We start from the raw sequence: 141,904 nt of genomic DNA, 5'->3' as shown, positions 1-141,904 counted from the left end.
TGCCCAGGTCTGTCCACTTCATCCTAAGTTGTCCAGGCCCAGGTCTTAGACTCCACAGAACCCAGACTCACTTTCACCCCCTATGAAGATGCTGGGTTCAGAAAAAGAGCCCCAAGGAGCCTCCTGACCTGGGACACTTCAGCTGCCTTAGCAGGAGCATGAAGCCTCCACCTATGGTCTCCCTCTCTTCTGGCAGAGCTCTGCTCACCCCCACTCTGTGGCTAGAGCCTAAAGAGACATGCAGGAGTTTAAAATTCAGTTTCTGTCCTGCAGTGACTCTGGCAAAGGTGCAAGAGTAGGAGAATGACCTCCACAGAGAGCCCACTGAGACCCACCTTAGCAATTCACACACTCTCTTAAAAAGCAGAATGCTAAAGACACACAGACAGATCTGGGTTCAAACCCTGACACCACATCTAACCATTTACAAGTGTTTGGAAGTGAGACTTAATCTCTCTGCTCCTGTGTTTTCATTTTTATGATGGAGCTAAAACCCAACCCATCTCACAAGGTCGTTGTGAAAACTAAATGAGGTAAAGTACAGAAATGAAATTGCCAAATCATAGTAGTTTCCTTTTTCCCCCTACTGATTCTTTTCATAAAGACAACCTAGCAAAACAGCAGCAGTAACAATGGAAGAATAGATTGTTCCCTTTATCTGACGAACTTGTGCTTTCCTATTCACACTCCACACACAGCCCTTCTGATCCTTCTTGGCAATTTGGAACATGCATTTGTGAGATCACATATGCTGGTTTCCCTCACAAACATTATTTTATCAAGGGCTCAAAGTTGGCCTCTGCTCTTGGCAGACCGGGCACTTAATAATTGTGTTAATAGTTAGATAGACTTTGACAAGGGGGGATACTGTGTTGTTGAGCCCTCAAATAACCTCTGTCTTTGCCACCAATACACTTTACACACTGACCCATAGAGTGAACACCAAGTGGCCATGGAAAGAGGCTAAATATCACCCAAGGGGTGGGGGAGATCTTAATTATTGAGAATTACCTCCACCAGGGTTCCCTCTACTGGATATTTACACAAGGAACAAATATCTTCATACCATATCCCATTCTGAGAAGTCCATGCACCTAGCCTGCCTTCAGGGCCTCCTTATTACTAATAAGTCAACATCATTCTTTCAAAGTCCCTGACCAGTAACCAATCTGGTACTGGCTTGAGTCAGTATAAATCTGCATCTCAGGCCATCTCTCCTTCCACACAAAATAGACAACCAGACGTGTCGGTTAAGGTTCTGCCTGCTGAGTGGGATGTGGTACGTTAACTGTCCACATCTGGCTGATGGCAGAATATCATACAGGAATCCATGAGCCAGGCACACACTCTTTCCTCTCCACTAACTTATTGTAGGTGGGGTAGCCATGTAATTGATTCTTCAAACTGGGACACTTTTGCGATGAAAGGTGGTATTGTGAATGATGAATGAATATTGAGAGCAGGAATAAAGCAGTAGTACCTAGGGAGAACCTGGCCGTTTGGTTATTCCAGTCATATGGAATTCCCCAGGGAGCCACATGTGTAGGATGAGGGGAAGGCATCAAGTTATAAAGAGGAAGAACATTAAAATCAGAACCGCTTGTTTGTGCAATTTACTGGAGCCTTCTAGGCTGGTGTCATGCTTTTCATTTTAACTTAAAATGGAATGCTGCCGTTTCTATTCAATTTATGGGTCAGCAGGTCATCTATCACCTAGTTCAAGATGGGCGACTCAAACAGCATAGTCACTTGACGTCCCACAATCAGGCACATGGTCTGTATCAGGGTTCAGCAACAAGGCAAAATCTACTTCTCACAAAGAAAACCCTAAGGTTTGGTGATGTTATCCTGTCAGGGCTGACCGAGGCCCCACGTAGCCATAGATAGTTACAACATATTTGGGTCCCTGTGTCATAATGCCCAAGTGATAGGGAAGCGTATGCTATGGTACAAACCCCTTTCTTGCCCTAAGTCCTACTCAAAACTGTCACCCTTTCAAGTTATACAGTGTGTCGCACAGGCTGCCTTCAGAACACAAAGAAGTCCAAAAAACACTGTGGCTCCCTCTTCTTGTACAGTGGGACAACCTGCCTTCCTTTTAGCCATCCCAATGTGCCCCAGACTCCTAGACCTCTGGAAGTGTTAGCAGCACGATGAGCTTTTGCACCATTTACTTTCCATCCTCTGGCTTGTTGTTTCCTGCTAATCAAACTTACTGCATTCTGTCTCCAGTGTCATAGGCTGGTGTGGTGTCCTGTAGAATAATGAAGGTAATCAAGGATCCTTAGGGCTGTATTATGACAAATTGCAGAAGAAGTGACACAGTCCTGGGGCAAGATAGCTGAAATTTGTATTGGTCCTGATTTTTCTTACTGACTGAAATAGAAAGAAAGCATCTGCCAGATCCATAGCCACATACTTGGTGCCATGGGCGATCCTGACTTGCTACAATAAACTTACCACACCTAGAGCAGCTACAACTGGCATCACCACCCTGCTGAGTTTGCAGTAACCCACTGCAGTTCTCCATGATCCCTCTAGCTTTTGTATCAGTTGAACAGTTGAGTTAAATGGAGAGGTGGTAGGACAACTTCCCTGTATTCTTCAAACCTTCAAAGGGGCCACTGAGCTCTGCAATTCTCCCTAAAGCAGTTACCATCTTGTTGGAAGTTAGAGGAGGGGGTGGAAGAAAGAATACAGTTCCAGGAGCTTCCTCCACTTGGTCCTTCCTACCAAGTGAAATAGCTTTCATTTCACTGGGACAGGAATCAATGTGGGATTCTGCCAGTTACGAGGTATATCTAGTCTCGCTGTACACCTGGAACCGGGGAAACAGCCACAAGATAGAAGCATTAAACCCACTGCTACATGGATGTGGGCCAAGACTCCATATCTCATCTGATTTCTGTAAGCTTTCGCTGGTAAACTATGAAGGCTTTTCAGGTTCAAACCACTATCTAATAACCTCCAGAAAGTCTGGGTATTTTCCTTTCCCGCCCCACCCTACAAAGTCACCCTCTTAAACTGCTTCAGGTCCCTCTGGAGAAAGCTTAGGGAGACTTCCATGCTCTGCATGTGGTCACACTCAGTCGTTTCTCACAGGGATGTGGTCTCCCTTCAGCTGAGGGGCCCTAGGTCTGGGAACTGGATAAGAGACTGTGAATCCCACTATGGTGACTTGAGTTAAGTTCAATGAACCTAGAATTTTTTTGGCTTTTCATGTCAAGTAGCACCTTAACAACAAGATGTTGCCTATTTTTTCCCTAGAGACCCATGATCTGCTAGTCATCACCACAGATCCCTATTGGTCAGAGCACCCTGATTCCCATCCCATCCTGCAGCCAACTGCATCCTCTCTGTCTCTGAGACATAGGCCCCACAATCTGGCCTCCTTTTCAGAATCTTATTTTTCCCACTGGAAGTCCAAAGCAGCATCTACTGTCATCATATCTGTCCTCCAGAGGATAACCCAGAGCTCTTTATAATGCCTGAGTGAGGAAAGTGTTCTCTGGGCCCTTCCAGATGGAGAAAAGTGAGCAGTAAATCTGGAGTGGTAAACATCGCATATCCATTATTCCTGTGTGTCTCACAAGTATATATTTTTATGTAGTACTTGAATAATCTTATTTTTACTTATATCAAGTGATGCTGGTTTTCCATTTGCAGAGGAAAAAATGAGGTTCCTTTTATTTTATTTTTTTAAGAATGTCTTTATTGATTTCAGAGAGAGGAAGGGAGAGGGGAAGAGAGAGAAAATCAATGATGAGAGAGTCATTGATCGGCTGCCTCCTGCACAGCCCCTGCTGGGGATCGAGCCCACAACCTGGGCATGTGCCCTGACCGGGAATTGAGCTGCAATCTCCTGGATCCTAGGTTGATGCTCAACCATTCAGCCATACCCGGCTGGGCAATGAGGTTCCTTTTAAAATAAATTGTTTCAAAAACATTAAGTGAATAGTACAGGTTATAGTAGGAAATGGCAACAATCATAAAGGCAGTACATAAATGACAATGAATAAAGTTTGAAAACATTGGTTTAATTCAGTCTTCTCATTCATGGGTAAGGAGACTAATGCCCGGATGAGTATTGTCTTTTTTCAGGTTCTAGTTGGTATTCGAGGGTGAAAAACCCAGGCCTTCGTAGTTCCTGTTCAGCACTGTCCTACACAGAACCAAGGCAGTGAAGCATTCACTTGAGAATTTAATGAAAGCTATGAATGATCTCATCTTAAAAAGTAAATGAAGAGAACACCTAAAAGTCTGCCAGCAGCTTCAGTGATTACTCAGAATGCCTAAAGTTTACTCATTCAAGTACCTACCGTATATGGTATTGTACAAGCTGAGGCAAATATTCAAATTGACCCACACTCACAGTCTGAATTTTTTGGGAACCTGAAAACACTCACTTTGGGAAAATAAATCTCAAACACATAAAAGCTTTGAGTTTCTAAGAGTGTTCCTCTTTCATCCAAAGCTGCTGAGCAAGAGCCCTGGCTGGGAAGCTCAGTTGGTTAGAGCGCCATCCAGGTTGTGGGTTCAACCCCTGGTCAGGGCACATACAAGAATCAACAAATGAATATATCAGTAAGTTGAACAACAAATTGATATTTCTCTCTCTCTCTTCCTTCTTCTCCCTCTCTCAAAAAACAAACAAACAAAAAAAAAAACTGCTCGGCGCTGATGGGGTTGACGCATGTAGACAACACGTGACTACAGGTCAAACAACATCAACAGACAGGTTGTGCTGCATTTTCCAAAGAGGGAGCTCAAACCAGCTGTTTAGATAATTCCTTTCGTCCATGGACGCTAGAGACTCGGGGAAAGCAGAAGGACCAACCACCGCATTCAGCAGAGGCCAGACATGAGAAACACAAGCCCCAGCTTCGAGAAGCGATCATTATGAAGCTGTCCGTCATAACACCTTTTGCTGATGCCTCCAGCTCCCTTCCTGCGCTTTCATCTTTCCCAGGGTTCAGCAGCTTTCTGCCAAGAGACCCACTTAACAACTGGTTTGATAACGACTTAAAAATAAGCTGTAGTGAGCACAGCGAAGGAAATGACTGTGAGTTTTCCAGAGTGGATGGGGACTTACATTCTAATTTATTCACAAACCAGAAATGTCTGGGTGTTGTTTAAAGATGTGTTTGAAAAACTGACATCAAAAAGGTCGACCCTGGAGTTATGCGTCTAGCACACTTTGAACGTCTTTTCTGTATGACTGTCTGGGCTGTGCTACCTCCATGAAACAAGGAGGGCTGAGGCCCACGTGGCAGAAACGGCAGCATTTCTGCAGGTAGCAACCTTGGGAGAAAGGGGAGAAAGGGGGGAAAATCGGCCCTGGCAGGTAGCCCTATTAGTTAGAGCGACATCCGGACACGCCAAGGTTGCGGGTTTGACCTCTGGTCAGGGCACATACAAGAATCAGCCAACGGATGCATAAATGAGCAAAACAGCAAATCGATGCTTCTCTCTGTTTCTCCCTCCCTGCCCCACCCCCCTAAAAATCAATAAAATAAAAAGCAACAAAAAAAGAAAGAAATCCTGATAGATTTCTCTGTCTCTCCGTCTTGGATCTCTAAGGCATTCTTTCATATCCACCCAAAGCCCAGATATGCCATGTCAGCCACCTCAAACCAAGCTTATGAAATGTAGTTTTCCCTTTAATAGTAGATTCTAAAAGATATAGCATTTGTCTCCTTTTTCGCAGTTTCCAAAAGGTTGGCACAAAGCACACATTTTTGTGAAAGAGGCCATGATGGTTCTGAGGGTTATTGCGCATCCCAATCTCCTGGGAAACACATTTTTCAACAAAGATTCACAGGACCACCATGCACCAAGCACCACTCTAGACTATCGGAAGCAGCAGTAACAGAACAGGAAACCACTGATACGATGGCAGGTAATGATAAACCCTGTGGAGAAAACTAAAGCAGGGTGAAGGAAGAAAGAAGAAGGGGCTATGGGTGATCAGGGAGGGCTCCCTGAGGAGGTGACATTTGAATGTGATGATTTCAAAACAGAAAGGTCCTGAAAGAACAACTGGTAAACACACATATAAAAAACTAAAATGTGGTATCGGTTGCTAAGAATTGGTCAAAAGGAAACATCACGTGGTGAAATGGACACTAAATTGAAAGTCAAAGCTCCCAATGCTGACCCTAACCACCGGTGGAAGCCTGGAAAAATCAATTTATCCCCCTAGACCTCAATTACCTTATCTGTACAATAAAGGTGTTAAATTGCCAGGTTTTATTTAATTCTACAAATATTTACTGAGTTCCTACTACTTTCTAGGTGCCAAGGATTCAGTAATGGACAAAACATACAGAATTCCCTGCCTTTATTGTACATGAGAAAGACAGACCAAAAAAATTTAAGTTAGGAAAATATGTGTTAATTGATGATGAGTGTAAGACAGAAAAATAAAGCAGGAAGGGGTTAGGGAGGAAGATGGGCTTATAATTGTGATTAGGCAAAGCCTCCCTGAGAAGGTAGCATTTGAATGAAGACCTGAAGGAGGCAGGGGAGTGAACCATGTACACTCTAGAAAAAGCTTTCTGAGCAAAGGGCACAGACAGTGCAAAGGTCCTGAGGCAGAAGTGTACCTGGTATGATCAAGACAAAGTAGCAAGGCCAGTGTGGATGGAGAAAAGGAAGGAGAGAATGTACGAGGAGACAGACATCAGAGAGGTGGCACCAGGTCACATTGTGCTTTGTGGCCAGGGAGGACTGTCTTTAATGCAGGCTGAGATGAGGAACCACTGGAAGAGGGTCTTATCTGACCTACATATTTCATACATCTCTCTGGCGGCTGATTTGACAATAAACTGAAGAGCAGCAAGAAGCAGAGAGACCACTAGGGCAGTAAGATTGGACCCCAGTCGTGCAAAATGGTCCCATTCGGGATCTACTATGAATGCAAAGCTGACAGAATTTGCTCAGGAATGGGAGAGGAGTCAAGGTTTTAGGTCCGTGAAACCAGGACAGAGACACATCCCTTTACATGATCCTAAGGTCTCTTCTGACTCTGAGACTGTACAATTTAGAGAAGTTTTTTCTCTTTCTTCATGGCAGAATTTTCTGCTCACTGAGAAAGTAGTTCCTAAAAGGCTGAAAGTATGAAATCTCTTTTAAGTTCTTTTCTCTCTTAAGGAAGCTTTGCAATAAAGAAAAATCTATGACAATAACCTTTTTATAAAACAATGAAGAAAAATTGTCCATTTGTTTAAAAATCCAATCTTTTTCAGTACTTATTATTTCAACACTAAATTGTGCTGGGTTAGAAATCTATTTTTCTTATAGATAGGCAAGTATTGAATTGCTGGGGGCGGCGGAGGCAGGGGCAGGGGCAGAAAGATCTTATCAGAGGAAAGATGGCCCAAGCCCAGGAACAGAGGGAAACTGCTTTAGAGACACTTTGACTTGGTAAGTCTGGTGGCCCTGGTCAAGTGTCATCCCTTATGCCGGTGTTTGCCCAGCCCTGTGCGGAATGGACTGTGGCAAGTGGAGAGTGGAGGCAGACAGCCTTGGTGCAAACCACGCTTCAGCTGTGTGGCCTCAGCTCAGTCTTGTGTCTTAATCGCCCTGAGCCTCAGTTTCCCCAAGTGTTTAATACCCCTGTTCAGAGTTGTGAGGAAAGACAGCATCTCTGAAGTACACAACTCTTTCCCCAGGTCACATGCTGAATCAGTGGGTAGCATCCCCTTGGAAACATTCGTCTAACATCCCAAGGGTGGGCTTATGAGATCCATTACCTGTGAATTGGTGGGTGAACTTGGGTGTTGGTGGGTGGAAAGGGAACCCACACAATACAAAAGCCATAAACAGAGGACTGCACCCCGTGTATGGGCCTGTTTGGAAGAAGAGCTCGAGCCAAATGCGTGCATCGTTTCAGGGTAGATGTGTCAGTGTAGATGTTAGCATTTCTGAAAAAGGTGATTAGATGATGTCTGGTAAGAAATGACGCGATAGACTCAACAAGCTCCAACTTACTCAATTATCTAGTCTGCTCTAAGTATTTATTTAAAGTTGATTCATCCTGCCCAGCATGCACTACACTCCCAATACCAAGAGAGAGCCTCTTGTTTTCAAGAGGAGCAAGACTTTTTAACAATTTTTCCATACAATTGAACTTTAAAAAATTACAATCCATGTTAGTATTTAGAGTTGAAGTTTAACAAACCAATTTCCTTTAAGTTTACATTACACTTCATTTTTACAGAGAAGCCCTTTATAGAATTCTGGTCCTCGTGTCCTGAGTCCCCTGGTAAAAGCATACGTACTGTACGTGGCTACGCTAGAGTGAGATGGTAAACCCCCACGCTACCTCTTAGCCTTCGGCAAGTCATTTAACTTCATTGAGATTCCATTTTTTTCAAAAGTAAAACGTTAGTGGGGGGAATCATCTCACCTACCTTATAGGTTTTTTGTGAATATTAAATAAGGCAAATCATCTAAAGCACTTATCCCAGTGCCCAGCACATAGTAAATGAAGGTATTACTGTTACCCATTTCAAGGTCTAATGCTACAAGAAAATCGTAATGACAAGGCTTATTGTAACCATTTTATTTAATTAATTTTTTAAAATATCTCTTTTCAAAAAGTATTTTTAGACAGTTCATAGCAAGGGATAGTAAGAATGCTGATAAAATCAGAAGGCAGGCACAGCAGGCTCAGTGTGGAGCCCGAGGTAGAGTCACAGTGAGGCTAGCGAAGCACAAGCCCCTTCCACACCCTGCGAGGGCACAGACAGTGTGCTCGAATGGCCGTGCGTTTTCATAAAATTCGCCCTCGATTGGTTAAGATGGCTGTCTCCTTCCACTCCCATAGTCCCTCCATCCTGAAGCCAAGTGGTGTTGCAATGGCCATGGGCATTTTGAGGAAGTTAAAATGGGGAGACTTCATTTGGGATTAGTGCAATATATTTAAGTGATCCACTTAGCTTCTGTCAACTTCTGTCTATAGTTAAAATATTGCTAGCCATTCTCATGTAGGAACGGCTTCTAGGGATATCCCGACTGCCCACACCTAGCTCTCAATGCCTGCTCATTCTACAGGTGAACCAAAGGTACAAGACCAGAAAGCACATTGTGATAGGACTAGGTCCTTGGCTGCTGAGGCTAAAACGTGTGGGCAGTGGAGAAGAGACAGGGTTGAAGTGTACAGATGCTGTGATAAAGGTCAGACAGTTAGTAAAAATGTTGTGTCTCTCGATTTCGTGATGTTTGTACTCTTTGCCACCTTTTTAAAATCTGAAATTTGTTGCAATTTTCTCTTATCTAAACAAATGTTTACTTTCTTGCCTAAATTTTGGTGTGTGTGTTTTTAAGAAAGCCCCTTAAAGTATACTAGCTTAGGCCTCATATAACCTGAATCCACGGTTAAGCATCAAATTTAGCTCTGAGTTTCCTAGTAACCAGAGTGATAGGACAACACAGAGTGTTACATGCTCCTTATGGCAAAGAAGGAAATTATTAACAATAGCTGTAAGATCAATATTCCTTAAACAAGATGTAGAACAGAAAGGCACTGGTCTGGATTCCCCCACTAGCAATATGACTCCAGAAAAATAAATTAATACATGTTGAAGACAGCAAGGTCTTTCCTGAAATAAAATTCTAGAAGAAATGTCTTCTGTAGCACTGGATATGATGCATGTGATGAGATGTAGTGCAGTTTTCAACTTTATTTTATGGAAAAGCCCTTCACTAGGCTTGAGAGTCTGTTTGGCTACCCCTGCTCAGGCCTCTTGGCCTCAACTCTCATCACTCAGCCCTGGAGCTCTTTTTCAGCCTTTTCTGCCTTCTCGAGTTGTTCAGATTAGCCTTGCTCTTCACTCACCACCGTGCTCTGCCTGGAACACCTCTCAGGCTCCCCTGGCTACCTTTAACTCAGACATCAGGTTAGAGCTGACCGCTCACCCCCTCTGGGATGCCTTCTGTAAACTCCCTCCTACATGCACTGAACTTCTCCAGTCTTATGCCTTTTTACACAGCATTGCGTCTGAGATTACAATGTCTAGATCCACTTTTAGATAAATGTCTCCATCTTTAAAGCTGATCTTGAGCACATATAGGAGTGATTACTCAGAGCTCCGAGAAGTAAACACTACCTCTGAGGGTGGTCCAAATAACTAACCACCCACCAGCTGTAACTCACTGACACCACAGAGTAGCATTTGCATTTGTAGACGGAAAGCTGGACTGAAACTGGATAAATCTGATGAACTTTATGACTCAGTTTCTTTTTCCTATGTTCTAATTATGTGCATGTTTGATTGCTCCTTGGGAGGTTTTTTGTTTGTTTTCTGATATTCTTGTTTTTTGGGGGTTTTTTTTAATGCATAAGCACAATGCGGTGAAGCACTCCTCAAAAATCTTTAGGAAATGTGTCACTGGTCAGTATTAAAGCAACTAACTATTAAGCAAGCTCTAGTCATAATCATAGATAGGTAACATTTATGTATCTATTATTTATAATAGTTATTTGGACTATATGCTAAGAACTTTAAATGTTATCTCATTAAATTCTTAACAAACCATGAAGGAAATTCTATTATTACCTTCCACTTTACAAGTGAGGAACTGAGGTTTAAAGAGATTAATTCACTTGACCAAGATTTGAAAGCAGCTAAGTCACTGCATGAAGCCAGAATTGAAACCCAATTCTGAGTTCTGACTCTGACAATTTCCTATCCTAAAACCTCGTGCAGGATGGGTGACACCTAACCTGGGGCTTTGCATGAGAGGCCACTCAGGAAACATTTGTGCAATAAAGCATTATTAACTATTTAATATCTGAGAGATTAAACTACACCCCTCTTCTCTTAGGCTAGAAGAGTTTCTCAGATTTAAGGCCTGAGGATATGCGATATGAATGGCTCCAGAAAGAAGTCAAGGTTGTGGATTCTTAGACACTATCTGGTCACCAATAATGGATTCCTAGGACACAACCTATCTCAAGTGTCTCAAGTTCTGCAGTGTTGGAATATTCTACTAAAAATAATCCACAGACCTTCAGCTCGACAGTTGTGCTTAGAAGATCTATTTGCTCTAAGAACTATGACTGCTTTTACTACTCTAAAATCCTTAGCAAATCATTACAAGGTGAAATGGGGAACCGTACCAGTAACTCATGTATTGATCAGTCAGTCACTGATCATCACTCAGTGCCTACTACATACCAGGCACTTCACATGCATTATTTCATTTACTTCTTAGAATGAACTTATTACTCCCTAATTTACTGCACAGGACATTGAATAGTTGGATAATTTGTGAAAGGTTTAAACTCAGATCTGGCAACACCAAAGCCTGGCCTCTTCCCATCAAACCTGGAATAAAAAATTCAGAAGACTTAGCTGCTCCCAGCGGCTTAAACTCTAGGGCAATGAGAAAATCTTAATAACTGGAGGAAAAGAAAAGTAGGGAGATCACACACCCTTGGAGGATATGAGTTCTCCTTCAGGGAAAAATAAAAGTGGGTTTACACACACCACACACATACACACGAATACTTATACACAATTTCATGTATTTACAGATCCCCATTAGGACAACTCGTTTTATGGACAAGAAGACAAATGGAGACCGGAGGAGGGACACAGACACACAAACGTCTTTAAAAGCCAAATCAGAAACATGTCCACAAACAGTTGTAATTGTCTGGAGGGGGAAAGAATTTACAAAATAAGTAGACATAACTGGCGTAGAGGGGGAAAGGTCACAAAGGGCTGGTTTCAAATGTTTTATCAAGTTAAGCACCTCTTTAGAGTTTTTGAGAAAAAGGAGACTTGGGTTTTTTTCTCACTACTCAGAGTTCTCCCACTCAGTAGCTGGGCTGGATTTTTAAAACACAGATTGTTTTATAACCACTAACCACCCTTGTGGCAGTGGGAACAGGATAGAGAAGGTCGAAAGGGAGGTTTAGCCCTGGCCGGGTGGCTCCGTTGGTTGGTGCGTCGTGCTGCACACCAAAAGGTTGCCGGTTCGATTCCCAGTCAGGACACATACCTAGGTTGTGGGTTCAAGATCTAGTCAGGGCTTGTAAGAGAGGCAACCGATCAATGTTTCTCTCTCACATTGATGCTTCTCTCTCCCTCCCTTATTTTCTCTCTAAAATCAATAAAAACATATCCTCAGGTGAGGATTAAAAATAACTAACTAAACAAATAATTTAAAAAATTTTAAGTGAGGTTCAGTTGCATCTGCCAATACCTATCCAGCTACGGCTGGATTCAAAACTCCAGCCTCTACGTGAAGGACCCAGGCGGAGGCCAGGGTGGTCGGACATCACAATTCCCATTTCACCTCTAGGAATACACTGCACCCTGGATGTCTTACCAACTGCAAATTCATCTCAATGTATATACAGTATATTATAATTCCTACCCAGTTTCCACAAAATCAGACAAAGATAGCAGGCACTTGGAGCAGATATATCTTGGAACATACCGACCTAAAATAAAGCTTAATTTAAAGTCAAACATTCTGGGGCAATTTCAATTTGTGGTACTAAATTCAGGACATGGGAGTGGGGCTAAGAAATTCAGTGTTATTTGGCTCAAGAGAAAGGACATGGCACCTCCCATGCCTTAGAAGAACAGTGGCCTGGGAACAACTGGGCAAACTGTGCACAATCATGCAAAGTAGGAGCCAGCTTCTGGCATCAAATTTAAGCATTCTTAATTTTTAAATGCAAACATTAAAATAAGCAAACATCACCACTGCAAATGTTTTCTCTTGTGGAGCCATACGGGAACAGGAGAATCCAAGTTCAGCAAAGGTAGCAAAGCTTATTCTTGCCAATGAAATATATTTGTCCTATTTATTTGGAAGTGAAATCTTTATTATGGTAAGTCAGGTTTCCAGAAAAATCCATAACATAGCTCCTAACCCTTTCAGTGAATTTCTCAACTCACATTTTAAAGAAGTTATATTGTCATGAATAGCTGAGAGTTCATTTGCTGTTTTGCCCAGCTCCTCTAAAATTCTGAATCCCCAGTGACTGAATTACATTTGAGTTCAGAAAAAACACTATGTCCTGGTAGTCTTATGTAATTTGAATCAAATTAAGCAAGAGTGTCCATGCACATGACATTCCAATTCATTTAAATTATATATTAAATATATATTAATTAAATATTGAATATATATATTGGCCTGCCTTTTGACGATGTTCAGTGATATATGACAATAGCATATAGTAAATATTCACCTTTGTTCCCTAAATGCCTTTGTATAAACAAGGTTTCTATACCTGAATAGCCCCAAATTCATCAAGGAAAGCATCATCTAAATCTTACTGCTGCAAGCTCATTTTCCTAGACTGTTATTATACATAATAAGAGACTTGATTTGACAGCTCCTATAATAACACATTACAAATTTTACATTGGATGTGTTTTTTCACCTTAAACTCTTGTGATGGCAAAACCACTTTCCTCAAAGCGGATTGGTTGGGCAGGTCTGCAACAGTGCTTAAATGTGACCTTGCTATCCCCAGCTCTTCTGACAAGGAGGAGCCTTTTTGGTACAGAACATGACATCTTCGTGAAGAATTTGCTTTATTATTAGGAAAAAAATGTGTCTTGCTTCTTGAAATCTCTCTGGTTTCAGCAATTTGTAGTCATTTTCACTGCAGACCATTAAGAATATATCTCAAAGACAGGCTAACAAAGTTCAAGTACAAGTTATTTTTTAAATATTGGAGCTTCTAACTGGCATCGGGTGAGTATTAGAGATTATCAACATAAGTAATATAGAGCCAAAAAGGGAACTTAATTCATAGATGTTGGTTGACTTCCTTATTGCTTTCTTTGATATTAGTTGTATAACCATGATTTGCAGACTGATCTGATAAAATCCTTGGTTTATTTGGTGTATTTGTTTTTCTTGTAAGTTCCTTCCAACCTACTTACATCTCGTTTAACACTGTGATTTTGTGCATTTTCTGATAGAGCAGTCAGGTTTTGTCAACATTGTACTAGAAGTATCTCAAAGTACAGTGCCCAGGCCATTTTCCCTCTGACTTAGTTTTCACACAAGCCCTATAACAACAGATTAAGCTTGACGTTTGAAGGCCCTCTAACGAGGATATTAGTGGACAAAATAATTAGCATTACATGTGCAGCCATGGAACTGAAGTTTTGCTATTCATTTCACTTATTTGTTTCATTTCTATATTTGAGTTTTTTCTCATGTCAAATCTGTACTTTTCTTAAAGGCTTATGAAAATTTTGGTGAAAAAATGTTGCTGCTTCAGTGCAGACATGGAGCCCCTTTTCCTAATCTAGATAACTTGGTGAGTATTTTCATTTATTTTTCCTTATAGAACAGGTTACATATCAAACTAAATTTTGTCAGAAGTACATTTGAGAGGATAGAACACCATGTAAATATGTCAGAAAAAAACAGAGCATCTGAGTTTGACCGCTGGGATGGACGAAGTAAGAACTAACACATAGCAATCATTATGAGTGTTATTTTTAAAAAAAAATAGCGAATCGTACACTTTCATCTAATCATGAACTCTTAGAGATGGAAAGAATCTTAAAAGTCATCCAACATAGTGTATTACCTTTACAAAAGAGAAAATGAGTGGCATTTTATGTTTGCAAAACACAAGACCACACCTTCCTATATGGGTGTGTAACATTATCAGGAACCTAAGTGAAAGCTATTATAGAGATTAAATGGATGATTAGGCAAGAGAGCAATTAAACATCCAAAAGTTCCCCAAATCTCAGGCCATAATCTTAGGGAGGGGAAAAAGCATTCATCAATATTCTCTCTATTAGCCTTCTATACTAAACACACTAGTTTTAGTTGGAATTTTTAATTTTCTACAATGCTATGATTCTGAAAATCTTTAATTAAGAAAAAAGGCATTTTACATATTACTGCTTCCTTCTTAAATTAGGAGAAAAAGCATTTACATATTACGGCTTGTTTAATTACACTCTTCCAGTTTCTCTGATATATAAGAGGTAATTGATGACACCTAAAATTTAGGAAAATGCTGAAGTGTCCTTTAATTATACTGCTGGGAAGCAAGCAGAAGGGAGAGTATTGGCCCAAATCACTGCTAGACGCATTTCAAGCCTAGAAAGCAGCAGCAGGAACAAAAGGAATGAGAAGCTGCTGGTGTCTACGTGCTGGTTACCATGCTCGAATTTGTGTTGTATCTGATATACCATGAAAATAAGTCATTCTGATTAAAACCTTTATTTTCCTCCCTTGTATATGCAAATAGAACAGTTTTCTTGAATTGCCCCAAGAAATGCTTCAGAATAGACCTTGTTCAAAGATGTAAATACACTTCTAATTGCACAAGGCTTGCACAATTAACCAGAGCGGGATAAATGAAATCAATGAAAACCGTCTGCAAGCTTCCTGGGTCTCCCTCCATAGGTTTAATCAAAGTATCTAACAAAGAGATTAATTTATAGCTTTGCCTGTTTTTCTATCTCTCTGACCAGCCCTTGAGCAGAAGAGATTTTTAAAAAGATAAAATAATAATAATAAACAATAGAAGACAGAAGAAAAGTCTAGGGCCCTGGAATACACCAGCTTATTTAATTAGCCTCCATATAATGGAATGTTGCCTATAGCATCTTAGAAAGTAGTTCAAAGGACTGATTTTGGGGGGTGCCCTCATTGAAACTGAGACTATGCTGAACAATGAATACAGTCAAATATTATTATGCCTTTCTAAGCCATCTTAGCAACTAGAAATTCAAAACCAGCAATATTCATATTTTTCAGGTAAACTCCTACTTTCTAATTTCCACATGTCAGTGCTATGAACCATCTTCCATCTTCTCAAGCATCAATTCTCCCTCCCTCCCTCTCATCTCTCCTTTTCACTGTGACCCTGTTGGTAGTTTAGAACAGTACCAGATAACTATCTTGTAGTTTATTAAAGTAAAACTAAAGTGCCAGCAGAGGCCCCTATCACTGTCTGTTTCTGTACTCTCCTTGGCAGACAGTGGGCTGGTGCCTAAATAAGTGCAAAGCAACCCCAGCAAAATTATTTCATAGTCCAAAAGTAAACTTCAATTTTTTATTTCAGGTACCAAGTGGAAAAATGAAGATTCTCCTGGTCTTTCTAGGTCTGCTTGGCAATTCTGTTGCTATGCCAGTGAGTGTGTTTTTTTAACTTAGGACTTTTTTTGTGTTCTATTGTTACATAGCTTGGAGAAAATTATTGGGCTTATTTCAACTGACATTCTGAATTTGTCATTGATATTCTTTCACTTCCAGATGCAGATGCCTCGGATGCCTGGATTTAGCAGTAAAAGTGAAGAGGTATGTATGTTTAGTCTCTGGGACAAGTTTTCCAGAGCCCTATCCTGAGAGTTCATTTAAAAGGGAGAATATTAAAAATAATAATAAAAAAATAAAAAGGAGAATATTGGAAAACTTTCTGACATATAAAATTTCTTAAGAAAGAAGTAGAGAGAGGAAATGAGACTTGAAAGACTTAAACTCTCAAATCAAGGCAAAATAGTAATTTCCCCCCATCATCCTACTGATGTACTTCAATATTCCTTCTTAGGATGCATGTGAATTTGTGTTACCTATAGGTAGATTTTTGGCTAAGTTTTTAAGGTAGACATTTGTACCAAGGGTTGTTAGAAGATAGACACTTAAGCATATAGATAACTTTTACATAACTCATACCCAGGATCACTAGCCAAATTCATTATTCATCAGAAAGGAGAATCGCCTTTTTTATAGAATTATCCTGAACTCCAAAAGGGTAGAGTAAAACATTTGACAACTTCAAAGTAGACAAGATTTTTATTCTCTATTATTCTATATTGATTCTTCTCAAAAGAAAATTCTGAGTAAAAATTTAAAATGCCATAGAAGTTTTTAATTGCATTTAAATTTATTAATAACCAATAAAAGACATTACGACTTTTGTACCTTAAAATCAGATATTCAACTTATTTATTATAATTTGTGGATTGATTGAAAAATTTTCACTTGTGCCACATTAATGGATTCTTTTGGTCACAGATGATGCGATATGGTCAATTCAACTTCATGAACTCTCCACATGTAAGTTATTATTTCTAATGACTTATACTATTTCTGATGACTTCTTGTTTATATGCAAATCATTACATTATACGGTTTGCCTTAGCTAATAAAGACACCAACAGCTATCCCCACATTTTAATTACAATGCAATCATTATAAGAGTTTCAAGGGTGAGAAATAATTTCACTTGTCCTCATACACCAAATTTTCTTCTTAGTCATTACTATTGTTGTTTCAAGTAAATAAAACTCATCTATGAATTACAAGGGTTCTTTATATCCAAGACAAATTGGTTCTGGGGGGAAAATCACACAAGATATACTCACAAATAATGAGAACAAAAAATAGCATAGTAAATATTCGGGGGGGGGCTGTAAATTTTATTTGAATTATCTTGAAAATAACACCAAAATTATGAAATCAGTTCTTATTTAAATAAATTTATATTATACTTACTACCGTGTGTTAATTCTTAGAACTAAGGATGAATCAGGCGCATGTTCCATCTTTCGGCATAGCTTTTCTGACAAAATCGTACGTTAATACGATGATGTCATAAGCCATTTTTGACTCGTGGCACGACTATAAAAGCCATTTGGGGGTAAACCAGCTTTCTCCTAATTCTTTTTATTCAAGTCATTGTTTTTTAAAGCCCCTCCCGAAAATGATCATCTTTGTCAATCTTCTCACCTTCAACGATGGATCGGCCTAAGTCTTTTCAACTCTCGTTCTCGATGTCAGTGACCTTGCCTGTCATTTTCAATGTCCCCCAACTGGACTGTCCTAAAATACTGCATCTTAACCGAGGCCCGCGGTTTCACCGTCCACCGGCCCTGTGCTGGGTGCACATCACCCGGTGGACGAGAGTCAGTCATGAGGACTGGGGACAGAGGCTGGTGTTAAACCAGAGAAGGGGCAGTGGGGACTGATGCTGTAAGAGGTCAACTCATTGATTAGCATTTTCAGATTATTACTACATTGGCTTCCATGTCAGCCTTGTAATTGTGGAGATTCTGATAATGAAAACGGAATTAATGAGGATTCACCTGTAATCAAGAAGCACAGGTACCAAGAGGGTGTTTACACGGCAGGATTTTTATTCTATTTCCCTCTCCCCCCCTCCTCTCTCTCTCTCTCTCTCTCGTTTGCCTTTTTTACACTTTCTTTATCTTCCTTTTGATTTTCCTCCTCCTGTCCAGCCTCTTACAAGTCACAGGCGGGTTGAATTTGACATCGGCTCCTCTCTAACCTGACTTGTGCACGCCTCGCCTGTCAGGGCTTCATTCTCAAACTGAAACTTCTCACCCAATGTGCCTTTTGCTTTGCTTGGTTGGTTGGTTTTCTCGAAGAGTGAATGAAATTCATTTCTGTAAGGCAACGTCTAAAGGAGTGCTAGCTAAGGATCTCGACACTGCCGTTGTTAAGTTCCATAGGATTTTTAAGATCCCTGGCTGAGTTTAGAGACTGACACGGAGGGTGGGGAGAGCGGGAATCTCAGCTCTTGTGTGACCTCACTGTTATTTGCTACCTTTGCAGATGTCACAACTGGGCCCCTTGTATGGATATGGTATGCAACCCCCTCCGCTCTTCCCACACTACCAGATGCCCATGTGGCCCCAGCCACCGCCCCACACAGGGCGCCCACGGAAACCCTCAGCGTCCAAACGCCAGAGCAAGACTGATCAAGCCCCAGAGACCCCGAAACCCGACCAGCCTCAAGCAAAAAAGCCACCCCCAAAGCGGCCTTTAAAGCAGCCAACACCTGCCCCAACTCCTCCCCAAGAGGAAGCCGAACCCCCTCAGGTAAGGCTTGCCCAGCAGGACTCCACACCGAGTCACATGCCTCAGTGACTCGCAGGGCCTGGCGGCCCCCACATGCCCACTCCCCCCAGTACCGCTCAGGACTGGTACTGCTACGTGCAAAACAGATTCTTCAGTTTTCACATTTTCTACCAAGACGATGCCGTCACCACCTCTGATCCAAAACTGCCTGCAAGCGCATTTCAGTCCTTGTTTGATTAGAAGTTACCCAAAAGCTCTCTCCTTAAGAGCTCCTTTTGAAACACGGAGGCGGCATGGCATGGTACATATGCTCATTGTAACATGAGCATAAGAGAAGCGTCAGGGACCGGAGACTCGAGTTCTAGCCGCAGCCCTTCTTCGCTGCACGAGCTTGAGCAATCTCGAAGCCCCTTCCGAGATCTATGCTTTGATGGTCTCAAATGTTGCCCTGAAGGGCAGCGCTGCTTCCAGTCCTTCAGCACGGTCCTGACTTACAGCAAGAACATGTAGAAATGGTTTCTCAAGACCTCATCTAGTGCGGAGCTTCTAAAATACTGTCTTTTAGTCAATTAGCATTTGTTGTTAGACACTATTATAGATGCAGAGAAAACAAATGAAAAGACTTGAATCCTGGCTTCAGTCATTTACGGCTATGGGATTGGGGGCAAGTGACTAACTTCTCTGAACCTCAGAATCTTAAGTGAAGTGGGAATAATAATACCACATATTTTCTTTGGCTCCGTGAGGATTAAGCAAGCTTCCCAGTATCAAATGCTCAGCACAATACCAAGAACATGTGTTCAATAATACTAATTGTTGTTATTACTATCATCTCCGCCCTGAAATTAAAAACCACAGGTTAGTGCAAAGGGAGAGGTAGACTCCTAAGTTTCAAGTAATTGTATTGACCAGTTTTGTTTTATTTCTCACATATTCTTCTCACCGCCACACCACTCTGATTCTTCCTTTCTCTCCAGGCATTCCCACCATTCGGCAATGGGATCTTTCCCTATCATCATCCACCATGGCATGTTCCACATGTGAGTCTTTTTCCTTCATATTACAAGTGAAAAATAATAGTAGCATGTTATATCTCAAACCGATATGAGCTTATACACTCTAAATGGAATGCTATGCGCCAATCAGTAGAGAGTATGAAACAAAATCATCTCATCAGTCACCATGTAGGGAAAAAAGCATTTTTAAGTGAATTTTTTACTCAAATTGTGGCATGAACACAGCCTAAATCACCAAACAACTGCTAATTACTTCATTAGTGAATTAATTTTAAAATGTTGTGCTACTTCATTACCAATCCCTCCTTCCTCAAGAGATTAGAAAACACAGAGACAATACTCATTTAATGTAATGGGGAAATTGGAACAAAAATAGAATTTGAAAATCATATGATAAGTTATGATTAGACAATGTCCTTTTCATCATATGTTATTTCTAGCTACAGCTATTTTATTATAAAAAAATCATACAAAATAGTATTTACAACACTTTTAAAGTCATTAAAATAAAATATAATATTGAAATTGCATCATAGGCATTACAAATATGAATTGCAAAATAAATTATTTAAAGAAATAGTAAAATCCAGTTGCTGTTTAAAAAAAGAAGAAATATTTGATGACTTCATTCAGCTGTGGCATTGGTTTTTCTTGTCTGTGACTCTTATAACCAAGAAGGCTTCTTATTAACAAAGAAAAATTCATTTCAATAAGAGTTCCTTCATTTTTTTTTTCCTTGAAAGAATTGCCTCCTTTTACTGGCCATACTGAACTAGGGAAACTAAGGCAGTACCTCGTGAATAGTTAAAAAGCAGGTGAGCACGATTCTCATGCTGAAGTCCCTATTACTCTCACCTGCACAGACCCCCGGAAGATCTGTGGGACGTGAACTGCTTTTCCAAACCCTCCTGAGTAGAAGCTCAGCCTCCAAATTTGATTAGAAAAATAAACCTTGGTGAAATAAAAACAATATAGTAATAATCCAGGAGGGATTGTGAATTTGTCACCCTAAATGTGAAGTAGACATTCTAAAAATAGCATCATTATTTACTCTCCATTATTATATGTTCTAATACCGATGTTTGGACGCTAATGGCACTCAACTCACTCTCTCCCCCCAACCCCTCGCTCTGCGTGTGTGTGTGTGTGTGTGTGTGTGTGTGTGTGTGTGTGTGTGTGAGTTGAGGTGATGGAGATGATATTTTTAGTAGGATGACCTAGGATTCTTCTGAAGCCTTTGTATTTACCAGTATTCACTGACGGATTATAATTATAACTATTAATAGCTGAATTGTGAGAGCTAATGACTCAGATCTACAAGCTAACAGTGCTGATACCCAATCGCTGATAAGAACTATTTTAAGACACCTCGAGTCTAACAAACAAGTAGCAGCTTAGAAAGTGGTTTTCTTTTGTGTTCATTGTGTTTTTCACCTTTCAGAGGGTACCACCGGGTTTTGGACGTCCACCAGTCAGCAACGAAGAAGGGGGGGTAAGTACAAGTAAAGCTACATTCCCCATTAGGAGTTATAACCTTTTATCTCTGCTTTTTTGACCTCTACCTAAAAGAAAGTTAAAATCCAACCCATGAACCTATAGCTCAAGTGCTTGTGATATAAGGGAGAAAAAGTGAAACAAATCAAGCCAGTAAAAATAAAATAAATGTGATACATCACTTCTCCTCTTCATGTATCAGAATCTTCCTCCCTCCTCCCTCCCTCTCTTCCTTTCCCTCTCCCTCAAAGAAAGCTAACCTAATAATCTCCGCTCCAGGTGGATGCTGGCCCCTAGACAGTGACGGAGCAACTAGGCCACAGGGAAGGAAGTAAAGCACCTTAGAATGTTATCCCCAGGAGAGAAGGAATCGTCTAACTCCCTACTGTACAAATACAGTGAAGCCCTTACTAATTTCACCTACTGAGTTAGTGGATAAACTGGACCCAGAACCCAAGTCTCTGACACCCAGTCCGATGACTTTTGTATTGTACCACACTAGGAGAGGAGCCAAATGCATGTCACAGAGTGGTATGCTGTTAATATATTTCAGCGCTGTGTCATCAAAAAGGCATTGCAGTGATCATGGCACAGCACCCCACCTCTTTTTCTCTAGATATGTGATATGTCCTCAGTGAAATGCAGAACCCTGATACGTCTGGGAAGTGGGGGCTGTGGGGAAGTTAAAATAGTGACATTAAAAATTACTATGTTAGCCCTGGCCTGTGTGGCTTAGTTGGTTGGGTGTCACCCCATGCACCAGAAGGTCAGTGGTTCAGTTCCAGGTCAGGGCACGTACCCAGGCTGCGGGCTCAATCCCCAGGAGGGGGTGTGCAGGAGGCAGCCAATCCACGTTTCTCTCTTTCTTCCCCTATCCCTTCCTCTCTCTCTAAAATCAGTAGAAACATATTTTTTTAAAAGTGTTAGTTATTAATGGCGTAAGGTGATTTCAAAAATATTGTTGTGAAATAATCCCAAATAAAAGAGTCAGGTAATTGTATGCAGCCTAAAAACTGACACTTTAAATATTCACAGCTGTAACATGAGAGAGTGAAGCTGAACGACCCAGGCAATTAGCATAGGCATTAAGAAGTCTGTACCCAACCTCTGGGGACATTGCCCATTTCCTGCATGTCAGCAACATCTCTGCACCCAGATCATCTCCATCCACAACTAGGATTAACAATACTTTTTCTCTGAAATGCCTTTGTTTTGAAAGAAAAACTAAATGCCTTAAATGCCACACAGATGTCTAAAAACCATACTGACAGCAATCATGACGATTATGTCATTATTAAAGACTTATTAAACACCCCCCCGTGTAGGTACCTAGAAAACAAAGATGAAAAAAATGTTTCCACTCAAAACCATCACCTGGGAGAATCAAGTGGGAGAATGCCAGGAAACTGGGCGATTGAAACGCAGTGGGATAGCTGTCATAGACGTCTACACTGCTGCGGGCGCCTGGCAGTGGGCCTAGCTCGCCCCTGGAAGCGGGCAGAGGGGGCCTGAGCTGAGAGCTGAGGGGTCAGGTTTGCCAGGAGGGATAGACGCGTTGGGGGGAAGGTTCGCTGTGAAGCTGCTGCGGAGGCACCAGAACACGGAGAACAGGGTTCAGGGAACTGGTAGCGGTTGTAATTTTCTTTTTATTTTATTAATTGTGGCCAGAGCACTCAACACGAGGTCTACCCTCCTAACAGGTTTGAAGGGAACAGTGCAGTACCGCTAACTGCAGGCCCAGCGCCCTAGAGATTTCTGCAGCTTGCGACCCTGCTCACCTGACAGTCCTGCCCGTTTAGGGGCTCCCCGCTCCCCTCCCCCAGCCCCGGGTCGCCACTGCGCCCCTGCATTCTGGGGGTTTCATTGTTTCAGATACCGCATACAAGTGCAGCCATGCCATATTTGTCTTTCTGTGACTGGCTTATTTCACTTAGCATAATGTCCTCAAAGTTCATCCGTGTTGGCACATACTTTTTCAAGGCTGAATAATATCCATATATATATATATATATATCGCGTTTTCCTTATACATTCATCTGTTACTGGACATTTAGATTGTTCCCATGCCTTGCTATTGTGAACAGTGCTACAAGTAGCGAATGTGATTTATAAGTACAGGGGGGAGGAAATGACGCATGTAATAGTTATGGGCCAGATGATAATTAAAATTATTATTTATTATTATTCAATGTATAACCCTTGTTAGGCCCTTACCAAGTTACCAGGCACTGAGTTTTACATATGTTATCTCATTTGACTCTCATGACAACCTAGGAGGTAGATTTTTTTTTTTATCTCCATTTTTCAAATAGATAAACTGAGGTTAGCCCAGTCATACTACCAATTCCAGTGAACTGGGATTTTAATCCATATCTGTCTAGAGACCCATTACTGCGCTGTGTGTTAGCCAAATGTTTAGAGCTTATCCTGTAAGGTAACGGCAGCTTTAAATTATATTTAAAGAGCAAAGTGACAGAACTTCCCCACGCACACACCACAACCTCCGCTACTCCGCTGGCAATGGAAAGGCGTGGTGAGAGTAGGTAAAGTACACCCAGAGTAACCAGCAAGAAAACTGCTGCAACAGCGCAGGGCTTTGGGGGGTAAAGGAAGAGGGAACAAAAAGAAGGGGCTTACAATTTTAGATTTTATGGGATGTGGTCACTAATCACTGGGGGAAATAGAGGAGACCAACAGAAACAGCCCAGGACACTGAGGAGGTCGTGGTGAGGGACACTTAGCCATAGAATATTGGAGAAGGAGGTGTCGGGGGAGATGAGTCCAGCCTGGGTCCACCCAGTTGGAGGTCTCAGGAGATCGTCAGAGAAGCTGTCTTGTGTCCCAGCCTCGGGAGGGAGTGCCAGGGGCCAGAGGCGCGCTGTGGGCGTCACTGGGTGTCACTGGCACGCGCTGGGGCTGAAAGAGTCCGCCTGCCACACGCTGCTCAACACAGGTGTGAAAATGAGAACGGAGGAACGAGGGGCACAGAGGATGGCAACCTTTGGAAAATGAGGTTTAGGATCCAGGCCCAGGAAGAGAACGCTGGCAAGTAGTGGTCGGAAGGGCAGGTCCAGGAAGAGAGAGCCAGAGGGGAAAGGGTCACGGGGCCCAAGGAGGAATCCAATTTCCAGAAAGAAAACGTAAGTCATTAGTGTCAAAAGAGGCCTGTGGCTGATAAAATTTCCCTTCCCTTCCACATTAGAAGACGCGGAGCGCTCAGACAATAGCCTGGTGAAGGCCTGGAAGGGGGGTGCAGGGTGGAGGGGACCAATGGGGGGGAATGGGGGACATTTATAATATTTTCAACAGTAAAGATAAATTGAAAAAGAAAAAGATGTTCTGAGCAACACCGTAGTGGGGAACAGAGAGTAATTATCGATGTCCATCTTCTTCCCTACAGAATCCTTACTTCGGATATTTTGGATATCAGGGATTTGGGGGTCGTCCTCCCTATTATTCAGAAGAAATGTTTGAACAAGATTTTGAAAAGCCCAAAGAAAAAGACCCTCCTAAAACTGAGAGTCCAGCCACCGAGCCCTCGTCTAATTCAACAGTTCCTGAGACCAATTCTACCCAGCCGAATGCACCCAATCCAGGAGGGCGTCAGGGTGGAAACGACACCAGCCCAACAGGAAACAGTGGCCATGGGCCCAACACTGTGAGCAACCCTACAGTTCAAAACGGGGGCAATCCACCCCCTGCAGTTAACTCTTCAGGCCAGGGGGCACCAAGAAGTCAAATCCCATGGAGATCCAATCAGCCAAATATTCGTGAAAATTACCCAAATCCTAACTTTCCAAGTTTTCCTGTGGGAAGACAATGGCGTCCCACTGGTACCGCCACAGGGCCCAGACAGCATGGGCCTTTTTACCGAAATCCAGTCCAAAGGGGTCCTCGGTGGAACTCCTATGCTTTGGAAGGCAAACAAGCATATCGCCCAGGGAATCCAATTTATCGCAGACCTTATGCTTCCACTGCAAGAGGCAATTCTCCCAATCTTGCAGGAAATCCAGCAAATTTCAGAAGAAAACCTCAAGGGCCAAATAAACACCCTATGGGAACAAATGTTGCCCCTTTGGGTCCCAAACGTGGCACTGTTGCTCGCAATGAAAAACTTCAAAATCCAAGAGAGAAGCCATTAGGTCAAAAAGAAAGAGTAGTCACTCCTACAAGGGCTCCAACTGGCCCCTGGAGAAACTCTCAAGATTATGGCGTTAATAAACCAAATTACAAACTGCCTCACCCTGAGGGTAACATGCCACTCCCAAATTTTAATTCTATTGATCAACGTGAAAACTCTTATTTCCCAAGAGGAGAGTCCAGAAGAGCCCCAAATTCTGATGGGCAAACCCAAAGCCAGAATTTGCCCAAAGGGATTATTTTAGAGCCAAGAAGGATCCCATATGAATCAGAAACCAATCGGCCAGAATTAAAACACAGTACATATCAGCCTGCATACCCTGAGGACATCCCTTCCCCTGCACGAGAACATTTTCCTGCTGGAAGAAATACTTGGAACCACCAAGAAATCTCTCCACCTTTTAAGGAAGATCCCAGAAGGCAGGACGAACACTTACCTCACCCTTCCCAAGGCTCTAGGGGAGACGTGTACTACCCTGACTATAACCCCTACGATCCCAGGGAAAACTCTCCATACATTAGAAGAAATACATGGGATGAGAGAGAGGATTCTCCCAATACTGTGGGACTGCCAGAAGATCCACTGTACCCCATGAATACTCCAGACCCGAAAGAGACAGTCCCTTATAATGAAGAGGACCCGATTGATCCAACTGGAGATGAGCCTCTTCCCGGACAAAGTAGATGGGGTGCGGAGGAGTCGAGCTTTAAAGAAGGCGACACTGTTAGGCACTACAAAGATGAACAGTATACCTCAAATCAGCCAAAGGAATACCTTCCCTATTCCTTAGACAATCCATCAAAACCCAGGGAGGATTTTCCTTATGGTGAATTTTACCCCTGGAACCCAGATGAGAATTTTCCATCATATAACACAGTTCCTACTGTACCCCCGCCTGTGGAGAGCAGGGGCTACTATGCTAATAGAGCTTTTGGACAAGAAGAAAGCTCTCTGTTTCCTTCTTGGAACTCCTGGGACCACAGGATAGAAGCCCAAGGGCAGAAAGAAAGAAGACCATACTTTAACAGAAATTTCTGGGATCGGCCAACCAATTTACACAAAGCCCCCGCTAGTCCACCACACCATAAAGAGGACCAGCCCTATTCCAGTAACTTCCCAGCTGGGCTTCAGAAAAATCCCACATGGCGTGAAGGCGAGCATTTGCATTATGGCATGCAGATGACTAGGTTAAATTCACCAGAGAGCAGACACTTGGCTTCCCAGGACTTAATTCCTCCAACTTACCCAGCAGGTCAAAAAGAAGCACATTTATTTCACCAAAGCCAGAGAGGCCCTTGCTGTGCTGGTGGCTCCATTGGACACAAGGATGATCCACTTGCTCTCCAAGACTACACTCCATCCTTTGGTCTTGTACCAGGGGGGAACCAAGACACCAGCCCTCTGTATACAAAAGATAGTCATACCATACATTCAAGACATACCATCTCCCCCACAAGCAACGTACCTAGCCAAAGAAACAGCTCAGAGAAAAGACAGCCTGAAGAAAGTGAAAACCCAGGTCCTTTCAGAGATGACGTGTCCACCCTGAGGAGGAACACACCATGTTCTATAAAGAATCCACCAGGCCAAAGGGGAATTATGCCCTTTTCTGAAGCCAGTTCCCTTCAATCAAAGAATACACCTTGTCTCAAAAATGACCTTGGAGGAGATGGAAACAATGTTTTGGAACAAATATTTGAAGGCAACCAGCTCAATGAACGGACTGTTGACCTTACTCCTGAGCAGCTTGTTATCGGTACACCTGACGAAGGCCCCAAGCCAGAAGGAATCCAAAGCGAAGTGCAAGGAAATGAGGGCGAGAAGCAGCAACAAAGACCATCTAGCATCCTACAGCTACCGTGCTTTGGCTCCAAATTAGCCAAGTACCACTCCTCCAGCCCTGGGACTCCATCCAGCATTGGAAGGCAAAGCCCATTCAATGGGGACTCGATGATGCCAACTGAAATCCCTGACTTATTGGCTGGGTCAGCTACTGGGACCCAGTTTCAGAGTATAAATGTAGACCGATTTAATGCGGATGAGCACGCTCCGTTTGATTCCCTTCACATAGGGGCCAATCCACAGGACCAGGTGCAAGACTGCTTACTACTTCAGGCCTAGGGAGTATATCAACTGAGCATTCTTTGGAGAAGAGAAATATCTGATATTCTAACAGTGGTTCCAAAGTTTTCCCCACAAGACTTGATTAAGCATCTGACCCTCTTGGTGAGCCTTAAGTTCTTCCCCATTCCAGCAATAGGAGTAGTGGCCCAAGTGGTGCTGATGAGGTTGGGTCTCTGGGAGTCACTACATCCAGTGCTGTCACTATTACGGCAGACCTTAAAAAACAAACAAAGGAAGGAAGGAAGAAGTCTACGACCACCACCACCTTGAAACTTGGAAGCCACTTGTCTGGCTTAGTTTCCCTTTGCTTGCTGATTCTTTTTTCTCTCAAAGTCCCTTACTTGCAAAATTCTCTGGTTTTGCAAGACAGAAAAGCAGAGGAGCCTTCCGTTTTGTGTATGGAGATCTATATGTCAGTATAATCCTGATGATTGTACATTTTTTTCCCTGTGTCGGCCTTTGTCAGTTTCTTTCCGAGTTAATGTTCTCTTTTGGCATTTTTTCTTCCACTACCTCTTTTTTGTTTCCTACCTTTATTATTTCCCTTCTCATCTTCCTTCTTTCATTTCTCTCTTGACCATCCTGTAGTTAGCTTTCTATTTCTTTCCTTCCCATCTTTCTATCACTTCCAACATACCAAGTTAACCGTGACCACGGCCAGTCTTCACATCTGTCTTCTCCATCTGTCTTCCTCCCTGCCCACCTTTCTGCTCTGCCTCCTGATGTGTCACTTGTCAATCATTCCCTTTCTCCTCTGAGTCCTCTCTTCCCTGCAGTTTATCTTCCGCTCTGCTGGGCATCTTCCTATCTTAAGACTGCATGTCTCTCTCCCTTTATTGTATCTCCTCTCTAAACTCTATCCTAATTTTTTTCTTGGCCCACCCTAACCATCATTGTAGACTATATTTCAGAAATCATAGACACTGGTACCTACTTTCGTTTTTAATATTCTTATGGTCTTTACCAGGCAAACACAGCTCAGTCAGAGGAACACATTCCAGGAGAAGTTGGGGGGAGGGGACAGGCTAGTTGCCCAGAATGAGCAGCAGGGGGACAAGACTTAGGAAAGTAGGTGGGGAGGGCTGCCGCTCTGTGCCTGAGCACGCAGACAGAAAAAGGGCAGGGCTTACCACATCCCATCACAGCTCACCTCTGCAGGCCCGGGAACACGGTCCTGATCAATAAGGGAGACAACGGTTCATTTTCCTTAAGAGTACAGTACAAGTGATTCCAGCAATATGTGCTACTAGTATCATAAAGACTTTTTGTTTTGTTAATCCTTACCTGAGGACATTTTTTCCATTGATTTTTAGAGAGAGTGGGAGAGAGGGAGAGAGAAGGAGAGAGGGAGAGAGAAAGAGAGAGAAACATCGATGTGAGAGATACACATCAATTGGTTGCCTCCTGCACGCACCCCGACCTGGGCCGGGATCGAACCTGCAACCCAGGTATGTGCCCTTGACCAGGAAATGAACCTTTGCCCCTTCAGGGCTCTGGCCGACGCTCTAACCACTGAGTAACACCGGCCAGGGCAACATAAAGACTTTCACTCTTCATGTCCTGGTAGAAGTATTTGCAGACACACTTTCTTCATATCTTGAATAAATAGTGTAAATTATTTTGTAAAGTAGACATTTCTACATTGCCTTGCTTAGAATACATCTAGGTGTTTTGTTTTAATGAATGGCATTTTGGCCTACTATCTGCACATTCCTTCCTGGAGAACAAGAATTCCCATAATTATCTAGAAAGTTACCTGCTAACTCTAAGGAATTTCTTTGGAGAAAATCCCCTGGGATAGATTTCATAAGATCTCAGAAATCAGAAAATACAATGCTGAAAACTTCCTGAGGAGATGAATCTTGTCCTTTGAGCCTTCTAAAGCTCCTGGCTCAGTGTCTTGCACAAAGTAAATACCCAATAAATATTTATTGATTGACTGATCTTTTAAGACAGCTTTTAAAGCTCCCATGAAAGTACCACAGTGTGCTTTGCCTGCTGGCAAACCATCGGGATGCTGAATGAGCTGCCACACTCTGCGGCTTAATGTAGTCGGCAACATTTGCATTGTAGAACCCCAGGGCAAGAAGGGATCTTAGAGCTACGCTATCTAGGCCGTCCCCTAGTTGCTTAAACCCACCACCACCACCAGTTTTATATTTGAACTGCAAAACCATTAACTTATTCTGTATAAACTGTCTTAAGAATTATCCTCATCAAAATAAAATTACATTTTATGTTTCACTACTTTTTTCAAATGAATTTTTAATCTAGATATGAGTACTTTTCATTGTAAAATACTCTTTCACTTCACTGTTTCATCAAAGCGTATGGATCATACATCTGTTCGGGCAGATACGTTGACAATCTTCACCTATGGGTCACCGCAAACTTGACTTATCATCTGAGACCTCTGTAACGCAAAATGTAAACACACGGGGACAAAAACATCTATTAAATTTGAGACTGTAGAGTGGGAAAAAAACAGGGGGGACGCGGAACATCCCTGTAGAAAATGACTCTTCATTTCCTCAGCATAGGTATCCTTCTGCAAACCTGGACACCAGGCCCGAGTTCCTTGCAGTAATTACTCAGTGTGCCCTTGTTCAGTTATTGAAAAAGCTTTTCAAGTCAGCTCTGAAGTTAAGGTGCGTGCAGCGGGGACGTGCGTGCAGGCTCCGAGGTGACCCCTCTCGTCTCTAGCACTCCCAGGCCACTGCCACACCCCCATGTCTACGGCAAGTTCCTACATCTAATGGCCGTCACCTGCTGATTTTTAAATGGCTGTATATATCCTGGTGATGTCTTTACATGATGAAGTAAATAAACAAGAAGAAAATAACACCTGAGGATGGCAAACAGGCGATAATCTAGCAAGGCTAACGCACGCCTACCTTATGGGAGTTTCTGTCTCGCCGCCTGTAGCCGATTTCTCTAGAGGGTAGCTGGCCACTGATCCAGCTGGCTGGGGGCAATCTGGAACTCTTCCACTTGAGGCAGGGAACAAAGGGGTAATGAAGTCTGAGGTCCAGCCACCTCTGAAAACTTGGCCGAGCAGCCATCATCATGAAGACTCTTCCTCTGGCTTTTTGAATGTCCTGAAGATGCTTTACTTTACTCATTCACATCAGTCTTAACTTTAAACACCTTTAAAGGAAATTCACGACACATGGCCTTTGAGTCACTTTTATCGCTTGCTTTGACATATCCTTCTCTGCTTCCGTCATGACCCGAAGGGCCCTAAAGAAGATTCATCTTGCCCTCAGGAAACCAAACTTCATTTTTAAAAACCAAAAAGGGAACCAGAAATGTTGGGTTGAAATCAACAGCTCTGACGCTCCTTCACAAAACCTCCGAGGTTTCGCTGTGACTCAGACCAGCTGCCCAGTTACAGTGCAGGAGGAAACAATTAGAGCGCAGCTGCCGGGAAACGGGGGGTCACCGGGCCCAAGGGACTCGGGCTCCTGCCCGGGTCCGCCTGCTCTTGGGTGCCTCTCACCCGCAGCCACTGGCCCTTTCTCTCTCGCTTTGAATTCGCAGCCAACAAGATTCAGCTGGTAACAAACAAAATCCCCTTTGGCAGAGCAGGTTCTTCAAATAAAGGAGAAGGGAGCTGAGCTGGATGTGACACAGACATCGCTGAGAAACAGGGGAAGCGGCTCAGCCCCATGGCTTCCCCGGCCAAGGTCCCCTGCCTCAGGGCCCATTTCCCCTGCCTAAGGGCCCAGCAGCCTCTCCTCTGTGCTTCAGCAGAGCTGGGACAGTAATTTCCTCTGGCTCCTATCCAAATAACCACGACTCATTCCTTGCCTCACTGGACAAAGCAGGTTTTTGCAGTCCCGGGCCGGTGAACGGTTTCTTCTCAGGTGTGGCTGGCCTGCAGTCTCCCGAGTCACTGACGGTGCCCTTCCACGGTGAGCCCTAACCATTCCTAACCGTGCCATGTGCAGGACAGGGCAACGTAGGACATGCTGCCGGAGGGCCTCGTTCGGCCCCAGCCGGCCACCCTGCCGGCGGAGGCCCCTTCCCCAGGACTCGGCTGTTTCTGCCCGCATCGCTGCTCTATGTTTCTCACGCTCTCGGGTGCAGGCGAACCTCCTTAAACGCAGACCCTGACTCCGTGACCCGCAGTGGGGTCTGCAATTCTGCGTCACGAACGGGCTTCCCGGCGGCCATGAGTCAGCCAGTTGGAAGACCGAAGTTGGAGTATCGAAGTGCTGGGCTATTTGCTATAAAGAAGGGACAACTGCACACTCGCCACAGGGGGATCAGAAAGGTCTTGACCCCTGGAAAATCTGAATATCACCAGTCAGGGGCATGTGTATAAATGAAGCATGTAAGTGCAAGGGTCGCTGGAGAGCCCAAAGAGAAAGAGCAGGACAGTCCCGTCTGCTCCACATTTAGGTTATGCTTCTTCCTGTATCTTTGCTTGGCTCATGTAGGTCTAGAAAGTTCTACTTCCATCCATGAAGTCCTTCCATGAATATCTCCTCCAGATTACCCCAGCTTCCCCCAAGGCCCATAGCACATCATCTTTTATATTTAATCACATATTGTCGTATGTCATGTGCTGATGTTTTTGTGTTAGTTCGGCCTGTAGAAGGGGGAAGAAAACTCCCAAGAAGTGCAGCCCAGTTCCTATTCTTATGTATCCATCACAGCAACTGGAACTGTGCTGAGCACAAAGTAGATGCTAAATAAACATCACTTTTTCTTTAAATACATTTTGTAAATGGGTAGAAATTTAGAATTTCCCAAGCTTTAAATTACTTGACTAAAAATTAATTATGAATATTTTTCTAAGTATAAAATATATACTCATTGTAAAATACTTGGCAAATACTGAAAAGTAAAAGGAAACAAAAGTAATACATAATCCTACCATCCAATGTTAATATTGTCGCCTATTTTCTCTTACATGTGTGTATTGGGAGGGTCTTAAAGTGATTCTTTTATGAAATATTCTGTATGTTCCCTCTTTGCATTGTATGAACAATTTCCACAAAACTAAAACTACTTAAAACTTCATTTTTATCTGTAAAATATTCTGAAGTATACCCAATATTATCATTCCCTTTGACGATGGACTTAAAGTTTACTATGCATTTTCACTATCATAAATAACGCTGTGACAAAGATCTCTGTGCTTTTTGTTCACATTTCTTATTTCCCCAGAAGTGGAATTACTGAAGGAAATGGTCCGAAATGTATGTTAGACAGGGTAACGTACTGAATGAGAGCACTGGCTTTGGAGCTGGACGGTCTTGGATTCAGTTACCACTTCTCCATACACTATTTGTGAAACCTTACAAAGATTACTTCATCTCTGGCATCTCAGTTTCAGCATTTGTAAAATGAAGACAGTACTTATTTCATAGGGCAGTTGAGGATTAAATGAAACGTGTTAAAAAATGCAAACACATTGTACTTCGTTAACCAGCCCCTAGGTGGAGACGGCGGCCTAGAGCTCTAAAGCAGCGGCTCACACAATTCCCAGCAGCAGCTGGGAGCTTTTTGAGAAATGCACTTGCTCCTGCTGCTTCCCAGACCTACTTAATCATCACGGGGGGTGGGGGTGGGGGTCAGCAATCTGTTTCAATGAGTCCTCCAGGTGAGTCTCATGCATGCTAAAGTTTGAGAATCGGTGATCCAATATGGTCACATTTTTCTCTGATTTGTTGCCTGGGAAGTCAAAAGTCAATTAATACACAGTGACAAGTGCAGTTTATAGAAGGTTCCTGAATGCTACAATAGCAGTGCTAAGTGATACATGCTGTACATAAATGACAGCATGTATCCTTATTTTTACAAAAAGCTAGGAAATAGTTATTTTTACTCCTATTTTCAGTGAGAATGAACTTGCCCTTAGTGACCTGTCATTTAGTCTAAGTAGAGTCTGTATTCCACCTAGCCGTGGATTTACCCACAACACTACACAGCCACCCCAGCCAAGACCTGGAAAGTGCACGAACGGGTAACGTTCCTATCCCACTGCTCCCAGGTGGGGGTCCACACATGTCTGGTAATGAGTGTGTATACATCTGCATATTTGTGACTGCAGAGGCATAATTATGGTTCATTTTGAATATCAAGTTACATAGAACCATCCAAAATGACAGTAGTCTTAAAGTGAAAACAATAATTGACTTGGATCTGCTGGTTTTTAAGGGCCTGGCACAAAGGAACATTACTCTTACTGTTAATTAACTCTTACAGTAATTTTCTCTGGCTGGTGCTGAATGTGCTCACTTAAGTAATAGCTAAGCACAGTGCAGAAGGAACATTCTCACCACAAATGCCCACTTAAGCCTGTCCTTTAAAAATATCGTCCATTTAATTCAAATTTTAAAAGGAGTACAAAACGTACAAAAATAATTGACTTACAAGAAATCAGTGAATTTGTCACACTGACCTCAAAATGCCACATGAACTGTAAGATGTTACAGTGGGCATAAATGGTTATCAAAGGGCATCTACTGGTATTTGTTGAGGCTATGGCAGTGATTGAGTTTTCATTGCCATTTACTAGACCAGTGAACCAATGAAACTGTTACTTATGCACTGAGTTCATTTTCTCATTAACAACATAAAAGCAAACCCAAGAGTTATTCTGAGGATAAAATGGGATGACATAGGTGAGTCACATGGCATGTGAAGAGTGCTCAGTATCGACATCGTCATCACTAAATCAGGTACGCCATGATTGACCACTGTGTTCATTCAAGGCCTACCGAAGCAGAATCCAAGATGAGATCAAAGGTAAAGAGATTAGGAAAAACCCTGCAAAAGAAAATGGGGCTGGAGCCCAAGGCAGCTGGGGGAGGCATCAGGCTGGGTCAGGTCCGACCCGTGCGGAGGAGATGGCTGCGTAGGTGATATATAATGGTGGGGCAGTGCTGAGAAATTGTCAGTGAAGCTGATGGGAAGTCCCCAAGTCAGTCACCCATCAGAGGAGTCCTGTGTCTCCCAGGAACTGGCCGTAGTGTCTTTGACACTCCCAGTCACTGGCTGGGAGCAGCCCGTGGGCCTCATACAAGCACAGTGGTGGGTTACCAGGCTGCCGGTCAAACACGCGTCCTGCAAAGAGCCGGGAGGCTCCTTTCAGAGCTGCCTCATCTGCGTCGCTTCCTTAGTGTTTCCCTGCTAAACTGCTAACACAAGCAAACCTATGAGTGAAACTAACAGGAAGGCTTCCATCTTTCCTCAATAATTCTCATTTAACAGCCACCAGCTACTCTGGATTTATAGTGAATGAGTTAATACTTAATAAAGCACTGATTGATGCCTAGCAAATGGTGAATGCTAAATTGTTATTAATATGATTGTCGCCCAGCCAGGCGTGGCTCAGCGGTTGAGCATCGACCTAGGATCCAAGAGATTGAGGTTCAATTCCCGGTCAGGACACATGTCTGGGCTGCGGGCTCCATCCCGTCGGGGGCGAGCAGGAGGCAGCCAATCAATGACTCTCTCATCATTGGTGTTTCTATCTCTCCTCCCCTATCCCTTCCTCTCTCTGAAATCAATAAAGACATATTTTTAAAAAATAAAATAAAAATATGATTGTCTTCAAGTTTAACTGAACTTCTGAAAAAAGGAAGACCTACAGGACTGTAAGTTTGAGGCAATGTAGTAACAAAAACTTTTTCTACTGGGTAGGCAGAAGAACAAAGGAAAAGATGGCAAGGGAGTAGAGGAGCCACTCCAGAAACAATCTCCCCCTAAAAGTTCTTATCATAAGGAAAGGAAATTGGTTTTGTAACTGTATGAGGTGACAGGTGTTAACTGAACTTATGAATACTATGTTTGTTGGGAGGGACCTTCCTTTTTATTTAACTTTAGTTTTAAATCACAAAGCTACCTCAGATATATACATGTGCGAATTCAGTGATTAGTGCATAATTACATCATACTTACAAACTATTCATAAGTAATCAATTATATTTAACTTAAATACACAAAGTTAACACAAACTTCTTCCCAATAAATTATTTCACACAGGTATATGCTTAAGGATCTATTTAATTGTTCAAACTGTGCTAGAGAATACATATTTTGGAACACATACTTCATTAGATTCAGTTACAACATTGGTGATTTCCAGTGGAAATTTCTTACACTGGCCTGATTATAAAAATTAAAAAAAAATTATCCAAAAAAAAATCTGTATCATCTGCTACCAAATCTGTTATGTCAAAACATATTTTTCAATTATGCATATAATTATGTCAGCTCACTGGTATCACAAATATAAAGGATCCAATTTTATTTTTGTAAGTATTTCTAAAACACGTTTTCCAATCATTTTCTAACGAAGACCTATAATCACCTGTGTTTACATAGCACTTTTCTCTACACAGTTTTACTTTCTTTGAAGACAATAGCATGGAATGTGCAAAAGCTCTGGCTCTCCAAGGCAAAGCAAAAAAAAAAAATTAATTCTGTATCCTGATTTTTAACCTTGAGTTTTACTTTCTCTCCTTGTCTATTTTTTTAAATGTTAGAAATTATATTCTTAACATATACCCCTTCAGGCAAGTAAGAGATTTCAACACTCAGAATGTGAACATACAATACTTAGAGTTGAGAAGTAATTACCTAATAAAAATAACAATGTTACTATTTCAATCACTTGGGGGTGGGGATAGTTTAACATTATCAAAAAATTGTGGTTTCAAATTCATTGGCAGTAAATATATTAACTTTCTGGATCAAAATGGAGAGCCTTTGAAGATAAGCAGCTGTGCGGTCAGCAATGGCTTCAGTCAGTCAGGATAGCAGGACTCGGGGGTCAAGGCTGTCTCCACCATGACGGTCTTACCACCGTACGAAAACGGGACCCTGTTTGTATAGCACTTGTTTCTGTCGTAAGTGTAGCAGACCTCATCGTCTTCCTCACAGATATTGCTCTGGGAGGCAGTAACCACTTGGTTGTCCAGTTCCACTTCTGTAGAATCACATTTTTTACAGCTGAAACACAAACCTATGCATTAGACAATCCATCAAATGTTGCTGCATCCAGAATCAATTAGTTCTTGCAGCTCTGCCCGACAACTGACAAAGGGCGACTCCTCTTGGAAGTCAGCTGCTCTACAACACAGGATAGTTTATGGGATTTTTTCAACCTTTAATATAAAAATTAGTTGAAAGCAAGCAATAGGGTTGTTTTGCCTACACCATACAGCAACTTCTCCTCGGTTAGATTCATTACCAATTGCGTATTAGAATTAAACAAGTTATTTATACGACAAAGAAGGAAAAATTTTTTTTTTTAAGCAATTGTTTTATATTAAATTCTGCAGTTTCCAAAAAAACACCTGTATGTGAATATGTCTGAAATCCAATTACTGAGCTATTAAGACAAAGTGACCCTTCCTGTACTAATGGCAAATATTTCTTCTTTGGAATTAACTTACGGCTAACTTTTATCTGTGATGAAGTTTTATCAGTTTATGATATCTAATAATTAACATAGGAATTAATGTATTCAAAAGTTCAAATTATATTGGTAAATGTTTATACCCCAACATATTTTCCAAAACATTCTTACTAACAAGTTAATTTTTAAAAGTTAGTAAAACTTGCATATATACTAGTATAAAGGAAAATCTCTTACATGTCGGACAAGTGGTACACAAATTTGGTTCTCAGTGGTGAGGTGGGATCAGAGATATTCTCCCTGTTGTTCACAGGAACACTAAAAAAAAGAAAAAAACAAGTCAAAATAATGAAGTTAACAGATGTTGCTATTTTTTGGTAATGGGTATATTGTAGGACAGCACTTGCTCTTTCATCAGGACGTTTAGTACATTTAGCACTCTAAAGAAATCTATAGTGATACTAATGCTCAGATTTCACAGTAATTTGCTATAATTTAAGCATTTCCCATCCAAAATAAACCTCACAACTCCCTTGTCGGTGATCTTTGCTGACTTGGCAAACCCCTGTTTCCTTTAGCAATCAGCTCAAGTTTTACCCTCTACAATGGTTACTCTGATCCCATCCCCTCCCCCAATAAGCTCCTTCCTCTGTAGTCGCACTAAAGCTCATATCACTTTATTATAACAAACACCCTGTCATAGTTGCCTGTCTACAGAATAATTGCTTCACTAGACTACACAGTTCCTTGAGGCAAAATCATTTATGTATTCCCAGCACCTCGCTACACGTATGGCACATGGAATATGTTCAATATTTGTGGAACGAATGAACAGATATCGTTATCCACATTTTTCAGATGCGTAAATTATAAATCAGAGAAGTTAGCAACCTATTCAGGATCACACAACTCCTAAGTAGTAAAGCGGCGGCTGGAATCCAAGTCTCCTGATTTGGTGATTTCCATGAAAAATTAAATAATGCTTATCAACTAGTTCAGGTGATTTTATTAACTTTTGCATGTTTTCATCTGTGTCATCATTCCTCCTCATAGGCACCCCTCCCTACCAAAAGATACAAAGAAAAACTCGTGTTTCCTAACTCAGTGTTTAGCAATAATACGCACATAAATATCCGAGCTAAAACCTGGATACCATGCCTGAGTCCTCCCTTTCTGTCACAACCTATATTTAAACCATCTCACAGTCCAACTGAATCTAATTCTTTGCATCTGTGAACCGCCCACTTGTTTCAGCACCATTTCTCTCTAGCTATGCCCTCCTTCAGCCTTCACCCCTCCAATGCATTAGCTACATTATTGCCAAAACGGCCTTTCTCAAATACAGGCCTAATTTTCCCTTCTCTGCTTAAAACCTAGTCTCCCCACAAATAACAGGGTACCTCTAATGACATGCCTGTCACCCCCCAGCCTCATCTCTCACCATGCCACCCGCTTTACACTACATGCCAGCTGTCAACAGCAGCTTGCAATTCCACAAACTCACCGTGCTTTTCTCATCTCCACGTCTTAGCAATAACGAAAACAGTAACAGTTCTAACGTTTACTAAGTGCCCACAGTGTGCCTGGTACTATGCTAACCATGTGAGACCACGACCTCATGTAATCCTCACAGCAACCGTTTCCCGTCCCTAGAATGATGTGCCTCACCCACAACCCTGCCACCCCCCCACGCCTACCAGCTAACTCCCACTCGGCCAGCCAACAGCCATCACCCACTTACTCCAACATCCTTTCCTGCCTCCGCTGGCCCTCTCCACGCACCCCCAGGATGGGGCCGGGTGCCCTCCAACATGCTATGCCTATCCCTGTCATCAGAGCCTTTACAAGGCTATACTGTAATTGCCTTTTTAGCCATTTACAGTTCCCTGCTCGACTGTAAATTCTCCAACGGTCCCCAGTGCCAATCCTCAATGGCATTCAGGAGCACTCAATAAATGTTTGTCAAATGAATGGATCTATTCTTTATTAGATTAAAAAGGCTCTAGTAATATCATAAAAAGCTTTAAATATTGATAGAGATAAAGGAATAAACATGTATGAATGTCTACTTTGGGTCAAACGCTGTACAGGATGCTTTTACACATTGTCACATTTAGTTCTTACAACCCTATAAAGTATGTGTGTATATCGACATACATATTACCCCTTTTTTATAGTTTAGGAAACAGGCTCAAATTACTTGAATGACTTGCCCAAAGCCATATCATTAGTAAGCGATGGAGTTGGGAATAGTGCCCTCCTGACATGGCAATAACAACAGAAACTCTCAGAAATGAGACCCGAGAACCACAATCCACATCAGGCAAAGCGGATGAAGGAACTGAATCATCTGAATTCAGAAAACAATATAATATCACAAAAAGAATGGTCAGAGGAAAAAAGATGAAATAGAGAATCGCAGTGCCATTTAAAAATCTGAAGATTTAAACATTAGATGGACACTCCTCTTCCGAATGGTTTATGTGCCAGTGTCCTGAACGCCCTCCATCCCTTCCAGTCGCATGCTCCCCAGCTGTCCTGCTTTTAAGAAGGAGCCGAGTGCACATGCAGAATCAGAAGGGGCAGAAAGCACTGAGTGAGGAAAAACAAGAGTACTACAATACTGCCGGATTTTCAAACATGAGGCGAAAAAGTGCGAATGGAAGAGCCTGAGAGTTAGGCTCAGTGTTGCAGGGTAGGCGGAGGCATTTGTAACTGATTGTAATAGCAAGGCGGGGTAAGCCAGCAAAGGTGTTTTAAGAAGTACAGTGTCATAATGATATCTGGCATGTAGGTTAGGTGGATAAATAACAGCAAATGCTTTTCGAAAATATGCCAGGAACTATACATTCTCTAAAAGGAATAGATCTCGATTTATTTTTACAATAGCCCTACGAGATATAAAGATGAACAAACTGAAGTTTAGCGTAGATAAGTAACTTGCATCCAAGAGCACACAGCTAGTAAGTGGCCCAACCAGAACTTGAAACAAGATTTTAGGCATGTTCTACTTCTTCCACTGATTAGATGGAATTGAATGCTACTTCGTTTCTATAAGAGGTACCCCACTGGGGGAGTTCACAAGGAAGACTTTACTGATTGGGTCCAATAGGAATCTTATTTCTTAAATATTACTAGCATTTTGGAAATTAAACATCAAGACTCATAACTTATAATTTGGACTACGTGTGAAATAAAATGAGTATCTGAAGTCCAATGTATAAGTGACGACTAAATTAAATTAGTCAGTTTGATCAGTCTACCTTACCTTTATGCAGACAGCTAAGTACTATGTAAAATACTCTGCAGTCAAGACGTGGTACAAAATAAAGTTTTGAATGTCATCTCAAGTTTCAGTTTGAACTGATCAAAGCAACTAAAAGTTCTGATTCCAATGGAAAGAACCACACGAGCAGGGCATGTTGATGACTAGGTCTGAATCTTCAGTTATAATCATCTGATGTAGCTGGCTGGTTTTAGATTGTGTGGAGACCTTGTTCCTGCTCCCAACTTGTGCAAAACTGGCTCAAGCCCATTAACCAGATTCAACCTCATGTCAGGCTCTACACATCAAAAACAGAGGAGCAAAGATACAGGTGCTACCTTCAAACAATGGCTGACATGCCAGTATCTCTGCTCACAACATGAAGAAAGGAAATATGAAATACCACGTACATAATTCTGATGTTTCTCTCCACAATGTCTTGGCTGGGATCTTCGGGAGAAGGGATGATCCTGGAACTAACGCTGGCACACTTACATTTGTTTTTGGCAAGAACAATCCTTTCTTCTTCGTCTTGGGCTGGAAAGATACAACGTATTAAAGAGAAGTGGGAACGAAAATCTACTTGTCAACTTTGTACTGATTTAATCTTTTTTCCTGCAGAAAAATTCCATTTTACGGTTGATCAAGTTCAGCTTTCTCCACCTGTTCTCCTTCCTAATCTAAAATAGCTGAGTAGCATCTCACAGCACAGTGAAGGAAATCCAAATGCACTCCAAAAGGAATTTTCTCTTTTCCCCTTGGACCAGTCTATGGGCACCTGCGTGGTAAGATTTCTGGTTTTAATCTAATGCCTTTAATGGAGGCACGGCTCTCTGAATGATGTAACCTTGTGAAAATGAGTGCCAGGTACCAAAATAAGAGAGAAAACAAAACCTCTCAGGCCAAAGCAATCCATTCAGAAGTGAACAAAACAATAATATTAGCCTTTGTGAACCCAGTGTGAAGTGTCACATCCTTCCTGAGCCCCCTTTATATACACAGTTTCTTTACGTTGCATTGGAGCTGAGCACAGGCACGTTCTCCCCCCAAATAATCTTACTTCATAAGATTTTTAAATATTCTCCACTACACCCTTCATAAACTTAATTATATTCTTCTTTTTCGTAACAACAATCAGGTTATTGTGATATAATGATTCAATCAAATAAAATGATAGGTGCTATACTAATATTCCTTATAAGAATTAGTTTTAAAGTTATAGTATATATAGATATATAGTATTATAAATTTGCAAAAACAATTCAGAAAATATTGAGAAGTATAGAAAAATTAATAAATGAATGAATACACCGATGACCATAAAAACCTTAACTCTGAGTATCAACATCTATTGGCTAATCTGAGTATTAGAAAAAGAGGTCTGGTAAGTGCTGCAAAGAGTAAACAAAGAAAATGTATTAATATGTGGACTTTGCTCAGTTAACAGATATTTGAAGAGTTAATAATAGCTTTATTTAATAGTGCTAATTAAATAATAATTATAATGTTAAATATCTTTTTTATTCCTATAATTTTAGCTAAATAACCTTTAAAATTTCCTCCCATCAAGCCTCAACTGTAAAAAAAAAAAACACCAAAAATTTAGCACATAAATTCAAGTTATAAAGGTTAAATGATCAGGATAGCTATCACTGTTACTGGAAATCTAATTATTCCAGAAATGATCTCAGAGCAGAGAGAACCTAATTGCAGTATTTCAGTCTTAATGATAATAATCATTGTAAAAAACACTTTAGGGTCACTGTTATTGTACTCATAACTGTTTGAAGTATTTTATAATGCATTATTATGTCATTCATAACTTCCTAATAAATCTTCTGATTAAAGTCTGCATTGTATTGGAGAAGAGGCATTATGAAGTCAATTCAAGAGGACCATATAACTCTTCTTAACGCTCTGAAGAATAAGATGACTAAGTGGTGTCCTCTACTGCTGTATTCATGACTCTTAAATGTTTTTCTCAATAAAATACAAATGAGTGAGCAATGCCTGAACCACCCGCCCCAAAAAAACGGAATCAAGTATGTGAGTTGACAATTAAGTTTTAAATAGAAAGTACCTACATTTGTGATATATAATTTATTTTCTTACCTGAAACCTGGGGAAAAACTAACATTACTGCTGTTAAAGAAAAGTATTAGGCAGCCTAATGTACCTACTAGAAAATGTACAAATACTTTCAATTCACCAAGATTTATGATATTCTAACATTCTCTCACTGATAGCGTTTTCCCTAATAAACCTATTATTAAAGACTGTGCCTTGTTTTATTCAAAGAGCACCTGAGACATAGTAGGTGCTCAATAAATATTTGTTAAATTTAATTCAGTTCAAACAAATAAGAAAATAGACTTAATAACACACACTACATATGGACATAATTAATTTACTAAAAGGCAATTCTCTTACACAGGAAAAACAGGATGGTAGTTACGAGTGTGGGCTAGAGGGTCAGAGGGCCTGGGCTCCGCCTGCCACGTGCCTGCTGTGTCCCCTTAGGTAAGATATTTGGCCTCTAAATCTCAGTGGACTCAACTATATGTCAGAAATTATAGTACCTATCCTCAAATGGTTGTTGTGAGGATTAAATAGAATAGTATATGTAAAGTAGTTAGCGTAGCACCTAGAACAGAACATGTGCTCAATAAATGACAGCTCATATATGTATACATGTGTGTATTTATAAACATGTATAGATAATATACTGTACATGTTTTAGTATTATGTATTATAAATATTATTAGAAATTCATTATTCTTAATTAGTATAAAATATATTTGACTTTTTTATCTTTATGGTTGAGAGTATTAGAGATGTCCCCCTTTTTTAAATGATTATTCTTAATTATATCATACTCGGTCTTAAAATAAGAATAATAAGCTCAGAAAGTGTCAGAAACAACCCAGCCAAATTATAACACACTAATCCATGTGCCCTTCTAGATGAAAATCATTAAAAACTCTACTTCTATATTCAGAATTATTCCATTTTCTACAGTACTTTGAAAGGTTAATAAACAAAATACCCAAAGTTTGGCCATCAAGTTATAGGCTCCGCAGAACATTAAACATTGTTAAAGGGTCATAATAAATCCGTAGGCTCAGATCCAGAAACGATTTTAGAACTAACACTGGTCTGTCTGGGGAAATAAAACCCCAATGCATTGTATGTTGTATTTACTGTAATTATTACTTCATTCATCCTGAATACTAATTTAAGACACTCAAGGAGAGGAATACTGATTTTCAGGATTCAATATGGATATTCATATAATATCGTTACTTATCCAGAAAAATACCGCTATCAATACTTATCCAGAAAAGTATTTTTCTTATTCTCTAGGTTATAGTAGGCAAACAAATAAGAGAAGAATAAAAAGGATTATAGCCCGGCCGGGCGTGGCTCAGCGGTTGAGCGTTGACCTAAGATCCAGGCTATTGGGGTTCGATTCCCGGTCAGGGCACATGCCCGGGTTGCGGGCTGCAGCTGATCAATGACCCTCTCATCATTGATGTTCTATCTCTCTCTCTCCCCCTCCTTTCCTCTCTCTGAAATCAATAAAGATATATTTATAAATAAATAAATAAATAAATAAATAAATAAATAAATAAATAATAAAAAGGATTACAATGAGTCTTATCTACAAAAAGATCACTGCCCTTATAAAGATTAAGGCATGTTAGAAAAAAGTAGCCAGCTAGCTGGCCAACCAAAACACAAATGTTTAAATCTGAAGAACAGATCTATGTGATACTTTTCCTTTATCTGGGTTTATTTTCAAAATACCACATACCTGTCACAAGAAGGGCCTTAACCAAAATGGCCAGGACTCCCCAGAAAAGCAAATGCTTCTTCATCTTGCCTTTGCGTCGTCTGAAAGCTGGAGCTAAAAGGTCAGGGTCAAGGTGTGTGTTCTATAAGAACTGCGCAGATGCTGCTGCTTCTGCTTTCTTAAAATAACGCTCCAGGCAGCTAACAAACTAAAACCAATCACAACTGCGGTTGAAGTCTGAAATTTTAATGCTGCACTGGAAAGAAGCGGATGGCTCAGATTCACCTATTTTCTTCTGAAGCAGCCCCCCAAAGCCATGCTTTGATGCAATCACTTATTATTTTACATTTACGCTATATAATTAATGCAGAAGACTAATAACAATCTCAAGGCAGGAGCCCATTAAGATGTTATTTATGGGGGTTTTCAACTTTATTCCCTAGCTAATAACGTTTTCAAATATAGATGACATTTGTTGTGCTTGGCTGGAACAAGAAATGATGGATAAATGAATTAAAAGCTCCTAACATTCCCAACTGTATCTGATGTCAACTTGTTCTTCTTAATTAACCAAGCTACCAGATTTAATACAGGTATTACCCTATATATAATATATACACATTCTGATTGCTTTCAGTTATTTTATAAGCTCAAACATGGAATTGGGATGAGAAACAAGTGGCTACTAGATGTATCAGTTGCCACATTTTTATTTGACAGCATTAAGGCAGACCTTGTGTTTGCTCATCTAGTAACACCTTTCAGAATTGTAAACCCATGAAATGATTTTCATTGAGATGCCTCACAGAAAACTGAATCATTGTAGTATTTCTTGTACATTTTTTCATTAATTAGTTCAAAAAACCCCCCAGAAACAAAAATCTAAGCTTTTGGAAAGAGCATCCAGATGCCTACCTCACTCCCCACCACCCCAACGTGCTAGAATTTTCCGTCTCTTAAGTAGCCTTGTTCCAAGAACACGCTGGTTACATTTACGTGGAACAGCAAACCTGTGCTACTTTAGGTTCTTAGTCCTAATTTTTAAAGGATCTCCTAGAATTCTGAGAGGCAACAGAGAAATACTTCAGGATCATAAGCAGGCCAGCAGATTTCACAGCTGGCAGCAGAAACAGCAGAGTGAAAGCTATAAAGTCTAGCACATAATTGCTCTCCTTCAATCAATGTATTCAAAGTCTAGCAACAGCAGTGTCAGGCTCTAGGACACACAATATTACTGTACTGCTAAACTTTAACTTTCATTTTAATTTCCACTACCATAGCATTTAGAAACTATTTGGGGTTAAGAAAATATACTGGATTCACATGAACAATTATATCTAGTAGAAAAAGAAACAGATCTGAAAGCACATTTTAATTAAGTGGTCAGGATGTCAAAACAAATATCAACCACTTAAGAGCGCCTCACCTCTCACTATAGTTTCTAAATAACTGATTTAGTCCATCGCTCCAAAAAAAGAGTAATTAGAAGTTAGCTTGATTGGTGTGTTTTTTTAAATTATTATTTCCTTGAAAATAAACTCAAGACTGGACGGCCTCTCCAGAACAACTGGATGAATTCCTGAGGACAAATTAAAGCTTCCCCCAAAGCCTATTTTTTTAAATAAAAGCAGATGATTTTATTCATAAATACTAAAGAAAAGTTCTGTATTTGATGTTTATATTCTTTCAGTCTTAGGGTTTTATATTTCTATTATGTAAACTATGCGTCTAAAAAGTTATTTTAACAAAAATGAGACGTGGAGATCCACGTGGCACTGTTGCCACCAGAAGAGTTAGAGACTTGCACTAGAGCGCCAGGGCCAGCGTTGTGCCAAGTGTGTTCCAGGGATCACCTTCCTTAGAATCACTGGGAATACTACTTAAAATACGGATTTCCTGGGACAGCCAATCGGAATTTCTGAAGATGTAATCTCAGAATACATATTGTTTCAAAGCCCTGCGGTTGATTCTTATTTTATGTACACTAAAATTTGAAAACTGGTAGACTAGAAGCCTGGGGGGGGGAATAACTAGCATCATTAACTATAGAAGAGCAAGAAGCTACTAAATGGAATTTTTTAAACGAATTTATTTTTATAATTCTGTGATACAGGCAAATTGTTTCATCATTTTAGCACTAACCAAAGATATCTATATATTGGCTATTATAGAATTATATAGATGTATATTTCAACTAACTATATATTGGCTGTTTATATGTATAAAACAGACCCCCGTTTAATTTTTAAACAATTTCATCTCTAGATTTTGTTCTTCCCACTAAAAAATGTAAAATGTGAATAGCTGAACCCTTTCTAAACAAGTGAGCTAAGTAACTGGGAGCTTAGCCACATGTTCTAAGTTTTTCACCAAAATGGTTTATTTTTCTACATTCATACAAAAGATTCTTACAGTAAGGTTCAGTGATAGACTCATCCGGATGAAACAGATCTTAAGGTAATTTAGTCCCACCTTCTTTACTTTACTCCCCACTCAAGTTTTGTTTCAATTTCCTATACAGCAGACAGTCCGAGTTCAGCACTTGTTTAAAAACCACCTGAAATCGGTAAATGCTTCACTTCCTGTGGCACAGCTTATTATATTCGGGACGCTCAAATCATGACAAAGACTTTAGTCTCTTGGGACACAGGGGAATACACTGTCCTTGTTTTCCTCCTCTCGTTGGCGGCTCCTCAGTCTCTTGCTGAATTGTCCTCGATCCTTGGCCTTCTCTTTTCCCTCAGCCTCTCCCTAATTAATTTTAGCTGACCCCATGGCTTTGAATATAGAACATGCTGTGACTTTCAGATGGATAACACTAGACTTTACCTTGCCCACTGAGCTCCAAACTCCTATACCCAACTTTGTTTGATATCTCTGCTTGGCTGCCTAACAGGTATGTAGTACATAGCCAGGCAAAACAGAACTCTTGATGACCAAGCCACCCTCCCACTACCATTCCAATCCCTTTCTGCCTTTAGTCTTCCTGGGTCAATGGCACCGACATCCACCTGGGTGCTCAAGCTAAAACCCTCTTCTTTGATTCCTTTTTTTCCTCTCCCTGACATTGAATTTACCATTGTGTCCTGTTGGTTTTATTTCCAAAATATATTCCAAACTTCTCTGATTCTATTTTCACTGCCACCCTAGTCCAAGCGCCCTTCATCTTTTTCAGACTACTACAGTAGCTTCAGTAAGGAAAAGGGATTTTTCCTTTGCCCCAGCACAACTAGGACTCACAGCTGGCTAACAACAATGGCTAGGTACCCAAGTTCTAAAGAGAGTCAGACACTTCCTCCAAGCTTAAGAAGAGCCAACAGAACTCAACTTACTGCCATCAACCACCACCTCATCTCTCCCAAGCTCCCTCCTCCAGTCTTCAGAGGACTTGGGAGAAAAAAGGAAAATGCCATTACAGGAGCTGTTGACCTTGTGGAAATAGTAGTGTTTGTGGTCAGAGAAGTTCCCCTGTTCACTACTGGGAGAGGGGAGGATAGGGTGCTCTTCTCTCCTCAAAGGCAAGTAAGGGAGAGATTCAAGAAAATAACTCAATGAGATCAGGGACTCTTCAAAAAGAGGAAACTGAGAAGCAATATAGCATAATAGTTAAGGGAAAGAATTCTTAGTCTGACTGCTTAGGTTTATCTCCCAACCCACCACTTAACTAGCAGTGTGACACTGGGCAAGTCTTAGACAAATTAACCTCTATGTTTCAATTCCCCTATCTGTAATATGGGGATAATAACAATACATATTTCACAGGGCTGTCATGAGGCTTAACATATATTATTGCATATAAAAAAGTTAGAGCAGAGCTTGGCTTATGGTAAATGCTATATGAGAAACAGTGATTATTAACATTGTCATAACCACTATCATCACCATCATTATGTTGGTGACTCCTTGTTGAGTTGCAGAAAATGCACCCCAACCAGAAGATATCAACTGTAATGAAGTCTGAGAAAAGAATTTCTGGGAGAGCTTGACATTTATTTGCCTTGGGTTGCAGGCATGTAGGCATGTGCTCATGCTATAGGACCTTTATGAGGTATATATGAAAATATTCAGCAAAGCTAGAGTAGTAAAAACAGCATATTACTGGCATAAAAACAGACACATAGACCAATGGAACAGAGTAATTCTACGCATATATGGTCAATTAATATTTGATGAGGAAGAGAATACTCAATAGGGAAAGAGCAATCCTTTCAATAATGGATGGTGACAAAACTGGGTATTTACATGCAAAAGAATAAAACTGGACCTCTATCCAATACCACTCACAAAAATTAACTTGACATGGATTAAGGACTTAAATGTAAGACCTGAAACCATAAAACTCCTAGGGGGGAAAAAGGCAGGGAAAAGCTTCTTGACAGGAGTCTGAACAATGACTTTTGGGGTGTAACACAAAAAGCATAAGCAACCAAAGCAGAAACCAACAGCTGGGGCGAAATCAAACCAAAAAGCTTCTACACATCAAAAAAAATCAAAAAATGAAAATGCAACTTACAAAATGGGAGAGAAATTTGCAAACCATATATCTGATTAAATGTTAATACATAAAATAAGAAGAAAATCATACAACTAAGTAGAAAAAACCCAATTTAAAAAATGACAGAGGACTTGAGTAAACATTTCTCCAAAGAAGGCATACAAATGGCCAAGAAGCAAATGAAAAGGTATTCAACATCACTAATTATCAGAGAAATGCAAATCCAAACCAAAATGGGATATCACCTTGCACCTGTCAGACGGGCTATTATAAAAAAGACAAGAGATAACAGAGGCTGGTAAGGATACAGAGGAAAGGGCGCACTGCACACTGTTGGTGGAAGTGTAAATTAGTACAGCCATGATGGAAAACAATATAAAGGTTCTTCAAAAAATTAAAAATAGACCTACCATCTAATCCAACAATCCCACTTCTGAATATGTACCTAAAGGAAATTAAATCACTATCTCAAAAAGACACCTGCATTCCATGTTCACTGCAGCATTATTCACAATAGCCAAGCCATGGAAACAACCTGAGTGTCACAGGCAGATGAAGGCAGATGAATGGATAAAGAAAGTGTATTTGTGTGTATACACACACACACACACACACACACACTGAAGTATTTTTCAGCCATAAAAGAGAAGGTAAGATTTCATTCTTTTCTATGGCCGAGTAATATTCCACTGTATGTATGTACCATCATTTTTTTATCTACTCATCTATTGATGGGTACTTAGGTTGCTTGCATATTTTGGCTGATGTAAATAATGATGCAATAAACATAAGGGTGCATATATTCTTTCAAATTAGTGTTTTTGGGTTTCTTCAGATATATACTAAGTAGAATCGCTGGGTCATAAGGCAGCTCCACTTTTAATGTTTTGAGGATCCTCCACACTCTTTTCCATTGTGACTGTACTAATCTGCATTTCTAGAAGTTATTATGCTAAGTGAAATATGTCAGACAGAGAAAAACAAATACCATATTATCTTAATTATGTGTGGAATCTAAAGAAAAAATAAACAAACAAAATTGAAACAGACTCACAGATACAGAGATCAAACTGTTGGTTGCCAATGGAGAGGGCGGTTGGAGGACTGGGTGAAAAAGGCGACAGGAGTAAGAAGTACAGCTTGGTGGTTACAAAACAGTCACAGGATATAAAGTACAGCAGAGAGAATATAGTCAATAATATTGTAATAAGTATGTATGGTGCCAGGTGGGTACTGGAAATATCAGGGAAAACACTTCATAAAATATATGATTATCTAACCACTATGTTGTACACCTGAAACTAATATAAAATAATACTGATTGTAAACTGTAATTTAAAATTTAAAATAAATAAATAAATCTGTGGGGGGAAAGGAATCCTGCCATTTGCGACAATGTTGATGAACCTTGAGGTTCATTTGCTAAGTGAAATAAGTCAGACGGAGAAAGATAAACACTGTATAATCTCACTTATATGTGGAATCTAAAAGCATTGAACTCATAGAAACAGAAAGTGAAATGGTGACTGTTGGTGGGGACTGGGGTTGCTGGTGGGGGAAATGGGGAGATGTTGGCCAAAGATTACAAACTTCCGGTTATAAGCTGAACAAGTTCCAGGGTTCTCAGGTACAGCATGGTGATTATACTTAATAATACTGTGTTGTATACAGTCATTCCCTCTCATCCGCAGTTACCCATGGTCAGCAGTGGTCTGAAAAATATTAAATGGAAAATTCCAGAAATAAAGAATTCATAAGCTTTAAATTTGGTGCTATTGTGAGCAGCATGATGAAGCCTCACACAGTCCTGTCCCCCCGCCCTGGGTGGGAATCACGCCTTTGTCCAGCACGTCCTGCTGTCTGTGCTACTCGTCTGCTGGTCACTCAGTGGCGGTCTGTTATCAAACCTACTGTCTGGTAGAGCAGTGCTTGTGTTCAAGTAGCCCTGATTTTACTTAATAATGGCCCCAAAGCGAAAGAGCAGTGGTGCTGGCAATTCAGATATTACACAGAGAAGCCATAAAGTACAGAGGTCTCCTCATTTGTTTTCTGTCTCTCAGCGATCACTATCCTTCACTGCCTATTGTTCGATGTCTTAAAAATCATTGCTTTATAACTTTTGACAGTTGGGTTTTTTTAGTTGTTTCAAGTGGGAGGGTAAATCTTGTCCATTATTCCATCTTGTTTTGAATTGGGTATTAGAGACTTGAAGTTAAAAGTGAGTTTGAGATATGCTTTTAAACTGAACTAGAATTTTATGACTACTTTTTAGAGCAATTTCAGGTTCATAGCAAATAAACCAGACGTTTAATAATAGAAAACTACCAAAACTACTGAAGCGTCTTAAAACACTGTCAAGGGAAGTCAAAAGAAAATTTAATTATGGCAGTTTAGAAGCAATGATTGGAAGAAATAAATGGTTTCATGCTAAAAACTCACTGAACTATTCACTGCTCCAAACTCTTCTCTACATCCAGTCTTACCCTCATCAGTCCTTGTCCCCTCAGCAGACATCGGTGATCTTTTCCAAAGGAAAGTCAGGCCATATTTGACTTAAAACCCTCTACTGGCTTTTCATTGTACTTGGAATAAATTCAAACTCACTATCTTACCCGGCTTCCCACAACTCTTCCTTTCACTCATCACTCTCCAGCTACTGCTGCTCGGGCCTCTGTACTTTCTCCCTCTGATGAACACTTTCCATATCCCCGCATGGCTGGTCCCTGACCACCACTCAGGTCTCAAGTCAAATGTCACTGCCTCAGAGAGAACTGCCTGGTAGCTAATCACTGTAAGCAAACACTAGTCACTGCAATATTGCCCTGTTTTATTTTCTTCATAGTATTTATCATTGTTGGAAATTCTTAGTCTATTTAGTATCTGTCTCCTCTTCAGTAGAATGAAAGCTCCTTGAGAGTGGAATTGTTTGGCTGCTCACTTCTTTTTCCTAAGAACAGCACAGGCACGCCTAAAACACAGTGACTGAGGAAAGGAAGAATGGAAGACACTTTCACAAGGAGCTGAAAACTGTTTCTAATTTGAAGTCCTCTAACCATATTAGTCTCTTTTTTAAACAATGCTGCTTTTTTTAAGTGTAGTATCTAGAGGTATACAATAATCCAAGTGTTACCTGACCAAGTGCCAAATACAGCAGAACTTTAACATTTTTCAATAAATGCCGCTCAAAGTGGTATTTCTTTTTTGCTGTGTTACACTATTGGTTTTTATTAAGTGTACTGTCAATTAAAATCCCTTTTAAAAAATATGTTTCTATAGAGTAATATCTTCTCCACATTTAATATTTAAATAGTTGAGATTTAGGTATGAGATTTAGCATTGGTCTCCTAAGTTTTATCTTGCTAAACTCAAACAAACATTACAACCTATTAGATTCTTTTTGAGTCCAGGTTCTGAAATCTAGCACGTTAGTTATTTCTCTCAGTTTCACAGCACCTACAAACTTGATACGCATGCCATCAGAATCCTCGTTTAAGTCATTAAGAAAAGTGTGCAGCCAGGTAGAGGGGGTCAATGGGGGGAAGGGGGACATCTGTAACACTTTCAACAATAAAGATAAATTTTTTAAAAATGTTCAATGTGGCCCGGCCAGGTGTGGCTCAGCAGTTGAGCATCGACCTAGGATCCAGGCGATCGGGTTTCGATTCCCAGTCAGGGCACATGCCCAGGTTGTGGGCTTGATCCCCAGTCAGGGGTGTGCAGGAGGCAGCTGATTAATGACTCTCTCATCATTGATGTTTCTCTCTCTCTCCCTCTCCTTTCCTCTCTCTGAAATCAATAAAGATATATTTAAAAAAAAAAAAATGTTCAATGTGGTAGTGCTGAAGATAGACTTCTAAGGCATACATCTAAAGTCCCACCTCTAAGCTAACACCAATCCATTAATATGCACATTTTGGGCATAGTAGTTCATTTCAAGTTAATTCATATAATACCATACTATCACACAGACTGTAATTCTCCATTTTGTCCATAAGGATAGCATGAATAATTATAAGCAGTCAATCTCCCTTCAGCCTCTATCTTTAATATCATGTGATTTCTCCCCTTAAAAGTCTTCCATAATATAAAAGGCTCCTTGATATCCTGGCATCTTGCCACTTAAACACTTAAAAGAGATGATGAAATTTTTAAAGAACTTCTTGTCTCTAAATCCAAGATGTAGCTGAACTCTCTTGATTTTCCTTTAAATGATTAAGTTCTGCATTTAGTGTAACAATGCACTGTTCCCACTTATCCTTCAACTTTACAGGAAAAACAAGTTTTGGTAATGAACAGTATTACCCAAAACAGCTCCAAAAGCACAGCTTCTAAAATGAGTTCCAGGATCATCAGGAACACAGCCTTTAAACCCTCTCCATAAACACTCTATCTCTATCTCCTGTACCCTTGAGGCATTAGAAAATTGAAAAGTAACTTTTGACTCGAGCCTCAAAAATAAACTGAGGGAAGATCCTATTATCATAAGAGGAAAGATCTCTGCCCAGAGTAGCTAACAGCAAAAATAATCTCCAAAATACGTGAAGCAAGATAAAAGCATTCGAAAGCAGAAAATACTTTGTGTGTATATATGCACAATGTAATGAATATGTAATTGTTATCAGTTTAATTTTAAACATTCTCCAAGTCCCAAAACATCCTATAGTCATCAAAGTTCCACAAATCCATCGTACATAGTTACTCACAAAGATTAAAGAGGGAGTTTTTCTATGAGAGAAATGAGCTAAAGGTTGATCCGAGTGGCAATCCGTTTCTCCCCACAAAGATCCTGGCTGGGCTGCTCTGGACTTCCCCAAACGCCTGGAGACCACTCTCTCCCCAACTCCACAAAAGCGGGTGCAGCTGATGAAGAATCATTATCAACAAAAATTTAAAGATAACATTTAATAGCATTAAGGAGGACACAAGTGATTAGAACTCTATTTGTCATGCTTTATTTCCTAAACCAAGGTTAGTATGTGGGTGTTGGTTATATTGGCCTTCACAACTTGTATATTCACAATAAATTAAAAACAACTGAGTTATTATCCAAAAAAGACCAATCACCACTCCAAACAAAGAATGCCTGCCCCCTCCCTTTTGGAATCTTAACTCTGGATCTATTTAGTCGTTTAAGAATTAAATGATGACCCCACATTTTAAATATTATTATAGGTTAAGCAAATGCTTAGTATTAATTGCAGAATTAACAATACTAAACTTTATTTCCAAAATTAACTTCTAATCTTTAAAAGCATATATAAATGCATTTTACACAATCGTACTTTTTCTGCAAACTATTTTGTGTTCCTTCTTGTCACATACATTTTATATAGCAATTTCCATGATATAGAAGTCATGTTAACCTTTGAAGTCGTTACATTATATTCCATTATATTGATATATCATGGTCACCATGAAGTCTCTACTACCCCATTTGGCGTTACCTCATTTACAATTAAATCAAAAACTATTTTTTAACAAATGTATGTTGCAGACCTAATATGCATGTGATAAGCTGAACCCTTGGTGCTAAGATATAAATGACCATGACCAACCAGGCTTTGCCCTCCCAGAGATTATACTCTAGTGGGGAAGACAGACAAGAAAAAGAAAAAAAAATCAGTTTGTGGTAAGTGCAATGAAGGAAATAGACAAAACATTGTGACAGAAAGCATCAGGCCTAGGGTTGACATACTCTGTTTTAGAAAACATACTAAGGAAAGGCCTCTCAGAAAAAGTAATATCTAGGCTGAAAGCAGGAGCAAATGAAAAGGAGCCTGGACTAGCATAAGGAATATAGTCAATAATATTGGAATGACTATGTATGGTGGCAGGTGGCTACTGGAAATATCAGGGGAACACTTTATAAAGTATATGATTACCTAACCCCTATGCTATACACCTGAAACTAATACAAAACAGTATTAAATGTAAATATATACATATATATACTTTTGATTAAATGGAAAAAAGAAAAGGAGCCTGTATTAGTTTTCTATGCTCCCCTAACAAATTACAAACTGAGCAGCTTAAAACAACACAAATGTATTATTTCACAATTTTGTAAATCGGGAAGCCTGGGTAGGCCAAGCTAATTCCTTTTCCCCACTTTCACAATGTGGAAACCAAGGTGCCAGCCGGCTAAGCTCTTACCCTGAGGCTCTGGGAGAGAATCTACTTCCAAGCTCATTCAGGTTGTTGGCAGAATTCAGTCCCTTATGGTTTTAGGGCCAAGGTCCCCATTTCCTTGCCTGCTACCAGATGGAGGCTGTCCTTGGCTTCTAGATGCTGACAGCATCCCCTGACTAGTGGTCCCCTTGATCTTCAAAGCTTGCAAGAGTAGGCCAAGTCCTTCTCATGATTCAAATCTCTCTGGCCTCTGCTTTTGCCTCATCTCTCCTGCTCCCAGCAAGAGAAAGTCTTCTGTTTTGAGGGGGTCATGTGATTGATTACATTGGGCCCCTTCAGATAATCAAGGATAATCTTCCCATTTTAAGGCCCATACCCTTGATCACATCTCTAAAGTATCTTTTGCTATGTAACCAGTAACATATCGACAGGTTCTAGGAATTGGGACACGCGCATATTTTGGAGGGGTATTATTCTGCCTACTACAGAGCCAGACAAACTTGTTTTCCAAGAAGAAAGGAAACAGCAAGTAAAAGGCCAAGACAGGACAAGTAGCAGGAGAGAAGGCCCCTGGAGTTGCAGTGGGTGAAGGGGAGAACCATAGTAGATGATGCCATGCACTCCTTCATAAGAGGAACTTTTCCCCCCATTTGAATTATACAAGCTTAGAGTCTACTTTGAACATTAGAATCAATCTTATTCTAAAACTAAAGGTGGAGCACGCGCCTTCTAACTTCCAGTTCATTTCCCCTCCCACAAAACCCAAGGCCATTATTATTTCTTTCACATCTATGTGGGAAAATATCTAATTGACATTTTTTAACCATTAAAATTTTGGTTCTTGAATGCAGGATTTCTTCAAATGTGTGTCTGTATCCAATCAGTGTGGGTAAAATTTTTATTAAGACATCAGGAGGCAACAGCTGAATTAACAAAAAACCCAAAACATGAGGAAGACACTGCATCCCAGGGTCTTTTAAAAAGTTAAAAAATTAAGACAAAAACTGAATTCTCTTTTTTTCCAACGGCTTCCCACATAGACTTTTAGGGTAGTGTTTTGTGGTTAAATGTTTATACGGAGAATGGCACCTGTGTTGTGGTCTGTTTTTAAATAAACTTGCACCTGCAGGGACTTTTCATAGAACAGCTGCTTGGGATAGTACATGTCAGTCCCTTGACCATTACGCAGAGCTCTTTGCCCTCACCACACTGCAGGTCTTCATTTACAGACAGGCTTTTCCAAAAATTCATTTGAAAAACAAGTTTAGATTTCATGATAATTTCCCTAGAAACACAATAGTAAACAAGGTTCCCAAGAAACCTCTCAAACAATCTCTCTTCCAATTCATTAACTACAGTGTGGTCCCTCGCTGCTCTAAGGAAGTTCTCGTCTATTTTCAGGACTGCTCTAGTCAAATATGTCTGTTTGCCTTTTCCTGTACGTGATTAGCTAATTCCTGTTTCAGAATCTTTTTTTACTCTGTCATTTTCCTCACCATAAATTTCTTTTTCCTTCCTGCCCAGCCTTGTCAAAAATCTGAAAATCTTTAAAACTAATTCTAGCAAGGCTTCCCCGCTTAATACCATCCAATTCTGTTCACATTACTCTCTGTTCCTTCATTGCTAATAAATTAATCTTACACCTCTTTATATCATTTTACATGATTTGGCATATTACTTTACATTTTTATCACTTTTCTTCATATCTGAATAAAATTATCTCTTATACTAAATTAATGCTTCCTAGCTGCAAAGAGGGGCTCATAAAGAGCAATAGCAATTGGCACCCCCAAAAATGGGTATGAGGAAACACCAAAAATGAACTATAAAGACTCAGGAAAAGGGGTGATAAAATAAATTTTTTTTGTTCTAACTCTTCTATTCTGAGTTTTTACATCATATGCAAGTGTCATACTGTTTTCCCTAATAACAAGGAAAAAGCATAAATCCATAATGGGAAATATCCAGCCAAATATTTTTAAAATATCTGATGCCTTCTTTTAAGGTAATCATACTAAGTATTTTGTAACACCCTCAAGTTTCAAATAATTTGTATTAGCCCAAAAGATGTGCAATAATCGATTATTTCCCAACTAAATTTGCAACATTATAGTTATAAATATATTGTATATTCTCATAATTAGCAATACCTAAAACGAAATAGTACTTTACACTGTAAAGATATGTCTTAAGAGACACATCTACTCCATCTACCATCTTCCTCCTGAACAAAGAGCAAAGGCCCTGGAGTCAGGTTGTCTGGGTTCAAATGGAACCTTAGGAAGTTATTTTACCTCTTTTCCTAAATTTCATCTATAAGATGAGCATAAGCATAGTACACACGTCATAGGATTGATGAGAATAAATGTAAAGCACCTAGAACATGGCTATAACATGTAAACACCCAATTATTTTAGCATCTATTATTGTTATTTTACCTTGAGAAAAAATGGCATCTTCTTTCAGACTAGCGTAAATGCTAAGCTCTCCTGGTAGGCTGGAAAGTGGCCCATCAAAGATGTCCTTGTCTAATTCTCAGAACTTGTGAATATGTTACCCTACATGGCAAGAGGAATGTAGGTTGCAGATGGAATTAGGCTGCTAATCGGCTGACCTTCAAATGGGGAGATTATCCTGGATTATCCAGGTAGGTTCAATGTAATCATAAGGGTTCTTATAAGAGAAAGAGGGAGGCAGGAGAGTCAGTGAAAGAGTGAGAGACAGGTTTGAAGATTCTGCACTTCTGGCTTTGAAGTTGAAGGAAAAATCCATAGCCAAGGAATGCAAGTAGCGTTGAGAAGCTGGAAAAGTAAAGGAAACAGAATCTTCCCTAGAGCCTCCAGAAGGAACACAGCCCTGCTCACACCTTAGTTTTAGCCCAATGAGACCATGTCAGACTTCTTACCTACAGAACTGTAAGGATAATAAATTTGTATTGTTATATGCCACTAAGTTTGTGGTAATTTATTATATAGCACCAACAGAAAATTAATATAGCTATCATTTAGCTCATAATTTCCTTGTATAATTGAGGAAACCACATATTTTTATTTAAAAAAAATTTTCTTTATGACACTGAAATAAAGTTGTCATTACAGCAAATAGAATTTCGTGGTCTCTAAGGCAAATGCTGCTTACGGGACCCTTAATTCAAATGGTCATTCATTCATTTATTCTTTCTTTCAACAACTATCTACTGGCATCTACTCCATGTGGCAGGGACACAAGTGAATGAGATAGGTATGACCTTTGATCAGATGGGCTTGAAGTCTACTGGGAAATAATCACATATATTTACATGATGACAGTATCATAAAGTGGCTCAGAAAACCAACTTCAGAGTGAGACAGACTGGAGTTTAACCAGTAGTTAAATAACCCTGGACAAATTACTTCACATTTCTGAGCCTCATCTGTGAACAGAGGTCTAATAATGGTGCCCTTCTTATAAATATGAGAATTAAATAAGATAATGTATTTAAATTACCTAGGTCAGTACTTCATACATTATTAGTATCTCCCAAAGTATTAAATATTATGGACAACAGTAAGTGGAAAAGGCCCAGAGAGGTATTAAAACTTTTGGAAATGATAAAAATATGAGTTTAGCACACATGAAGGTTTTATTCAGATGTATTTTGTTGGTGGTGGTGATTTTTCACAGGATAAGTTTAGAGGTCTTAGACTTGTATAAGTTTAAACTAGACATTTAATTGCATATAGCTCGTTTATTAATCCAAACATTTTAAATTTGACACTTGATGACAGATAGTCCTGCAACTGCAGTGGCAGGCAGGTAGTAAACCCTTCTGGTCTACTAGTTCATTCATATGTGCTAACTATTTAAGTAAAAACAACCCAAAACCTTATTTTGTTTGTTTTTAGTTTAATATCTAACACAGTTCCATGTTCCACTGAAGGTGGAAGCCCCCAAATCTCTTTCTCTAGTTCACATTTTTTCCCAAGTTTAGACCCATATATCCTACTATCTAGAAGGTACTAGACACTTGGATCTCTTCAAATGTAGCATGTCCAAACTTATTTCCCCATTTCCTGCACCTTGCTAACCTCCTTCTTCCTGAGTTTTCGATCTCAGCGGAGTAACCGTCATCTACTCAACTGTCCACGAGAACCTTGGAGTCACCGCGCCTCCTCACCCTCCGTGCTTAACCAGACGCCAAGTCCTACACTACCACCTCCCAGATAGTTCTCGGTCTGTCTAGTTTTCACGCCCTTATTCCCAGAACCCTAGTTTAGATGTTAAAATTCATCACCTATATGCCTTTAAAAGCCTCACACAAACTTCCTACCTGTAATCTTACCTTTTTTCATCACTTTTCTAATCTTGCCCTGTTTAAAACCCTCCAATGGTTCCCCATTGGTCTTAGCATAAAGTTTAAGTTATCACTTAATGCCAAAAATAGATATAGATCAATGTGACACTTGCAGGCAGCTTATTAAATTCTTAGACTGAAAATAATTGCACAGTATTTCATTGGAAGAGAAACCAGTGTCACAATTTCATTAAATTCTTCATTTTGTGATTAAAGCTGGCAAACCAATCATTTTTCATTAAAAGTTTAAAATGGTTCATATGCTTATCCCATATTTCAGTAGAAGTTCTATATTTTACTTCCAAATCACTTCTAGGACTTTGGTGTCTTTAAATACACACCTTAGTTGCAAAAACAATCTACTGGTTTCAGAGTAAGTGGTTTCCAACAGAAAGGACAGCAGATGGCAACTACATTTCATCTCTTCCATTTTCTTTCTTACACCTAAAAATAATCCTTCTTTATTTTTTTGCACCCAAAAATAGCTCAAGGAGTTTCTGTGATTATAGTAAATTATCTAAATAATACGTTGTTAAGTATTAACACCAAGAATACATTTTTCCCATTATTACTCTCATTTCAAATTATTTTTACTATTACTATTCCTTTGAGCATAAAAAAGAAGCTACTTCTTTAATAACTTCAGTCAGCAAAACCTAGTCTGTGACACTGGGATAAAAAGTAAATGCACATTTAAATATCAGCTTAAGTTCACAAAAGCCATATATTAAATATTTCATCTTTTAAATGTTACTTTTAAATTTTAAAACAACCATGCTGATGACTAGAGAAGCACAAAAGATACTACAATTCATTGTTAAAGGCTACTATTTTGATATGCTGACACTGACCTAGAGTCTAGGATTTTCGAAAATGACCACGTGGATCCAGACTTAACGGGGCTCCTACGCTTGGTGGAAGGAAAGCAGTGGGTATAAAGTATGACACATGGGCACGCAAACGAGGAAGTTCTTCACCCTGTCTGAGGCGGCCGGCAAATGCACTCAAGGTAGCATCTAAAATTAGTCTTAAAGGATGAATACGAGTCTAGAAAGTATAAAGGAAACGTATGCAAAGGCCAGGAGGCGAGGAGCACAGCCTGCACAGGAGTCATGAGGAATCCTGTAGACGTAATTATTCATATATTAGCTATCGGTTCAATGATAACTATAGCTTTGAGAGTGAAGGCCTTTTGAAACACAGTTCACATAAAACTTTTCCCCTCAGTCATCCCTCGTTCTCTATAAAGGCTTTAACTCTCAGCCTATTATATATATCATACACACGTATGAAAAAGTATATGCGATGCTATTTCCTGTGCAGTGAGAATGTAGTAAGATGTAACATTAAAAGCATGCAGGAGGCAAGTCATAAAGAATGTGAACTTGATCCTACAGATGTCGGGAAGCTTCTAAAGAACTTTAAGTTAGGGATCCATATGGTCATTTTTGGGTACTTATGTTTTCATTGAGCCTCAGATGCAGTTATTCTCCTCAGTTTCTGGTACATTCTCATCATTGGTCCATGGAAGGTTCTTCTCCTCCTTCTAATCTCCAAGCCTCATCCCATTCTTTGCCCCTCCATAATCAACTGTCCTCATACATTCAAATATTTTGGGGCTTTGCATGGCTCAGTGGTTGAGCATCGACCTATGAAGCAGGTCATGATTTGATTCCCAGTCAGGGGACATGCCTGGTTTCTGGCTCCATCCCCAGTACGGGGCATGCAGGAGGCAGCCGATCAATGACTCTCTCATCACTGATGTTTCTCTCTCTGTCCACCTCTCCCTCCCTCTCTCTGAAATCAATTAAAAGAAACACACACACACACATTGAAATATGCTGGATTTTATTTTCTTGATTTTAGAGAGGAAGGGAGAGGGGGAGAGAGAAATATCCACTGGCTGCCTCCTGCATCCCCCCGTACTGGGGATTGCCCAAAACCCAGGCAAGTGCCCTGACCTGGAATAGAAGTGAAGATTTGGTGAGTGGGGCAACGCTCAGCCAACTGAGCCACACCAGCCAGGGCTGTCCTTTCATAATTAATGTACATTATTTTGTTTGTATATATCTCACAAATTGTATAGTGTTGTATTGTGCATGCATTTCTAATTTATGTGAAAGGTACTTTATTACATATGTAATATTTTACTCTTATCTAAGCACATTGTTTTTGAGAACCATTCATGTTGCTATATGGATAGGTAATCTACTATTTCCAATTACTGTGTAGTTAAAGTGGCCATATAATTTTCGTAGAAATCATAAAAGGGGGTGCCTATTAATAATTACACTGGAATAATAGGTTAAACAGGGCTGTATTAGGCAAACCAAGATGTATGGTCACTCTGTGCTCCTAAATTCCATGCTGTTCATCCATGACATTTTATTGTTCTGCTCTTCCAAGAATGGGCATCCAGGTTGTCGCCAATTCCCTGCTTGCGGGAAGCCGTTCCATCCTTGCTGCTTGACACAGTACTTCAAGGAGGAGACATCTGCACAGCAAACGCTCCATGGGACTTGGTATATGGCATATCCCTCTTCCTATGCTTGTTCCCCTTTCTAATGCTCTGTGTCCTTACCAGAGTCACTGCACTAGAAAAGGGCATTGCCCTACCTGGAAACTTTTCGCTAGCAAGGGGATTGGATGGGACTGGAAAAGACAATGATTCAATAAAAGCCCAAGCATTGCAAAAATATCATGTTCCGCTTACAGGAATTCAGACTCAAACTGTCAGTAGAAGAGTTAGGACTTGTTAGGTCCACTACCCCGGGGGCCTTCCCGCCAGGGAAGAGGCCTGGGTTGGGGCCCCTGCTGACTCGACAGCGCAGGGCCATCCACACAGAGTCCACCAGTGAGCTCCCACTACGGAATGTATTGCTGGGGGATGTTTATATTCATGGAAAACTCTGGGAATCCCCACAAGGAAAGAGATTATTTCAATCTACACCTGAACCCTTATCATACACCGGGTATTACAATGAGGACAGGCACCGCACAGTTAATTACAAAAGCAAACATACACAGGTACGAAACATCCCAAGCTTCTTAGAAAGGCTAGGGGAACAGGGCCCCCTTGGTGCCTGTTAGATGAGAAGGTGAAAAAGGCTTTGCGCAGACAACTTAGAAAGTGCCACTGTAGACCAGGCAGGAAGTTCCCTTACCTGACGGACTGCTGCAGGGAGTGTCAGCGGAGAGACTAGGAATAGGCGCCAGACGGTAGTTATTTTCCTTTTAGCTATATGGTAGAGCAATAAATTAGTAACTTTAGAATAGAAATAACAAACTAGAAATTAATCTGTAGAATAGCCTATAGAAATATAAATAATAGATAAGACTAAAATCAACATGGCTAAACAGAAATAAATTCTTTAGCAAAGGTCAGATAGAAGGTATAAACATTAACTGTGAAGGGTTAAGACAGAAACCAGAGCAAAGCATGATGTCATGTTGTTTAACCAGCAATAAAATCAAGTAGTATAGAGTTGTAACAAGGCAATAAAGAGAGAAGCTGATTGTCCTGATGCTCTGAACACTGTTCCCGTGTCCTGCTGTCCCCGTGTCCTTCATTCTTCACTGATGCCATCCACATCTTTGGGGACCCCTGGACCACTGGGGCTGGACCCCGGCACCTGCTATCAATAATAGCTTTTCAAACAGCCTCATACAGGTCCCACGTGTACCTGTGTGAGAATTTCTTAGACAAAAAGATGTCTAGTATTTATACATTTCTGACAATTATGAGAACATTGAAAAGATGAGCAATGAGATAGAAAAGGAAACTGCAAAGCAATGTTTGAAAAATAAAAAGTGGTAGAGCACTTCAGTTAGAATGAAAGGTTTTAGTAGAGGGGTAATGAAAGATATGGCTGGCTGGAAAGTAGGCTTTGAGGCAAAACTGGGAGGGCTGTTCATATTATAAATTTTATCTTGATACTGACAGTCACTGAAAGTTTCTCAACGAGGGTGGAAATGGTATTCTAGGAAGATATATCTGATGATACTGAATCAAACATACAACAGAGACTGGAGTGAGAAGATACTGAGTGAATATTTGAAAGCCAGTATAATACAGTAGTTATCTGTATTATCTGAAGCCATCTATCTGGATTCAAATTTAATTCTATCAGTTACTAGATTTATGACCTCATTTAAGTTCCACATGCCTCAGTTTCCTAGGTTAGAGATTATTATAGTACCTTCCTCATAGAGCTGAATGTCAAGAGCTTATAACAGTACCTAGCATATAATAATTGCTCTCGGTATTAGCAATTATTATTATTGCTGCATAGTCCAGGAAGAAATTGAGCTCAATTTAGCTAATCTGGTGGTAGAATACCCTCAACAATCAGAACTCATGCCTAGAAGAAAGTATGCTAATATTACCTAGTATGTCATTCACAAACCCTTACCTTCCCCTAAAGGGCTTAGAATAAGGCAAAAGGGTTTTTGTAAAAACACTCTTGGCTCACATTACATATAGCTTGCTAACTCCTGAGCCAGGTATAATAATATAATAAAGATTCAAACTGATGATAAATTATAGTTGCCACAAATATTATAGTTAAATGTCAAATGTTATTCAATATATGTTCATTTTCTCTGGGAGCCCAGTGTTTTTCTTTTTAATTGGCATAGGTATATGATAAAATAAAACTATTAATGTCTTTTCAGCAGTACAAATTTTTAAGAAAAAAAAAAATTCCTCACCTGAGTGGAATATAAGATTAAGCTATGAAAGATTACACTATAGGAGCAATTGGAATCAAAAACATTTGAGCCTGGTCGGCATGGCTCAGCAGGTGAGCATCACCTATGATCCAGAAGATCGTGGTACAATTCCCGGTCAGGGCACATGCCCCTGCTGCAAGCTTGATCCCCAGTTGGGGGGGTTGAGGGGGCAGCCAATCAATGACTCATCATTGATGTTTCTATCTCTCCCTCTCCCTTCCTCTCTCTGAAATCAATACATTTTTAAAAATAAATAAAATAAAAATGTATTACTTTTCTTTACCTAATGTCATATACTTTCTGCAAAGAAATTGTCACTATTAATTTTAGCAACATATCAAAAATTCGACTTCCAATGGCCTACATTTGAAAGTGTCAAAATACTCTGAACCTATCATAGGAATGTCTGAAAACCTACACCCTGAATTATTCTATGATAGGGTTGTCCTTTCATACTTCTAGCCCTAGAAATAATTCTAAACACAAGGTTAGCTAATTCTTCCCTTATTACCACCCTCTTCCTCAAATACTGTGTGCTGTTCATTTCTTGCATCCACACAGCGAAACACCCCGTGGGCAAGGTCTGGAAGCCGTTCACACGGAAGGGGAAAGGCCTGGTGGCAGCTGAGTGCGAGGAGCTGGCGCGGGAGCCCGGCCCGGTTTCCGGGCCAGGTCTGCTAATGTAATCGCCCCGCGTCTCTGTTGCCCCATGTATAAAATAAAAGTACGTGGTTGGAATTCGGGATCCCTAAAATCAATCCAGCTCCGGTTATCCCCCTCGGGGAAGTCTGCAGCCCTATGCAGCCCTCGTTCCCTCCGGGTCACGCACTGCCTGAGACAGACGGGTCATCAGACGCTGCGACTTCAGGGCTTATTCACTAAACCACCCCGGCGGGCCCGCCCTCGGCGCCAGGCGCGGCCCGGGGCTCGCAGCATCCACGTGCGCGGAGCCCTAGGTGCGCAGAGCCCAGGGGAGGCGGCTGCGGGGCCGAGGTCGGAGGTGGAGCGCAGGGCGCCTCCTCCACGCGGAGCGTCTCCCCGCGGGGCAGGGCGGGGCAGGGCGGGGCAGGGCGGGGCAGGGCGGGGCAGGGCGGGGCCCGCCCTCGGCGCCAGGCGCGGCCGGGTGCTGCACCGTCCACGTGCGCGGAGCCCTAGGTGCTACGCGGAGCCCAGGGAAGGCGGCTGCGGGGCCGAGGTCGGAGGTGGAGCGCAGGGCGCCTCCTCCACAGGCTGTGTCTCCCGCGGGGCAGGGCGGAGCCCGCCCTCTGCGCCAGGCGCTGCCGGGTGCCCGCAGCATCCACGTGCGCGGAGCCCTAGGTGCGCAGAGCCCAGGGAAGGCGGCTGCGGGGCCGAGGTCGGAGGTGGAGCGCAGGGCGCCTCCTCCACGCGGAGCATCTCCCCGCGGGGCAGGGCGGGCCCCGTTCAGGAGGGAGGAGGGCACCCACGAGCGCAGCGGCCCGCGAGGGGAGGCACCGCCCCCGCCCGCAGCCTCCGGGGCGCGCGCCGAGCACTCGGCCGAGGGCGCGCCTACGCTACGACGTCCTTCCCGAGCGCCCTGAAGAGTGGGCGTCTCCCCTGGAAGAGAGAGGCGGCGCCTTCCTCGGGAAGGCCCAGCCCTAGGGCGGGCTCAGTCTTCCCAGCGCCCCCCCCCGGAACACACAACCCCCCCCCCCAGGAGCCGCCGAGCCGCGGGGGGTGGGCTGACGGCAGCCCCGCGCCCGGCGCTCTCGCCGGGATGAGCCAGCCCGGGGGCGCCAGGAAATGTACGTGCACGTAGCGGGGAGAAAAACCACCTGACTTCCACACAACAGGCGAAAGCGATGAAACGACTCCGGTACACCGGGGAACCTGCACACGCGCCGCTCGGGGCGGGGACGCCGGCCTCTCCTGGGCGTAGGGGCAGAGCGCCCTCTACTGGGGCGGACGACCGCGCCTCGCGGTCCCGTCAGTAAGCCCGCCTCCGCCCCGCCCAGGCTCGCGAGACTGAGAACAGAGGTCGCCCAAAGGGGCTCTGCGGAACTAAACTTCCTACACCTCTTGTTCCTACACGGAAAGGTTTTAATTCACCTGAACCTACTGGCATCGAAGGGCTGAGCGAATAGCGAGGCGCTCTTAACGTGACTTGGCTCACGGGACCGAGCGGAAGTCCTGGTACACACGCCGCACCGAGAGCATCCTGGGACCCGGAAGTGGGTAGGAACTCCCGCAGTCGCCCCGAGCGCCGGCAGACTCGCGCGGTGGGGGAGCGCGTGGCCGTTTCTGGAGGCGGGCCGCAGGAGCGCGGGACTCGTGCGCGGAGGTCAGAGGTGGCGGACGGGTCGACCTCGGCGCAGAGCCCGAGACCGCGAGCTATGGTGGGGCGGTCCCGGCGGCGCGGCGCGGCCAGGTGGGCAGCGGTGCGCGCCAAGGCAGGTCGCGGCCCGGCGGACGAAGCGGAAGACGACCTAGAATTGCCACCCTCACCGGGGGACGCCAGCTACTACCAGGATAAGGTAGACGAGTTCCATGAGGCCCGGTCTCGGGCCGCCTTGGCCAAGGGCTGGAGCGAAGTAGAGAGCGGGGACGAGGAGGAGGATGGCGAGGAGGAGGAGGTGCTGGCCCTCGACATTGCCGACGAGGACGACGACGACGGGGAGAGCGAGGGGGATGAGGAGGACGACGAGGATGGCGGCAGCTCAGTGCAGAGTGAGGCTGAGGCCTCTCTGGATCCCAGCCTGTCGTGGGGTCAGAGGAAAAAGCTTTACTATGACACGGACTATGGTTCCAAGTCCCGTGGCCGGCAGAGTCAGCAAGAAGTAGAGGAGGAAGAGAGAGAGGAGGAGGAGGAGGCGCAGCTCATTCAGAGGCGCCTGACCCAGGCCCTGCAAGAGGATGATTTTGGGGTTACCTGGGTGGAGGCCTTTGCCAAACCTCAGGTGCCTCAGGTGGATGAATCTGAGACACGGGTGGTGAAGGATTTGGCAAAAGTGTCGGTGAAAGAGAAGCTGAAGATGCTGAGGAAGGAATCACCAGAGCTCTTGGAGCTGATAGAAGACCTGAAAGTCAAGTTGACAGAAATGAAAGATGAGCTGGAGCCATTGTTGCAGTTGGTGGAGCAAGGGATCATTCCACCTGGAAAAGGAAGCCAATACCTGAGGACCAAGTACAACCTGTATTTGAATTACTGTTCCAACATCAGTTTTTATTTGATCCTGAAAGCTAGGAGAGTCCCTGCACACGGACATCCTGTTATAGACAGGCTTGTTACCTACCGAACTCTGATCAACAAGCTGTCAGGTGTGGATCAGAAGCTATCCTCAGAGATTCGTCATCTACTAACACTTAAGGATAGTGCTGGAAAGAAAGAACTATATCCAAAAGCAAAATCCACCAAGGCCAAACCAAAATCTGTTTCAGAGACTGCTGCTGCAGCTGCCTCTACTGTTGCAGATCTTTCTGATGATTCCAATTTTGATGAAGCTTCACTGAAATACTATAAAGAAATGGAAGACAGACAAAAGTTGAAGAGAAAGAAAGAAGAAAATAGTGCTGAAGAACAGGTTCTTGAAGATAAAAATGCAAAGAGAGCCATTACCTATCAGATTGCTAAAAATAAGGGACTTACGCCTAGGAGAAAGAAGATTGATCGCAATCCCAGAGTGAAACACCGAGAGAAGTTCAGAAGAGCCAAAATTCGCAGAAGAGGCCAGGTTCGTGAAGTTCGCAGAGAAGAGCAACGTTATAGTGGTGAACTATCTGGAATTCGTGCAGGAGTTAAAAAGAGCATTAAGCTTAAGTAAAGTTTTTGCTTTAAGTTTGGTTTTTGGTTTTTTGGCAAGTTTTAGACCAATAAATTTTAATTTTAACTAGTGAAGTGATTGTTTTAATATATAATACCTAACCTTACATTTTAAAAATTCTTATAAACAGGGAAATTCGTTTGGGTTATTGCTAAATGTATTTGTTCCTTTAATTTATATTAAGGTCATACTAAGAACTGTGGGAGCAAAATGTGAGGTTAATACCTAACCTTACATTTTAAAAATTGTAAACAGGGAAATTAGTTTGGGTTACTGCTAAATGTATTTGTCCTTTAATTTATATTAAGGTCATACTACGAACTGTGGGAGCAATATTTAGATGCTTGAGAAAAGAGATGGTGTTGAAAAAAGTTCTCCAATATCCTGTCAAGTATTACCTAGGAAAATTTCACAGCTAGTTGTGGGGCAACAAACTTAGAATACTTTCATAATTTTTCACATAAACTGAAAGAATGCACCTTTGGCAATTCTTGAGCAGGACACTTGTTAATAAATAGGTTTAATGTTAGGGGTTTTGTACATTTTGTGTGGTAAAAGCTTAGGAGTGAGGAATAACTTTGGTTAAAAGTAAAGAGATATTCCTTAATTACATTGTTACATTTTCTAATAGTCCTTAATGTGGTAAATAAGGTTAAAATTCCATTTCCCCTTCTTTACTGGTGACTTGCGGTCGTTGCTGTTGGTACACTTCATTTGCTGAAAATCTGGTATTGATTACCACTAGGTAAGTGCCAACTTCAAGTGGTAACAGTTACATTTTTCTTTAGTTGCTCTGGTGTTTACAGTAGGAGAGAGAGATTGAGATGAACTTAGAAATATTTAGCATGATGCCAGGGAAGAAAATGAGAGGACTAGTGAAGGAAAGCACAGAAGATGTCTTAACTATGTCACTGGTTTTCATTCAACATTGTGCTACCTGCTAGAGATGCAGAGATGACCAGTGGTTAATATTTATTAAATACTTGCCATGTACCAGATGTGTATCACCTCATTTAATCTTTCCAAAAACTTTGCGAGGCAGTACTGTTCTATGGGAGATGAGGATGCTGAAGTTCATGACAGTTAAGTTTCTAAATGCACGTGCTTGGGATTTGGGCCCATGCCAGCTTAAATTGAGCCTTCATTCTCTTAACCTCTGGCTTGTATGTTTCCTCAGAGTAGCACATATGTCAAATTAGTCTATCTTGTTTTCTTATAAAGAGGCAGGAAGTAAAATTAATATTTACTGAGTGCTAAGGTACACTTTGCACTTAATTTCCTTTTTCCTCACAACTGTTGTGTGATAAATTCTATTACCCATGTTATAAAGATGAAACTGTGACAATTAACTTTCTCAAAGTCATATAGCTATTAAGTGGCAGAGGTAGGATTTCATCCCAGCCTTTCTGGCTTCAGAGCCCTATCCTTTTCTGATATATGAAAACTGAAGGTTTGGAGCTAACTTACTAGGGTGGTTTTGAGCTAATTACTTGATCTGTCTCATTTTCTTCATCTGAATAGTACAGTTATTATACCTACCTTGAAGAAGAGAGTTAAGAGCTGTGAAATCCTAGAAAAAATATATATTTTGGTGTCTGCACCCCCAGCTCCTCACACAGGGATCCTAAAACCCTTGTAAATTCCTAAGTGATAACACTCAGGAGCATCTTTTGTTCTAATGAGGTGACTCTGGAGAGCTCTTGAATGGCTCCTGGGTGGGGACTGGTCACCAGAAAGACCTAGCCATGATGAGAAGTTTGGAATTTTCAGCCCCACTCTCTATTCTCCAGAAAGGGGAGAAGGGCTGGAAATGGGGTTAGTGATAGATTATACCTATGTGAGGAAGTCTCCATAAAATCCCAATAGTGTGGGGTTGGGAGATTTCCAGGTTGGTGAACATATCCACTTTATGGGAGGGTGATGTACTCCAGTTCCACCAGAACAGAAGCTCCTGTGCTCAGGACCCTCCCAGACCTCATCCTGTGTATCTTTCTATCTCACTGTTCATCAGTATCCCTTATATCCTTCTAGTAAACTGATATATGTAAGTAAGTGATTCCATAAGTTCTGTGAGCAAGTTAATTGAACCCGAGAAGGGAGTCCTGGGGACTTCTGGTTTATAGGGGATCTGCCAGAAGCACGGTAGATAGGGTCGGAATTGAGTTAAATAGTAGGACACCCAGCTAGTGTCACAGAGAATTGTTTAGTGGGGGAAAACCTCAATACACCTGCTGTCAGAAAGTGTTGTGAGTGTGAGAGTAAAGGAGACAGGTGAAAAACAGGTTTTCCAATTCTAGGGCAGACTAGACTACCCAGGTTCCTAATCCACCTATATCACTACCTATGATTCTGCTTAAATTACTTTCTCTCTCTTCCTCGGTGTTTTCATCTACAGTAAGGAGGTGAGTAGTAGTACTTCCTAGAGTTATTGTGAGGATTAAGTCAATATATGTGAAGCACTTAAAACAATGCCTGTTATACAGTAATCACCCAATAAGCACTGGCTCTTACTACAGAGTTGTGAGAATTAACTTTTGGCACAAAGCTGCTCAGTGAATGGTTCCTATTCATTACAGGAATATAGAGAATAAAGTATAGTCATATATGTAGAAATGCTTGAGAAATTAATATCCTAAGTTTGGAAGAAGAGGGGAGCATTGGGTGAACACATGAAAAGCAGTAGAAAATCTAGGACGGGAAAAAGCAAGGAAATGAAGTTAGAGGTTGAAAGCATTTGATGTTCTATGTCAAATCCCTGACACATGTATAAAGTTGCAGTGAGGAAAAAAATGTTAAAAGAAAACCCTTCCATTTAGGAAAGTGGGAAATTGAAGCCTGTTATATATTGCTCTGAGTATATCAAGCATTCCTGTAGAGGCCTCTCAACACTTGACTAATTCATTCTTGAATAGCTAGGATATAGGTGGTGCTATCCTATTTTATCAACATAAAAAGTGGCCTTGCCTGATGTGAATTAATAGCAAAAGAAGTAACAAATTGCTGGATTTATTATTTACATCATCCAAATTTTATATGTACTTAAACATTTAAAGAGCATGGGGGGAGGGGGGTGAAAGAAGGCATAGAGGGGATAAATAGTGATGGGGAAAAAAAATTTAAAAAATAATAAAGAGCACTAAGATGTGTGATAGGTACTGTCCTAACACATGAATAATAAATTATTAACTACTCAATGTTATCACTTTTCATAGAGACTCACATTGTGTACTCTGGAGAGTCTCATGGATAAGAGTTCCAATAAAGTAGATTACTGGTATCAGGCACCAGTACAAAGCAGCACCCTGTTTTGTGTCAGCATGTTAGGCTATGGGCAGCTATTGAAAATATAAAATAACTCAAAATTCAAATAGAAAAAAATCCCAAACTAGTGAGCCTGTGACTTACTCTGTCACTAACCAGCTGACTGGCTTTGGGCTAGTCGGATTTCTCTAAGCAGTTTCTTATCTCTATTCTTAACTATAAGGAGTTAAGTAAACATCCCTTTAATTTTTGTGTAGAAATAAATTTAATTGCTTATCAGACCCATACAACTACCTTAATCACAGCTTTTGGTAAACTGGAAAATTTTTTGTGTGATCTTAAAAGCTCACTTAGATAACTTGAATAGCTATTCACATCTGACACAGAATATTTGATATATCTAAGAAATGGCTCAATTTGCTTATTTTTCCTTGCTGGTTGTATGAAGTAAAAGAATTTTAAGTTAATATGTTAAAGTAATATATTACTTTAAAGTTAACATTACCAAAATAATTCATGAGAGGTGAATATCAGTATAATTTACATTCCAGGGATCACAATGATGGACATGCACCTCTCTCTGAATAGATGATCCAACAAAATCATGTAAGATTCAACTAGAGTTCCAAATCATTCAAACTGATTACTGTTTCAGGTAACAAATCAGAGTTTTAAAAATGCTTTTAGATTTTCTTTTTAAAAATTTGAATTTTGCTATTGAAAATTTAAACACAGAAACAGTATAGAAAATTTACCACCACCCAAATCAACAAATGTTAACATGTTTTAAATTCCAACTAGTATATTTTCTCATATTGAGCTTTTTTTTTTAATTTATTGATTTTAGGGAGGGAGAGAGAGACAGACATTGATTTGTTGTTCCATTTATTTATGCACTCATTGGTTGATTCTTGTGTGCCCTGATCAGAGATCAAACCTGCAACCTTGGCATATCCCATGACACTGTAAATCAACTGAGCTACCCAGCCAGGGCTTAGCCATACGTTTCTAATCACATCACGCTTAACATTCACAAAAAGGGAAGTTAAGACCAAATAAGTTTATTAAAATTCATATTCAGTTCCATTTTCCTGAGTCACTTCTATTTAGGGTCCCTGATGGCCACAGAATCAAAGAATTTTGATAGGATTTTAGAAAGAGGACAGGGATTTTTAATAAAAAGGTGTGTAAGGAGGGCAGGGTGTGCTGAACTACTAGAGGAATAAATTGGTTGTGTGTTGTAAAAAGGAGAAACTCAAAGACACCAACTTTGGGAGTAGACAAATAAGAATAAAATGCAGATAAAGTTGAAAAGCACCCCTTGCTTTATATCACAAGAAAACAGAGCTTGATTCTTCCAATGGCTTGGATTTCGTCACTTTAAAACTATAGGAAGATGCTCTGTGCATTTTCAAAAGGGAGCAACGAGTTCAGGCTTGTTTTTTATAATCTTGGCTTCCCTAAATGTGTGCAGGAGCTGAATCAGCCCTTAATGTCACCAGAGGTTATGCAGAGCTATGATTACATCATTGATCCGAAAGCTAAAAGCATTAGGAACTTGGAGTACCATCCACCTTTAAAGAAAATGCTCATAAATAGCACTCCCTGTAAAATTGAAAGGACTCATATTTCAGTTGATTTTCTGTATTCATTACACTGCCACTTAATTAATGACATAAAGCATAAATAGAACTGTTTTTAAAGTAGAATGGCATTTAAAAACAATACAAGATTCCACAGCATGTCAATGCTTCTAATACCTATAGGTATCTTGGCTAACTAGAAATGAGAAAGCAATTTAGACTAAATAGCATTTCGTACTTTGTTAACTTGATGACTCCCTTGGCTGCTTACTGGCCTTTCTCAAGAGTGATCTGTGAGGACGCTGCTCTCTTCTACCTACAATGGCATAAGTGTATATTGTCAGATTCTTTACTGAAACATTGCAGGACATCTCTGTGAACTTGACAAGAATATACTACTTCAAAATGCAAAAACAAGGTAAAAGATCCTGTTAAGGGTGGTGGTAAAACCATATCATACAGGGTTGGAGGGCTGGGTGGAAAAGGTGAAGGGACTAAGCACGGATTGGTAGCTACAAAATAGTCACAGGGATGTAAAGTACAGCACAGGGAATATAGTCAGTAATACTGTAATAGCAGTGCATGGTGCCAGGTGGGCACTAGACTTATGGGGGATCACCTGTAAGCTATGTAAATGTCTAATCACTATGCTGTCCACCTGAAACATATAATGTTGAATATCAACTGTAACTGGAAAAAAAAAATTAGATGTTTTTAAAGAGAAAATTGGCACAGACAACAACCTTTTAGAACAAATTGTGGATTTTGTGTCAAGTTGCAATAACAAACCTGTCTTTACCTGTAGTTAAGTCTGGGGGCTAAAACAAAATGTGGCCCGGCTGGGCAAGGCTCAGCGGTTGAGCCTGGACCTAGGATCCAGGCAATTGGGGTTCGATTCCCGGTCAGGGCACATGCCCCGGCTGCAGGCTGCAGACGGTCAATGACTCTCTCGTCGTTGATGTTTCTATCCCTCTCTCTCCCTCTCCTTTCCTCTCTCTGAAATCAATAAAGATATATTTAAATAAATAAATTAAGTAAATAAAATAAAAATAAATAAAATAAAATGTGAATAATGTGAATAGTTCTCCCCAGAAAAAAACAAGCAAATAAAAACATAACGCATTGGGAATCTTTAATTTTTCTCTTCAAGGTATTATACAATTTGCACTTCCTAAAAGGCAAATATAGGTTTTTTTAATCAATACCAAGACTGAAATGAAAAGCCCAACAAACTTCCAAAATTTTAAAGATATGATGACAAGGCTTTTCTTTTCTCAATTGAGTTTGTTCTTAAGTTATATGCTGTGTTGCCAAAATAATAAAATGTAGCTAATAATTATTTTATCCCGTGCCACACCCTGTTCTAAAGGCTTTACTTGTGTTTCTTACTTAACCCCCACAACATATCTATGAATAAGCAATATGATCATTTTTACAGAAGAGGAATCTAGGCTCAGATGACACAGCTTTCGAGCGGGCAGCAGCGCTGGGACCTGCGGATCAGGGGAGCGCCAGGAAGGGAACAGCTACTCAGAAGTTTTCTGACTGCTTAGTTAGCTTCTTGTAAGCATCTTTTAACATACTTCTTGTTTAAAAAATTTGCTGAAAGCCACATGGCAATTTCTTGGGGTAGTTTCAAGAGGGACTTTCAGAGCACAACAATAAAAAGGTTTACTTTTCCCTTTGGAGAAGTAACTTCCAGAGGGGAAAACAGACCAGAATGAGGGGGGAAGCAGGTGGGCAAAATGTCAGACAACAGTGACTTGAATTAGAGTCAACGCGGGTCGCACGCCAGCGTTTCCCAGCCCGAGCAGAGCCGCGCCGCGCCGCGCCGCTGGGAGCCACGCGCGGGCGCTCCCGGGGCCGGGCGCGGGCGGGGCCACGGGCGGGCGGGACCACGGCGGGCGCTCCCGGGGCCACGGGCGGGCGGGACCACGGCGGGCGCTCCCGGGGCCGGGCGCGGGCGGGACCACGGCGGGCGCTCCCGGGGCCGGGCGCGGGCGGGACCACGGCGGGCGCGCGCGGGGCGGGCGGACCACACGCTGCCCTTCCAGAGCGCCGCCTTGCGGGACCCACCGGCTCCGCGACAGCGCTTCAGGCGCTCCCCGCAGAGCCGGGCGGCATAACGCGGACACCGCCGGCCCGTGACCCGGCGGGTCGCAAAGCCCACGCTGTCTGCGGCGACATGGCCACGCGCGCGGGCACCGGGGCCAGGACGCTAGTCAAAGCAAATTCGAGGCTTCTGCCGGGCGCGCGAGACGGGAACGAGAGGCGCCGCCTCTGGTTTCTCGCACTCAAAGCCGCGAGCCGGCCGTTCAAGTTCCAGTGTGCGCGGGGAATGGCGGAGTCTAACACGGCGGCGGTCCTTATAACATTAGCTCTCGCTGCCCCGGCGCCGGTTAGGCGGCTGCACCCAAACTCGCCTCAGCGCCCCTCGCCGGGGCGCCCACCTCTCAGGCCCAGGGAGCACCCTCGCCGGACCGCGCAGGGCGCCCGCCTCCTCCCCCGGCGGCCGGAGCGCGGCGGAGCCGGAGCGGACACCGCCCCCTAGGGGAGCCGCGCGCGCGGGGGGGCCGGCGGGAGGGGCGCCGGGAGGAGGCGGCCGGGAGGAGGCCGCGCCGTCGGGCGGAGCCGCCCCTCCAGCTGGCTTGGACCCGGGCGGGGCGGGCCGTAGGCCGAGCGGCGGAGCCCAGACGCCGGCCCGCGGCCGAGGAGAAAGGCGGCGGCGGCGGCTCCGCGCCCTGACCCTCTGCCCCCTGCCCGGGCCCGGCGCGAGGCGGCGGCGGCGGCGCCGGAAGGAGCGAGCATGGCCGAGACCCCGCCACCGCCCTCCGCCGGCGCGGAAAGTTACCGCGAGGAGCCGCCGAGGGGCGGGGAGCAGCGGCTGGAGGCGCCGCGCGGCGCTCCCACGGGGGGCGCGGACCCGGAGGGCGAGGCGGGGCCGCCGCCCGCCTCCCCGGGCGCGCAGTCGGAGCCCGACTCGCCGGTGGCCGCCCCCTTCTTCCTGCTCTACCCGGGCGATGGAGGCGCCGGCTTCGCAGCGCGCCCGCCGCCGCAGCAGCGCGCCTGGAGGACCCCGCCGTCGCCGGGCTCCCCGCTGCCCTTCCTGCTGCTGAGCTACCCGAGCGGCGGCGGCGGCGGCAAGCACCGTGAGTGGCGGCGGGCGGGCGGCGGGCGGCGGGCGGGCGGGGGCTCGGGGAAGCGCCGCGCCGGGCGCGCGGGTGTTTACCTCAGGGCGCCCCGGCCGCAGGCTCCCGCCGGCGCGGCCTCCCCTGCCGTGCTCTCCGGCTCCCGGGCTCGCCGGGCCGCAGACCCCGGCCCGGGCCCGCAGCCCTCCCGCGGCCGTCGCGGAGGGGGCGGCGCCCGGCCCGGCGACTCCCGGCGCCGCAGCCGAGTAGGTGTGGCCGCTGCGCCGCCCCGCGGCCTCGGTGGTACCGGGGAACATTTCACGGGCTTCCGCTCCCCTACCCGGGGAAGGATCGGGCGCGGGCGCGAGAGGACGGGGGCGGGCGCCGGGCGGGGAGAGGCCTGGCCTTAAAGCCGCCGCCCCGGCCGCCCGCCCGCGCCCCCGCCCTGTGCGCCCCGGGCGGCCCGAGCTCCCCGCCGCGCGCCGAGCGGGCCGAGCGGGCCGAGCGGGCGGCCTCCCGGTGGCGGCGGGGCGGAGAGCTCCGGGCGCGGCGCGGGAACGCGGAGCGCCTGCTGCCGGGGTCCCGACCCGAGAGAGACGCGCCCAGGGATGAGGGCGGGTCTCCGTCTCTCACACAGCTAGAGATTTTATTTTTTATTTTTTTTTTACCACCAAGGCAAATCTTTTCACTGCTCTGCACTGCCAGGAAACTGACTGCTTTTTCTGCCGCCTGGCCCACCCCTAGGAGACTAACATTGACTCTTTCCTCTGTGCATGTCCGGTGATGATCACAGTCGATCCTCACGTCTCGGTGAGCCAAGCGCGACGCCACTGTTTCAGAGGAAGCCGAGGGTCAGTGTTAAGTGATCTGTCCTAAGTAACAGCGAGAAGGAATGGAGTGGACCCAGACTCCTAGCCTCCCGGCCTCAGGCTCTGGAAGCCAACACCGCATGTCCGGAACTGGGGGCGCTGCTTCCCCCCAGGTTGCGGGCCATTGGAAGTAGTCTGCTGTCATTTTTATTGCTTTCCTTTATTACTTTCTCTTTATTTCTTTGTTACTCACCTACAAAAAGGGCCAACAGTGACCACTGACTAAGGGTCTTGGTAAAACCATGCTTTGTGTGTTGCAGTGGCCAACACTAATCTCCAGGTTAGAATCCAGTCGAGGCAGAAATGAGCCCTCTTATAAGCAGAGTTCAGTAAGAATATTCTCAACACTGCTTTTCATTTTCTAAGGAGTCTGCTTCTACTTTGTTCTTTAAGCACAGCCTCTTTTTTTCTCCTTAAAATCTTGTATTTCTGTGTGACCTGTTTATTAACCACATCATTATAGAATGAAGAAGACACTCCTGTTAGTTCTTTATAACTCTGTGTAACAGTTGTGGTACAAGGTTTGAAGCAGAATTTTTCAACTGTTGGCCAGTATAACTAGTGGGGATTAATTTCTATTTCAGTTAATTTTTATTTTATTTCTCCCTACAGTAACAGCAGGCATGTGGCACAGCTTGTTAGCACATACAGTTCTAATAGCTCCTAATGGTCTTTATTTCTGAAATAATTTATTGGTGCGTAAGTGCTCAGAAAAATTACTGGGAAAATGCCAGAGTCCCACTTTCACTGTTTATTTAACCCTCCCCCAAGGATATGCTTTCTCATTGATTTTAGAGAGAGGAAAGGGGGGGGGGGGGAGAGAAACATTGATGAGTTGCCTCCTGCGTGCACCCCACCACTGGATTGAACCTGCAACCTGGGTATGTGCCCTGACCAGGAATCCAACCTACCACCTCTTGGTGTACCAGAGGACACATCAACCAACTGAGCCACACTGCCAGGGTTCACTTCCACTGTGTTTAAAGACCAGTCACTCACTAAGGACGTTTCAAATTAGTAAAAGATTGCTGGTACATACTTTATTCAAATATAAAATTGATATAAAGTAGTTCTTGTTTTAGACTGAGTTTTAATTTTCACCTGTTAATTTTATATGTGCTTTAGAACCCATGCATACTTGGAAAAAGGAATACTCTGTTTATTAATAAAAGTACTTTCTTGTCACTCCTTATAGAGTCAGTGCAGTAGTGCTCTCTCTGATGTACCTGGATATCAGAACCCTAGCTTTCGTGACTGTCCATTTGAGCAACTGAGACCAAACAGTTTTTAAAAGACTTCTCATTTCAATTACCTGGACAGTACTTGCATGCTACCTAAATATCCAATGAATATTGTGCCTCTTCAACACTCAGTTTTTAACTCTGGCTAATCTATTTGCCAAAAGTGTATAATATATAATAACTTTGAGAGACTATACAGGGAGGAACAAAAGTAGGTTTACAGTTTGTATGAAAAATAATACGGTAATTAATAATAATGCAAGAATCAACTGTTCTGTGTACTCACAGCTGTAAACCTACTTTTGCCCCACCCTGCATATTAAGGCATTCTCTTTTTATTTTAGAAATCCTGACTGTACTCAGAGATTTTAAAGTTAACCTTTACATTTGAGTTCAGAAGCTTTGTTTTAAAAGACACTGATGAAGATATCGAAAATGTGTGCAAGAAGGGTAAAGTTTTCAGGGTTTGTGACATATGCTTTGTCAGTGTAAAATCTTGCAGGATATACTGTTTATGAAGTATTCAGCGTGCTTAAATGCAGTGTGAAAGAAGGCTTCCGATGTGCCTTGCTGAGTTACGTCCCTTTTTGAGTCTCTGAGGGCTGGTAATCTGCTAAATTTTTGTGCTTCTAGCTTTTAAATCCCATAAAAGTTTCTACCATGCCATTTTTATTGATTTATAAAAATTACAAGTAAGACATGGATCTATTCTCATTTTTAGATGTTTTATAATACACAAGTACATGGAGTACAAAGTGAGCTTTCCTCTCTTTGGGTCCCTACTCCCCCATCACCACCACCATTTATTATCTGAGGATACCACCTTTGAGTTTTGTGAGTTTTCTTTCAAAACTTTTGCATGCATTCACAGGCATGTAGGTGATGCTCATATTTAATGGGGTGTCTTTCTCCTTGGTATATGACCTTCCACACCAATTTCTCATCAACTATCTAAGAAGGAGCTTGTTTGCATGCCATGGTCCGATACTTTTATGCCTTCCTTTTCCATTCTAACTTTAGAAGTCATCTTGTGGATGGACAGAGTGGACAAGAGATGGCTTCTTCGTGTTGGAGGGAAGAGGCACTGCTGCCATCTGCACCATTACCAGCTTCTATTGACAGTTACTCTTTTCTTCTTCCAACTGTCAGAGGTGCCGCAAACACTTGTGTTTAAGGCAGTGCCATGCCAGTAACTCACATCTGTGCCCTTTGTGTTTTCTCTCCCAAGTACAGCAATATACAAAAAAATTGTCCCACTCACAGAGAAGCAACTTTCTTTCTGTATTTGTATGTGCTATTTTGAGATGGGAAGAGGACTAGGAGAGGAATAGAAAGAAGGGGGGAAGAAACCTTGGAAATGACTGGCAGAGTTACTATGACTACCCACTATGACTACCCACTTCAAAGCCAGTGTACCTAACAGTGGGTGCCTTGCTTGAGCCCTGGAAAGTGCAGAGTGAGGCTCCTGGAAGCATTTGACTTTTTCACAGATGCACTTTAAGAATCTCTGATTTGGGGAAGGACCTTTCTTATATATGAACCCAGGGATGAGTAAGGTGAGAAAATTACTTTTATGTTCACAGGTCCATACACAAACACACAATATAAAGATCTGTATATATATACGAATGCATTGATTTTAGGTTATCCTCGGTAGACATTTCTATTTGTATGTGTGTGTCTGTCTGTCTGTCTGTAGTCTTTCATTGTTTAAGAGTACTCTAGGAAACAGTATACCTGGTCAGGAGATGAATACACATTAATCAGTTAAACTGCTATATGTTTTTTAAATTTTGGAAAGACAGACATAATTTATTCTATTAAATACTGAGACAACTGTCCCAAACTGGGAGATATGGGAGGAGGGTTGAACCATCAGAACCCAAGAGTTTTGAGCATTCACCTTCGTGTTCAACATGAAGCTTGATTTGTGACTTTTTTAAAGACGGGGTTTTGATATAATTAATGTAGAGAAGTGCCGTATTTACAATACTATGTTTCACAAACCTGTTCGCCTTCAGCTCTTTTCCAACTGTGTTAAGAATGCAGAAAGCCACTTTCTTATCCATTAAGGGCTGTTTTGTCAAATGGCAAATATAAGCAAGAACCCATAAAAAAACCTCAGAAATGTAACATCTTCAGACAATATGTAATTGTAAATTAGTGATAACTGGAGTTTAGGCCTTAAGAGTATTGAAATGCAGGTGGGTCACTTTCCACACACAGCTGAAATAACCAGGGACATCCTGAGCTGCTGAGGTACAGGGAGTTGGGCCATGCCCACATTTCCTGCCTCATGACTGAACAACCTGTCTGCTGCTAACCTGATTCGGCTTTTATCACCACTGGTCCCTAAACTATCACAGTTTGTCTTCCCAGCCAATGTCTCCCTTCTCTTCTGCCTCCTTTCTTTTGTTTTACCTACCCTTCCGGCCTGGCATTACCAAAAAGTCAGATCACGCTTCTGATGGACAAAGCACCAGTTTCAGAATGTTAGATGTAATCTCTGAGCCTTTGACTTTGTTTTGGCTGCTCCCCTCTTAATACCATATGTTCATTCTTTATAAACAAGAGTTTTATCTTTTCTTATTTCTGATCTTTACTTCATCCTGGATACTAAAGGATCCTAAAAGGCTCTTCGTTAACTAGCAAAAGTTTTACTGTAGTTAGGCAACCCAAACAATTATGAATAAAGAATGTGACTGGTAAGATGATAATGTACTTAGTGGCTACCATTTACAGAATATTTTTATGTGCCCAGCAGGGAGCTAAAAACTTCAATGGTATCGACTTTTTTGTTATATTTATAAGAGATAGTTATTTAAATTTCCTATAGATAGAAGAGCCAATACATAAAAATACTTAGTTAATAAAAGCTGAAAAGAAAAAATGGGGAGGAGGAAGAGTCCATATAGACTTCGCAAAAGTAGATGGATGTAACATGTTTTTCATAAGAATATTTGATTCAGCCCTAGCCGTGTTGCTTAGTGGTTAGAGTGTCTGCCTGAGGACTGAAGGGTCTTGGGTTCGATTCCAGTCAAGGGCATGTACCTCAGTTCAGGCTCAGTTCTCAGCCCTGGTCAAGGCACGTTTGGGAGGTAACCAAGTGATGTGTCTCTCTCACATCAGTGTTTCTCCCTCCCCTTTTCCTCTCTCTGAAAAGCAACAGAAAAAATATCCTTGGGTGAGGACTTAAAATATATATATATACATATATTTGATTCAGTGTGTCTAGAGGGACTTACCTAATTATTATAAAATACAAAAATCCTGACAGTAACTTTGAATTTAGAAGATTATATTCTGGAGATACAGATTCTGTGGATTTAGGAAAGGTCTCATCTCAAATTTTAGCACTCATCAGAAACACCAACAGGTCTTGTTAACATAGATTTCTGGCCCTGTCCCCGGAGGTGTGTTGTTTTGTCTTGTCTTGTTTGTTGTCTTTATTGAGGTATAATTGATATATAACATATTAGTTGCAGGTGTACAAGATAATGATTCAATATTTGCATATATGATAAACTTCTGACTCCAAAGCTCATGTTCTTAATCACTGTATGCTCCTCCACCACGGCCTTAAAGAAACCAATTTGGGTAGAGGGCAGAAAAGGTTGCTGGGTGGGAGAGAGAGCAGAGGAAAGATGACCCAAAAAAAGGCAACTTTTCAGACTAAAAGACTAGTACTGGCCTCAAAACAGACTCACCTAACTGTATTCTTTCTGTCTTGCATCGTTTCCCGTTTTGTTTGACTTCTAACAGAAAACTGTGTGTTAAAGAGGTACAGTCTTAACAAGAAGCTAAGAGAACATATTTTGCTAGTGTAGATGACAGGTAGTAAAAAGTCTAGGTAGGTGGTGATGAGAGTATGGCAAAATGAACTGGGTGAAATAGTATTTCCTGTTGGCTAGTATTTTTGAAAATTTCTTAAATAATTAAGAGAGTTGCCTAAAAGGCAGCTATCTTGTTCTATATCATTGCACCATAGGTAACCTGTAGCCATCATAAATAAAAGTAGAATCTCATTTTAATGAATTTTGCAGGATATCACAAATGTTATATTTCTACTCAAACTTTATTAACATTGAAACATCTTTCTATAGGTCAAAGTGGCTCAGGTCTGAACTTTAAAATCTACTTTGGGAAGTCAGTAGTGCACCATAAGCATTAAAGGATTGGCTTGAAATTATGTGAAAGGAAATGCTTTTAGAGTTACAAAGCAGTGGTATTTGAGAGGGTAAGTATCAATATGGCCATGCCCTACGCTGTAACTATTTGAGTAATTGTGAAAAGTTCATAGTCTTCTAAAACAGGAAGGACTGCTGGCCAACATGGTATTCTTCACAGAGCCCATCTTAGTGATTGTGTGGTTCTGTACTTGTTCCATACCAGTGAACATGACACTCGGCATGTGTCAGAGAGAGAGGCGTGAAGGGTAGGGCAGAGGCAGAAAAGTTTGAAACCTCATAATCCTAGGAAAGGAGAGATTGGCAGGCTCTGACAGCAAGAGGCACATGGCAAGCAAGAGAAATTGTTTCAGTGTGCTGGCTTTTAGAGTATGGTTCTTCTTACTCTAGGATCTGTTTAGGGACTCCCCACAGACATTCATCAGCTTCCCTTGCCTTTTTTATGAACTTAGAAAACCTGGTCACCTGATGCGAATGCTGGTAAAATTCTGGCCCATCTCTTCCTTCCTCAAAGCCCAAAATATTCCCCCGCCTACCCTTTGCTCAGATTTTCTTTCCTGTCTCAGTCCCATGAACATTCGTCTTTACTGATTTTCATTCCATGTGATGATAGGGTTTTTGCTTTTTTTCCCTTCCAGAACTCTTAAAGGCAGAAGCATTTACAATGATGATAATACTGACATTTACTGACTGCTAACTTTGTGCCAAGTACCATACTAAGCATTTTACTTACATGGCTTCATTTAACTCTGAAGTCGTTCAAGTTATTATCCCCATTTCATCAGTGAAGAACCAGGCTCCGAAATAGGTCATTTGCCAGGGTTACTCAGCTTCTCAGTGGTGGATCTAGGATTCACTGGGCATTCCGACTCCAGAGTCCACATGCTCCTCAGCCTGCCTCACCGTAACTGAAATGACATCCTAAAAAGAGGCTCCTTTACAGGCAGCAGCAGCACTCTGCTTCCTTGTTCTATTCAGTAAAACCCCATTTGCATGAATGAATGAATGAATGAATGAATGAATGAATGAATGAATGAATGAATGAATGAATGAATGAATGAATGAATGAGAAATTCACAAGTCACCAGTTTGGTAGAGAAAATAGTTAAGCATGTAAACAACCCTGAATAGCTGTCTGTGTGGCAGGACTTAGGAACTTCTGAAACACCTGTAATTGCCTTTTTCTTGTCTGCTGCCTTGTTCTTTCCTCATATCCCCAGTGGCTAGCATGTGATAGGTGCCCTGTTCAAGTTACATGGATGATTCTGTTAGGTACAGACAAATAAAGCCTGTGTTAGAATGACCTGTCTGTTGGGGCATAAATATAGCTTCATTTTATAGAACTTGGGGGGTTTCAAGGTTGAAGTGAAACAGGAGGGTGGAAATACACCACTGTAAGAATATGGGGTACTTTAGAGTTATATATCCATACCAACAAGTATCTTTTGAGATTTCTAGTATTTGGTAGATACTATTTTAAGCAAATGTTTAATGGTGTGCAAGGCAAAGTTCTTCTCATGGAGCCTACATCTTTGTGAAGCGAGTTATTTAGTTTCATTTTATAGCTAAGTAAACAGAGATAAGAGGATAACGTTCCCAAGATTATCTACTAAGTCATTGGTGGCTTGACATCTCTAAATCATTGTCTACTGACATTTAACCATGAAATCAGCTTTAGCCATTAAGGTAGGAGTTATTTCTAGTCTTATTCTGATTAATTTTAGCAACTAACAAGATTATGCATTGTAATACTCCTGGTGGTGTTTGTTTCTAACAAAATACTAACTCAGCTTCTCAGTTGTAATCACTTTAAAGTACTTATTGCCATCCTTGGTAAATATCTACAAACTAGTGCTGAGTCTGCCAAGTGTATAAACTAAAATTGTAGAAATATTGGCAGCATCAGAGGTAAACACAATAGATTTTTGTCTGAAAGAGGGAAGGAAGTGAGAGGGAGGAGAGAGGGAGGAAGGGAGGACTAGAGCATGTAAACAAATCATGATTGAGCCATTGAATAATCTTATAATTTAGCAAAACATCCGGGGCTTTCCACCAATGTCATTATCACGATAGTTTATCAAGGAAACCCTTTTGTGCTAATAGCAACTAGTGAAAGGGGAGGAGGGGAAAATGAGGTTTTCTTCTTAGATTTTAAAACCGTGATCCAAGAAGCAATGGGAAATGTAACATGTGAGATTTACAGACTGATTTAGTTGCACAGGTTGACAAATTTTAAGAAGCACCGTTGTGTGCAGAATAGGAGACGACTAACTACAAAAGAAATAAGTGAAATGGTCTCTTACCCTCAAACCTGTTAGGAAGAATGGGCATACCTGCAAGAAATCTATTTCTGAAAAGTATCTATATAATATCATTTAAAATGAAAAAATTAGAAATAACCCAAATACCAGCATGGAAATGGATCAGAAAATTGTTTTATAAGGTAATAACCTTGTAATACAGTAGTCAAAAAGATAAATACAGCCACCACACTACAGTGTGGATGAATCTTAGAAAACACAATATTGAGGGAAAGTCTTAGAAGGTTGTAAAGAGCATGAAACCCTTTCTATAAAAGAAAACTTAAGCTGAATCTATTGTTTAGGCATCTGTGTATTTGTGACAATATTTTAAAAATAAGACAACAATTTACACCATGTTCAGAAATGATTTCACACAGCAGGAGAAAATGCCCACTTATTTAAAGCCTGAGCTAAACGTATAAGGGTGACTAAGTGGACTATATGGTTTGTGAAGCATTAAGATGTAAAGTATAAAAGCTGATAGATGTGTCTTTTTCAAATCTTAAATTTGTTGAAATTCTTGTTTAGGAAATTTCATGAGGATGTTGCCTGTGGTTTTTTGTTTTGTTTTCTTTCTTTCTATTTTCCCTGAGTAAGATACAATCCTTGGCAGAGAGTGCTAAAGTTGCAAAGTATAGAAGAAAACATGGACTGTGGGCCGTCGACACAGAAGCAGCTTGCAATCCCAGATCTGCCACTCACTAATTGTGTGACCTTGGACTTGGCTTAACTTTGGTTTCCTTGTATGTAAAGGGGGCATATCAATATCTGCTTTGCAAGATTCTTGTGAGGACTTGATACGGTATTTATAAAGCCTCTTCCAGAAAGTAGAAGTTCAGTAAGTGATAGTTACCTTAAGTAGTAATTGTTTCACATTGGATAACGGGGACATTGGGCATAACATATCAGTCTTTATCTTATAATAGTAACTGAGTAAATATACTTTAAAAGGAATGTAACTTCTAAGTTTGAAATATGAATCTCATTTGCTTTGAATCAGCGATAATGTGGAAAATGTGAGTTGTGTAAGCAGCTAGAACATGAACGTCACATAGGCCTGTTAAGTCTATTTAGGGCCACAGACTACCACAGCCCTCCTCACAACTAGTTTACAAGTATGTGCCTTTATTCACAAGTGGGGTTAAATGAGAAAATAGTTTATTACATCTTGTAATTAGTATGTTCATGAGAAAAAATTGAGAATATGAAAAAAAAGTTCAAGGTTTGTATGTCTTACTGATGACTTAATATTGCCTTTATATTCTAAGCTAATATGTGTACTCGGTAAAGACCCACGTGTAAAAACAGTACTGACCAATATTTAGAATTATTTTACTAGTCTTCAACAAATAGTGCTTGTTTTTGTAGTAAATTCATTGCTTACGAACAATAAGTAGCCGTTCATGCTGAAGACTCAAGGGTGTTTACCTGAGAACAGGTATAACGAGATAGTAGAAGTACAGGTTTTCCTGCTCGCCCACAGTTCTTATTTCTGAAATGGCTGCTAATACCTCCTCGAATTAATAGATCTGGGAAACTCAAGGAAAAATCAGTGTGGGCAGGTTTTTCTCTCCTTGGCAAAAGTTTTAGTTGCCTTGGACTTCCCTCCGTATGTTCTCTTAACTGAAGAGAAGGACATTTGGAAGAAAAGTTAACCAACTTTCTCTACTTATTAACCTAGATGTTCTTGTCCTGGTATGTTGTAATCAACCTGAATCTCCTATTCAGGGGTTAGTAAATGCTTAATTGGTTGGTTGGTAAAAATGTTGCTTGTCATGGTTTGTGACAGGCTGACTTGGGTTGTGGGTGGACCACAGGCAACCTCAAAGCATTCAGATTGATTTCTGTATTCACTGTCCTATATTTTAAGAATGTCAGTGACGTAGAGTCTTGATGTCATGTGTACAGATAACCAGGCCTGTTTGGCACTGTGGTTCCAGGAACTATTCAGTATAAATTTAACTTAAAGGTTTTAATGAGCGCTTCCTATATTTTGAAGTATTGCATGGCTTAAAGTGAAACTATAAGCTATCTATCCCCTTTCAGCTTTAATATGTAACATGGACATATGTCCAGCTAGAAAGGAATCAAGCTATAATTAAATGTGAATATGTTAAATGAAGGCTTGTGTTCAGTATTTGGATATGCAAACTCTGCCTCCTCGAGAAAGTGATCTTGTCTTACTGTTGTGTGCCCAGTGCCTGATCACTGCTGGCTGTGTGGAGGCAGTACTCTCAGTGAATATTGAACGAATAGGATAAATGGCTCTGGGTCCAGATGTAGGATAATGTTGGGAGAGATTTAAATAGACATGAATAAAGTTGGAATATTTTCTCTTCCTTAGTAACTTAGTAATTTTGTTCCTAATTTTAAATATGTGCATATACTTATGTACATCCTTACATTGTACCAGTTTGCTTTCCTCTAACCATATGAACATGCCTGCTTACCTATAGAATCGGGTCTTAGCATTTTTTTTGTTGAGGTTAATCTCACATTAAGATGAAGCCTTTGTGAAATTTTAATACTATTCAAGGAGAATTTTTTTTAGTTTTCAGAAATTAATAAATCAAGGTATCCTTCCAATGAGAAATCTCTAGAATGAAATAAATCATCTTGGGATACGTTTCCTGAAGTTTTATGTTTCTCTTTACAATTAGACCCTTAAGTAGAAAGAAAAAACAACTTGTTTTCAATCATCTGGAACATTTTCAAAGAAGATCTTTATTATTCATCTCCTTGTTATTGATGCAGCTCCGAAAGCAAGGCATGAATGCCCCCTTGCATGATCTAGCCGTGCCTGGGGGGTGGGTGAGTTGGTTCCCGGTTTAAGAGAATATGAAACTCTGTCCTTAGGATGTGCCAGGGTGGAAAAATTTTTAAAATATAAGTTTTATCCTCTGATTAGAAACAATACACGCTTAATACAGAAACTAGGTAAATGCAGCAACATCAGTAGGGGGTGAAATTGGCATTAATTGGGAAGGATTTTACTTTTTTAACTTTCAGCGGTTTTGTCCTTGCATTTCTGTCAAGTCTGAAATGTCAGGCTTTTGTGACTTTGGAGAAGGAAATTACAGATGCCTGAGAGTGTAGTATTTAAATTGAAAACCTGCTCGGGCTTTTCTCTAAACGCCACCTTCAGCAGAGCGGAGAATTTGGTAGCTAGGTGTGCAAGGAGGAAGGACAGGTGAGCTACGCGCTGGCTGCGGACCGTCCTTGCCCCGGGCCCGCGCCCTGGGGCGTCCCAAGGCTCAGCCCCCCCCCCCCCCCCCCCCCCCCCCCCCCCCCCCCCCCCGCTCCGTGGGGAGGCCAGGGCTCGAGGCGCCGCGCTGTCAGGTCTGCCCCGCTCGCCTCGCGCCGTCTGGAGGGGGCCGTGCCGTCTGGGGGCCGTGCCGTCTGGGGGGGTCGTGCCGTCTGGGGGCCGTGCCGTCTGGGGGGGCCGTGCGTCTGGGGGCCGTGCCGTCTGGGGGGGTCGTGCCGTCTGGGGGGGTCGTGCTGTCTGGGGGCCGTGCCGTCTGGGGGCCGTGCCGTCTGGGGGGTCGTGCCGTCTGGGGGCCGTGCCGTCTGGGGGGGTCGTGCTGTCTGGGGGCCGTGCCGTCTGGGGGTTCGTGCTGTCTGGGGGCTGTGCCGTCTGGGGGGTCGTGCTGTCTGGGGGCTGTACCGTCTGGGGGGGGTCGTGCTGTCTGGGGGCTGTGCGTCTGGGGGGGTCGTGCTGTCTGGGGGCCTGCGCCGTCTGGGGGCCATGCCGTCTGGGGGGGTCGGGGGGGTCGTGCTGTCTGGGGGCTGTGCGTCTTGGGGGGGGTCGTGCTGTCTGGGGGCTGTGCGTCTGGGGGGGGTCGTGCTGTCTGGGGGCTGTGCGGTCGGGGGAGCTGCGCCGTCTGGGGGCCGTGCCGCCGGGACCCGCCCAGTCGCTCCCCCGCGGCGGCGGCGGCGGCGGCGGCATCCCTGGAGCATCCTGGGAATCGCGGCGCCGGCGGGTCACGTGTCTGCGCGTTGGTCCAGCTCATTAGTCAGCCATTTTGGTCGACACCCTGCTCGGCGCAGCCAATCCCGTCGGCACTCGGCATCCCGGCTCCTCGCGGCAGGTCCTGCGAGTGCTCTCTGCGGCTCCGGCGTCTTCAAAGCGAAATTGAAAACCCTGGTTTATTTTTCGGTTCATTTTTTTCCTTTTGTATTTTTTCCCTGCACAAAGAAGGGGCGTCGTTCACTCCCGCATGCAGAAGCCAGCCTGTTAGGGCCCGCGGAGGCCGGCGGCGGCCGCGAGGGAGAGCCGCAGGGAAGGGAGGAGAGAGGAAGCTGGGAGGGGCAGCCTCGGGGTATTTTGCTGTGGTAGAAACTGTGTGAGAAAAGAGGGCGCAGAATTGTTCACCTTGAGCGGTGGATGCTCAGACCGTAAGGTACTTCCCCGTGGTGCTTCCCCGACATCCCGCGCCCGGGAGCTCTGCTGCGGGGCTTGGGGCTGGGAGTCCGCCGGGGGGTTGTTTATCTTGCGGGTGAGAGGGAGTGTGCGCGCGTGTCCCGGCCCCAGCTGAGTCATCATGTCCGCGCTGACGCCTCCAACCGACATGCCGACCCCCACCACTGACAAGATCACCCAGGCTGCCATGGAGACCATCTACCTCTGCAAATTCCGGGTGTCCATGGATGGAGAGTGGCTCTGCCTGCGGGAGCTGGATGACATCTCGCTGACGCCCGACCCGGAGCCCGCCCACGAAGGTACGGTCAGGCCGGGGCTCCCGGCACCTCGCCCGGGCCCGGCCGGGAGCCCGCTCTCCGCTCCCCGCCGCGCAGCGCGAGGCCGCCCTTCCCGGCCCCCACCCAGCTCCCTGCGGCGGTGCCGGGAACAGATGCCGCCCTGCCCCCGAGGCAGCCTGTCAGAGGATGCTGGCGCTTGCTGAGAGTTCTTTGTCTGCAAGCCTCCAAAGAGAACGTTTGAGGTCACGTATCACATCTGACCCTCCTTGATAAATGAAAAATCTATTAATATTTTTTAATTTTTTAATTTTATTTTTGTTTAAAATATTAGAGATGTCCTTTTTCTCCCCAATGACCCGTTCCACCCCGTCCCCTCCCCCTCCCTAGCCCCCCTCCCCACCATTGTCCGTGTCCTTGGGTTGTGCATAGATGCATATAAATTCTTTGGTTACTCTCTCCCCTCCACCCACCCGCCCTCCTCCATCTCTCTGATATTCATCAGTCTCATCTATGCTTCCATGTCATTGAATCTATTCTGTTCATCAGTTTATTAAGTTCTTTAGATTCCATGTATAAGCAAGATCATGTGATATTTGTCTTTCGCTGCCTGGCTTATTTCACTTAGCATATTTGTCTCTGGGTCCATCCACACTGCCCCAAAGGGTACGAGATTCTTCTTCTTTACAGCTGCATAGTATTCCATGGTGTGAATGCCCCACAGCTTTTTTTTATCCACTCATCTACTGATGGGCACTTGGGCTGTTTCCAGATCTTACTAATTTTGATTATATACTGTTACAGACATCACAGTGACTTAACAGAGTGAATTACAACAGCATGATTATAATTGTACATGCTACAGTCGAAACACTTGAGAGATATCCTGTCATCAGGATATAATGTTAAACAGACCATGGTATCTGGAAAAATATTTGGTCAGACATTATTGTTTTTTTAATAATATGGATAATTAGATTAGGTGAGAAAGCAGTTTTACAATGTGCTTATTTAATGAATATGGACTCAAAAAAAGCATAATGCCAGAAAAGGTTAAACATGATTAATAAGGTAACCCCTACCCGTGGAATCTCGTGGCCATGGCTTTTGCAGGTTATTTGTGTTCCCTGTCCTGGCCCATTTGAGATTTCCTCTCTCAGCGCCTTTGAGACCTTTGTGGTCTCTTGACTTGTGACTTTCTCCCAGAACCTTTTCAAGATTGTGAGAGGTTTTCAGCTTCTACCCCTTAATTCTCTTACTACCACAAGGAAGAGAATTCATTTGAGCCATAGCTCCAAATTGTCTTGTTCTTTATGTAGTAGTGGGCTCTTAGCGAGTGTTTATTCTGTACCCTTAAAATAATGAAGACAGAAATGCTCACAAATGAGAGAGATTCCTCATAAACACCTTCCTGATGTTTAGGCATATCATCTGCCCGGCGGGGAGCAGAAGGGGAATTGCACATAGCAGACTGCATTAGGAAAAAGTGATTTCCTGCCCTTGACCTTGCCATCTTTCCATGACTCAGATTTCACCCGTTGTGTCGATAAACTTTTTTTTTCCCCCAGTTAGACTTAGCCTTGGGTAAGTACTAGAGAGGGTTAACATCACAGGACACAAAGCAGTCATTTGGGGTGTGTCTTTGAGGGCAGTGTTTAAGTAGTTTTTAAAGATACTCTGCTTCTTTGGTTTGTCAGTTGAACACTTCCTTTAGCGCTAAGTTACAGAATGCACAAGGTTAGAAGACATCAGCTGGAATTCCATACAGTGACAGTACTGTTTAAAACAGTCTTTAGGGATGAAAATGAAAAATACATTTTTAGCAGGCTACCAAGAAGTCTTTTTAGCAAATGCCTCAATTTGCATATTTTGCTTTAAAAAATATTCCCATATGTGTTGAAAGTTATTCAATGTGAAATATTCCCTTAATTGTAAAATCCATTGTATCACTGTCTCGAAAATAGTTTTGAACAGTGTTAGTACTTTGAGTATATATTTGGTTTTTTGAGCAGAAGTGAGCTATTTGATTTTTGTAAGCATTTGTAACAAATCTGTGACAGAAACTGTATGAGGACTGCAACCTAAACTATAAGTGGCACATCTTTGATTATAGTAAACAAAAAAATGAGAAGTTCCCACCTCTTAGAATCAACTATAGAGGATGTGGAGGGAAATAGAAAAATGCTGACAATGAATTTTGCCTTAAATTTGGCAAGAGAGGCAAGAATTTCAAATGGTTAGGAATGGAAATAATAGAAGAAAGCCCAGGCCCAGGAAAGCATCTATAGGTTTGGTGACCTAGGAAACCATGTCGTAGTTTTATTTCCTTGCTCCACTGGCCAGTTCTGGATGTACAGTCATTTGGACCTAAGAAATGTCTGCTTTAACATTAATACTAGTGACAGGTTTAATTCAGGTGTCAGCATTTAAGTGGTGGCCACCAGGCCAGTGATAAAGTGAATCTCACCTGTTGACAAAATGGAGCACCTGGTGCCTAGACACGCAGGAGTATTCATAGAGTGCTTCCCGGCTCGTCCATAGAGGGAAAGACATCTAACCACACAGGTCCTGCAGTGGGGACCCCTGACTCCACAAGAGAAAGTGGGCAAAAAGCATAATGTACCCTCTTAAAACAATAATATAGACAGTGTAGCCTCAGCAATAAAAGCTTTGTGGTTTCCAACTTCTGTTTTCTGAAAACAGAGTTCCTGCCCTTCACTGTGCAGCCCACAGTGTAGGCCTGAACCTAGAGTTTCTGCCCAGCTTAACCCTTAAACACAAGAGAATAAAAACATTCACTTCATTATTTTAATGCTATTGATGGTCGGGGAGGTTATCTCTGTGTTTTTTAATACACTTTTTTTAAAAACCAGGAGCAAGTCTATAAATCTTTGATTGTAAGTAAATTTACCCTAAAGACAAAAACCTAGGGTGATTCCACAGGGGAGGAAATGTCAGGAAAGGCTTCATCCAATAAATGAGACTTGGGCTGGTCCATGTGTAATAACTAGGTGATCAAGCAGATAGGACGAGCGCATTTCAAACAGTGCACAGTGAGCTGGCTGAGCTGGGGAGTAGCAAGTAGTTAGGAGTGGCACCTGCCTGAAAGTAAGTTAAGGAGGTTAAATGAGATAATTAATGGAAAGCACCCTATAAACATTAGTTATTTGTGTAATAGTTACTCATGGAGGAGGAGTTTGAATTATAACAATTGAAGCCAGATTCCTAAATACACTACCATTTTAATGTCTATATCTGTCTTCATTCATTCATTCATTTACTTATTTATTTTTAAATATGTCTTTATTGATTTCAGAGAGAGGAAGGGAGAGGGAGAGGGGGAGAGAGAGAGAGAGAGAGAGAGAGAGAGAGAAACATCAACAATGAGAGTCATTGATTGACTGCCTCCTGCACACCCCCTGCTGGGGATCGAGCCCTCAGCCCGGGCATTTGCCTTGACCAGGAATCAAACCTCGATGTCCCGGCTCATAGGTTGATGCTCAACCGCTGAGCCACACCAGGCAGGCTATTTCTGTCTTTGTATCTAACCTTCGGGAACAGTCTTAAGGTGAACATTAGTAGCTTAAGTTCATGTTTTAGCATTGTCTTTTCTTGGACCTCCATAAACAAGAAAATAATTGGTTAAAAATAAAACTCAGTTATCAAGAAATACTTGATTTTCATATTAACCTTTTAAAGTTGGGGACTCTGATATTGAGAAGTGATGCAGGGTGACCAATTTAATACAGTAAAATATATCATTTGGTTACAAAGACAACTATAAGCTTTCAAATTACTTTTTTGACTTAGAAAACTTCTCAAAGAATAAGAGACAGACTGAAGAAGTGATATATTGGCCTTGATGGTTTGGCTCTGGTTAAGAGCGTCAGCCCGCAGACTGAAGGGTCCCGGGTTTGATTCCAGCGAATGGCATATATCTCAGTTGCAGGCTTGATCCCTGACCCTGGTCTGGGTACGTGTGAGAGGCAACCAATTGATGTCTCTCTCTCTCTCTCTTTCTTTCTCTTTCTCCCTCTCCCACTCTCTCTGAAAAGCAGTGGAAAAAAGATTCTCGAGTGAGAATTAAAGAAAAAAGGAATGATCTATTAGACAGACACGTTGAGAAGAGAACCTTTGCTCACGTCTTTTGCTTTAGGGTTAGTGTAGAGAACTACATGATGGCAGACTTCATACATGTTGTTGCACAACTCTGCAGTTTCCCACTGGTAGTTGTGTTTTGTTTTACTGTTCTCTTAGGATATCTGACATATATACTGTAATGTGTAAAGAGAGAGCTTATATGAAACATCTGTGAGTATACACTACATACAAGGAATGTGTTTTGGTCTGTCAGTTGGTCAGGAGTATTTATTGGGCATCCCTTGATGCAAAGTCCAGTTCTAGGGACTCGAAAAACAGCCCTTGCCCTCTCAGTTCACCATCAAGGTAAAAAGATGAAACAAAAATGTCAGAGGCTGCTGAAAATATAAAGCAAGTGTGAACTACTTAGTTGCCAAAGGACAACCCTGTTTCTTAGGAACCGGGATGTGGAATTCAAAGCCAAACAGCACTTAGAGTGATCACATTTCCCAAAGGATAGGATGTGTGCAGGTTTTTCCACTCAGTAGGGAGTACTCTGCCCATAGGGTATAAGCAAGGAAAACCCCCGAAGATGAAACAGAGAGTGTTTGTTACTCAGTGACTGGGGAGTGAGTGGTGCCGAGGTAACTCCAGTAACCTTTACTAAGGCGCTTTTACTCACCAGTGTTACTGCATGCTAGTATAACCCCAGCCTGCCTGGGAACTGGGTGTGTGTCCATGAAAAAAGTACACATCCCAGTGGGCACTTTGGTAGGTGAAGCCAAATGGCTGTTTACCAAAAATTCACTACAGTCTGGTGCAGGGTTTTTGTTTTTTTAATCCTCACCTGAGGATATTTTTTCCATTGCTTTTCAGAGAGAGTGGAAGGGAGAGAGAAACATTGGTGGGAAAGAGACACATCAATTTGTTGCCTCCAGCACGTGCCCTGACCAGGGACTTGCCCCTGGCCGGAATCAAACCTGGGACCCTTCAGTCCGCAGGCTCACCCTCTAACCACTGAGCCAGACTGGCTAGGGCTGGTGCAGGGCTTTTAATCCTGGGATCCATGATCCTAAAATTATATGTAAAATCTTATATCTGTGTTTTGGGGGTTTTTTTTCTGGGGGGGAAATCCTTAGTGTTCATTAGAACCCCCAAAGAAAAAAAAGTAATGATTTAAAAACATGCCGTTATTATCATAAGATCAGACTTTCAGCCCTTCATTCAACATACGTTGAAGTATCCACTCATAATTTACGCCCCACACTGTGCTAGGTCCTAAGTGAGCAAGCACAGTGAGCAAGCTGGGTCCTCGGTGAGTGCCACTCAAGGTTGCAGCCCTTGTAAATTTTGTCACAGATTTCTCCATGAATTCAAACAGCACTGTTACAAATGCTTACATGAACCAGGCACCTCACTTTTGCTCACTTATAGGAATCTTACTCAAAAAACAAACATATTCAAAGTACTAAAATTGTTCAGAACTATTTTTGAGACAGTAATACACTGGATTTTATAATTAAGGGAATATTTCACATTGCATGACTTTTAAAATGGATAGGAATACTTTTTAGAACAAAATATGCAACTTGAGGCATTTGCTAAAAGACTTCTTGATAGGTTTCTAAAAGTGTATCTTTCATCCCTAAAGGCTGTTTTAAACAGTAGTCATTGTGTGGAATTCCAGCTGATGCCTTCCAACACTTGTGCACATTCTGCAACTTAGAGCCAAAGGAAGCATCCAACTGACAAACCAGTTGTTCAAAGATGCAAGAGGGTCTTAACTGATGAGTAGGGGGTGGGGTACTTCAGACAAGTACAGTGGTGGTGCTTGCAGTGCAGTGTTATAGAACCAAAAATCTTGCCTTAGGGAGCTCCAGGGAAGATTTCCAGTTGAAGTAATGTTTGAGCTCTGATCTAAAAGATATGCAGTAGTCATCAGCATTAACTGGAGGGGATGCAGCGGGGGAGGTAGGGAGACAGCAGTTGCAGAGAGACTCCAATGCCACAACTGAAAGATTTTCAGTATATATTTTCTGCCTTTTTCCTAATTTCCTTTCCATTTAATTTTCACCTTTTGGATTAGAAATATTAATAAATCCACATGCTCTACTAGGGGCAAAAATGTTAGGGGTAGTAGATTTTTTTTCTCTTCTGGCTGTGTACATTGTTAATTTTTAACATTAAAATCCGAAGTGTTTTAACAGTGGGTAAACAGAAAACAAAACAACTGTTACCCTTAATATTGAGCATCAGTAACATACTCATGTGTGATTACACTTCCTGTTTTCACTTCAAAGAAGATAATAAGCATGTAGTGCTCAGATTGGCATTCGAGGGTATGTAGTAAGTGGTAGAGGCAGGGTTCAAGCACAGGTGGCCAGGGTGCAGCCCGTGATGCAGCACTCCTGTGCCTGAATCCAGTGAATACATGTCCAGCAATAGACGTTTACACAGTAAGGGATGTCTTCTTCCCAGCCTCTGGCGACATGTTTCCAGCATTGGCCAGTGAGCATTCAAGTGAGGCCAAAAGCATGCTGTTTGGGGCTGGCTTTCTGATTGCCATCAATTAATCAGAGACCTTTGCTTTTTATGCTCTTGTTTCCCTTTCCCTCTTTCCACTCAAAGTGTGTGGAGATACTTCCATAGCTGTGCACCATTGCCAGACAGCAAACACTGCTGAGGCTGACAGCACCTCGATGGGCTAAACTGAAAATGCTCCTCAAGTGGGCATAGAGAACGATAGGAAAAGCTGTTTGTGGTAGCAATAATGTTCATGAGTATGGATTTTTTTGAGGTAGTAACTGAATTTAAACCTTGCTCTTTAGCCACACATTCCCATGCCTTTCTTTGGGTGATCTTGCTTACCCAGTGTTTTTCTAACTCCTTTTCAATATTTACCTACTCTGGGCAGCAGTCAATTCTGTACTTCACCCAAACCCTGATTGTTCTTGTTACCTGTTCCCTCTTGATACCCATCATGTTGACATTAAATCAGGAAAAGGGGACCTCCAACAACCCAGCACCCTCATCTCCTGAGTCATTGGGAGCTGTCTGTATCACTTGATCCAATGTGCTTGGAATCGCCTCCAGTGACATTTTTTTTTTTCTTTCAAATACATCTCTATTGATTTCAGAGAGAGGAAAGGAGAGGGAGAAAGAGAGCTAGAAACATCAATGATGAGTCATTGATCGGCTGCAGCCTGCAACCCGGGCATGTGCCCTGACCGGGAATCGAACCCCGATGATCGCCTGGATCCTAGTCGACGCCCAACCGCTGAGCCACACCCAGCCGGGCTCCAGTGACATTTTTAATCTGTGCAGTTCCTCTTCAGAAGGCCTCAGTACTGTGTACTGTTTATGGTACATACCCAACATACTTGAGGTGAACTCAGTAGTGCCCCATAACCCCAGAAAATCGTTCATTTTCGAAGAAAAGAGAGTTAGAATACCTTCCCTCTGTGTTGCACACAACTTATGGTTTCTAGGTTTTTAAATTTTTCTTTCTTTTTATTCATGTATCTCATATTCAGGATGCACTGTATCTTGTTTAGAATATAGCACTTTAGTGTAATATAATTTGCTGTTATTTAAAATATCCATGAATAATATTTAGTGCTGATGAAAGTATGAGGAGACTCGGGCTTGGGCTCTGGTAGTAGAGTATACATTGGTGCAGCCTTTGTGGAAATCAGTTCATTGGTGTGAATCAGGAACCTTAAAAAAGTAATTCCCAGTGATTATACCAGACATCGATCCTAAGGAAATAATCAGAGAGATAAAGGAAAGGTTGCATAGGTGTGTTTATCATAGCATTATGATGTATTGTAGCAGAATCTTAAAAGCAACTTAAATAGCCTAACAGGGAAATTGTTCAATAAATTGTAGAACATCTATACAACAATCACTAAAAATGGTGTTGAAGAAGAATATTTCATGGCATAGGTTATTTAAAATATAGTAAGTTTTAAAAGCTGTCTCCCAAGCTACATGTACACTGTGATCATAATTTGTTATAAATGTAGGTACAACACATACAAGTATAAAGGGAAATGTACCAAAAATGTAAAAAGTGATTATTGCTGGACAGGAACTACAGGTGATTTTTATGATATTCTTTATACTTCTTTAAGTCTTCCAAATACTCTACAAGGGCATATATTAACATAATTAGGAAAAATGCAATTTTATTTATTTATCATTATTGTTGAAAGTATTACAGATGTCCCCCTTTTTCCCCCCATTGACCCCCTCCACCTCTCATCTGTTCTCTCCCCCACCCCCACCCCCCCAGGTCTTCACTGCACTATTGTCTGTGGCCAAAGGTTATGCACATAAGTTCTTTGGTTAATCTCTTCCCCTCTCCTCAGCCCCCTTCCCTCTGAGATTCCTCAGTCTGTTCCATGCTTCTATGTCTCTGTATCTATTTGGTCATTGGTTTATTTTGTTCATTAGATTCCACATATGAGTGAGATCATGCGGTACTCGCCTTTCTCTGACTGGCTTATTTCACTTAGCAAATACTCTACAAGAGCATATATTAATATAATCAGGAGAAATGCAATTTTATAAAAGAAAGAAGCTTTATGGAAACTAGGTGTGCAATCAATCCTCCATCCACCCGACTCATTTATTAAGCACCTTCTGTGACAGAGTTTCACATATCCATGAACAGGATCAATGGCTTAAAAGTGGAACTGCTGCTTTGGATTCGATTCCCAATATAATTTTTACATATTTCTAGCAGACATTGAGTTTTTCCAGGTCACGGACCCGTGTTTACTTACTGCTGTGCTTTGTTTTCAAAGCTGTCCAAATGCTGCCTGCAGTGTCTACACTGCCCACAGTGTCTGCTGCACAGATGCAGTTGGTACAGCAGTTGATTTCCTCCTTTCCTAAGAGTTCAGAAAATAAAACCTGAGTCATTAGGAGTCTTTTTTTTTTTTTTTTTTTTTTCACAGTATCATGTTATTCTTTTCTTTCAGTGTGGTATGTCTTCTGTCATCTGCCCTTGGTGAGATTACGGGAACATTTGTTGCCACCAGCCCAGTTAGCCTCAGATTTACATTGTTGAGTTCCCGGAGTTGTGATTATATGAGCACAAGGCATCTTTGTGATCTTCACAAAGCAAGGAGATCGTAGCTTTTTATACCATCTCAGGCACCTAGGGGCAAAGTTCTTTGGACAAAGTTCATTTCTTCTTTTCGCTGCGCCCTGGGAATAGCCTAGCTAGACACCCTTTCAAGGTAAGCGTTACCCACCTGCCCCTGGGATTTTATAAAATCCCAAAACGAGAAAAAAACTGGGAATGGCATTTGATCCGTAGTTCACGTTTAAACCACACAAGAGGTGCATGGTGCCTCTGAGCTGACCTCTTAACAGCTTCCTCTTTCCCATTTCAGGTCTACTTTCAGTTTCTTCCCTGCTCTTCAATACTCCTGCACTGGTGTCCGCTTTATGACCCTATCATTAATCACAGTGCCTTACCGTCATTCTATTGGTGAGCCTGCTCTGGGCCTTCTTAGAATGGAGCTTTTACTTGAATCTTTAATTTGTATCTTTCTTCATGGAGTTCACTTTAACTCTTCTTGGGTTTCAGCTTCCAACACCAGAAGGCCATTTGTCCTAAGCTAACCGCGGACATATTTATCATTTTCCAGAGGTAAATGCTGTCTGTACCAGATTAGATAACTACTACTCCGTGGTGGAGCTCAGATTGGAATGCAAGTTGTCGGGTTCGCCGGCCTGGGTGCCTATGAGACCTCGCCGGAAAAAGAGCAGATGCTGTCATTTGAGAGCACCCAGAGTATTCTCTGCTCCTCAGTTGTGGTTCTGAGTAGTTTTGGTTTTTCAGTAGTGCCTCTTTTTTAGAGGGAAGTGGAGAATGTCATGGGACACAGTTTTTCATTGTGGTTCCTCTAACCCCTACCAATCCACTGTGACTGCTACGAAGCTGCTTTTGAGTACAGGGGAGTAAATGCTAAAATCTGTTGCCTTACAACTTTTGGTATTTGAATTTCCCAGAGAACATATGGAAGGATTAATGATCTAGAAGCAAGAGTAGGGAGAAACAGGCAAACTTGCTGCTAAGTGGCCCCTAAGTCACTATATATTTTTCATCGTAATTAAATATTCCCAAAATAAAATGTGTATGTCAGTGTGTTGACAATAATTGGGTTCTTTTAGAAAATATATTTAGTATTGTTATGTATGTATTCTGATGAAGACTTTATTTTTCTAGTTATAGGAAATTGTATTATACAAAGTAGTATAATTCATCTAAAATTCTATCACCTATCTATAACTACGATAAGATGTAGTAACCAGATTCTCTTTTTTTAACGTATACACACAGAGTTCCCTTACAGGCTCATGTAATTATATGCATGTAAAGGTACACCATACCCATGTTGTGTGACCTGTCATTTTTCCTCTGCAGTGTCTTTCCACATCAGTACATGGAAATCTGTATCACCTTACTTAATGTCTTCAGTTATTTGTATGTGACATGGTGTCTTTGGCTCCCCTATTACAGACATTTAGGTTGTTTCTAAATCCAGCTTCTACCAGCAGCTTTGATACATCATTATGTTTATAGCTTGAACACTTGACCACTGCACTTTCAGAAGTGGAATTTCTGGGTCAAATAGCCATGTATTTTAATTTTTGTAACAGTTTCCAAGCTGCGGTAAACATTTTTTAAAAATTTTAATAGCATGGTATCATGAACTTTCACATAGGCTACTTCTTTACAACTCATTTGCTGCTGCACTTGGTTGTGGTTTCTCACACTGTATTAAAATCTGAACTTTCCAAAGGAAACAGTTGCAGTTTTTAGAACAGTTGATTCAGCAACTGTAAACTGCATGATACTGTTACATCTGGGGTTTTTTCTTTAAGCTGGTGCCAGTGTCCAAAGCAGAAGAGAATGAGTTTTAATGTACAATGAGAAAATTTCATGCTTCTCTAAGTTAGCTAGAATTTGCTTTCTGGGATGAAAATACTGCTGAGATTTCTTTTTTCTTTCTCCTAGAGCTGTGAAGCCTAGGGTGTGTATTAGAAATACTGCATTTCTTCTGAGAATCCCTTAAGGTCTATTCCTGTGGGCAGCAGCTCCGCAGTTGAGGTGTATCAGAGGCGTTATCTCTGCCATTGGAGCCATTCAGGCAAGAGGGCCAAGGGTCTACCTGTGAGGCGTGGGGGGAGGCTTTTCCTTTTCCCCTCACTCCCCATCAGGGCCTTTCCTCCCTAGCCTTCCAGTGTCACCTCCCTGCTCACCTGACTTAGGTATCTCTTTTATCTGCTCACCTGACTTAGGAATCTATTTTTTAATCTCCTCTGTCTCTCTAATACCATTCCCATCTGACCTTGTGTCACAGTTACTTAGTTTTCCTGAGGACAATGTCTATGGGCATTTCATCTTTATAACTTCTGTACAAACTGACTGTACTAACTGCCTTATAAAGGCCTTTGCCCACCATGCATGCTCAGTAAATATGAAATGGCTCAAGTGTTGATAACTGCATTGAAAAAACCTGTAGTTCTCCTGTGTCTTTCTCCTTTACTTTCACACAGAACACTTCTGACACTCTAGTCACCAAATGTGTGGGGTTTTTCCAACACCAAGCAGTTCTGGAGCACCAGCTGGGTATCCTACAACTTAATTCTGACTCTACCTGGAGATAGCGTCAGACCCCACATGAGACTGCCTTCCCACTTCCAATGCCAATCAGAAGTAGTAGTCCCCCAGGGTACTCACAATTTTTGTCCTACTTGGCTACAAATCAGAGCTTCCCATGACATTCTCCCCCTTGAATTTGATTATTTGCTAGAAGAGCTCACAGAACTCGGAAACATTTACAGTTGCCAATTTATTGAAGAATATGCTAAAGAATACAGGTGAACAGCCCGATAAAGAGATACGTACAGTGATGTCTGGGAGGGTCTCAAGCCTGGGAGGGCCTGGTGCTTCTGTTCCTGTGGAATTGGGATAGGTCACCCTCCCAGTATGTGGATGCATTCACCAACCTGAGAGCTTTGGATCCCCGCACTGTTGAGATTTTATGGAGGCATGATCAATTATACACTCCATTTCCAGGTCCCCTTCCCTTTCTAGAGAAGTTGGGGGCAGGACTGAAAATTCCAAGCTTCTGATTACGGCGCTGTGCAGGAAACATTCAGGAGCTTACCCCGAGTTGACTCGCTCGGACAAAAGATGCTCCTTGTGCTCTTATCACTTAGGAATTTACAAGAGATTCAGGAACCCTTTCATCAGGTACTGGGGATGAAAACTGAATATCTCTTACTATAAATCACAGTATCAGAATAATTTAATGTTACTTATTCCAGGACCATTTGTATTTCTTTGCTGATATTTTTGTTTTTACTGTACTATGGGGAGAAGATAGACCTTGAACTATGTTACTGATTTATTAGAACAGGACCTCTTGGCATTTAAAAAAATTAACTTGACTGTTCATTTGTTAATTTTTATCATGTTACCAAGCTAACTATATTACTGTTAGTTTAACAGGCCCTCAGCTATTAAATTTGTCCTTTGGTCTGCTTACAGGGACTTATTTTTTTCCCTGTGTTCAGTATTTAGTTTTGTTTTTCAATCCCATTTCCTCTGTTTTCTTTGAATAATTATGGCACATAAAGGAATACAGTTTGTAGCCAAGTCTGAATACTGGGCACACGTTGTGTCTTGTAAATGGTAAAGGTAACATTAAGTATCTATGATGTGCTAAGTACTTTAAATTTGTTAGCTTTTATTTTCGCAAAGTCCTTCAAAGAGTTATCTGTCATCTGTAGTTGGGGCTTCAGGAAGACTTTCCCTCAAAAAGCTAATAAACTTAAAAAGTATCATTTTAAATAAAAGACACCTAGCCTCACATTTGTCTCTAAATTTAACTGTAACTCTGTTGTCTATAGTAATAATACTCCTGTATAAAGAATATATGAGGAAGAAGAGAGATCTCACAACCATGTGTCCATAAGCAGTGGCGAGGTGCATAAACAATGGGGTGGCCATTTAAGTGCTGTTTCTCAGGCTTCTCAAGAGGGAAGGAGCTTCAGCCAGTTCCCTCATCCAAAGAAAAAAGAAGTGACTAGGCAGAGCCCAAGGCCTTGTTAGAATAGTGGTCCCGCCATCCCAGGTCCATCTCAATGTAAAAGCCAGCGCCCTTCTCCCAGACCACACTGCTATCGTCATTGAGTCACCATGTACTAACTGTACAAATATTTTGCAGTCCAACCCAATTAAATATTTCCAGAGCTACATAAATTAGTGGGCTGATTTATTCATTCTTAGACCTAAAACAGAATGATAGCCAAGAAAATAGCTAAGTGAGCCTCAAATAAGCTATGCTTCCTAATTTGGGGTCCTTACAGAGTTCCAGTATTGTCTCATCTCTTGACTTTAAAAAATGTCTGTGTTCATATACATCTTATAGTCAGGTGCAACGTTTTTGACCATTTAATCATAGTATGTGGAGTGGAGGGTGGTCCTAATGTCTTATTACCAGTCTCAGCACCACATGTGGTGACAGTCCCCTTGGCATTCCTAAGCGGTGCACTCCTTTTCTTGTGGGTAGTGTGTTGACTGAGAACTGACCAACGTCTGGCACAATTCTGATTGGTACAACTCAGGATTATGTATTATCCATAGCAAAATTTTAATCTGGTCCTATCTTCTGTATCAGCTAGCAAGCTTTTAGATTACTCCTCTCTACAATTTGTGAATATGTATTATAATGATACAAATTAATGTTATATAGTTTTTTAGACCTGGCAAAACATGCTCAAGTCAATAAAGTGTTATCCCTAGAAAAATGAAATCTTCTGAGGAGGAGACAAGAGTTGTCCACACTACCCATCCACTGCTTTGATTAATGTATTAGATTTCTTTGTTGTTGTTTTGATAATTTGAAGATATTCCAGAGGGCAAAAAATTTTTTTAATCTTTCTTAAGTCTTTCAGCATGGCACCCATTCTCTGTGACAGTAAAACCCTGAGCATGCCAAGGTAAAGTGGAGAGCAACTTTAAAGGGGAAAACACACCTTTTACCTTTCAGGGGAAGAGAGCTCTTTTAAATTGATTCCATTGCTCTGACACTTACAACTTTAAATTTTATTTTAAAAACAAAACATCTGGCTGGAACAGAAGAGTATTCTAGACAGACAAGCCAAGGGGAAAGTCGGAGAGATTCCTTCATATTTACCACCCATGCCTGCCCAGAAATTCACTTTCCAGAGCTCCACACAGATCTCGGAGGGTCTTTATATTTTGCTTTAATAACGTAGACTTTTAATTCATTAGATGACAGATACAGTTTATAGTTCAAGAAAATAAAGATTAAAATAGGAATATTCACCTTACTGACTTTCACAAGGTCACAGAGCAAGTCTGTAAGGCAAACTAATGCGGTGATTAAAAGAGTCATTCTTGTTAATTTATAAGCCTACATATAAATATAAATCTATAGCATATTGTCCAAGGAATAATTATATATAAATATATCTCTATATAATGTATTTTAACAGTAATTTACTATAAATAATAGTAGCTAACACTTACATTGCACTCTCTGTATGGGACACTTTCTAAGTGCTTTACACATACAGATCCACAATTGCAAAATCAAAAAAAACTCTAAAAACCAAAAGTGTTTTTCATAAATTTGCCTGAACTCATTTAGTACTAAAACATGATCTGAATTTACTTGAGGCTATTTATAGATTTTTATTATTTATTTATCTATTATTCCTCACCTGGGGATATGTTTCTATTGATTTAGAGAGAGAGAGAGAGAGAGAGTAACATCGTTGTGAGAGAGAAACATCAATCGGTTGCCTCCTGTATGTGTCCCGGCCAGGGATCTAACCTGCAACCCATGTATGTGCCCTGTCTGGGAATGAAACCCACCGTTTTGTTGTACAGGACGGCACTCGAACCAACTGAGCAATCAGCAAGGGCAAGGCTATTTATAGTTTTTATTCACCCTATTTAATTTGGATATTACCTGCAGAAATACTAATGTGCTTGATCGTGAAGTGCTGCCCCAGGCCCTGCTAGTTCTGCATGTTTGTGGGTCTCGGGATGTACCATTTTACCTTTCTAAAATTTGTGTGTGTGTGTGTATTTTTCCCCCCTGAATTTCAAAATAGATTTAGGCAGAAAATACTCAGGTAAAGGGTTTGGGACCTGTGTTTACTCTTACTCCTCACAACAGTGCTGTAAGATAGGTGCTGTTTTATTCTCTGTTATATAAATGAGGAAACTGGCTGAGGGAAAAGATGAAGTACCTGAACCAAGGTCACACGGCCAGTAAGGGGTGGGGCTAGGATGCGAGCCCAGGCTTCTCTGAACTGTCATGCTCTCCTACCTCTGTTCTAAAATAACTTACTTGGGATGTTGATGAAAGTTTAGGAATGTAATCCTGGTTCTCTGTGCTGTACTCCTGTGATTGGTTTTCTAAGTCATTAACTTCTAGACTTTTGAATTGGGAGACAGTACAAATGTAATAGGGTATAGATACATTCTTTTTCTATTACCTGCCCTCGGTGTCTGACCTAACCAGTGGTCTGCATACATCTAGTTTCCAAAAAGTTCCTCTTTAATCACATACCACATCACATCACATATCACATCTGCTTCCCTGTTTTCTGAATCTAAATTTAAATTTTAACTTTTTATGTATTTGTGTTGCAGGATAACTGATTATATATTTGACACTAGAATATACTCTTACCTCCCCTTTGTTTAATAAACTAGTGAGAGAGCAGGACAAAGGATAAATTCTTTTCCTGGGTGGTGATTCCAAAATACTGCTTCAGACCCTGTGCTGGCTTTTGTGACAGACTTTTCAAGAAGGAAAGCGTATCATGGACAACATAGTCTTTGTCCATTTTCTCATTTTGTTGTGCTTTGCCCTCTAAGAGCTGCTCTTTATTTCCTGTGCACTACACTGTGAGATTCACACGCTTTAGTGAGTTTAAGTATGACTGTCGCAGTGGTGTGTAATTACAGTTTCAGAGTTACCCAAGGATGAAGCTAACTGATTTTTTTTTTAATTTTCTGTAGGCTCTCAAATTTTATTTCAGAATAGATGGTGATCTTATAGCTTTAAGATGGAAATTTCTGCATTTTAATATTTTAAACAAAAATAAAATAGAGAAAGAAAAAGAGAAGGAGAAAGAAATTTCTGTTACATTTGTAATCACATTCTTTCCTGTCCTTCAGCCTCACATGGACTGTTATAAGGGGAGAGAGTACTATACTTTTAATCTAATAAACATCTGTCTTCATTGAATTAAAATCTTCCTTTTGTTCTGAGAAACGAAAACTGGGGGGGGGTGGAGAGCACCGGGAAAGGTTTCTAGATCTTTTTGTTGTTGTTAAGAAGAGTCACAAGTTAGCATATTTGTCCTGAGTCTAAAAAATATTCCACAGGTGTTTCAGCTTCGCTGAAGTGACAGAATAAATGTTGAATGAGGTCAACACTGTGGACAGTTAGAATGCAGAGAGCCACCTCTGAGTTTTCAGTGGGGGAAACATCTGCATTACTTTTTTATGGGATATGAACCTTTGCTGCCTTTTATTGGGAACTTTGAAATTATTAATCTCAGCTTTGAAGCATGTTTCATAGGATTGGGATCTGTGCTCAGTGTCATAGTGCCCCTTGGGATGGATAGCCCGGCCCTCCTCACTGTTAACCTCTGCACTAGTGGAAGGAGGTCTGGGGATCTCCCTTTCAGTGACCCATTTTGAAACCTTGTGTTGAACAGCACTTTCCTTCCTTGGCTTTCATGACATTTTATCTTTCTTTTCCTTTCTTTTTGCCGTTTGCAAAGACTCTTGGGAGGATTTGACAGATTTGGCGGAGCAAATGCGCGATGATACAGAAGGTGCGTGCCACGCCAACCTCTTTCAGCCCTTGTTTTCTTTTCTTTCTTTTTTTTTTAATTTCTTACCATCTTTTGGTTGTTTTTCATAAGGGGGAATGTTAGCTTTAGGTTTTCCTTCCCATGGCAGTAACTGGAGCAGTAAGCATGTGTCCAGATTTTTCGTATAGATGCTTCATGCAGGATCAGGGTTTCCAGAGTCTTGCATTTAAAGTCTTTATTCTCGTGGTTTCAAGGAAAGCGGCATTAATCTGTGTTTATACTGTTCCCTTGGAATAGTTGAATGACATGTTCAAAGGGGACTTTATTTCAAGATTAGATGAAGCTTTTCTATGGCTGTGTTTTTCATTTGTGTGTGGGGAAGATGTGAAATTTTTTATCCTTCATGAAAATGTATATATATCCGTATTTATGTTACATATATATTTCTGTGCATCCCACAGCAGTCAGAACAAACATATCCCAGCAATCTAAAGTAATTGGACTGTTGCTCTGATGAGAGGACCTCCATGACATGAAGTGCTTTCAGCTTGGTCGTCATTCCTTTCTGGTGGAATTACTTTGAAAAGTCCCACGTATGTTCTAAAGTATGAAGGTTCCCCAAACCAGTAATTGTTTCTTCTGTAATTGGCACCTAATTTCAGGGAACTCAAGGTGATTCACACATTTTTTCCATTGCTTTTCGGGGGGGGGGGGGACACACACATGGATCGATTACCTCCCGCACTTGTTCTGACTGGGGGCTGGGGCTCAAGCCTGCAACTGAGGTGCGTGCCCTTGGCCAGAATCAAACCCAGGACCCTTCAGTCCGCAGGCCAGTGTTCTTACCACTGAGCCAAACCGGTCAGGGTGTGATTTACACAGTTTAAAATAGAAATAGAAAGAACTGAAGTTTGGCTCCACTTGACTACATCGTTTTACATTCTCTCGCTTTGCCTGAGCAATTAAAGGTTGCCAGCTACAGCGCGCACACCCACCGCTCTGCCCAGACTGGCCTTGTCATGGCCTGTGGGCACCAGGTGCCTCTGCAGCCTTGGGCCCATGCTCCTTTCTCCATTCGCTGGGGTCCTGTGGAAACCGCAGCTTAAGGCGCTTTCCTCGTTCTCTAGTTCTTGTGTGTATCGTCCTAGTTAAGAATAAAATCCGTGAGAGCAGAGATCGTCCTAAACTTCTTGCTATTCAGATCAGACCTGGGGTGGTCACACCAGACATAACTAGTGCAGTTTCCCATCTCTAGCGCCGCCCAGGCGTCTCTGCAGCACTTGACTTTGAATGAGTAAATTGTCCTGAGTTTCATCTCATTTCCCATAGTGAAACTACCTTTTTATTACATCCTTGATTCTGCTTTTAATATAACTAGTTGTGTATAATTCAATGGGGGGAAAAAGTCAGTGTTGTTCGTTGACAGTTCACAGACATGATTTAAAAAAAAAAAAGCAGGGTATAGATTCATTCCATGAGTTTTTACTGTATGTTAGCTGCTATTATTTTTTACCAGGCACCAGACAGGTTTAAGGTTTCTACTTCTTTAATAGACTAGGTACTAAAGAAAAATGCTACATAAAAGCCAACTAACCCATGGCCTTCTTAAAGAATTCTTTTCTGTGACTCAACCCTGATACAATTCCGTTTTTCCTAATGCAGAGTAGTACTGCAAGAATCCAGCCTCCTATGAGAGTCAGCTGCCTCTCTCACTTTGTTTTTGCTGGAATTTTTGGAAATGCTTGTCATGGGTAGAATCAAAAAGGAAAGTAAGATGAGCTGTAACACTAGATAGAGCACATTAAAAAATCCAGAAGATGTGAATCGTATCAATACTTTGATGACCTTAGTGGATTCCCAGTCAAGTGGTGTATGGTATTGATGACCAAGAACTGTTTACAGAAAAACCTTTCTGGAATGTAGTTTAAAAGAATCAGAATGGGGGAGGGAAGCAGCTTTACTTGTTAACTTCTGAGTCATTTCATCCTTATCGTCTTTTATATCATTTTCTACTTCTGCCTCGTGTCAGTCATGTGAGATGCCAGAATTTTACTCTTACATAACTTTGAGTTTTTTCATGAGTACTTGTAGCAAGAATAAATATGAGTATAGAGAATTAGCCACACGTAACACGCAGGGCTGCTCTGGGTCTGGGAAGGATCCTGGTTTCAACCCTGGGAAAGCTGGCCTGGATCTTTTCAGGAGGCCTTCACTGCTGAGCTGTTTCAAATCTGTTTATCTGTTCTGTGAATGTGTCAAAACAGATGGGCTTTTAATAGATAAAGTGTTAACACTGGCTTCCAGACTCCTAAAAAACATGCTTTTTAAAATAACAAACTCTAGGAGGTTGCAGATTGGAACCGTTAGATTTTATTTGTTTGTTTTTTAATTTTGGCAGGATTGAAGGTTTTTCTGGTGGACTGATTTCTCACAGTGATGGCTGGTTTTATATTCAGAGTGTCTGTAACTCGTGTCTAGTAGAACATGAAGCATCTTCTCAGGGTGATTAGTTACCTTCACTTCTCATCTCAGCATATGCTGTTAATTTGTGTCTGCATGTTTTGAAATTCGCTAGAAAATTATGAAGATTGAATGAAAGAATAAAACGCATAATTTATGTTCTTAGTTTTGCTCTAAATACTGAATTCCTTTCTATATTTATTATAAGCCTCGTAAACAGACTCTGTGAATCTTCAGATTACCACCCATCTCTCTGAGCATTGAAGTGATTGGGACATTACTTGAATTAGGGAAATAATACAGCCGTGTGAAATATTATCAAGATTAAGCATTGGTTCATTGAACTGTTTTCTTTTGGGTTAAGATTTGATGTCTACCATCTTGAAAAATGGAAGGAACATATCTAAGAGATTTTCTTAACATCTAGCACTGTGTCATATAGTCATTCAGCAAAGGTTTATTTTAAATTAGCTAAAATGATAATATTTATGGAGGTCCATAATATATTTAATAGCTAACAACATTTGTGCTTAGTTTGTCCACCCACGCATTTCTAAATACTTAACATGTGAACTTGTTTAATCTTCAAAACCCTATTATGATTTTAAGATGAGAAAAGTGGGGCCTACAGAGTAAGAAACTTCGGTCATTCTGAACATAGAGTAAGCTTTCCTTTCTATACCTCTCAATTTGTCATTTTAAATCTCTTATTAATGCTCTTAGGTATCGTTGGGAAAATCTCTACATGACAACTGTTTTGTTTCTCATAAAAGTTTTGATCTGTCAAATAACCAGGAAATTCTGAAGATTAACTGTTTTGTTACATACAAATTATCCCCACTTTGCCAAGAACTGGGTGCAATGTAACGTACTTAATATTAACATATTAAGTATAACTTACTTTTCCTTCAAATATTTATAAAAAATTTTCAAGCCCTGGCTGATGTTGCTCAGCAGTTAGAGCATCAGCCCACACACCAAAGGGTCTCGGGTTCACTTCCCCGTCAAGGGCACATACGTGGGTTGCACGTTCAATCCCAGACCCCGGTTGGGGTATGTTCATGGGGCAACCAATCGATGTGTCTCCCACTGATGTTTCTCTCCCTCCCTTCCTTCAATGGAAGAAAATATCCTCGGGTTTCAAAATTTCTCTGTATGAACATTAGTCATTGCACTATGAAGAGGTAAAATGGGGTCTTGTTCAGATGATTGTTTTGCAGAACAGTGTGACTCACGGTCACTCCTAGCCTGACTTTGGGTTCGTTTCTGTCGTCACTGTTAACTAAATGAGCCACATGACTGTAAAGTTTACTGAAGATTTTTCATGTGAGAATTAGCAGTCTTGAAGAGAGATGATGAAGACCCACACATTCTTGCACTTTGATTTGAAGACCAAGTAATACAGTTCGTTATTGTAGCTACAGCCGTTTCTACAAGTCTTTTTAGTCCATGGCCCCTGCTGCGTTCCCCACCAAGCTGACTCACACCACCGTCCATCCAATCACCAGAACTGGAGACGGGGAAGTTACTCACCGTTCTGTCTCCTCCCTCGCTTCCAGGGGCTCACCAGGCTGTCGAATCCTGGCATTGTGCCTCCGGGTCTTCCCTCTAAGCTAGTTCCCTCTCCTCCACACAGCACCTGCTGTTCTGAGGCTCCATTTCTTACTGGTGCTCCTCAGCTGTTGCAACGGACCCTTCCTGGCGCCTCAGTTTTGAGTTCCCATACCCATCTAATTCATCTCCCCCGAGGCTGCTAGAATGGCTTCTCTTAGCATCAAACCTGTGACATCATACCTCACATTAGAATCTTTACTGGCTTTAAGGTAAAATCCACACTCCTTAAACTAGGCTCTTAGCAGCCTCTCCCTTATCTATTTCTCTTATCTCATCATTACATGCGTCAGAAATCTCTGGCATTTGTTGTTTCACGTCTCTTAGTATGCTGTGTTCCTTCACACGTCTGTGCCTTTACCCAGGCTGTTCCTTTCAGCCTCCTCCCTTCCCAGCTCTTCTGCTGCCCCCCTCCTTGCCTGACTAATTTCTGTCCTTTAAGAGTGAACTCACAAGTCTCATCCTCCATTAGCAAATATATAGCTCCTAGTGATTTCTATATACTAATTTTGTGCTCTGCCACCTCTGAATTATTATATTTTTGTAGAAAGTTTTGTTTATTTTGTCTGATTCTCTGGGTGTAAAATCAGATTGTACGAGAGCAGTAGTATTTGATCCACTCTCTTACAGTTTATATGTCTCCAATTTCTTCATCTTTAATCACATTGGTCTGGCACCCTTAGTACAATGTTAATAACCATGTTAATGGATACTTCTTAATTTCCTTAAAATTCTGTAGAGTGAACACACATAAGTTTAAAAAAAATCCTCATCCTCTGAGAATTTATATCTACATACCTGCCCCTTAAGTCTGAATGAAAAAATAGGGGCCCAGGTCAGGTAGCTTTTTTCTGTGCATATTCCCATAGTGACCTATTCATATTTTTGTTAGTGTTCCTATTGCTGTATGTCTGCAGTGTTTCTCAAAACTTTTCCACAGAAGTACATCAGTGGCAGAGGAAACTATTGGACTTACAGGCTGCCTAAAATGCTACATTAATATCATGTCTACTGTCTTAGCCTTAAAAATATGTATAAAGCCTGGCCGGGCGTGGCTCAGCGGTTGAGCATCGACCTAGGATCCTAGGCAATCGGGGTTCGATTCCCGGTCAGGGCACATGCCCAGGTTGCAGGCTGCAGCTGATCAATGACTCTCTCATCATTGATGTTTCTATCTCTCTCTCTCCCTCTCCTTTCCTCTCTCTGAAATCAATAAAGATTTTTTTTTTTAAATGTATAAAATTTACATTTGATTCCATACAGTGGGTATTATATTTGGTCTAATACAAAAAACATTTTAATTTACTTGTCCCGGAATAAAATTGATCTTTGTGAAAGATGAAAATGTTTACCCTGAAATTTCAGGTATTCTCTGTAAGCTTCCCTGTTTTGTTCTCCAGACTTCTGTATTACCCAAGTTTGACAAATAGTAAGTACTTCGAAGTCAGGTACTAGGTCTTTTATCTCTGGATTCCCAGCATTAAATACAGTATCTAACATCCAGTATATGTTCAGTATTGACCAAAGAAAATGAATGAATGTGTGGCTCATTGGGTTGAGCATCATCCGATGCACTAAGAGGTCGCTGGTTCGGTTCCGGACAGGGCATATGCCTCAGTTGGAGGCTCTATTCCCACTAGGGGCATGCAGGAGGCAGCCGATTGATGTTTCTCTCTTCCTCTCCCTTCCTCTGTCTCTCAAAAATGAGTAAAAACTTTAAAAATAAAATAAAATGAATGAATGAATTAACAAACAAAAGTTCAGTTTGAGATTAATAGTCTTAAATGTTAGCATTGTGAAAAATTAAATTTTAATCATTTTTTTTTCTCATAGAAAAAGTATGACTAATGATATTGTGAAAGTCATGCATTTAAAAGAATCATTTTCTGGCCAATACAGTATAACAGAACTTTATTTAACTTTTTATAGTTCAAAGTATAAAATATATGGAAAAGATGTCATAAGTAAGCTCAATGACTTTTCACACTCAACAATTTCCCATAGCTAATATCCATATCAAAAAACAACTTTCCCAGCCTCCTGAAGTCCCTTCATGCTCTCATCTTTTTAACAGCATATATTAGTTCCACAGTCATTTTATACTTTAGTCAAGACAACAAATTCATTGAATCAAGAATTTCTTATTCTGTGACAAATCAAATTAATGATTTAGTATTCATAATTACTAGTACCCAATACTACAAAATAAAAAAGAAAGAAAGAATTTTTAAGTACTGATTATTTTCAGTAGTTTAATTTAGTACTAAACAGAAAACATAATTAAAATTATTTGTAATGGCCATTACTCTTGTATGCTATGCAACACAAAAATGTTGATAATATGCATTAAATAATCAGTTTAACTTATGCTTTAATTAAATAATGAGCAGTAAATTCTTTTGAACTCTTATGTATAATTGTCAAATTACCCTGATTTTTGTTTGACTTTTCAAAATTTGTTTAGAGCAGTAGTTTCAGTGTGGAGAGAACCTGATTTTGTCTCCCAGGAGACATTCTGCAGTATCTGGAGATCTGAAGACATTTTTGATTGTCATTATTGGAGGGTGTTACTGACATCTAGTGGGTAAAGGCCTGGGTTGCTGATAAACTGGATTCACAGAACAGCACCTCCCCCAAACTGATTGCCAAAAATATCAGTAGTACCGAGGTTGAGAGTAATATTTTCTAAAGAATGGGTAGATTGTGTTTGATTCAGTTTAGTTTAGATAGGGTCTATCACCATATTAATGGAGTCCAAGATATTAGGAATTTAATTTCTCTAGGTGCTAGTTCCATCTTTCTGTAGTTTATGTGCCCCAGACTACACCAGATGTGAACATTTCTGCTGTGATTATAAAAAGAATGAGATGAGGCAATGTAGAAGGGCTGACATTATCACTCTTTTCTGGAAAAAGTCCTAAAGTGCAATGTTTCGTACATACTCCAAATCCAGCTCTCCCCACGTGACTGGTTCTTAACTAGGTTGGAATCAGGTTATGTGCTTTGAGTAGCAGCATTGTTTAAGTTTGTTATTAGCTCCCTGACTTATGGTCTACAGGCTTGAGGCAGAGGGAATGGTTCCCTGTGGGCAGCCAGTTATCCAACTGCAACCACATTTTCTTGCCACCTCTGGGAGGTGTTAAATGGAGACTCCAGTAGCTGTCCACAACCATTCATGTGTACCCACACACACCCCTGCCCTGCTTCTTTCTCCCATTGATTATGGGAGGTCAGAAACTACCATAAATGCTGGTAACAAAGTTGGAAATTAATATCTTACGAATTTGTTCTTCACGGCTGTTTTTCAGGGCATAGCTTCTTTTTTAAAAAAAAAAATACTTTTGTGTCCCTTATGAACTTATTCTAGTCTTGACAACTTGACCTACCCTGAACAGAGAGAGCCACATTTCAGGCATGGCCCTAAAATATTTGTTGGTGTGCAAGAAAAAATTAATGGCAATATAAACCAATCCTGACATTCATAATAAAGTACTCTCTGTAAGTATTACCATAGAGAACACTAGAGTAAACCACGATTTGTATAATTGAAACTGTAAACCTACAGTAAGTCCTTAAACTTAATGGAGAAGATTAGCTTAGAATTCGGCTCTTTGATCCTGCTCATTTAACTGTGAAAGCAGATATACATGAAAACACTGTGAAGAAAATTGCTTGGGACAGTTAAATAAAATAATCCCTGTTTTATGTTGTGGCTTGTTTGTATTATGGGAACATAGGTTTATCAATATTTTTTGTCTTCCTAAGAAGAGTTAAAATGTTTCACAGATCTTTACGCCTTTTTCAGTTTTTATAGAAATTTGTCATATTTGATGTTTGGGAAGATGTGTCGTAGTGGAAAGGGCGTTCACTTTCTTGTCAGATCCAGGTCTGAATTCTGCCACCTATGAACTTTGGTCTTGGACCACTTAAGGACCTGCTTTACCACCTGAAAAGAAGGGATACTACTTAAATGATAGAGTTACAAGAATTAAATAAGATAATCATGTAAAAGAACGGTCAGCAGGAGAGGATAAGCATTGTTTGGAGCCACTGATTCGGTTGTGAACGGAGTGTAGTGGTCGTGAATGAGCACCGGGTTTGGAGTTGGAGAAACAGGGCCTAACCTCTGGCTCTAGCATCTGTCACTAGCTGTGTGCTGGGGCCAGCCACTTGACTCCCTAAGCCTGATTTTCCTTCCTTGCAAATTGGTGCTGCTGGTACCTGTCTCATAGAATGTTGTGAGGAAGGATTGAGATCATAACTGCAAGAAGCAGCCCACAGTACTTGATACAGGATACACACCAGTAAATCAAGGCACTGAGTGTTTAGATAGATAAAATATGGTACCTAGCCCTTTCCTCAGATAGTGTGTCTGGTTGATGGGAGCCACACACTCTGTGCTGTCTTAAAAAATTCGCAAATTGATTAAGTTTTAGCACTGCATTATACTAATGTTAATTATTTTTAATTTATTTAATAGTGCTTAATTTAAATAATGATAATTAGTATAAATGTTAATACTAATAATGTAAATAGTACATTTGTAACAAACTAAGTGCCTTATCTTCTCATCGGTTTTATTTTTCAAGCACTTCACAAATTGTGTAGAGAATACGGGCGGTGGGATGGAAGCAGACCAGGTGAAGGTTGTGGAATAGTGTGTTACCATGGGCACCCAGGCTGGGGTGGTGGCAGATGCAGTGGCGAAAATATTAAAAGACTGTACTCAAAGCTCAAAATTTGATCAAATAATTTTTACTGTTTCATCAAGGATATTCGTAAGGGAAACTGACTTTTTTTCTTTTTTGTTGTTGTTGTTTTGTTAACAACAAGTACATGGCAAAGGAGACTACAACAACTAATAGTATAATTTGGTGCCCTGGCCTTGATTCTTGCCAAGACAACAGCAGTTTACCCACCATTTCTTTTGCACCATCAATTTAAGGTCAAGACAGTGAAATTATATTGAATTTTAAAATGCACTATATCCAGTAACCAGGCATCATCTTCTCCTTTGGCTGCAGACCCTAATTATCTCATGGCTAACGAACGCATGAACCTGATGAACATGGCCAAGCTGAGTATCAAGGGCTTGATCGAATCTGCTCTGAACCTGGGGAGAACCCTGGACTCTGACTACGCACCTCTCCAGCAGTTTTTCGTGGTGATGGAGCACTGCCTGAAGCATGGCTTGAAAGGTAGGCATGGCCTCAGAGTGCAAATGTGCGTTCCACTGTCTCCTTACAGTACCTGCTAAAGAAGAAAAAACATTCTTTATGGAGCCAAAGAGTAAGAGGCCTGAATTAATATCAGTCCATTGAAATGCACTCTATATGAGTGCAGGGATATGGTTGACTTGACTTATAGGGCTTAGAAAACAGATCATTAAATGCTAGAGCTGGAAGGACCATTACAGGTGTCTGGTCCAGTCTGGCAGTTGTGTTTGACAAGTTGCAGATAGGCCTGGAACGGGCTGTGACCTTCCCACAGCCACACAGCAAGTGGGCAGAGCACGCAGTAGCGCTCAGATCTGACTCTGCTCCCATGCTCTTCCCACTTAACCATAAGCTCTTGAATGCAGGGCCTGGTCTTGTTCACCTTTGCTGCTTTTCCTTCTTCCTTCCCAGTATTTGATAGCCTGTTTCTGGACTATATATTCTTTCCTACTGGACTGTTTTCTTCACTGTGCCTCACAGCTTTAAGTACTATATTGTTAAAATGTTTTGTTACAGAGCTAGTCCATAAGTTCTTGCTGAAAGAGGAAGGACTGAGTCTTGGAAAGTAAGGAATTTTTTTATTTTCATAAAATGTTACAGATTCTGACAGCATGAATAATTTTAGAAATAACTAGTAATCTAAGATTGGTTCCCAGAAGAGAGCATTTAATAGATGGGAGAAGGGTATATGTGCGTGTGTATGTTGAGGGATGTTTATGTTGTAAAGAGTATTAAAATACTGCTTTGTTTTTATCTCCTTAGCTAAGAAAACTTTTCTTGGACAAAATAAGTCCTTCTGGGGGCCTCTAGAACTGGTAGAAAAGCTTGTTCCAGAAGCTGCAGAGATAACAGCAAGTGTTAAAGACCTCCCAGGACTTAAGTAAGTTTAAGGTTGAATTCTGTTTGTCAGGGAAAACATTCCTACTAACTATCCCCTTGAAGAGTGAGACCCAGTGATGATCATAATAATTTATTTCATAACAATCCAAAATGCATACTGTTCTTATGAAAATGCACTGTTGAAATGTAGACTATTAAGAGAAGTATGCCTGTGGGGGGTAATTATTATTATTAATTTGAGAGAGGTTGTCTTCATGTTAAAATACCAAACATTTTCTTGTTTTTTTTAAAGCACTTTGGGAATCAGTGAATTTTAAGAAATTAGATCAAGGGAGGTGGCATACTGGACTTGACTTAAGAAAAAGAATGTGTTTGATAGAGTTTGAAAACCAAGGTTAAAACAGTTGTCAAGTGAACCTCAGGAACTGACACCCAGAACCTGCCTTAGAACTTGAAAAAGAGTACTAATTACCTTCCCAAATTAGATTGGTTTATTTTTGATCAGATAGAGGTCTAAGTGGCCCTTGTCTGCATTATTATTATTTGGGTACTGATATGACCCACACTAAACTTATGAGGATTTACTAACATTAATCTGATGGAACATTTTCAGTTGAGCCTCCCAAAGGCCTTGCCTTGAATTGTGGTCTCATTCAGTAATCAGTTCTTCACCAGAGCATTTGTCCCAGACATACCCGCTGGCCCACACAGAATCCCTCACATGGGATATGGTAGCAGAGGCTGTGGGGAGCACCTCAGTGTTGTCGTTCTGCCAGAGGACCAATAGCAAGAGTAAGTGAGTCTGTCCCACTGTGACCCCTATTTCTGCTGCTTTTAGTTTGGTTTCTGTGTTTTTGTAGGACACCAGTAGGAAGAGGGAGAGCCTGGCTTCGATTGGCATTAATGCAAAAGAAACTGTCAGAATATATGAAAGCTTTGATCAATAAAAAGGAACTTCTCAGGTATGAACATCTTCCTGTTGAACTTTGCTTTTTTCTTGCTACATTCTCTATCATATGAAGTCAGATTATATAAATTTATCATCTTTGTTGATCAGAAACAGTTGATTAATAACAGCTTCACATATTTCAACTAATGCCTTCTTGCACACCTCACACACATAGTCAGGAATAGGCGTTTTCATGACGTGTGCTGTCACTGAAGCATATATATGGCTTTGCAGGGCAGTCCAAAACCTGACACCTCCAGAAAATAGGAAAGGCTTTGACACCTGAGCATCCACCCAGGTTCGATAAGACAGGAAGTTGACATGTGTAACAATACCATTCTGATCTCTTTTCTTTCAGCTGGACTGTTTATTATCTAGAGTCTAGTCATGTACCTCCCTTCTAAATAAAGTATCCAAGCCATCTCTTTGGGGTGTTTTGTACATTTTTGCTGTTACCACAGATGACCATATTCAACCGCGAGGCAAGCGCTTTCCTCGTCTCGTTTTCACATTGGTTGCTGAGGTTTATTACAAGGTAGCATTCCATGGATCTCTCTTACAGCGAATTCTATGAAGCAAATGCCCTCATGATGGAAGAAGAAGGAGCCATAATTGCTGGTCTCTTGGTGGGTCTGAACGTCATTGATGCCAATTTCTGTATGAAAGGGGAAGACTTGGACTCTCAGGTATGAGAAGGATACTCATTTACCAAGCGTGTCGCTCTGAGTGCTGTTCTCTCAGAATTTCAATTGATCAGATTATAGCAACCAAATTAGGGGAAATTCTTTAAGTCATAACTAGGATTTCCTTCCATTTTGATGTGAATGTAAAAAATTAGTTTACCTTTCAACTTGGCTTATTGATGTGTTCTGAATGTTTTTCCATTTCTTATCTTGACAATGATCCCTGTTAAAAATATTTTGCACAGGCTAAAATATACATATACGGGCTAACGTATATACACAGGCTAAATACTAAAAGTCAGTATAGCCTGGTAGTTAAGAGTGAAGGCTCTGGAGCCAAGCTGTTTAGGGGGAGGTTCCAGCTTCTTCCTTTTCTAGCTAAGTATGTCTCGTAGTTACTTAATTTCTTGATGCTTCAGATTCCTTATCTGTAATATGGGAATAAGAAGTACTGTCTCTGTCTATCTCATAGTGATTCTGTGAGGAATAAAGGAGTCAGTACGTGTAATATACTTACAGCAGGGCCCGGCACATAGACATTGTCCAATGAGTAAACCTGCTTCCTTCACTCTGACAGTTTCTCACCCCTTTTGTATGAAACACTGCGGTGAATTTCTGTTATGTTTTACTCTGAGAAAACTAAAAAGGAAGTATGATATGTTGATGTGGATTTTTAAAAAGAAATAAGCTGAATGATAAAACAGCAATCTTAAAAATTCTAAATGGTAAAACAGCAATCTTGAAAAATGAAAATGTGGAAGAATAGATACCAAAACGTCACAGTGCTGATCTTCAGGTGATTGAGATTATGGGTGTTTTGCATTACTTCCTCTTGTTTACCTGTATTTTCTAAAACTTCTCTAAGGGTATGCACATTATTATTGTAATTACAATTTTAAAAGGTATTTCTAAAAGTGAACATAGAGGTTCAGGAGCAGAATACCTGAAATAAGCAAAAGAGAGAGAAACTGTAAACCTTATATTAAGTGTTCTGTAGACCTTCTTAATCTGATCTGGTCTTCTAGCCCTACTGACTAAATCTTGATTCTTTACTTACAGCCCTTGTCAATTCTTGATTATAATAAAAGTAAAACTTTAAAATTTTTACTTAAAAATGTTTAGTAATTGTCATGACTACACAACTGTTTTGAGTGTCTGGAAGGAGACATGTTATACCTTGGAAAAATAATTTAATTTTATATTAAATTCTGAAAATTCTCTCTGTAGGTTGGAGTTATAGACTTTTCCATGTATCTCAAGGATGGGAACAGCAGTAAAGGTAGTGAAGGGTATGTACAAAGAAAATTAGGTTTCTTTCGTAGTTAATGTTCTTTGATAGCATTTAAAGTTTACAACAATACCACTTTTTAACAGACTTACTGAAAGACTTTCTAATGGTTTAGCTTTATAGCATCTTGCCAAAACTGTTTTGTCTGCTAAACCCTAAAAGGGGTTTTAGTTAAAATGGTTTTCCTGCTATGTGGTTCAAGGGAAAATAGAATTAAAATTTTTATAAGAGCAACCCAATGCTTCATCTCTTCAAATAGTGTTTGAAAACACGGTCTGTCTTGACCAGAAGGATTGCATTTTCAGTTTGCTTAAAATTTACAGTATTAAATATGCATTGTGTGGCTATGTAAAATGTTAATATTAAGGGGTAGTAAATGGAACTGCACTACTTTTACAACTCTTGTAAATCTATAATTATTTCAAAATAAAAGTTTTTAAAAATGTTCATATACTACTTAGAAATTGGAGAGCAAAAGTACACCTTATGCCCTTTGTAAATTTAGCGGTTGAAAGCATAAGTAGTCTGAAGTTTTCTACCTTGGACATTGAGCTAAGATTATACGCGTTTCTTTAAGTAGTTGTAGAGGTATGTGGCCTTGAATTTGTCTTCGATTGAAAAGTCTGGCTGTTTAGTTTTTGCCTATTATAGATTAGTTCGTTCCAGAAGTGAACCTCCCTTTGTCACACTTTATTTTTTCATGTGATAATAAACACTTGATCTTTATGAAAGTCTTTTATACCATTCATTCTGAAACCCAAATGACATTTAAAGGCAAATGCATATCCTTTGAGAACAACTATTATTACACCAGAGAAGGCTTACTTCATTTCCTACAACAAATGGAAAATTGTTATAAAACTAGTGAAGCTAAAAAAAATCTATCAGTTGGGAGAAGAAAGTGTTTGTTCTTAAAATACCTCTGATAGATTGTAACATATCTACAGCCTAAATTGTTGATGTGTGTAAGCTATAACAAGGGCTTTATTAATAGGGATTTCATGCATCTTTTTTTTTTTTAACCTTCAAGTCTTTCTTGTTGATGTCAAGGGGGTTATACATCAAGTCTGTCTTCTGGTTCAGTGTATCTATGCCACAATTTTCTTTCTATGTTTTATGAAAAGATTGGGGGAAGGGGAATTTTGATGTTTCCGATATAATTTATTTTATTTCTCCTTTCTCTCTCCTCTTCCCCCCTCCGCCCCCTCGCAGAGATGGCCAGATCACTGCAATTCTGGACCAGAAGAACTATGTAGAGGAACTCAACAGACATCTGAAGTAAAGAATGAATGAGCTTTATTACATACCGGGGGTTTTATTGCAGGAGAAGGGAGGGAAAAACTGATGAGTGGTGAGGGTAAATCGAGACAGTACTCAACACATGTATATAGAATTCCCGCTTGCCAGCCACTTAGCTGGACACTGGAAAAATGGCATTTAAAAGTTTGGTGGCCTTTAGTGAAAGACAGTAATAAGATTAGTATGTAATTATACCTCTAGTGATTAAATAAGTACATTGTTAAGATTGTTAAATATGTGACATACTAAGTCCTCATTTAACTTCATTGATAGGTTCCAAGACTTTAAGCAAAAGGATGTATAATGAAACCAATTTTACCATAGGCTAATTGATACAAACAGGAGTTAAGTTCCTGTGGTATCTCATGAAATATAAGTATGACACTATTTATTTACTCTTTTCATGCCTCAGTTTCTTTATCTGTAATTGGGGGTATCTGACACACAGGATTGTTGAAAGGAGTAAATGAAATAATGCAAGTAAGTCTTAAAGCTTACTGTCTAGTGCATTTGCTCTTTTACTTTATTTAGCCTATCCTTATTAAATACAAACTTTAGTGCCAGTAGTGGAGCTGCTAAGACACACATCCCCCTGTAAGCTGTTGTAGAGCTTGCAAGTCTGTCAGAAATTGTGGACATTATAATGAATGATAAGTTCGGTGGGAGGTTAAAAGGAAAGTACAGGGTATGGTTCTGTTTCTCCAAAGAAACCACTGTTTCTCTTCTCTTGATAGTGCTACTGTAAACAACCTTCAGGCAAAAGTGGATGCATTAGAAAAATCCAACACTAAACTGACAGAGGAAGTAAGTGTTTTGGAAATCCTTGAGTTACAGAATTTAGTAATGTGCGTTAGTGGGAGGTAATTTCTCTGGAGCCTTGGAAATAAAGGACTTGACTTTTCAGGTAATGTCTCCCATAGGACATAACCCCTTGTTCTGACTAAGAATGGTCAGCTGGCTTATCTCAGGGGTCTCAGTTGTCCAGTAGGACTATGCAGGCCTAGAACCTAGGCTGATCTGGTGTCTTGGTTTCTTTTGTTTTGTCTGGGCTAGCTTAGAGTTAATGTTTAGCATGTAGCAAGGTATTCGTCATGTATTCATTCAACAGACATTTTAGGTACTACCTGTGTGCTAGAGCTAGACAAAGATTTGCATGAGGCGGGCATTGATTTATGTGTGCCAGGTTGGCAAGCTCCCCACCTTCACACGCCTGATCTTCTCCTTGAGGTGGTGGGTAGATAACATAAAGAGGACTGGTCAGAAGACAAGCAATCCCTGCTTCCATGATGTGCCATATGTCATGTGCTGCTGAGCAAGTCAGTCACTTGACTTCCAAGGCCCGGTTCCCTGGCTGGCAGATGTGAGGGTGTTTGCACTTCCTCTTTCAGCCTCGCAATTACTCTAAAGATCAGATGAGAATACATATGTGAAAACTCTCAGAAAAGTCCCTAAAATAAGAAGAGAAAAGTCACTTCATGTTTCGCTTCTGATTAATATATTTTTTCCTAACCTACCAAAGCCTAAGCTGCATATGTTTTTTTTATCAGTGGCATTAGATGTTTCTATTAAAAACCTTAAATTAAGATTTCCAGGTGGCAAAGACTTTATCTTATCTATTTCTAACTGTTCTGTTACATACAGTGAGATAAATTTGGTTTAAATAAAACCAAGTTAAAATAGTAGCTAGGAAATGCTGTTTAATCATTTTTTTCTTACAACAAACGTTTTCATTGTTACAACTTTAAAACACCTTCCTTATTCGGGATGCAGTGTGCAGATGATGTTTTGTTGAGTTGTACACTTGAAACCTACATGGTTTTGTGAACCAATGTCACCCCAATAAATTTAAAAAAAAAACAAAAAAACACCTTCCTTATTACTCAGTTCTGTGGGCTTCATTTTTTAGTATAAGTTCTTAAATTATATTAAAACTAATTTATGGATATGACCCTTAGAATTTGATCCCACAAGGCTTTCAAAATATGCTGCACAGAAATTTTTGCTGTGATTCTACTGCTATTATATTGAGGCAATGTGGCACAGCAATTAAGTGTGTTCTCTAGAGCTAGATTACTTGGGTTCATGTCCTAACTCTGGCTTTCTAATCCTGGGCCAGTTACTTAAGCCTCTGTTCCTTGGTTTGTTTATCTGTAAAATGGGATGATAAGAACAATAAGACTTTGGTGCGAATTAAATGACTTAAGGGCCTAGACCAGTGCCTGACACACCACAAGCACTCAGTATAAATATACTTGTTAATTTTATTCCCTCAGTCACAAGATTGTCTTCCTGACGTAGGTTTACTTTACTAAAAAATACTAATTTCTTTATTCATTGACTTATTTTACCAATAAGATTTATTTTCTTGAAACTTTGAGCTTTTAGAGATAGGTAAGCATTGTGTGTAGGCTTAATAAAGAGCAGAGAAGGCTAAAGAGTCCTGCCTTTCCTCATTTCCATCTATTTTGGATTTAAGAGGACGAGTGTTAAAAATTTAAAAACAGACCTCTTTTCCCACCCTGAGTCCTGAACCAGCATAACAAAATGAGAAGAATTAAGCAGACAAAGGTATATAAATATGCACTCAGTTGTTGCACAGCTGACTTAGAAAGCCCATTTAGTTCCACAGTCATTTCCTAAGACTTTCTCTGATACTGGGACCTTGGAAGAAGCTGCCTAAGGGTGCACTTGGATCTAGACCAGAACTATTTCTTTACACTCCATCAGGTCCATGGAGCAGACGGAGAAGTGGACTTAGAGACTTGCCTCTAGAAAGCACACCTGAGCCCTCACTTCTCTGTCCACACACATTAGAGCAGGAACCAAGTAGAACCTGCACCCACTGCTAGTAAAGAGATAAAAAGGGAGCCTGGCTGAGCAGCGTCTAGTTAGTTCCGATTCCAGCCTCATTCACATTCTCTGGGAAGGATGAAGGCCAGTAGGTACAGAAAAGGAAAAAGTGTTTCCACTTCTCCCTCCTGCAGAACAGGGTATCAGCGTTTCCCCTCAGCCGTATTCTGCTGATAACGTTACCTTATCCTTTTAGGTGCTGAAATGAAAACTCTTCTTCAGTGCTTAATGGCACCTTTCAGAGTGAGAACCTAGGAATTCACTTCTTTACTTTTAAAAATCATCTGTAAAAAGTCTTATGGAGGGTTCAAAGGGTGGGTCCCAAGGCATAATAAGATGACCTCTTAAACGTTTTAGAAATAGGTATTGTAACTAAATATAAGTTACCCATGAGGACACCCTTAAGGTAAACGATCTTAAGTTAACATTTTGCCACTGGAAAAAAGTTTACACAAAGAGCAGCAAAAGGAGATATTTTAAGAGTCTCATTCTCTACCCACTGAGCTAGCCAGGCACTTCAAAAGGAGATATTTTAAATTTGTATCTAAGCTACTTTCAAAATATTTCTCCTAAATTCCCTGTAAGGACATTTTTATGGGGTTATAAATAGCTTTCTTTCCTTCTAAGAATATCTATGCCTGAAAATCATGTCCTAGCAGGTCATGAATTACCCTATCCTGTGTTAATAAAAGATTATTTTTCTAATTTTATCAACAGCTTGCAGTTGCAAACAACAGGATTATTACCTTGCAAGAAGAAATGGAACGAGTTAAAGAGGAAAGCTCCTACATATTGGAATCCAATCGAAAGGTTAATCTTACTGGATTTATAAAATATTCCTAGAGAGAGTGTCAGTGTGTTAGTGGGGGAACCTCTAGAGGACTGTGTGGAAGCAGCAGGTATTCGCATATATCAACCAAACTGTTTTCACTGAGACTTCATGCAAAATCGGGTGAACACTGAAGGTCATGAGGGGTGGTGCCCCTTCTACAGATGCTCCTTGGCTTCACCACCATCTACATCTGTATAGAGACTTTAAGAAACCTTCTAATTCAGTTCCTTCTGCTGTATTTAAGTGTTATATTTGTTATATTAAATGTTCCATTATTTTAGACCATTTTACTGCTTTGTAAGAAGTGTTTCTCTGCTACCACCTAGACAGATATTTTGCAAACCTTTTTATATATTGTACAGTTCTAAGCCTTCTTAAGCAGAGGATATAATGTAACACATTTAGCTCTTTGATGACTGAAAATTATAACTATCAACATTGGCAACTCTGTGCTAAACTATAGTGGTTGCTGCTTTAGGGAGCTGTGGAAGTTAATAGAGATTCTAACACCTGTACTTAAATATTCCCAGGTGGCTGTGGGTGTTATTTTCTGCCTTTTATGATTTTGTTGGCATCTCTTCTTACTGCTATTGGTATTGCTATCTCTAGAAAGGTCTTCCTGATCCCTTTTATCCTCATGCCTCTAACCTACTGTGACTTGGGAATCCAAACATCCAGTTATTTAAATGGCCCCTAAAGAGTTAACTAGGTTCTGAGTGGGAACCGAAGTAGTTTTCTGTAACTTTTAACTTTAATGCATGGACTTTGTGAAGACAACTGACTGTTCAGAATAATTTTCTGATGACCTGATTATTTTTAGCTCTGATCTCTCTGGATGATTGGAGACATGAGGTATCTCTCGAGAAGGAATATATTACCTTTTGAATTTTTGGCCCCAATTCATGGTTGACAGTGAATGCTATTTAGAGGCTGGTTTTTAAGACTTCTACTGCTTGGTTTGGTAAACTATCTAAAGACTTTAAACAAAATGGCCAGAAATCCCCAGTCCAGCTTAAGAATTTTACTTTACTAAACCTCTTCAGTTTCTCTGTTGTCTTTGTTCATTGTTATACCTGCTTAGATACGATCGTTTTTCCGTAATAAATAGGAGTGCTGGTGTTAGCTAACTGTATAGATTCTTTAAATCCTTAAAAATACCCTGTTTTGTTTATCTTTTCAAGGCTTCTAAGCAAGACAGAACTTCGGAAGGGCAGGCACTAAGCGAAGCAAGAAAGCACTTAAAGGAGGAGACACAGTTGCGACTGGTAAACTCTGCTTATGCTCTGATAGTTTAGTCACATGTCAGAAAGTAGCAGCCTGCTTGGGCTTTTACCTCACAGACAAGATTGAGTATTCTCAACAGCCACAGGATTTTGCCCATCTTTATTTTTTTACTTTTATAGTTTGCATTGCAAAACCATTAGAAATATAGAACCTACTTTTTAAACTATGCACTCTCACCTCCCCACCTCATCCTCACTCCTGCGGAGGTTCTGATGTGTCTCCTTGGAGGGGGCAGCTCTGCTCGTTCCTGAAAGTCATTAATGTAGAATCGTACTCTTGCTTTTAGCTGTTATTTCTGCATTTATTCTTGTTCTTATACGTAAATGGAAAAATGTGTCATTAGTGTTATAGTCTTCAAATATTTTTAAAATGAAAAAATATATACATAACAATGTATAATAAGGAATATTCTCAAACTATTTTACCCAAGTATTAGTATATTAATACACTCATGGTATTAGTATATTAACTTTCCCTGCAATTTAGATAGTATGACAAACAAAAGGATCCCCCCAGTAGCGTCTCTGACAATACAGAAAAGACTAAAACTAAGGGGTGACCGTATTATATACACTAATAGTATATAGAACAGAATTTCAAGTTTTCTGAGAAAACAACATTGTTTTGACATCCTTGATATAGTTGTCATTTTCCTTCTATGTGTTTATGAATCATCTCAGAATACTTTCCATAAGGAAACTCCTGCCAATAATAGGTCAGCTTTATAAGAAGCAGTCTGATCCCTTTCCTGTCCTGCTAGCCGTGCAGAGGAGTGCCTCAGTTAAGCGGCATGTGACAGAAACTTTACACAAAATTTACCACATCCTTGAACCACAATAAGATCAATGTTAAAAAAGGAAAGAAACCAAGCAAGTAGGCAAGGTCCTAGGTGTGCCCTGCGTTAGCCTGAATGCAGAAGAACCTCAGGTGTTTGCAGCTTCGATCATCCAGATAATGTTGCAGTAGTAATGGTTGGAACAAAAAGGGGGTCATGTTAAGTGAATATAAAAATTCAGCTAGTGGTATTGACTATTCACAGTAATTGAAATGTTACCCTGGGGACACAAAGTATCTTTGGGGTTTCTTGGGCTCTTGAGATGTCAACAACCAAATTGAAGAGGACTGCAACTGCTTCATTTTGTGCTGGCTACTATAACAGTTTATATATATTTGTATATGACATCCATTATCTGTCTTAATATCTGATGAAGTGCCTCAGGTATGTGTGTGTTTTAGGCATATTAAATAGCACTACCTTTGGCCTGTGGAGCTCTTCAGATTTGTGAATTATTGAGAAAATGTTATTGTAATTATCCTAATTATTCTTGTTAATGTCTCTGCATTGAATGAGAGCTTATAGCTGTTTTGTCAGAATACTCAGACCTGAAAGTTTGGTGTACCTTTTCCTGTGGAATTTTTTGGTCTTCGCTTAGATGAGGAGAGAGAGTAAGCACTTCATTTACCTTTGGGGCAGGATGTGGAAAAGGAACTGGAGATCCAGATCAGCATGAGACAGGAGATGGAGTTGGCCATGAAGATGCTGGAGAAGGATGTCTGTGAGAAGCAGGACGCCCTGGTGTGTCTGCGGCAGCAGCTGGATGACCTCAGGGCCCTCAAGCATGAACTTGCCTTTAAGCTGCAGGTGGGGGACACAGGAGGAATAGGCTCACTGCTCTCCAAAATCCCAGTGCTTCCCCCTCCCCCTCTTATTTAGAATCACACTTTACATGCAGGAAGAAAGAGTCGCATCTCGTGTTGAGGCTGCCGGTAAACCACTTTAGGAATCTGGCCCCCGCCATGGCCCTTTTTCAGATTGTAAGATAATTTCTACTCTGCAGTCTAACCTGCCAGCCGAGTTATATATTCCATTAGCTTTTATCCTAGAATACGCTAAATTGATGTACCTTCTGGTGTTGACTTTTGTGACAAAGCTGCATATAACAATATTAATTTTAAACGATGCTTTTTGTTTTTCCTACACTTGGGAATTAACTGATTCCCAAATACATGAGCGTTTCTATTTCTCTATTTCCCACTTACCGTTAGGTTCAAAAGGCATGTGTGGTTTATTTCAGGATTTTATGTTACATATACATCCTTCATAATTCTTTTCCATAACAGAGTTCAGACTTAGGAGTAAAACAGAAAAGTGAACTAAACAGTCGCTTGGAAGAGAAGACCAATCAGATGGCTGCCACCATTAAACAGCTTGAACAAAGGTAAAGTGCTGTTTCTTTAGTTACACTTTGAGCCTGCAGTGCGGGGAGGGAAGGGACCGTCCTGTGCACTGGCAAACAGAGAGCATGTGAAATTCTCCCAGCTTAGTGTCAGGCTTGCTGCAGAGAGAAAGCCAGTAAAAATTTGTGTTTTCTAAGATGGCGCTGAAAACTTTTTTAAGAAATGTCAGCCGTTCGGGACGTCTTTGAACAGCAGAACTGTACCCTCCCACTTAATCCCATTTCAGTGTCTCGAATTAGGAGAGGGACCCTTAGCAAGGATGAAAGGACTTTCAGTTTGTTTGTGATTGTTATTTTTTTGTTCCTCACTAAAGTCTTTGAGTACTTTGGTGCAAGTCGATGTAGGGGCACTGAGCCCTCTAATGACTGAACCCCTTTCTCTCTTCCCCCTTGGACGGCTCTCTAGCTTCCACTGGCACCCCACCACCACCAGACTCTTACCTTTGTCTGTGCGCAGCCCTGTCCTCCAGCTGAGGCTAGTCCTGCCTTCTCACCCTCCAACCAGCTGCTTCCTGCCAGCACCCTCCACTTGCAGGGCACGACCTCTCCCTGTGCCACTGTCCTGTTTTCTCTTTTGGTCTGAAAACATCGTTTTCTTCCTGGTTCCAGGAGAAGTTGCTGAGACTTCAAGCTCAAATGAGCCACGGCAGCCACCGCAGTCACTCAGCATCACCACCTTTACACCCATTGATCACCCTTTTTGCACTTGAGCAAAACTGAACTGCCTACTGGTTCCTGGACAACATACTTCCCATTTTTCCCATCCATCTCTTTCCTAATCGTTCCACCGATGAGAAATGCCCTTCCTCTCCCCACTTCTTCGCTTCAGATACATTTTTTACATTCAGGCTCAAATGCTACCTGCCCAATGCTCCCTCTGATACTTCTTTCCAGCTAAAAATAATCTGCCAAGTCCACCCTTGTTGGGATTCCCAGGGCTTTATATCCATACCTACCCGTACTGCTGCTTATAGCTCTTCTCATTTCTGCCTCACCTCGTACCCTTTATATATGTATTGTATCTTCTGATGAGAGTGCTCCCTCATTGGATCTGTCACAGTGCCTTAATTTACAAGGTAGATCCATGAATGGATGCAGATGCATGGATGCATGGATGGATGGGTGAATGGATGACACCTTTTATTCAGATGATTCTTGACCAGGGAGGGTCCCAGATGGCCCTGAATATTAATGTTAACTCGAAAGTTATTTGCAAGTTAATAAATAAGCTTGAAATCTCTGCTTTGGCTGATTTTAAATAAAAGGTATCAGTCTATCCAGGAAGTTATCTAAGTGCTTGCTCATAAACAATTATATGTTTAGGATTCAACAAATCAATTTTAGTGTTTGCGAATTATGTATCTGAAATGTATAAAATTATTTTTCAGTGGTTTTTTTACTTGACATTTAAAGCAGACAGAATTAAAATAATGACCTTTCCAAGTATTAAGCTGACTTACTCTCTTGCTATTTTTCTCTTTCCTGTTCATTCCTGTTCTCATTCCCCTTTCACTCCATTCTTATTTTTATTTTATTAATTTAGTGAAAAGGATTTGGTGAAACAGGCAAAGACCTTAAATAGTGCAGCAAATAAATTGATCCCCAAACATCAGTAGGCATTTTGTAGTTGGTCACCTCGCAAGTCTGACATCACAACTTAATTATAAAAGGAAAAAATCTGAAAGCTATTACATTTAGGCTCTGATTTATATAAAACACCACCAAAAACTGACTTTGAATTTGTTGGACTTTTTAAAAAAAAAACACAACAATTTGATATATAGGCTGTGTTTTCTCTTCTTTATTTTCTCCCCAGAGTTAGAAAATATTAGTATAAGTTCTTAATTAAATGCCAAATAAACTTTGAGAAATTACTTCTGAGTTGACCAATAAATAAATACTCCATTTTAAAAAGAAGCCTAGGGAATTGAAGCTTTATACATATATTACTGATGCCTTTACAACCCAGTCCCTGACAACATCAGATTCTAGGTACATTGTCTGCACCAGCGAGCCTGTTCTGCCACTTCGATGTAATGAACTGGAGGTGACTACCATATGGACTTGGACTCTCCTAAAGTAGTTCTGTGTCTCTTAGGCCATGACCCTTTTCACTTCTGTTATATAGGTTTAAGCCCCAAGCCAGGATAAGTACTTAGTATTTCACTACAGTTCTCAGTAACCAAGCCTGCTTGCAATTTCTTTGCCTTAGTGACTTTGAGGGTGGGATAAACAGCATCCTTACATTTCTTTAAAGTACATAGAGATAAAGTTAGCAATTAGATGACTATAATAACATAATACTGTGGAAGCTTGGGAAAGCTCTCCTAATACTTGTCATCTTCTACCTCTGCCATTTTCCTGCAATTCCACTTCCTATTTAGGTAGTTCAGAGAGAACAGTTTTAATAAAAACACTACTCTCCCATTAAAAAAAATACACTACACACATTTTAAACCCATCCTGCTTTTCCTTTTGGAGTAGAGATGACAAGGTACTGACATGAGTGGTGGTCGCCTGCCTTTCACTCCTTGCTAGCAACATTCTCGTAAGAGTTTTTGTTCCTTTTTATTTAGATGGGGATTTGTTCAAGTTTCTAGGAAACTAACAATCTAATTATTAGGAGAAACCACTCCAGAGTATGAAGTAGGTAAATGATAAAAACATTTTTTTTTTAATTTAGTCTAAAAAGTTCCCAATAGATATCCACAAATAATAATCAGTAGGGTTTCTTTAAGTGGCCACAGATTTAACCCTTTCTAGGCTTTACATTGTAAATAATCCTATAAATAAAGTGATTTCTTAAAAATGACTTTTGATTTTGGGGGACAGGCTTTAATAAGCCTTCATCCGTTCAAAAAGTCATGGCAAATTTCTTTTCTCTTTTTTCATTCTGTTATTTGCAGCATTTCAGCTGCTCAGGTTGGGACAAAAATAACCCTTTTGCTTCCTGTTCCTGAAATTCTGTACCTTTCTGGAAAAACCAGACTCAAGAGAGTACGCTAGATCTCACGTATGCTTTCACAGGTCCTTGCAGACTTGAACCAAAGTCAGGTCAAAGAGCACATGGCCAACCTCATGGAAGATCCTGTGCTCTTCAACTTATTTTACTTCTTATAATTTTGCACCTATTTTTATCTTTAACGTTTTGTGGTGAATTACCTTTTCCATGATCATTTGGAAGGGGTGCTCAAACACCAAAATAAAACATTTTAAAAACTACACATAGCATGCCTCCGATTCTATTATCTAGAGCCCTGAATGTTTCACCTCTTAGAACATGCTTCTTTTAGGTGCAAAGTTACAGGATTCATGGAAGAAAACACTCATTAGAATCTTCCAGAGAATATAGTCAGGAATTCTGTGCAGGGCCAGGGCTGAATTGCTTGTCCACTTATATACCACTTGGCAGGAAGAGAACAGGAAAGAGACGGCCTAATTCTGACAAAGGCTTCTCCTTATATAATAACCCAAAGCCTGGGGAAGGGTTGATGTACAATGTCCAATGATTTAGTACAATTTGGGGCTTTGGGGAAGGACCAGGAAAATGTTCCAGTTCCATATATAAGAAGGTAGTTGCCCATTTGAAAGTTCTAGTTATGTGTATAAAGCAGAAATATAAAGTACCAAACCAATTAGGAAATAAAAACAAAACAAAAAAAATGGATTTAACTTTAATTACTGTGTGCTTGAGGTTGGCTTTGGATATGGATTTTCTAAAAAGTGGTGTTTTGTTGTTTACCCTCTAATGGCTGTAAACTGTAGTACTAGAATAAAAAAATTGGAAAATCACTTTTCTTCTGCCTGGTTCACCTTCATCTGGCTTCTCTTTAGAATTTGTTTCTCCTCCATCTTTTCCCCCCATAATTTCTTCCCCTGTGTCTTGCAGAGTTTTTTGTTCTCTCTCTGTTCCTCCATGCCTTCTTCCTTGGGTTGTTTTGTGTTATGAACTTGGTCTTCCTCCCCACCATGGCTTTTGTTTTTTATCACAAGTTCATATGGCTCACATCCAGATTGCGCCAGGCCGAGCGAGGCCGCCAGTCTGCTGAACTGGACAACCGGCTCTTCAAGCAGGACTTCGGAGACAAGATCAACAGCCTGCAGCTGGAAGTGGAGGAGCTCACCAGGCAGCGGTGACGAGAGGGCGCTGGAGCCGACAGGGTGGTCGTGGGTAATTCTAAGGCTGGACAGCAGGAGAAGGGGCCTGATGATCCAGCCGTCTCCGTCTGTCTTTGCAGTGCCCTTTCTCTGACATTGGAATTCAGAAAGCTTCACATACCTTACCATTCCCAAAATCTTGTTGACATCCTTTGTGATCAAATAATTAGGAAGTTAACAACCCAAGGCCCCAGGTATATGGGAAACAGTAAGAGAATTAATAGCCAACATAACACTAATAATAACTATTTTCTGAATTCTTACTGTGTGCCAAATACTTTACTAAACACTTCACATGCATTCTCTCCTAACATCTTCCCATTAGCCCTATTAGTAGGTGATCTTATTACCCCCACTTTCAGGTGAAATTAAAACGGGGGTTAAATTTGTCCAGATTTAAACAAGCTAGTAAGTACAACGTTCTAATTTTAAAACCTGCCTCTCACTGACTCCAAGCCCTTAACCCACTCCTCCATATTATCTCTCAAATGAGACTGGAATCTGTGCTAAAGCTACTGACTTCAAACAAATAGAACTTGGGTGTTGGATATAAAAGCACATGGCTGCTATCGACACTGGTGGTGAAGGTGTAGCTGGGGATTGAATGCTATAGCTGTAGAGAGAGACAGTTGATTCACACAAAATGGGACTCCGTGTCGGTGCTTTCATACTGAATCTTGCTGAAAATTTACAAATTCTGTCAGTTATAGTAAGTCCTACTAATTGTCATTTGGTTGAGCACAGCTCTTAGTTAGGAGTTCACATGAAATACTGACGTTCAGAGTGGCAACCCTCAGACACTGGGAGATCCTAAAGTACAGTCCGTGTCTAAGAAAGACTGAACGTGTTGTCTATGTTTTAGTGTTACTGCCTGTATTCTATTGTATTTTAGTACTTTGAAGCCTTGCTGTGCGTGTGTGTGGCAGCTTTCTATTAAAGAGGTGTGGGAGTTGAAGCGTGGGCTTGAAGGAAGGGCGTGGTGTCCGCGTTGGAGAATGCGAGCAGACCCCACCATTTATCCTTTCCCTCTGCCACCGGCCCCAGGAACCAGCTCGAGTTAGAACTGACACAGGAAAGACAGAGAAGGCTCCAGAGCAACAGGAGCATCTCAAGGAGGGGTTCCCAGAAGCCTGGACCCCAAACGGTAATGACTGTTACTCCCTTGTGCATTTATTTAATATTCAGAGGCTACCTTGATGGGCTGGGCAGCATCCTCTCATGGACACTTGCTAACTGCTGTGGCCTTGAGCATGCAGCTAGCAGGCCAGAGCTGGGCTGAACACACGGAAGCTTGATTCCGAGTCTACCTCTGAGACGCTCTCACTTGATTTCACTTGGAAAAAGAGGGGAGAATAGCCATGCTTTCCGGTTGCCCTAGTGTCCTTTTTAATCTGTCAAGATTATTTTGGTATCTTAACAAAAATAAGTGTTTCGTGGACTTCTGTGAGCTAATATTTTTAATAATACGGTATAACAATCCCTCCCCAACCCCAAATCTCCTTTAACAGAATTGTCTTAACTGTGGATTTGCTTCTGTAGGCCTCTTTCAAAATCTTAAGGGTTTTAGCTTTAGCACACTCAAGGCACTTCTTTTTGGGAATACCAGAAAAAGACAGAACTAGGGTTGGGGAAGGGAAAGTGATGTGTAGATTGGTGTAACGAGCAGAAGTAGAAGTTTCTACAGAAGAGTCTCAGGACAGAGACCTCCAGCACCTGTAGCATGGAGGGAGCTAAAGTTGGGTAAGATCGTCTCTGGGACCCTGAAAATAAGATCCAGTCTCTTCAAAAAATAAAATTAGAAAAGCATGAAATACTTTTCTGTTAAAGACAAATATAGGGAACAAATTACCTTCTTTATACATTTATATATAACAAAGCAGAACAAATTTTATAAGCTACTTATTTAAAATTTCTAGAGTGTGCTGCTAATTTGCTGTAGGGTAGAAAAGAATGATAAATGGAAATGTATTAGTAGTCATTGCTACTAATTTGCAGTGTGCACAGTACCACTGTGTAGCCTGCTGTCTTTATTTTTTAGTTTAGCAACCATCAAATGTACTCGTAAGGGCTTACAGAGATTTACTAAAATCTTGGCCTATCTTATCCTGTTTTTCCAGGGAGGCCTTGGGTTTCTCAGTCTTGAGTTGCCCTGCAGTAGGGTTTCCTACAGGGTAGATATTGCAGTGACCTCCCTTCCTTCATACTCAAGTGGTCTCAGAACATGCATTGTACTTTTGGAGGCTGATAGGCAACACTTCAAGGCAGGATGCAGTATGTGTGCCACAGAAAGAATGTATCTCTAAAATCTGTGGGTAGGAAATGCACTTTGGAACTTGACACTGGTCCTTCAGAGAAGAAAAGTCCTTCAGCTGTGTAGTTATAGAAGTCGTTGTGGCATTGAGTGGCCAGAGGATCACACAGTCTGCTGGATGGGGCCCTGCTTGGTGTTACCCATTTTCTAGAGCTCAGCCGGCAGGAGGGAGTATATATCTATATATCTACTTCTTTCCTTTTTCTTCTGAGAAGTAACTGACACCTTGGGCCTACTTTGCAAGTAAATAAAGAGTATACATTCTGAGTTTTCATTTGAATCTCAAGAATTATAGAAAATATCTACTCTGAAAATCATTTGCAAATTCTATCAGAATAATCTGTTAAGAAACGACTTGGAGCAAAGAATGAGGGAAAACACCTTGAACGTTTAATTCCTTCCCTAAAGAACGCTGCTTAGCTTTTATACCCAAGCTAAAGGAAAGAAGTGTCTGCAACATCATCATTGTTTAGCATTCTGAGTAATTAATAAATTGGGCTGTTTTCTTTTGGCAGGATGGGAAGCACAAAATTCAAGAGGAAAATGTTAAACAGCCCCTGGAAGAAAGCCACAGGTGCTTGTTAATAAAGTATTAACTAAGATATAAAGTTATTTTGGGGTGGTGGGAGAGAGGGAGCTCCGGATATACATTGGCAATGACAAGACTGGACACTGACTTTAATATCCTAGAAGGACATTTTGAAGGGGAAGTGAATAAATAAACCAAATAAATATTGTAACACATTAAACCCATGTAGTCCATTTTAGAAACAGAAAGGGTGATCAGGCTGTCTTCTGACTTCCCTAGTTAATTCCCAAACTCAAATTATCACTTAAACGATTATCCCTAATCTCTGCTGGATTGGTATCACAAGAAGATGAAGCACACATCATGGCATTTCTTAGGCTCTCAGATGTACTCGAGTATGAGTTGCTTCCAACTGTGTGCCAGGAGAAAGGCAGCCATGTTTCAAAGAAATCCTCTAATTGCCCTTATTTCTGTTCTCTTAAGGGTCTCAAGCAGTTTAACTTTATTTCTTTTTCTCAATTTCTTCACTTGATTTGTTCACTGTGATTTGTTCACTGTGATAGGGTCGTTTCAAGGAAATTGACTTTTAACAATTATCCTGGCAGGTAGAAATATAACAAAATATTAGATAGTGCCACTGCATTAAAACATGAAGGAGGTCCAACTGTTTGACATCCTGGACAAGACAAAACCATGGAGACAGTGGTCCCAGGGGTTAGGGGGAGGGAAGGAGGACAGAAGGTTTTTTAGAAAGTGAAAATACTCAGTATGATACTGTAGTGATAGATACCGGTTATTTTACATCTGTCTAGACCCGCAGGATGTAGAAAACACGAGTGAACCCTGAGGTAAACTATGGACTTTGAGTAATTATGATGTGTCAGTGTAGGTTCATTGATTATAACATCATGTACCACTCTGGGGCAGAATGTGGATATTGAAGAGAGTGAACAGAATATATAGGAAATCTCTGTACTTTCTGCTCAGTTCTGCTGTGGACCTAAAATTACTCTAAAAATTAAAGTCTATTATAACAACAAAAGGTTAGTAACAAGGGAAGATACCTTAGAAGGGTTCTGGGACAACTATATAGTATATATTTTTGGCATCTGCTCCTGTCCAGGCTTTGATACCTTAAGAATGAGGTGGTGTGTTATCTGGAGCAAAACCAGCTGCTGGAGACAATAAATCACCCAGTGTAACAGCAGGCTGACTACGAAGGTGCTCAACCCAAACAGCCTTCCCCACCGCCAAGGCTGAGATGATTCCAAAGCCTTTACCTTTATTCCCAAAGAGCCCAGTCTGACCCAGGACCAACTTTGAATGACAGCCCACTAGTATATCAGATCGGCCTAGGCCATGAGATTACCCAGAACTTGAAAGTGCCTGTCAGGGTCAGCTCCTTCTAGACTAAAGTCAAGTTGCTACAGTCAGGAGTGTCCCACCTGCCAGGCTCTGATTTTGGCCCTGGGAATATAAGACACCACCTATATCTGTGTTGTGCTCTGCAGCTTAAAAAGTGTTTCACATGCATTATCTCCTTACAAATTTAATTCTCCTTACAAAAGTGTATCCCTACTTTACAGGTGAGAAAGTTTAAGGAGCACACAGACAAGCTGGGTGGCACCCCAAGTTGCCTCTTCTTACCTTCTCTGTTTAAGTCCCTTGGCTCTGCACATAATAGCTGCTCCCAGGGCGTGTCCTGGCCAGAGCTACAGTCCTAAAACATAGCCAGGCTTCCTAGGGTTATGGTCCAAGGAACAGCTGAAAACCCTGTCACACTGGAGATCACACTGCCACTCAGCCCAATAGAATTGGAACCACTGTGGGTCTGTCATACATTTTCTCTAAAACTGAAAGTAGACCTTGCTTTCCTCTCAAGTTCTGTTTGAAGTTGGGAAAATCAGCGTTAGCTCAGCTAGGTCTCATGGAGTACCCCTGATGGGTACTCGTGGCAGTCTCATTCATTTCCTTTTCCCTGATTAATTTGCTAAATTTCACATGTTAACATTATTAGGGAAAGGGGACTAATATATACCATAATGAATAGTTTTCTATAATTTTTGATAGGAAAAAAAGCTATTAAATCATATGGCATTGGCCATTGGGAGTTTTACAGGTTTGGAAGAATAAGCACTGACTGTTTACTTGGTAGTAAAAAGGAAACATAAACTGTAACTCCAAATCTATTTTCAAACAGGCAGCACAGTGTAGACCAAGCGTCAGATCCCAGTAATAAATTTAACAACCAAGATTTCCTCCCCTTGGAGGTCAAGATTCATGATTATATTGGTTCCAGCAACATAAAAGAACCATGGTATTGCTTTTTTGTCTGCTTTTGGAATGATACAAATGAAAATATAATAAGTTGCTGTATTTACTGTTTTTAATTTTCCATTCTAGGCTGCAGTCTCCCCCTGTGGATGAACAGGTAACTGAGTCTCCTGTTCTGAAAAACATCTTGTAGAAATTATGTGGCTGGCTGTACCATGCCTCGCTGTAACAAACAGCATGGAGGTAGATGAATGCATACAGGCCTCTCTGTCCTGGCCTTTTAACAGTGTCTCAAACAAACATGCATTTGCCTGAACCTCTCACAGGGAGCAACACAGCTTAGAGCAGTCTCCTAAGTAAATACCAGTTCTCACTTCTTACTTGAAATTCCCTTTGACACCCAAGAAATTGGACCTAAGAGAGCTCACTGTACCTCCCTTTCTCTTAGATTTCCCTATATAAAATACTTCTCATTCACTTAGAAATAAGCAAACATAAGTGATTGTAAAATATTTTGCATATAAATAGTGTATGACAACCCAGTGAGAAAGATGATAAATGCTGCTATGTCTGAGTCACCCCGTCATTTGTTTATTAGGATATAAAACGAAGCCTGCTGCTTCCCATTCTTGATCGTAGAGTAACGCAAGAAGGATGAGCTTTTTTATTTTTTTACTTTTTTACATTACAGATTACTTTCTTTTTATAAATAAAATCATATTACTTTATTATGAAAATTAAAGGAGCCCCAAGGCTAATGATAGTATTATCAGAGCTGTGTTAAGGTGGTGGGACTGTATGTAGTTTGCTAGTTTCCAGATAGTCTGTAGTGTGCTTGTATTAATTCTGTAACTAACAGTGCATATTCTGAAGTTATTACTGTTTCCGGGGCTAAGGGAAACTAACCAGCTCGCTGTGTGGTTTAGGATCAGCCACTGCTCTCTGAAGAGCCACAGGTGTGCCAGCTGTGCCAGAAAGGTGGCAGCGTAACACAGGTAACGGTGGTGAGAGCTGAGCAGCTTCTCACAGGGGCGTCCTGACACCACTAGCCCTTCCAATGACAGGGGCTTTGCTGTGGAGAGTTGGGGAGGGTGGGGAGCAAAAGGAACACACATTTATTTATCGTGCACCTATTTTTTTCAGTTTTATTAAGTCGTGTTGGTAAATCCCCATTAAAGTAAATATAAGGGATGAAAATAATTGAACACAAACATAAATTTATAAGGAAATATTTCTTGAGCGCCAGCTGTGTGGAATGTGCTGGAGAAAGTGAGGAGCAAAGGGCAGACCAAGACCCCTGTGCTTGTGAGGCTGTGTCTGTTGTGCCATCATTTCATAGATGAAGAACCTCGGGCTCAATGATGTTAAGTGCATTTCCCAAAGTTACTCAGCTCATAAGTGGCAGGGCCCTGATGGAGCCTGAGTTTGGCTCCAAAGTCTGCACTCCTCCCAGTGGTCCATCCTGCTTAGAACAGATAAGATAGGTTTGGGGGAGGGGGTTCTTTGAAGTATTTGGGGCAACAGCCTCTGAGAGGGAAGTGAGCTCTCTCCAATAAACCACTTGCTTTCCCCTCAGATCCTCCAGGGTCTCTGCCCAAGCACCCTCCCAGTTTGTTACCCTAAAGTAGGCAGAGGGAGAAATATTCAGCAAGAGTAAGTGTCTGGCAACCATAGCGGTGCCGTGCTCACAGTAGTGCTCCGCCCGCCCCCACTGTGCCCCCACCACCACCCCAGCATCTCATAGAGTTCATAGAGTCTCAAGAAATGTCAGGGACAAAGGAGTGTGAACAACTAGTGCTTGGAAGAGAGAAGGAAACATGCCCAAAATATGGATTACAATCTGCCTGCTGCCATTTGTGATCATGCTGGATTTTAACAAACCAAATTATAATATGGCCTAGTCTTAAATGAACAGAATCAGATAAAGGTGAAATGCCTTTATAGGATTGGAAGTTGTGATTATAGAAATATAGATTCTAAATCTGGCCTCTCCCAAGCCATGCAAAGTAACTCAGTGTGTTGGGGAAATTCCTCCCAGGCTTTCAGCTAGAAGTGACCCCCTATCTCCACTGCAACCCTCAGGAAGATGGGTTGTTAGAGAAAGGATTCACAGGGGAAATTGGGGCCTCTTGCAGTTCTGTGTGCAACACCCTACCACAGCGTGACCATTGGCACCGTCATGGTGACCCACCTGCTGTCCTACCACATGGCCTCTGAGAATGCAAAGTGCTTAATAAAGAGACTAATGTCCCTGTAAACAGAATGCAGGAAGCTGTGCTTCTGCCGCAAAGGATGTGCTTGTAGAGCATCACAGGAAAGCATTAAGCGCAACATTGTATTAGGAATTACAGTTTCAGTTCACACTCATTTTTTAATCTTGGGCTGCGGCCCAGCCCATTGCTAGGTCACTGCCTGCCTTATTTGGAATATGCCTAGGCACTCGCAAACTAATTTTAGAAGTAGCCCACCCAACAGTGAGCAAAGTGAAGGAAAGTACTTATTCTAAAGGTAAAGAATTTGTGTACTGTCTTGCTTTTATTTACATCTCCAAACTAGACTAAGCTTTCCTGTAGGCAGAGGTGGAGTTTGGTCAGGTGACTCCCTGGTGCAGCACCAGCGCCCAGGCTTTGGATGTTCGTTCTGGCCTTTACGCCCTGTGTGCCCTCACCCCTCCTCCCCCACCTCCCCCACCTAACCCCTCTCCTAGGACGTCTGTAGGAACTGCAGGGGGACCTTCTGTGGCGCCTGCTCAACCAACGAGCTGCCTCTTCCTTCGAGTATCAAGCCCGAGCGAGTGTGCAACCCCTGTCACGAGCAGCTGATGAAGCAGTACTCCAGCAGCCCATCGTAAGGCCGGGGGCCAGGGCCTGGACCCAAGTGTCTGCCTGTGTTCGGTGTCAGGATTCCCGGGAGTCCAGGCCTGAGAGTCAGCGCATGGTGGCAGAAATTATCTGAAGAAACCAGGTCCAGGGAGAAAAGGCGAGGTTGGGAGAGCTGGAAGTTTTTCTCCTTTTCCCTAAAGACTACGAATAAAAGTCACTCGGTTGAACCTCTCTGCTAAATCTAAACCCCACTTTGAAGGGTTTCTTTTATGGCATATCTTTGGAAGAGCTATTTATTTTTGTGAATAGTGATTATAACACTGGGTAGATACAACAGGAGAGAGGGTCCTTAGCAGATAAGACTGTGAAAGAAAATGATCATCTTCCTCTATTACATTTGCAGTTGGAGGGGGGAAAATAATTGTTGTCTAAGATCAAAATGACAGATGTTACGTATTTTCCCAGGTGCTGCTAGATGTAAACATTGTTTCCTCTTCAACCCCACTACCTACCTCTTTAAAGTATCTCTACCGAACTGTGAACCCAAACTCAGGGAAAAGAAATTAAAGAGTAATATAAATTCCGAATGTACTTAGCAATATTTTAACATGTTACAGTTCCAAGACCAGAATGTTCTGGTCATGGCCTGTGAGCGTGTTCATTATCAGAACAAGGTGGAGGGACAGTTGCTGTTTTTCCACTTAATGACTTCAAAAGTAAATACGTGCCCTTTTCATAGTCTCCTACTACAAAACAAGCCAACTCTTCCCCAGGCCCTCCCACCTCTCAAGTCATAATGCAAATTGTTAGTTTTAAAGATGGGGTTTGACTTTTGTAAATGGGAAGTATTGAAAGCAAAGCTGTCAGATGTTAAGTAAAACAATTTAAAATTAGTCTAACTGTGAGCTCAGAATATTTATTAAAATCTTTCTTGACTAAGGAATCCTTTATTCTGAGCCAAGAATTAGAACTGGTAGACAAGTTTCCTGGAAAGTATGATACTCAGACATCGTTCAGTAACAAGCCCTACAGGGGGAGGAGAGGGAAGTGCATTTAGCAAGGGAAGGAAAGAAACGGTACATGCTGCTCTCACTATGTTACATGTGTCTAGATTGTTTGATTCCAATTAAGACCTAAGAAGATAAGATTCTGGAACTGTCGTATTTGATCGATTGTGTTTCCTAAAAGGAGTTTCAGCCTGGGAAAGAGTTACTATTTCAGAAGCCTAGCATGTTACTTGAAGCTGAGTTTTAAGAGTCTAAGGAAAAATAAAATCTAATAATTGGAGCCTAGTTTGTTGTCTTTTTTTCCCCTCTAAATAATATTTGTTTTTTTGTGGTGGTTCATTCTCCTTATTTTTGGCTACCTATATATGCCAGCTGTGTTCTAGGTACTACAGATGATTTGGGGAATTATCCTAAATTAGCAAAAGTTATTTTACATGCCCTGGCCAGTTTGGCTCAGTGTTTAGAGCTTCCGTCCAAGGACTGAAGGGTCTGGGTTTGATTCTGGCCAAGGGCACGCACCTTGGTTGCAGACTCAATCCCTGGCCCAGGTCCGGGCACAATGCGGGAGGCAATGAATTGATGTGTCTCTCACATTGATGTTTCTCCTTCCCCCACACACTTTCTAAAAAGCAATGGAGAAAATATCCGTGGGTGAGGATTTAAAAAAATAGTTATTTTACAATTAATTTAAAATTAAATGGAAAACAGGCAGCTCTGGACATGGACTATAAGACGGAGTAAGTAATTAGACACTTGACATTTTATTTTGAACTGCAAATAACCTATTTAGCCTTTCTCTTTAACAAAGCTCCAAAGATCTATTATTAGTGCAGCAGCCCACAAAAGCAAGGAGACCAAGGCATGAATGCCTTGACTTAATGTTAAACCTATTTTCCTTAAAAATTGTGCTTTCCACAATTTCCAACAGCATCAACAAGAATCAGCCAAAGAGGCAAATAGCTTTTATACTGAAAACTACAAAAACATTGCTGAAAGAAACTAAAGATACCAATAAGTGGAAAGACACCCCCTCTTGGTCATGAACTGGAAGACTTGATACCGTTACGATGTCAGTACTACCCAAAGCCATCCACAGATTACAACGTGATCTCTGCCAAAACGTCCCAACACCGTGGCAGGGGCAGAAGTGGAAGCACCCGTGCTGAGATCCGTGTGGAATCTTAAAGGGTGAGTTGGAAGTCTCGCTTCCTGAGTTGAAAACTCTGCAAAGCTACAGTGGTGAAAACAGTGTGGTACTGAGATAAAGACATCCAAGGAATGGAATGCAGAGCCTAGAAATAAACCCTCACATACATGGTCAAATTATTTTTTAAAGGGTGCTAGCACCATTCAAATTGGGAAAGGACAGTTTTTTTCAACAAATGAAGTTGGACCTTTATACTGTGTACAAAAATGCAATGGGCCAAATCTAACGTAAAAGAACTTTAAAACTCTTCAAAGAAAGAAGCAAAGATTTATGGTATTGGATTTGGCAATAGTTGCGTGGATAAC

General features: G+C 41.2%; 4 protein-coding genes across 9 annotated transcripts; 3 read left to right on the top strand and 1 right to left on the bottom strand.

Moving 5' to 3' along the window:
• The first annotated feature begins 14,248 nt into the window (after window positions 1-14,248).
• ENAM (enamelin) lies at window positions 14,249-27,603 on the top strand. The gene is made up of 8 exons (XM_016207086.2): window positions 14,249-14,302; window positions 16,073-16,141; window positions 16,264-16,308; window positions 17,026-17,067; window positions 18,586-18,852; window positions 19,809-19,871; window positions 21,289-21,339; window positions 24,742-27,603. Exons 1-8 carry the CDS (start codon window positions 14,249-14,251, stop codon window positions 27,601-27,603), a joined length of 3,453 nt encoding a protein of 1,150 aa, XP_016062572.2.
• Window positions 27,604-35,609: 8,006 nt separating this feature from the next.
• On the bottom strand, window positions 35,610-44,209 carry JCHAIN (joining chain of multimeric IgA and IgM). The gene is made up of 4 exons (XM_016207101.2): window positions 44,062-44,209; window positions 40,658-40,784; window positions 37,220-37,300; window positions 35,610-36,573 (listed from the first exon to the last, which is right to left on the bottom strand). Exons 1-4 carry the CDS (start codon window positions 44,123-44,125, stop codon window positions 36,369-36,371), a joined length of 477 nt encoding a protein of 158 aa, XP_016062587.2. The 5' UTR covers window positions 44,126-44,209; the 3' UTR covers window positions 35,610-36,368.
• Window positions 44,210-66,079: 21,870 nt separating this feature from the next.
• UTP3 (UTP3 small subunit processome component) lies at window positions 66,080-67,526 on the top strand. Its single transcript, XM_016207100.2, has one exon. It carries the CDS (start codon window positions 66,080-66,082, stop codon window positions 67,505-67,507), a length of 1,428 nt encoding a protein of 475 aa, XP_016062586.2. The 3' UTR covers window positions 67,508-67,526.
• Window positions 67,527-75,157: 7,631 nt separating this feature from the next.
• RUFY3 (RUN and FYVE domain containing 3) lies at window positions 75,158-140,672 on the top strand. Of its 6 annotated transcripts, XM_087827113.1 has the most exons (19): window positions 75,158-75,500; window positions 105,710-105,763; window positions 114,838-115,011; window positions 115,792-115,909; window positions 116,730-116,831; window positions 117,381-117,504; window positions 118,729-118,790; window positions 120,002-120,067; window positions 120,823-120,892; window positions 123,656-123,748; window positions 124,952-125,035; window positions 126,529-126,696; window positions 127,176-127,273; window positions 131,305-131,424; window positions 132,494-132,593; window positions 134,276-134,334; window positions 136,693-136,720; window positions 137,490-137,558; window positions 139,271-140,672. In XM_087827113.1, the coding sequence occupies exons 1-19, from the start codon at window positions 75,158-75,160 to the stop codon at window positions 139,412-139,414; spliced, it is 2,076 nt and encodes a 691-aa protein (XP_087683239.1). In that variant the 3' UTR covers window positions 139,415-140,672. The 6 variants fall into 6 exon arrangements, with proteins under 6 accessions (XP_087683239.1, XP_087683217.1, XP_087683220.1 ...); XM_087827091.1 differs by lacking the exon at window positions 105,710-105,763; XM_016207092.2 differs by lacking the exons at window positions 75,158-75,500; window positions 105,710-105,763 and adding an exon at window positions 88,380-88,798.
• Window positions 140,673-141,904: the final 1,232 nt, after the last annotated feature.

Source organism: Miniopterus natalensis, chromosome 1, assembly GCF_054644295.1.
Source record: "Miniopterus natalensis isolate mMinNat1 chromosome 1, mMinNat1.hap1, whole genome shotgun sequence".
Lineage (NCBI taxonomy): Eukaryota > Metazoa > Chordata > Mammalia > Chiroptera > Miniopteridae > Miniopterus > Miniopterus natalensis.
Note: the sequence above shows the minus strand (reverse complement) of the source record. Positions and strands in the feature narration are given on the sequence as shown.

Coding starts and splice junctions, on each gene's coding strand:
- ENAM (XM_016207086.2), top strand. CDS start 14,249: ATGTTGCTGCTTCAGTGCAGACATGGAGCCCCTTTTCCTAATCTAGAT. Junction 17,068..18,585: donor ACTTCATGAACTCTCCACAT/GTAAGTTATTAT, acceptor CTACCTTTGCAG/ATGTCACAACTGGGCCCCTT. Junction 18,853..19,808: donor AGGAAGCCGAACCCCCTCAG/GTAAGGCTTGCC, acceptor CTTTCTCTCCAG/GCATTCCCACCATTCGGCAA.
- JCHAIN (XM_016207101.2), bottom strand. CDS start 44,125: ATGAAGAAGCATTTGCTTTTCTGGGGAGTCCTGGCCATTTTGGTTAAG. Junction 40,785..44,061: donor TAAGGCCCTTCTTGTGACAG/GTATGTGGTATT, acceptor GTATCTTTCCAG/CCCAAGACGAAGAAGAAAGG. Junction 37,301..40,657: donor GAGAGAAACATCAGAATTAT/GTACGTGGTATT, acceptor TCTTTTTTTTAG/TGTTCCTGTGAACAACAGGG.
- UTP3 (XM_016207100.2), top strand. CDS start 66,080: ATGGTGGGGCGGTCCCGGCGGCGCGGCGCGGCCAGGTGGGCAGCGGTG.
- RUFY3 (XM_087827113.1), top strand. CDS start 75,158: ATGGCCGAGACCCCGCCACCGCCCTCCGCCGGCGCGGAAAGTTACCGC. Junction 120,068..120,822: donor GAACTCAACAGACATCTGAA/GTAAAGAATGAA, acceptor TTCTCTTGATAG/TGCTACTGTAAACAACCTTC. Junction 137,559..139,270: donor AAGGTGGCAGCGTAACACAG/GTAACGGTGGTG, acceptor CCCCTCTCCTAG/GACGTCTGTAGGAACTGCAG.